The sequence below is a fragment of the Camelina sativa genome, chromosome 10 (assembly GCF_030686135.1).
Source record: "Camelina sativa cultivar CO46 ecotype springtype chromosome 10, ASM3068613v1".
NCBI lineage: Eukaryota > Viridiplantae > Streptophyta > Magnoliopsida > Brassicales > Brassicaceae > Camelina > Camelina sativa.
Genome location: NC_141889.1, coordinates 20,664,543 through 20,807,039, shown reverse-complemented (window position 1 = coordinate 20,807,039; position 142,497 = coordinate 20,664,543). Strand labels below are relative to the sequence as shown.

At 34.9% G+C, this 142,497-nt stretch overlaps 14 protein-coding genes across 19 annotated transcripts; 9 read left to right on the top strand and 5 right to left on the bottom strand.

Moving 5' to 3' along the window:
• Positions 1–7,630: 7,630 nt before the first annotated feature.
• On the bottom strand, positions 7,631–10,248 carry LOC104719311 (GDT1-like protein 3). Its single transcript, XM_010437204.3, has 10 exons — positions 9,961–10,248; positions 9,731–9,842; positions 9,564–9,635; positions 9,338–9,478; positions 9,155–9,253; positions 8,985–9,057; positions 8,466–8,554; positions 8,252–8,335; positions 8,089–8,148; positions 7,631–8,015 (listed from the first exon to the last, which is right to left on the bottom strand). The coding sequence occupies exons 2-10, from the start codon at positions 9,815–9,817 to the stop codon at positions 7,827–7,829; spliced, it is 894 nt and encodes a 297-aa protein (XP_010435506.2). The 5' UTR covers positions 9,818–9,842; positions 9,961–10,248; the 3' UTR covers positions 7,631–7,826.
• A 15,442-nt stretch (positions 10,249–25,690) lies between these two features.
• On the top strand, positions 25,691–28,677 carry LOC104719310 (aspartic proteinase 36-like). Its single transcript, XM_010437203.3, has 10 exons — positions 25,691–26,180; positions 26,371–26,500; positions 26,603–26,844; positions 26,955–27,179; positions 27,266–27,428; positions 27,502–27,572; positions 27,733–27,823; positions 28,035–28,110; positions 28,193–28,264; positions 28,356–28,677. Exons 1-10 carry the CDS (start codon positions 25,963–25,965, stop codon positions 28,502–28,504), a joined length of 1,437 nt encoding a protein of 478 aa, XP_010435505.1. The 5' UTR covers positions 25,691–25,962; the 3' UTR covers positions 28,505–28,677.
• A 315-nt stretch (positions 28,678–28,992) lies between these two features.
• On the bottom strand, positions 28,993–31,968 carry LOC104719309 (putative protein phosphatase 2C 74). Its single transcript, XM_010437201.2, has 5 exons — positions 30,917–31,968; positions 30,230–30,613; positions 30,025–30,142; positions 29,716–29,939; positions 28,993–29,556 (listed from the first exon to the last, which is right to left on the bottom strand). The coding sequence occupies exons 1-5, from the start codon at positions 31,190–31,192 to the stop codon at positions 29,200–29,202; spliced, it is 1,359 nt and encodes a 452-aa protein (XP_010435503.1). The 5' UTR covers positions 31,193–31,968; the 3' UTR covers positions 28,993–29,199.
• On the top strand, positions 31,656–32,278 carry LOC147936304 (uncharacterized). Its single transcript, XM_087468680.1, has 2 exons — positions 31,656–31,665; positions 31,824–32,278. Exons 1-2 carry the CDS (start codon positions 31,656–31,658, stop codon positions 32,276–32,278), a joined length of 465 nt encoding a protein of 154 aa, XP_087324806.1.
• A 26,959-nt stretch (positions 32,279–59,237) lies between these two features.
• On the bottom strand, positions 59,238–60,982 carry LOC104719308 (cytochrome P450 71B17-like). The gene is made up of 2 exons (XM_019231051.2): positions 60,046–60,982; positions 59,238–59,955 (listed from the first exon to the last, which is right to left on the bottom strand). The coding sequence occupies exons 1-2, from the start codon at positions 60,757–60,759 to the stop codon at positions 59,293–59,295; spliced, it is 1,377 nt and encodes a 458-aa protein (XP_019086596.1). The 5' UTR covers positions 60,760–60,982; the 3' UTR covers positions 59,238–59,292.
• Positions 60,983–65,950: 4,968 nt separating this feature from the next.
• LOC147936303 (uncharacterized) lies at positions 65,951–67,206 on the bottom strand. The gene is made up of 2 exons (XM_087468679.1): positions 66,970–67,206; positions 65,951–66,748 (listed from the first exon to the last, which is right to left on the bottom strand). The coding sequence occupies exons 1-2, from the start codon at positions 67,204–67,206 to the stop codon at positions 65,951–65,953; spliced, it is 1,035 nt and encodes a 344-aa protein (XP_087324805.1).
• Positions 67,207–92,401: 25,195 nt separating this feature from the next.
• Positions 92,402–93,922, top strand: LOC104719307 (zinc knuckle (CCHC-type) family protein). Its single transcript, XM_087469802.1, has 5 exons — positions 92,402–92,539; positions 92,624–92,786; positions 92,875–92,991; positions 93,089–93,334; positions 93,450–93,922. Exons 2-5 carry the CDS (start codon positions 92,682–92,684, stop codon positions 93,474–93,476), a joined length of 495 nt encoding a protein of 164 aa, XP_087325928.1. The 5' UTR covers positions 92,402–92,539; positions 92,624–92,681; the 3' UTR covers positions 93,477–93,922.
• On the bottom strand, positions 93,908–97,939 carry LOC104719305 (uncharacterized). The gene is made up of 8 exons (XM_010437199.3): positions 97,698–97,939; positions 97,175–97,198; positions 96,779–96,884; positions 96,616–96,684; positions 95,638–96,131; positions 94,904–95,168; positions 94,431–94,639; positions 93,908–94,325 (listed from the first exon to the last, which is right to left on the bottom strand). Exons 1-8 carry the CDS (start codon positions 97,700–97,702, stop codon positions 94,259–94,261), a joined length of 1,239 nt encoding a protein of 412 aa, XP_010435501.2. The 5' UTR covers positions 97,703–97,939; the 3' UTR covers positions 93,908–94,258.
• An 8,006-nt stretch (positions 97,940–105,945) lies between these two features.
• On the top strand, positions 105,946–111,777 carry LOC109124848 (cytochrome P450 81D1). 2 transcript variants are annotated; one of them, XM_087469801.1, is made up of 4 exons: positions 105,946–106,550; positions 106,969–110,113; positions 110,531–110,911; positions 111,044–111,777. In XM_087469801.1, the coding sequence occupies exons 2-4, from the start codon at positions 109,600–109,602 to the stop codon at positions 111,064–111,066; spliced, it is 918 nt and encodes a 305-aa protein (XP_087325927.1). In that variant the 5' UTR covers positions 105,946–106,550; positions 106,969–109,599; the 3' UTR covers positions 111,067–111,777. The 2 variants fall into 2 exon arrangements, with proteins under 2 accessions (XP_087325927.1, XP_010435498.2); XM_010437196.3 differs by having other exon boundaries at positions 110,531–110,922.
• LOC104719302 (peptidase uncH) lies at positions 111,751–117,502 on the top strand. Of its 2 annotated transcripts, none has more exons than XM_010437195.3 (18): positions 111,751–112,151; positions 112,253–112,431; positions 112,500–112,604; positions 112,704–112,775; positions 112,896–113,043; positions 113,208–113,290; positions 113,849–113,904; positions 114,290–114,426; positions 114,513–114,603; positions 114,710–114,775; positions 114,873–115,095; positions 115,243–115,344; positions 115,557–115,642; positions 115,715–115,837; positions 116,257–116,326; positions 116,418–116,509; positions 116,700–116,804; positions 116,901–117,502. In XM_010437195.3, exons 1-18 carry the CDS (start codon positions 111,817–111,819, stop codon positions 117,015–117,017), a joined length of 2,190 nt encoding a protein of 729 aa, XP_010435497.1. In that variant the 5' UTR covers positions 111,751–111,816; the 3' UTR covers positions 117,018–117,502. The 2 variants fall into 2 exon arrangements, with proteins under 2 accessions (XP_010435497.1, XP_010435496.1); XM_010437194.3 differs by having other exon boundaries at positions 111,817–112,151; positions 112,890–113,043.
• A 6,351-nt stretch (positions 117,503–123,853) lies between these two features.
• On the top strand, positions 123,854–126,298 carry LOC104720489 (protein DETOXIFICATION 14-like). The gene is made up of 7 exons (XM_087468433.1): positions 123,854–124,273; positions 124,366–124,918; positions 125,028–125,114; positions 125,206–125,262; positions 125,356–125,594; positions 125,685–125,890; positions 126,092–126,298. Exons 2-7 carry the CDS (start codon positions 124,551–124,553, stop codon positions 126,158–126,160), a joined length of 1,026 nt encoding a protein of 341 aa, XP_087324559.1. The 5' UTR covers positions 123,854–124,273; positions 124,366–124,550; the 3' UTR covers positions 126,161–126,298.
• Positions 126,299–128,329: 2,031 nt separating this feature from the next.
• On the top strand, positions 128,330–130,699 carry LOC104719301 (peptide chain release factor PrfB1, chloroplastic). Of its 4 annotated transcripts, none has more exons than XM_087469798.1 (7): positions 128,330–128,646; positions 128,746–128,817; positions 128,928–129,148; positions 129,248–129,451; positions 129,618–129,838; positions 129,903–130,089; positions 130,202–130,699. In XM_087469798.1, exons 5-7 carry the CDS (start codon positions 129,635–129,637, stop codon positions 130,504–130,506), a joined length of 696 nt encoding a protein of 231 aa, XP_087325924.1. In that variant the 5' UTR covers positions 128,330–128,646; positions 128,746–128,817; positions 128,928–129,148; positions 129,248–129,451; positions 129,618–129,634; the 3' UTR covers positions 130,507–130,699. The 4 variants fall into 4 exon arrangements, with proteins under 4 accessions (XP_087325924.1, XP_087325923.1, XP_087325922.1 ...); XM_087469797.1 differs by having other exon boundaries at positions 128,331–128,646; positions 128,749–128,817; positions 129,623–129,838; XM_087469796.1 differs by having other exon boundaries at positions 128,331–128,646; positions 129,623–129,838.
• A 671-nt stretch (positions 130,700–131,370) lies between these two features.
• Positions 131,371–133,833, top strand: LOC104720487 (tyrosine aminotransferase-like). The gene is made up of 4 exons (XM_087469800.1): positions 131,371–131,689; positions 131,851–132,190; positions 132,328–132,546; positions 132,635–133,833. The coding sequence occupies exons 1-4, from the start codon at positions 131,415–131,417 to the stop codon at positions 132,701–132,703; spliced, it is 903 nt and encodes a 300-aa protein (XP_087325926.1). The 5' UTR covers positions 131,371–131,414; the 3' UTR covers positions 132,704–133,833.
• Positions 133,834–141,464: 7,631 nt separating this feature from the next.
• On the top strand, positions 141,465–142,384 carry LOC104719300 (protein COFACTOR ASSEMBLY OF COMPLEX C SUBUNIT B CCB3, chloroplastic). The gene is made up of 2 exons (XM_010437187.3): positions 141,465–141,664; positions 141,761–142,384. Exons 1-2 carry the CDS (start codon positions 141,614–141,616, stop codon positions 142,244–142,246), a joined length of 537 nt encoding a protein of 178 aa, XP_010435489.1. The 5' UTR covers positions 141,465–141,613; the 3' UTR covers positions 142,247–142,384.
• Positions 142,385–142,497: the final 113 nt, after the last annotated feature.

Genomic DNA, 142,497 nt, shown 5'->3' with positions numbered 1-142,497 from the left:
AGTTTGTAAGCAAGCTTTAGGAGCTGAGATCCCACTTTCAAACCTCACCTACCTTCTTATGTCTTTCATTTGCTTGAGGGCAAGCAAAGACTAAGTTTGGGGGTGTTGATGTTCATATATTTTACCCTGTTTTTCCTTAACATATTCACATCTTTTGCATGATTTTCCATTACATTTGTCCATTAATGTATAGCTTTAGAACTGTTTATGTATTAGAGTAGGTTTGCATTGCATTTGCATAGTTTCTTGCATGAACAGGTGATTTTGGATCCTAAGGAGCATGGAAGGAATGCTGAAGAAGATTGAAGCTGTCAAGTGAAGGAAACAAGGGATTTAGAGCTGAAGAATCAAGGTCCGGAAGTCCACTCGACCGTGTGCGGAGAAAGACTCGACCGAATGGAAGAAGCAGAAGAAGATGGCCACTCGACCAGCACTCGACCGAGCACGTGGTCGAGTTGACCGAGCCGCCCTCCTATTTTGTCTTTTAGCATTTTTAGGGCTTCCCTTCCTTTTGCTATATAAGCCTTGTACCCTGCAGCCACCAAAAAGGAGAGATTTTTAGAGTACAATATTCTAGACCTAGTATTTACCCTTTTGGGAATTGTTTTACTTTTGCACTTTCTTTTCCTTAGATTCTCTAGCCACCTTGGAGAAAACTAAGAAATCTTTGATACTTGTTGGTTCTATAACTTTCTAAGTATTGAGTATTTGAGTTTGATTCCTTCTTCAATATTGTAGATCTCTTACTCATCTATCTAATAATGCAAGTTTCATTTATTTCTGGGTTTATCACTTTGTTCATCATGTTCTGTGATTGTGAGTAGTGGCTTAGGATCTTGAGGATGGATTAGGATAGGTAAAGGCTATGGTTGTTTAGGTCGATCAAGCTTGTTTATTGCATATCTCTTCTGGCTTAGATAAGCTCTATGATATCCTTATACTGAGAGGGTGAGGATAGATCTCAGGCTTCTTAACATCATACCAATGTTTAAGTTGCTGGATAAGGCTAAGGCTAGAGATTATCATTGACCATGCTATGAGATTAGATGTTTTGTTTGATTTTTGACAATAATGATCTGGGTTTTAATTGTTGCTCTTATATGTAATAGCCAGTGAGAGCTGGGTCTAAGAAATATCTGAGCTTGATTGTTATTGCCATGAGAATGGATTAGTTGTCTTGGAAGATCATTGTCTAGGGATTAGCTCATTGATTGAGGTTTGTTGGTCAATCTAGATAACCATAATTTAATCCCAGCCCATGAATCCATCCTCAGGACCTTCCTTTGTTTATTGATTTTCTAGTTCAAGTATTGTAGTTTGTTTATTGTTGCTCTGTATCAATATTTGCTATGTTTCATACATCCATTTACCAACTCGACCATCCACTCGATTGTGCATCGATCGAGTGCCTGCTCGAGCTCATCCAGAGTTCTTGTTTTTGTTTTGCATTCACCTGTTTCATTTCCTGTCTTGCATCAGTTTATCTTAGTAGCTTTTATATTCTGCATCTCATAATCATCATTAGGTTGTTAGTGACAAAAATACTTTATAATTGGCTTAACTTGGATAAGTATTCACATCCTGATTGCTTGCATCACACTCATTTTAGTTTGACATCCTTTATGCTACAACTACATAAGGGTAATTGAAACACCTTGTTCATCCATCATCTCTACCATCATTCATCATCATCACACATACAAAAAGAATATGTTTCACAACACATATGAGATATAACAACATTTGATATTGGTGGGAGAGGAGGAGAGAATGATTATTATAAAATGGTAATCCAAATTAGATAATGGAGATGAATCTTTTAAAAATAGAACAATGTAATATATATATATATATATATATATAGTACTTTCTAAATTAAAATATTGATTCAAACTCTTACTACACATATGAGATATAACAACATTTGATATTGATGGGAGAGGTGGAGATAATGATTACTTATAAGATAATAATCCAAATTAGATAATGGAGATGAATCTTTTAAAATCAGAACAATGTAAAATATATATCATGTAAAAATTTACAATGATATTTCATTTGTTTTTTACAACCTATACAACAAAAATAAGAAATCAAAAAAAAAAAATGATTTGAGGTATTGTAAAAGAGAATGAGAGAATGTGAAAATGAGATAGTAAAAAAATGCCAATACGAGAGAATGAGAGATTGAGAGAATGCTTATTTATATGATAAGAAATGATGGAAGTTACATTTAGAATTATAGAGTTACAATAGTAATTTATTGTGTTTGAATAAAATTGAGTGGTAGAATATGATTAATACATAATTTATTTTATGTTCAGTTATAATTTTATTTTAATGTGTAAGTTAAATGTATTGTGTTTATTGGGTCTTAAATATTGGTTAAAGCAATTAGAAAGCAAATAAAAAAATAAAAAATTAGAAAACATTAAATGAAAATCAACCAATAAGGAGAGACCAGAACCTTAATTTTATATATATGATATATTGCTTTAAACTTTGAAATGATAAATATATTATAAACAATAATTTTACATGAGAAATATATTAATTTAGCCAACCAAAATATGAATATAAGTTTAGCCAACCAAAATAATTAAAAATATTAAAATTTAACCAAAAATATTTTCTCTTGAAAGATAAATAAGTTAGTAAGATGAATGAATTAATGTACAATTATTGGATAGGAGTTACATTTGAGTTAAATGGAGTTACATGCCTTTAATTATAAATAAATATCTTAATTTTTTATAACCTAAAATAAAAAGAATACCAAGTGGCCGAATCAAAATTCACATGATTTGGTTGTTTGTTGATATAAACTCAACACTTACACATAATATTTCAAAATAAAAAAAATACTTTTGAAGTAACAAACTAAATTAGTTTTCTTATAAAATTATATGAATTTTTCAATCTCAATAATTTTTAAAACCCTAAGGATAACTTATATTTTTTTGGTTTTTTTTTTGGTTTTTCACTCATCAATTTAATTTATAGTGCTAGATTTCATACTAATGGTTTTATCTTTAGAGAATTTAGTTAAATGGTATTTTTAAAATTAGATTTTATTTTTTATATTTAAGTTCCAGTTGAATATGATTTCTTTTTTGGATCATTTTTTATTTTGATTAAATACACAAAAAACAATTGTTTAATTATGTTCTTTTTTTTTTCAAAAACCTCAAATCATAATATATATATATATATATATTAAATTGATCTTTGCAGATTTATCAATTGGATCACAAAACAAAATAGTCTTTATAAATAGAGTTGATTAAAAGATTAATATATATATATATAAGATATACATATCATACAAACTCTAAAACTAAGCTTTTACAATGATATTTGATTAGATTTTTTATAACCCACACAACAAGAATAACAAAAAAAATACAAAATTAAACAAAACAAAAAAAAAAGATTTGAGAGTAGTGGAAGAAGAGGAGAGAATGAAAGAGTGATAGACTAATAGAATAAGATAATGAGTATTTATAGGAAGAGAAATGATGAAAAATTACATTTAGAAAAATGAGAGTTACAATTCTAATTTATTGTTTTGTTTTAATACAATTGATTAATACAACTTAGTGGAGAAATAAAGTAATGCATAATTTATAGGGGGAATTTATATGATTTCAGTTTATATAATGGGATTTAAATGTGAAAATTAATTGTTTTTAAATTTGTGTTTTAATATAAATATTTTTTTTTGTTAAATTACATTGCCAAGTGGACCAATAAGGAGAGAGTGAAACCTTACTTTTATATATATATGATTCTTGTATTCCTGATTTTATTTTCCGTTGCTCTTCACAATGACAACACAGTTCATAATGAATTAATATATTAAGTGTTTAAAAAAAAAATTCGAGAATATTACCACTAAAAAAACGAAAAGCAAACATAGGGAAAAATAGTTTAATTGACATCATTGGATTAGAGCATCTCCAATGGTTCTCTATTTTCACCTGTAAACTCTATTATAGAGTAGTTTTGCTCTAATGGATCTCTATTTTCACCTCTATAATAGAGATTGCTATTTTTTCCCCTATTTTTAGAGGAACTCTATTTTTTCCTCTAAAAATAGAGGTGAACTATTTTATTTGCAAAGTATTCCTCTTAATCTTTAACTTTTTTTATTTATGACCAAAATAAATAAAATAAATATTTTTAAGAACTAATAATAAAAATTTAATAAAGTAAGTTATAATATTTATTTTTCATACAATCCATAATAATTATAATATTTATTTTTTTATTCAATTCATAATAATTATTTTAATACAAAAAACTAATAACTTAATAATCCGGTAAATTACTTTGGGATCCACCAATATCGCTAAAATATTGTCCAAATGAACCAAATGATGTAGATGGAGGAGGAGCTTGTTGGTTTTGTTGTTGATTATTCCGCTTTTGTATAATCTGTGCTTGTTCAGCCTCAAAATATCTACGAACATTTGGATGCACTAATTGATCATTTGTGGGAAAAATACAGTAATGCAGATGGTTAAAAATCTATTATATTTTATAATTTTTGTATGATATAATGCTATTTATAATAATAAATATTTAATTTAAATAAAAATAATAATTTTATGAAAGTGTTACAAATTTAAAGTAAATTGGGTTACTTTGCAATTTTTATAAATAAAAGGTGTTAATTGTAAAATAAAAAAAAAAGAATCTATTTAGAATATTCTTTTTTAAAGGAAAAAATAGAGAAAATCATTGGAGCAAAACTCTCTTCTATCCTAGAGATCCTCTATTATAGAGAAAAAAATAGGAGAAACCATTGGAGATGGTCTTAAGCAACGAGTGTTTATCTTTAATTTCAGAGCTTTCTAGTAAAGGACTTGCACCAATATTTTTTTTCTCTTTATGTGAATCGCAATAAAAACGATTGGGGATGTCATGCATGGTTCTAGCTAGGTTATAGTGAGTTCATGGTTACTTTTCATCATAGTGAGTTCTCAACCCTTTCATTATACTTCTCGACTCCATTATATGATGTTAGTCAAAATACTAGGGTTACTTTTCATCATGATGAAGTGGAATTTTTTTCAATTTTGGCTATCAATCTACTGTATGAACTAAACTAGCTTTGGGCATTCGGGTACTCGTGAAATGACCTGACCGGTTATTTTTTTTTATAAATAATAATAATAATAATAATAAATAATAGTAAACTACAACTAGTGGTCTCATACCCACTAGCCACCTAACCACAATCACAACCAACAGCGGAATAACCAATACCAATAACTAACCAATAATAAACCAATATCCTAACCATAACAATATCCAAATACCAAACAACAAGAAACACCAAACCGGCAATCCTAGGAATGTTTCTAATGACCCAACTCTAGCAACCTAGCAAATGCGAGAAAACATCCAATCGAGTCCCTAGAACATCCTCCTCTTCATTGCCTTGATTCCATAATCACACTTTACCTTTACCTGCACCACAAACACAAATTGAGATGCATGAGTATTTGATAAATACTGAGTGAGACAATCCTCCCATCTAATGGGCTATACACACAAGCAACAGTGATTCCAATGTTCCAAACAAACAACAAACAAAACATATAAACCAGGAAAACAGACATCATCTCGCTGGAAGGGAGGTGTCGACCGACACCAGCCAAGTGTCGACTGACACTGGCATTGGTGTCGACCGAAACTACCCCACAGTGTCAGTCGATGCCGTTTTGCTGGTGTCGACCGACACCAAGTGGTGTTGACCGACACCAAGTGGTGTCGATCGACACTACCTCTGCAACCGTGATCCGCACGAAGCCGAGAGTCGGATCTCGCTCCCAAAACTTTACCAAAACGTCCAATACTCAAAACCCAAGCCGGAAACATCCCTAGAAACCTGTAGCATCCAATCCCCATCAAGCAAACACACAAAACAACAACAAACAAGCAAGAACAAGGAAATCAAAGGCTTAGATTAGTCATGGTCATGCACTCACCTTAACAAGTGATTCACGAAAATAACAATAACCAAATGAGAGGCTCTCCAATATCCAAGAACAACCAAACTCGCTCCTACAACCAATCACACCAATAAACAAACATTGAAAACAAACTAGCAGAAAAATCAGAACATAACAACCTCACAAGTGAAACCACGAAATCAAAACGAACTGTTAACTATCTAATCCCTTCGGTGAAAAGCAAGGTCGACACGTCCTGAAGCGGCCCACAAAATTTTGGAACCGTCAGATCTCAGGTGAAACCGAAATTGATCCCGAAACATCCGCTGGTCTCAATCCGCGACTGAGACAAAACGCCCCACTAAACTGCCAATAACTCCTCGAATAGTAACCCAAATTCACTTCTGTAAAAGGGAGAGTGTACGAAAATCCCTTAGCTACAAGCCTACTAAAAATCAATACGTTTCGAAACGTTTTGAGTAATCGGATCTTCCTTCTCCCAAACCCTGACAGTTCTGTTTCTCTCGTTACTCTAAAGAAAAAGTTTCATCTCCTTCTCTTCCTCCTTTACACTAAACAATTAAGAGTTCTCTCCCTTTCTCTCTCTCTCAGAACAATGTCCACAATAGCAAAAACAGGAGACGAGGCTTGACTTTGAGAAAGAGATTAGGGATTTTTGGTTTAATTAGATTAAACTAGGATTTAATTAAACCAAAATTAATTAAAATCCACTCTTTTGGTTTCCTCAACATATCTCAAATTCTATTCCCGGAACACGGATGTTACAACTCGGGTCGGGCCGGATTCGGGTAGGAACCGATCGGGTTTGGGTCTTTCGGGTAGAGGAGTTTAGGACCCAATAGGGTAAATAGAAAATATCGGTTCGGGTTTGGTTCGGGTCTTATCGGGTTCGGGTCGATTTAGGTTTAAAATTTCAGAACCTATAAATACCCAGAAAAAATCGGATATCATTCGGGTTCAAATATTTTGTACCCGATTATCCAAAATTTTACCCGGTTACCCGAAATACCCGACTTTTACCCGATTATCCAAAAATTCTAATGTTTAATCTTAAGAAAAAAACTTTAAAAATTTAAATTTTAAAAGTTTTGGTTCAAACTAAACATTTCAATATAATTTTGGTTATTTTGAGTATTTTGATCTAGAAAATTAATTTTTTAAAAATTTAAGCTATAGTTTTGAATAACTATGTTATAAAGAAACAAATTATAACTAATATTTTATGTATATTATTTTATTTCGGGTATGTCGAGTACCCATTCGGTTCTCGGTTCGGTTCCGAGTTCTGTTCCGGGTTTTTGGGTTTAGGAGATTAAGACCCAATAGAGTATTTTACTGGTTTCGGGTTCGGATTCGGATCCATATTTTCAAGTCAGTTCTGGTTCGGATTTTTGGTTCCGGTTTTTTTGCACATTTGGCAGTTGGTTCTAGGAAAAAAAAGAACCTCGTTTATTTAGTCGGGGATTATATACGCCTTGATATATATTATATAGGGTTGATGGTTTAAAACTTCTCAGGATTTATGTCTTACTTACGCAAGGACAATATGTTGAAACTTGAAACTATTATAGTTTCATACCGAAGCTTGGGAGAGGCTTCATGAAGGCGATCAACCAACAATTCTTACATGAACTCCAACCCGCACATGATTTCTATATGAAAAATAGAATAGTTCAAAATTTTATTAATTAGGTTTGTTACACTTCAAGATATGTAAACGCATTGATGTTGGATTCTGTTACTTTTGCCATTGAAATCAAACAAAATCAAACTTAATTTTAAAAAAACAGAGATACTTTACTTGGACAATGTCTCTAACACCCATTTTCGAAAAAAATATAATTACTATAGTGGAGGATAAAAATAGGACGACACTGAAAATCCGAGGAAGAGGAGGCCTCCAACAGTTGCAACTGTGCGTTGCGAGATCCTTGAAGCCAGCATGCTTCCTCCAACAACCGCTAGTGAAGTACACATCGTGTGTCCAATTGTTGCCCCAATGGCCACTCCTATGGCGTTCTTGTGAGTCGCCAACTTCAAAAAAAACAGACATAAATTCATTTGACTGGTCAATTTTACTAAGCTAGATATGAGACATGACTCTTACAGCTATTGTAGCAATCTGGCTACGGTCGCCCCATTCAGCTAGAAAAGTTAAGATGAAAGACTGCAAAAAAAAAATACATGAGACGGGTTATATAGTCAACTTTTTAAACAGTTTACGGCTAATGTACAAACCAATAGCATCAATATATCCAATAAAAGATTACCTCTAGAAATATTGGGGTACAAAATCTTGAGAATAAGCGACGGAAAGGAGTCTTTCCTTGGCCTGACTCAAGCTTCTCTTCAACCTTTACCAAAGATAATGGGAAGTCAGACAAATTTAAATGTTGATAGAAAATAAGAAGGTCAGGCACATTTTCTTTTTAATTGTAAAGATGCAAACAATTGGCAAACACAAGTAGCATGAGATCCACATACTTCCTCCATTTCCTTCTTCTGATTTGACTTTGAATCAGTAGACCTCCAAGCAATGTAGAGTAATCGCAAACCAAAAAATGCATAGAGAACTGCATATTCAAAGATGAAAGATCCTTCGAGTGAGACTCAGATTGAAACGAAAGAGTCACCAAAACTTACAATCATGTGCAACAATGCCAATGATAATAATAATAATACAGATACTACTACAACATTAAAGTGTTGTTAGTTTGGATAGTACTTCTCTACTAAATGAATCAACTATCCATCAATTTCACCATATCAAATAAACTTAGATACCAAGATATACAGTTCAAGAAAACTTGAGTTTGCAAAATCAGAATCACAAGACGCACTAAAAGATGAGTGGATAGATATTAAGCTTCAGAAAGTACATTTTAAGACGACAAAATTCATAATCATATAGTCGCATAGCGCTCTCAAAAATTTTAAGCTAATAGAAACTTTAAAAAAATATAAAGGGTGACAGTGTTCAAACCATATGATTGAAGGACATACCTGTAGCAGCGCTGTTAGTGTGCTTCCTTGATATCAAGTTTGGCACTATTCTACCAAGTCCCGTGGAAAGTATCTAAATCGAAATCATAGATATCAGACCGTAACCCTTTCTAGTATTAAGTTTTCTCAAAGAAATATATGAGAAACTATTCAAGTAATCTTGCACTTACAGTCATAACAAACAAAGCAGAAAGTGCACCCGATAAAACAGTAGCTTTGGGATGTCGCATAGCCATCAACGCCGCTATAATAAACGTTTCATCCCCAATCTGACACAAAGACATATCAAGTTTCTCCAACTAAAAAGAATCAATCACCCTAGGCTTGAACCATATAAACAAAACCACACGAACCTCGGTCACAAGTATCATGGAGAAACTGGAAAACAAAGCATCAAATACACCAGGGCCAGTTGCTTCAAGGTCAAGATTCAAACCAAGAGCAGCAATATTGTCTACACCAGCATCAACTCCACCAATCCTTTCAGTACCAATCTTAAAAAAAAAAAAAAAGAATCTATAAACAGATTCTGATTCCAAAATTAAAATAAAAAGCAGATCGAGATTTAAAAAAATTTACCATTCCACGACGACCAAGCTCTTTACCAGAAGATCCTTCTGATTCTTGTCTCTCATTCTCAACCACCGAATCCTAAGTAAAAGGTTGTTATACAAAATTGATTCAATTTGAAAAGAGGAATCAATGGAGGAAAAAAAAATTAAAAAAATAAAGGAAATCGTATATACCTGAGCGGAGATGGAAGAAACGAAGATGAAGAAGAAGATGATGGTGGAGATGAGAACCAAACGGGTAGGGTTTGAAAGCAAACCCATGAGTGATGCGAGAGTTTTGCTAGATCTGTTATTTTCGCGAAAATGGATGAATCTCTCTCTCTCTCTCTCTTTGTTCAAAAATTTTCTCGGGAAAGAGCGAATCTGAGGAAATTGGGATCTGGAAATTTGAAAAAAGTACTTACGGTTTAGAAGAGGAGGAGGAGCATTGGAAGAATCGATCGGTGATGAGCTTGGAGCGTGTGAAGCTGCTCCGAGACAGAGAGATCTGTGCGGATTTGAAGCTCTCTAGTAGTGGGATTTTTAATTAAAAATTAACTCAGTTTTTTTAATGATAACTCAGTTCATATTTATTAGTTTAAGAAAAAAATGTTTATAGAAATTGACAAGTATTTTAAGAAATTGAATTATATACTGAAAGTTTTTATTTTTATTTTCTGTCAAATATACTCAAAAAGAATAAAATTGAAGGTACAATATAATATGCCTTCCGTATTTTATAGTATTTGATTACTTCTTCAAAGTAATTGTCAAAACTAATAAAAACTATTTTAATTTTGTATTGAAAATTGAAAACATTACATAATTTTGTATTGTGGTTCAATGGGTAGAGAGTTTGTTATGAGTATGCTGTTCCATTCTTGGTGGGCTCAAATTTTTTTTGTCTTATTCTTTTAATAAAAACGACGCCGTTTTGGTTTAACAAAGATTCTGATGGAAGTTAATCTCATCATCGTTGTTTACCTGAAAATTTAATGCCGCGCTTTAAATGGTCTAGCCAACGAAAATTATCTATTTTAAAAAAAAATCAACAAAAAATTTGGTGATTTAAATGACATTTTCAGAAGTTGATACTTTTTTTTGCCACAATTTAAGAATTTTTTTGACATTTTTTCCATTTTTCTTCATGTCATCTCTTTATTTTGGTTTATCATATCCAATAAAAACAAGATAAGTAGAAATTTAGATAAATTGGAGAAAGATCAAGTGATGATCATAACTTTTGATAAATGATACAAAACATGAGATTTGATAATTTTAGCAGTGATTTAAGACGTTTTATTGTTTGGTCGTGGTTAATTTGGTTATCTTTGTGAACTTTTACATTTTGGTTGTTGCTTAAAGAATCAATTTTTATATAGCTCTTCAGAATCCAAATTACAATTTACAAAACTCAGTATTTTTGTAATGGAAATGTCTAATTTTATAGTGTTTACATAATTACTAACATTGGTGTTTTTGACATATCTACTTCATTCGTAAACTCATTAGATAGTGTTCTTTGTGTCCTATATTTCTTTAAATATTAATGTGCTATTCATTCCCAAAGCGTAGAAATAATTTTTAGTAACCAAAAATATGAATTTTTCACCAATTATATATTTTGTGCCTTTTAATTGCTACCATGATGAATTGTAGAGAAGATACGAACATAAATCATGCCAAAATGTTTTTAACAAACATGGTAAAAATCAGTTTTATTGCCCATTTTTTTCCTTATTAATTAACAAGTTAAATGTACATCAATTTTACAAATGAAGTAGAGATGTCAAAACACCAATATTCAGAAGCAAGGTATATGTACATCAAGTTTACGATTGAAGTAGAGATGTCAAAACACCAATATTGAGAAGAAGTTACATGTACATCAAGTTTTTTTTTTTTACTTTTTTCTTTCTTTAATGTTTGTTGTTATTGGTCTACATTGAAAAAACCTGGAAAGTAAACCACTAAATCAAGTTAAAACTTAAAAGAAAAAAATCTCATTCCTTTGTGACTCAATAAAACTGTCGTTTGTTTTTTTTTCAATTTTACATCTCAAAAACCTAGCAGTCGCTCTTCGTTTAGGGTTGTCTCTCCACTTTCATCTGAAACCGTAGCTGTCACATCTTCCATTTTCTCCATGGAAGTAATCTTCTTCTTCTTATCAAACTGTAGGGTTGTCTCTCCACTAGTTTTTAGGCTGCAAGATGGTAAGAAGTTAGTTTCATTCTTTCATTTTTTCTTTGTTGGATTTGTGATACCTTCTTTTTCAAAGTGTTACACTGATTAATAGCATTAGGTATTTGCCCCAATTTTCAGGTGGCTTAAGTTGGTAGCTTTACAATTGTTGTTCTGCTTCAGCACTATCACATAATATTGTCTTTAAATACTGCTTTAGGTCATTAGGCCAAAAAAAGGCTGAAGTTTTCATCACTTAGCTCCAATTCTTCTTATAAAGGAAGGAGTAGATCCACTCATGAAGGCAGTGATGATGACACTAACTTTCAGAAGACTACGGTTTCCTATATGAAGAAGATGAGGGTCTACCCTAATAAGGGTAACCAAAACCATCTAAACGAAATCCCACACACCATGTGGGCTACTCCATAGAGAAACCAAGTTTCTAGTTTTAAGACCTCTATTAATGATGCTACTCGAACGAGCCATAGGAGGAGAGATGAATCGGATGTGAGACAAAGTAAAAGCTCGGTTGTTCCTTCTTTTAAGGTTAGAAAACAAGCTCTTTCAGATAAGAGAGTAGTTGAAGATAGTTCAGATAGTCAGGAGGATAAAGCAAGGAAGAGAAAGAGGATACGACTAGATCTCTATGATAACTCAAATAAAAGAATAGATGATGATGTCCTTCTTGATGGTTAGTTTTTGTGTGTGCGTATTCACTAGAAAAGAGAGTATGAAATTGTTATACCTGCTCAACCCCATTGCTGCTTTTCTAACATGTTATTTCTTTTCCATTGTTCATGTAACGCCCGTGAACGAGAATCCCGTTTTTAGGTGTGCATCGATCTATGTAGGCTGTGCACTGGACGATGAAAGGTTTTTTTGCGGGACAACTAAGTAAAACGCTCGTTTTGTTGTGTTTTTGGGATTGGAAACCCTAGGGTCGGGTATAAAAGGAGGAAGCTCGACGTATATGAGAATTTTGGCCGTTCTGGTTGTTCTAAAAGGTTGGAGAGATGGAGAGTTCTTCGAGAGTCCATTTTGTGAGTTTTGGTGCTTGTTCTTGAGGGATCCTTATGTGGGAGTGGAGATCTGAGACAAAAAGCAAGAGAGAAGCGGTTAGTGGCATGATTCTCGTTGTTTCAGAGTCAAATTTGCTTGTTTTAGAGGTGAGTGTGGGACCATGGCTTATCTATGCGATTAGATGTGTGTTTTTGTGTGTTTTGGATGTCAATTGCTTATGTGTTTGTTTGTGAGTGTTTGCCTTGAGTTTGGTGGTCTTTGGAGGATGTATTCAGCATCATGAAGCCAAGAGGAGATGGTGGAGATCATGTTCGGTGTTGCTTCGCGCGACTGCATCGATTTATGTAAGGTGTGCGTCGGTCGATGCAGTTAGGGATTTTGGAGGAGATGCAAGTTTGTGTTGATCGATGCAAGCAGTCCATCAGTCGACACATCTAGGGATTTGGAGATTGCATCGGTCGATGCAATGATTGCGTCGGTAGATGCAAGGAGTGTGTCTGTCGATGCAAGTGTTGCCTCAGTCGACGCAAGGTCGCAGAATCACGGATATGTTCAGAATTGTCTGGTTTGCTTGTTCTATGAATAGATTGTGTTTGTTTTTTCTCTTGTGTGTATAGCCCAGTAGATGAGAGAATCTGCTCACTAAGTATTTATGATACTCACGCATCTCAATTGTTGTTTGTGGTGTGTAGGTATGTGATGTGGAAATATGACGATGAGGAGGAGGATGATCCAGGGTGTGACACCCTTGTTTCAGGGACATGCGGAGAAGTTTAAAAAGAAATTATTTGGCCACCTATGTCACCAAAATGCACTTATCTTTTTGGTCAGAGATCCTCAGAGAACTCCAGAGTTAAGCGTGTTAAAGCTTGAGTAATCTTAGTATGGGTGACCTTTCGAGAAGTGACTGTCGGAACTGTGCGAGTGAGGACAAAACACAGGGAAAGATCATGTCGTGATTTGTAGGAACATGAACAAATCTTTAAAAATCTCCCGAACGCAGAAAACCGACCGTCGGATATGTATGGGCTCACGAGCCTAGTGAGAGTACGTGAGGTCCATTAAGGATGGTGGGCCCATGGACTGGAAATGGACATGGGGCCAACTAAGAGGTGGCGGTCGGGGCGTTACTAGTGGTATCAGAGCCAAACCTAGAGGAGTGTGGAGTCGAGTGGGCTCACACCGTTGGGGGTAACGGTCTTGGTGCACAATGAGGACATTGCGATCTGTTAATGGGGGTGAATTGTGACACCCCGGTTTCAGATGGATGCGGAGAGGTTTAGAAATAATTGATTTGGCCACCTATATCATCAAAGTGCACTTATCTTTTCGGTCAAGGGTCTTAGGGAACTCCAGAGTTAGGCGTGCTTAAGCTGGAGTAGTCTCAGGATGGATGACCTTTTGTGAAATGACTGCAGAACTGTGCGAGTGAGGACAAAACACAGGGAAAAATCATGTGGTGATTTGTATGGACGGTAACAAATCTTTAAACATCTCCCGAACGTAGCAAACCGACCATCGGATATGGATGGGCTCACTCACCTAGTGAGAGGACGTGAGGCCATTAAGGAAGGTGGGCCCATGGGCCCACTCAGAGGTGCCGGTCGGGGCGCTACTAGTGGTATCAATGCCAAACCTTGCCGAGTGTATCGATCAATGTAAGTGTGGTCTCACTCGAAGAAAGGCCGGTTTGGTTGAGCAACGAGTAAGTTAAATGTTGCATTTTGGATTACGGAAAACCATGAAATCGTGTATAAAAGGAGGAACTCGAGGGTTTGGCCGATTTTGGCCGTTTTTGGAGAAAAAGAAAGAGAGAAAGAAGATCTTGAGAGTTTTGAGAGATATGTGGTTGTTCTTGGAGAGATTTGTAACTACGATCGTTGTAGGAGTTTGCTAGGAGTGTAGATCTGCTTGTTTGGGTGTCAGACTCTTTTTGGCAAAGGTGAGTGCAAGACCATGGCTTATCTAAGCTTGAGATTCTCTGAATTTTCTTGTCTATTTGTTATGTGGTTGATTCCTTGGCTTGTTAGAGTGTTTGTGTGTCACTTGAGCCTTTGGGAAGCTTTTTTTGTGGCTTTGGATCGTGTTTTGGTGGTTTAGGAACGGAGATCCGACGAGGAGATTCGGGGAAGTACATGCTCGGCATGATCGATGCATTTTGTGTGTCAGTCGATGCAATGCGAGGAAGGCGCAAGTTAACTTAGGAGCATCTGTCGATGCCTTGTGGAGGCGTCGATCGATGCAATTAGAGATTTCGTGCAATATTGAGCATGCATCGGTCGATGATGGGATGGTGTCGGTCGATGTAGGTGAACCTTGCTTCAGTCGATGCAAGCTTGTGTCGGTCGATGCAACCCCAGTTGGTGTCGGTCGATGCATGGGATGGTGTCGGTCGATGTTGTTGTCATGGTTTGTTGTTGGTTGTTGATTATTGTTTGGTGGTTAGATATATTACAATTGTTTGTGTGTATAGCCCAGTAGATGGTAGGATCACCACACTAAGTGTTTATAAAATACTTACGCATCATATATGTGTTTTGGTGTAGATAAAGGCAAAGAGTGATAGTAGAATCAAGGCAATGAAGAGGAGGATGTTCTAGTGGCTCACTGATGTGTTGTCTGGCTCCCGTAGGTTGCTAGAGTTGAGTCATAGAATGTTGCTAGGATGTGGATTGTTTGTTTATGATTATGGTGGAGTGATTTATTGAATTATTATTTTATTATTTATTAGTTATTGGATATTGGTATCTGTTAGTTATTTTTTCGCTGTTTGGTTTGTTTATGGTTAGGCGGCTAGTGAATATGAGACCGCTAGTATATTTATTATTATTTATAAAAAAACGGGTTGGTCGTTTCATAAGGTATCGTATATTGTGTTGTGGTTGTGTTTATATGTGGTTGGAACCTTGTACAGAAGTCTGCTAGGTTGTTGGATAGAAATTCTAGGAATAGTATCATGTTGACGTTTATTGGAGTTGGTCATTAGATATGTTTCTGATGTGCATGTTATTGGATGTTGATTTAATCATTGGTATTGTGGGTCGGGTTGTTTCAGTTTGGTATCAGAGCATTTCCGGTTCTAAGGCGGGTTAATGGATGGCTTAGCGCGGTCGGGGCGTATATAATTGGTTGAATTATTTTTCTGTTGTTTGATGCACGGTGTTGTGTGATGGAATTGATTATGAGTAATGGGTCAATTTGCATGTGGTATGGAGTCCTAATATCATCCTCTTCGAGCCTTCAATGAGATTTCACGGTAACTTGTGTGTTTGGGTATGCGGTTCGAATTGTGTGTTTAGCTTTTTTTCTTGGTACTGCAGATGGTTAAAGGTGGTGCTTTCGCTGGTCTTGGACGCAGACATCGTCGTGGACGCAGAAGTGTTCGTGGATGCGGACATGGTCGTGGATAAGAACGTGGATGTGGTAGGGGTAGAGGCCCAATTGCTAGTGACACCTTGGACCAGGGTGTGAAAGTTGAGGGCGTCGTCGAGTCACAAGCACTCCAGGAGGGGTCCGTGAGTGTGGCCGGTGGTGGTGCCATTGGGGCCGTAGCGCCGGTAGAGCCGGTGTGGGTGGTTTCGATGTCGGGTTGGCCGGTGGTGATGGACTTCTGGGTGCAGGGGTCGCAATAGGCGGAGCCTTTGGTGGAGGTGTTAACTTAGCGGGTCTTTTGGCACAGTTGTTGGAGTAGTTGCCGGTAGTTGTACCAGTGCAGGCTCCACTGGTGTCGCCTATGGTGGCGGAGGTGTAACAGCCAGTGGCTGCTGGTGCAGGAGCTCATTTCCAGTATGTCACCATGCTTAGCGAGATAGGTAAGATCGGTACAATGACTTTCTTGGGTGGTACCAACTCTATGGTGGCTGAATCGTGGAGGACGAGGCTGGAATGCTACTTCTAGTCTCTCAGATGTCCTCAGAAGTATTGGGTGGACATAGGGGTTCATCACCTAGCAGATGATGCTCACTTGTGGTTGAGTTCGGTGGCTGCCAGGAGTGCGCGAGTGAGATTACTTGGGTTGATTTCATGGAGTTCAACCTTAAGTAATTCCCTCGGGAGGCGCAAGACCGTATGGAGGTGCAGTTTCTACAGTTGCCGCAGGGGTCTTGGAGGGTTTGTGAACTAGATGTGGAGTTCAGCCGGCTTTTGGTGTATGAGGGTCGAGAGATAGAGTCTGAGGCAGCTCAACTGAGGAGGTTCATGAGGGCACTTCTTAAGAACTTGAGGATTCATTGCAGAAGGAGGAACTACGCCGTGACGGTAGAGGTGGTAGAGACCGTGTTTGAGATCGAAGACGACCTGAGGGAGCAGGTCGTGGTGGTTAGTCCTACTGTTCATACAGAGGTGGCGCTGGAGCCGAGAATCCAGAGCAAGGGCAGCAAGTCGGTGCAAAAACATAAAAAGAAGCGGGAGTACACGTCGATGACAAACCAAGGTGGTCAAGAATGGTACAGGTAGGGGAACATCGATTATAGGTTGGCGAGCTGTCCCAAAGGGAGTGGGATGAAAGGTATCGAGTGTAATTATACTGCAGGGAGGTGGGGCATATCAGGCCTCAGTGTCCGAAGTTGCAATAGACGACGGTGGCAGTGGTGCAACCGATGGAAGGGTCGTGCACTCATCTTGGAATTTAGCTTTTTGATTTTTTATGGTTGTTAAGTTTTTTCTTTTGGAGTTGTAAACGATTATTGTATTTGAAGATTTAATAAGTTGATTAGTTCTTATGGAATCTTGATGAGTAATGGGTTAAATGATTTTGCGGTTCTGGAAATGAAAAGTTTTATGAATAGTTATAACTTGTCTATTTTGAGAAGAGCATGTGTAAACACCCTAGTGGCAGGATGTTCTAGAGTTGGCCTGAAGAGTGGTCATGGTGGTGGTGATATTCCGGTGAGGGAATATGATGCTCTTCTTTGAACCTCAATAGCTATCTCTTTAGAGTAGCTATATTTTCTTGCGAGCTTGATGGAGCCTCGTTTTATGACCTTTCCAATGAAAGTGATAGAAGTTGTGTGAAAATGTTTCAACAGTTGTTCCTAGCGGCATATCAATTGTGCCTACTGAAATCTTCGCCATGTTTTCCATTTTGGTCATTGGTGCTCATGATTTCCTCTTCCATCTTCATTTTCACTCTTCCATCTTTTTGATTTCACTCTTCGTTGTTGTTGACATGTGTTTTGTGCCTTCTGACTCCATGACGCAACATATTCACATGTTACTGTCCAATATGTAGACCAGAAATTTCTAAAATGGAGAACCTTTTGAAATTTTTGTGTCAAGACTCCAGAGTAACAATTTTTTTCTCGAATCCTAGACCATACAAAGGAAACCAAGAATAAAGGAACTAAACAACCATGATTAAATATTATGAAAAATGAAAATCGACATAAATGAGACGCTACAAAAAAATTTATGTGCAAGCATTGAGAAAGTTCAAGAATAACTCACACGACATCAATTCTTGCGTATCTATCAGAGCGTGGTGAACGGACAGAAAAATTAACCAGTAGAACAAGTAGAACGCACATATATCAATTGTAATTGAAATTATCAAAAAAAGTGAAGGAAAGAATATATTTTAAACCAACCACATTTAAAGACATCTATTAGAATCTCTCCTTGTCTAAATGAGTACTAATAATAACTTTAACCACCAAAAGAAAAATAAACTACTATATTAATTAGGGAGTAGTATATTGTTAAAAAACTAAAATAACGTTTTTGCAAGCAAAACATATAAAAATATTTTTTTTCCGTATATGCCAATATGGATTATTTGTTTTGGAGAATACCTAAAGACGTCCTGCCTCAGCTTTTCCCTGAATTCTTTGATAAAACTGTTGACATAAATGCTCTCGAGGTGTTATGCTTGACAGAGAGTCAGAGAAGAAAGATTGGCAGTTAACCCAGCTTAAGGATACCTAAGAAATTTGGGAACCAGTTCCTCAAGACCACCCGCCAGGGGTGCTTACAGTACCATTTCCAATTATTTTTTCGGGATATTGTTGTTTTGTAGATGGTTCTTGGAAAGCAGGCGTCATTTTGCAGGCGCAGGAAGGTTTTGTACGCTTTTCAGGATTCATTGCCGAATATGGGAGCCACAATTTCTAATCCTTACATTCTAAAGTAGAAGCTTTCTTTTGGGTTATGTGGTGCCTGATCAGCCATGACTATAGGGATGTGGCTTTCTTTACAGGCTGCTCAGACTTGGTGAAGATGGTGTTTTCTCCTTCGGACTGGCTGGCCTTCTCGACGTACCTCGACGACAAGATCGACATGAAGGGATTTTCATCTTTCTCTTTATCTCTTATCTCTAAAAATACAAATGTATGTGCAGATTCTTTGGTACACCAAGCGTGTATCTCTCTGCACAGTGTCTTGTATGTAAACAATTTTCCACCCAATTAAATCGTCTGAGCTAATCTTTTGTTGACAAAAAAAAAGACATATAAAAAGGGGAAGTTGGACTGTATAACCAACAAAAATACTAAAATTTAAAACTAACTATACTAACCATTTATCTATCATAAACTTCGTATTATATGTATTAATGCCATTTTTTACCCTTTTTGTCTTTTTCCTATATCTTCTAACCACCACAACCACCACCACCACTTTACCTCGAGTCACCATCAACATCACTTCTGGCCACACTACCCTACCTCCGACCAACACCTCCAGCCACCGGCCACCATCAACCACTATCTCCAACCACCGGCGACTACCATCTCCGGCCACCAAAGACCACCATCGGTGACCACCATCTCCGGCCACTGACTACCACTTCCGACCAACCTTGGAAACAACCCACCACTATCACCAAATCATATCACCAAAATAGTCATTCTACATACCCATTATCCTATTAATCTAACTAGATGAATATCTGCGCTATCACCAAATCATATCACCAAAATAGTCATTCTACATACCCATTATCCTATTAATCTAACTAGACAAATCATATCACTAAATCATATCACCAAAATAGTCATTCTAATTATATCATATGTATAAGTGAATTTTTCTATAGTATTTTTAGTTTATTGTCAAAAAGGTTTTCTAAAATTACAAATTCAATTTTAACACTCTAAAATTTATAATTTCCGAAAGTCAAATCTTATTTTTATAAATTTTTACGATTTCTAATTTTAATAATTTAAACAACAAAAAATGTATCTATAAATTAATAATAAAAATTAATTCACTATTAATTGTCATCAGCCCACTAATGGATGCCTCGGTTTTTTTTTCTCTCATGGATCAAGAAGAAATCCTTGATTTTAGTATTATTTTTGTTTTTTATTGGATAATATAGTAGTGGGTTCCGTTTTTTTCTCATTAAGGTTGCTGAAATTGAAATTGACGATTACCAATTCATCCTATATAGTCAATAAATTTTATGATAGTTAACTAAAAATTAAAACTGAACGAAAAATGTCATTTAGGGGTTGTATGAAAGAATCATACGTGAGCACTTTGGTGTAACCCCAACCATGGCTATGGGATGGGATTCACGGCTGGGGTATGGGGACCTCGAATCTGTTCACGTTTTAATCTCTTTGTCTCTCTGAATGATACTGTCTCCTTTTGAACTTAGATTTGTCCGATGAATATGTGTTTTGAATGACATTCTTTTGAGACTAAGTTTTCTTTATGTATCTTTTCTGGATCTGTCATCTTTTTTTTTTTTTTAATTCTAGAGCTTGTTTTTGAGATGAGATTTTCTAGCAGCCTTTTCTATGAAAAATGACATGGCTTAGATTTTTTTTAATCGAATTTTTTCTCTCTTTTTTGTATTGTCACTTTAAGTGATTATTATCAAAAATTGTATCTATTACTTTTTATACAATAAGTAATGATTTTATTTTTCTACATTTTAATATGCATATTACTATATTTTAGATGAATTATTATATTGTACACTTTCTATTTGTAGTTATACATTTGTTCATTAATCATTTGATGATCAATTACAGTATTGTTAATGGATATTTACTTGTGTTTAGTCATATACAAAACATGTAAAAACCTATTTTATCAAAGAATTTGTGGTTTGGTAAGTAAGTCATAAATAACTATCAAAGGTCAATGGTGAATTGAGAAGTTTTTACATGTTCAAAATAATCGTATATATACACGATATCCACAAAAAAATTGAACTAAAAAGACACATTTTTATGGATATAAAATTTTGTTCACCATGTCAATAATATAATTATATTGTCTTCTTAAAACAAAAAAACCATAAATGTCCTAACCTCCAAACATATTAATGAACATCATAACATATCTACAAAAATTTAACTACCTAGACATATATGGTCAAGATGTCTAGGTTAGAATGAAAAACATTGGAAGATGCATATGAAGCTAGAGTGGAAGTAAACAAATTAACTATTTGAAAAGATTTTTAAGGGCATCAATGAAGTATGAAATTGCTTTACAATTTGCTAAAAATATGTCCACATGTTTATAGTTAATGGACTTGATTCAGTGGTTTATTGATTAACAATTTGCTAAAAAAAACTCACACATCAAAGTTTATTAAGATCTCTCCAAATGGATAACTATTTATGGATGCAATTTTTTGTTAATCAATTATGCATCTAACTTAAGCTTAAATTATGTGGCTAAATCGTCAATTTCGTATTGAAAATTTTGTTAAAAATTTTTAAATATTAAAATTACGTACTTTATTTAGTTTGGACTTAGAAATTTTTGATTTGTCAATGAATAGCAAGTCAATTTTAATTTTTGTTGAAAAAAAATATTGAAAGATACAAACAAAAATTATCTACAAGTTACACTTAAAATATAGTAATTAAAATGAAAAACAAATGTTGAAGAAAAATGAATACCAAAAGAGAAATAAAAATGAGAAATGTGAGGGAAAAAAAGAATAAGTGGGGATTTTCTGAAATTAATGTTAACAACAAAGAATAATAGATAAAAAGCAAGAAAAGGGGGTTGGGCAAGAAAAAAAATAAGAGTTAAAGTTGTAATGAGAGTTAGGAATAACGATTTCTTATACGTCTTCTTTGGCCTTGGAATTGCCTTCAAACTAGGTTCCAGGCAATGTCGAACTCCATCATCACAATTCACAAAGACTATTCTTATACTAATCCCGGCTTTGCTTCTATTATAATATTTCAAATCTTTCCCTCTAGAGCGGTAATCATGAATATGATCACTAATAATTGTTTCTTTGTGCCTTAATGGAAAGAAGTTTATTAGTAAGAATCGTTAATTATCTAATGCCAGCTTAGAACTTCTCGTTTAAGGATTTTGGAGAGTCTATTCAATAGATGGTATCACAGTGTTACAATATCTTAAGTTGCTCCTATATGCATACTTGTTTTTCTTTTTGTTCACCAATATTGCCACAAATAACTATATTGAAGAGAATCGCTGAACTTTGATCAGCAACTTTGTGTTCATGACTTATGTGCATACTTGTCCTTCTTATGCATACCTTTTTCACTATAAAATTGTTTTCACAGTTTCTCACTAGAAAACTTTGATCAGAAACTTTGTGTTCATGGCTTATATGCATACTTGTTATTCCCCGTAATCCATGATAAATATTCATACGTTATGCATACTTGTTCACCCCCTATATATGTATATCCTAATTATGATGTTTAAACTTGTCAGGTGTTAAGGCAGAAGAAGAGAAAAACACCAAAAGCTCGTGATCATTTTCGAAAAGGTCAAAAGTCTCCCCATGATTTGTTGTCTGTGTGTGTGTGATTATTAAATTAATGTAGTGAATATATTCTCTCCAGTGTCTTTCATATTAAGTTCTGTCTAGTGCCTTTGTACCAGGAATCTATAAACAAAGTAGCCACTTATCTTTTTAATATGTTAACTACTGTATGTTTCCCTTTTCAGCCATTTCTGAAATATTTGTTGGAACTTTAACTTAGATTTCCCGTAGGACTTGCTTCATATTACTGGTTCCGTCTCGGGTTAATAGCATTTAAGAGTATAACGTTAACGGTTAACCATAAAAACATATCACATTTTATAAACGGAGTGATTAACAGAATGTGATGGTCAAGGATCTGGTTGTGCAAGTAAAGGAGGTGGCTATGCCAAATGAAGCAATGCTTTTTCCTCTGACTATAACATTTACAATCTCATTATTTAAACAAAAATTATCATGTCATCCAAGAACATGTTTTATATTATTCTTCTAATTACAATTGGAATTGCATTAGCTTTAGACCATCTCCAACTCATCTTCATTTCCTTCTTTATAATGGAGTTTGAAATCAATTTTGCTCCAACTCATCTTCAATTCTATCTCCAAAATAGAAATCTCCATTTTTTCTCTATATTAGGAGATCTCCATTTTGATTTTACACTACAATTTGGAGATCTCTATTTTTTTACTCCAAAATGGAGTATGATTGAAGTAAAACCCAACTTCAAAATAGAAAAAAAATGGAGAAACGGGTTGGAGATGCTCTTTTATTTCCAACGATTTTTCTGATGTTTGGTGATAATCTACTATATTTGTTGTTTCCTCAATAACCAGGTGGATGACAAGAAATACTTTCACTATATGATGCATCTTTTGTTAAAATGTTCAGAGCTTTTTTGATCCCTTAATTTTTTTTTCCATATTTCGTATACAGTCTTTATGTATCTCTTCACATAAGAAGAATTACTTATGGTGGTGGTCTTTGTTTCTCTGTCCCGGTGTTGTTTCTCTCTTCGCTCAATGCAAGAATGTTCCGGTGGTCCAGCGGTTAACCACGTCGGCTGGTGGTGCCTTGTTTTCCGGCGAAGCTGCGATGTCACCGTTGTGGCGGGTCCGATGTAACTCAGACGGGTTCTTTGTTCTGAGACCAATGGCGATGGCTTAGATCTTTTCCAGTGAAGCTGCGGCTGTCTAATCGTTGTGGCGGATCTGATGTAGGTTCAAAGTTATCAGCGCATAGGCTGTAACGAAGCTGGTTCTCCATCGATCAAGGTTCTACTTTTGCAGTTCGAGTTTTCTTTACTGCCAGTGGTTTACAATTTGGAAGTGTGTTTCTCTGAGTAGGGGGCTCTTGTTGGTGTGACTTCTTCCAATTTGGCTTGTCCGTGCAAGTGAAAGATGATCTTTGCGCTCGGAAAAACTGTAGGCCTGCATCGTCATAGTATTTGAGGGCTGTCTCTCGGGTGCAGATAACTCGCGGCAAAACCGATTGAATTGAGATTCTTCCTCCTCCAACGATTGCACCATCCTTTTTGTCTTCTTTAGTTTTGCGGTGTTCTTTTGTAATGTTGTATGCTTTAGATTTTATTGTTCTGCTTCTCATTGTTGTCCTTGTATTCTGTAAAAAAATCAAAAATTGGTAATGAATCTTCACATGTTTACCAAAAAAATAAAAAAAGAATTACTTGCATTAATTACATTTTCTCTACGATCAGATTTGTTATGTTCGTCTTCCTTGCATTTTTTATTTCTTTTTTGCTCTTCATTATACTCTAAAATTTGAAGCCAACAGAACTAATGTTGTTCACATATATTATGTCTATGGTTAGGGATTTAACTCAAGCATGTCGTGGTTATGAAAAGGCACACCTACAAGGAGCATTATTTTGGCAAATTCTATATGTAGTTTTTGGTCGGAAAAACTAACTAAATAGTTATGTTTTTTGCTTATATTGTTGCATCTGCTGCAATTCAAATAATGTATATGGAGTGTATATGTGTCTATTGCATATAGTGAAGCTTAAGTGATTTACATAAATTATGCCGCATAATCTTTTTGTGTGCGCTACCAATTGTAGATACAATATCAAATTAACGTTCACTTTGTTGGAAAATAATTGACAAGTAACAAACATGCTAAGCTATAAATAATCGCATGGAACATGTTTTACTATTGTCATGAGGTATAGATAAGAGCATTTCAGGGCAAAACTTATAATATCATTGTATAAAGTTAAGATTTCGTACTATTAAGATTAATCATAATGATGCATGCTACCCATACTTTATGCTCTCCATACTTTCTATTCAGTCACAGTATTATTCAAAGAAAACATTAAAAAATAATTTAATGTCGTTTCTTATCATGAAAAAATCTATCACAGTTCTGAATATAGACATCAAAGTTTACAATTCAAAAACTCAGCAACCTAATATCATTTAAATAGTGAACAAAAGTAAACAAAAAAAAGAACTTGAAACTATATTTGATACCGTAAAAAAAAAAATTATGAATCAACATAGCCAAAGATAAAATTGTAACATTTAAACATTGTCTTAATTCTTTAAATATTAATCCGCTCGTAGTGAGGTGTATCCTCTGGTTATAACTAAAACCAATGGTTACATGATTCATAAGTTGGACAAGAAAACATATAAAAAGAATGATAAGTTGACATTAAAAAATGATGTTACCTTTTTAGTACTAGTAGTGTATCTAAAGTGAAATTCTAAATCATAATCTACGAAAAATTATTGCTTGAGGATTTACCATTTTAATTTATTTTTTTACCTCAACAGTTTAAAGAATTGGGAGATTAAAGACATATTAAATTTATAGAAAATAATATGTTGCTCTCTGAAGTGTGATATTAAAGTCTCAAATAATAAGTTGGCCTAGCCGCCAAAAAACATTATTGAATCTATACATTTTCAAATGTTTCAAATGTTATAATGGACAAAATATTAAAATAATATGATAAATTCTTACATACATTATTGAATTTATTTTAAATAAATTATAACACAAAATTTCTCAAAAATAAAATCTTAAATTCGAAAAGTAAAACAAATGACTAAAAATATTACGTAGTCGCGCGAGAATTCTTAAATGTTACTCAACAATAAAGTTTTTGACTCTAAAAAAAAAGTTAAAATGCTTTAAGTTAATTCTGTTAAAATTCTGTTAAAATTCTGTTAATCATTAAATATATATTTTTCAAATAAACTTAAAAATCTCTTGAAAAGTAGAAATTGAGATTAAAAAAAAAAAAGTTCGTTCACCGTTGAAAACGCGTGGCTTTCTCTTACGTTTCCCTCTCTTCTCGTTCCCATGTCTCCCTCCCTTCCTCTGTTGCTTCCTTTGGTCTATCTTTCATATTCATTTCCCTTCATCACAACACAAACTCGTTAAAAAAAAAATCACCAATAGATTATTTTTTAATTCACATCATCACCAGAATACAATTCAATTTAGATCGGAGATTAAATTCTACAGTTACGGCGGTTGGTGGTGGCGATGGATCTGAGTATAAGAGTTTCAAGAATTGTTGCGGCCGTTTTCATTTTGTTGATCCAACTTGTCTCCGGTAGTTTCTTGTTCAATGTGACTCATAAATTCGCCGGAAAAGAGAAACAACTCTCTGAGCTCAAATCTCACGACAGCTTCCGTCACGCTCGTATGCTTGCCAACGTTGACCTTCCTCTCGGTGGTGATAGCCGCGCCGACTCCATCGGGTTTCTCCTTCTTCTTATAATCACTCTCACCCTCTTCAAATTTTCTAGATTGGATCGTGTTTTCACATTTATAAGATCAAAATGCTTAAACCGCCGAATTAAACCGGAAACGAATTAACCGGAAGCCCACATTTGTCAAATTTTGGTTTCCAAAATGTTACTAATGAGAATTGCATTTTGTTTTCTTCAGTTTATACTTCACCAAAATCAAGCTTGGTTCGCCACCAAAAGATTACTATGTTCAAGTTGACACAGGAAGTGATATACTTTGGGTTAATTGCGCACCGTGTCCTAAATGTCCTGTGAAAACTGATCTTGGTGTAAGCTTCTCTTCTTTATAAACCCCTGTTGTTTATCGAAACTTCCTTCTTACGAGCTATGTTTTGGATTCTCAGATGTGTATGTTTTCGTTTGCTGTGTAGATACCTTTATCATTGTATGACACGAAAGCTTCCTCGAGTTCGAAGAAAGTTGGCTGTGAGGATGATTTCTGTTCCTACATTATGCAAATGGAGACTTGTGGGGCGAAGAAGCCATGTAGTTATCATGTTGTGTATGGAGATGGAAGTACAAGTGATGGAGATTTTATAAGGGATAACATTACATTGGATCAAGTTACTGGAAATCTTCGAACTGCACCCCTTTCGCAGGAAGTTGTATTCGGGTGAGTTGAGTATATATAGGCATTAATCACTGCATCAGATGTTTCATTGAGTCATGACTCATGAGCTTGCTTCCCCTGCTCATCAAAATAAGGATTCCTCTGTGAGACAGGTGCGGAAAAAATCAATCTGGGCAGCTTGGACAAACTGATTCAGCAGTTGATGGTATTATGGGTTTTGGACAATCAAACACATCTGTTATTTCACAACTAGCTGCAGGAGGGAGTGTGAAGAGAGTCTTTTCACATTGCTTGGATAATATGAATGGAGGTGGGATTTTTGCTATTGGGGAAGTGGAATCTCCAGTAGTGAAAACAACTCCTTTGGTTCCTAATCAGTAAGTCATTAGGCATTTGTACCAGCGGTATATACATTTTAACTATTGGTGGTTCTTTTAGTAACTTTTATATAACAACTTTTTAGGCTACATTACAACGTCGTTTTAAAGGGATTGGATGTGGATGGTGAACCTGTTGACCTTCCACCAAGCCTAACTAGTTCTGGTGGGAATGGAGGAACCATAATTGACAGTGGTACCACTTTAGCTTACTTACCACAGAATCTGTACACCTCACTAATTGATAAGGTGGAATTCTCTTTTCACTACTTGTTTCTAGTTTAGTCTCACAACCCTCTGACACGGTATTTTCTGTATATAGATTACTGCTAAACAACCGGTGAAACTGCACATGGTACAGGAAACTTTTGCGTGTTTCAGTTTCACTTCAAAGTAAGATAATGAACTTGCTCTCTGGTCATAGTTTTTTTTTTATTTTTTCGAGACCAATGGAGGTCTTTAGTATAAGATGCTCTGAGATATTACATGGATCTCGATTATTTTACATGCTGCAAGTTTTTGTGAGCTAAGATATTCTTCCTTGTACTTGCAGCACAGATAAAGCATTTCCGGTAGTCAATTTTCATTTTGAAGACTCACTCAAAATGACTGTTTATCCGCATGACTATCTTTTCTCGCTTCGTGTAAGTTAATAATATGCAGCTTCCCACTTTCATGTGTTTATTATAAAAACAAGATAGTTAAACTTGGTTTTGTTGTGGGGAACCATATAAGTTCAAGTTAGATTCAATTGCACATGTTCTTTACTTTTTCCAAGTATATGTTTTGTATGAATAGTTCTACATAGTTGATATGAATTGTCTCATCCCCAAAATTTATGATATTCCCAAACAGGAAGACATGTATTGCTTTGGTTGGCAATCTGGTGGGATGACGACTGAGGACGGATCCGATGTGATCCTTTTGGGAGGTAAATTTTCAGATCATACACCATAACATGTGTTACACTTCAAGTGTCTAAACTTCAGATTTGGTTTCTTTTTCATCTGTAGATTTGGTGCTTTCAAACAAGTTAGTAGTATACGATCTGGAGAACGAGGTGATTGGATGGGCTGACCACAACTGTAAGTCTTTAAAACTCAAGAACTAGTTAGATGACGCATATGGATGATCAAAGAAGAAGTCAAACACACCAAAATATTTTGTTTTCGTTAGGTTCGTCAAGCATCAAAGTAAAAGATGGATCAGGAGCGGCTTACGCACTCGGAGCAGACAATCTCACAGCGGGTTCTTCGGTGATTAACGGAACCCTTGTAACGTTATTGTCGATACTATTTTGGGCGTTCCATTCTTTTACTTCATAGCTTTGCTAAAAAAAAAAGAAGTTCATTGGTTTGATTATTTGATTCATTTGATCCTTTTGTGGGTGTGATTTGGCTTCTCGGATCATGTAATTTACATAGACACTCACCTCATTCTTTGTTGTATACTATACACACACTCTCAATGATAAATATATGTACTGTTTTGTTCAAAACTCTTTTGGCGGTAATATCTTTGTTTACTAATCTTTTCATTTAACTGTTTCTTTGTAAAAATACTTATCAAGTTCGACCGACTACAAGAATAATAGTAGTAGTTAATGTTGATAATAAACTACACCTAAGTAAAATACATTGAAGAATGAAACAATACAAATTCCAAAAAAAAAGCAATTAATGTAACACTAACTATAAAAAATACTAATCAGTTTCACTGAAACCATAGTTGTTTCACACAAGTGACTCAAAAAAGCCTGATTTGTTTTCAACAGTCAAAAAATTCTCAAATAACTGCTGCCAAAAAACTCAAATGCAGCATCAGAAACTTTATTAACAAAGGAAAGAAGAGATTGCAGCAAAAAGTATTACAACGATTTGGAAGAGAAGATATGTACAATCAGCCACACACAAGCGGGCGTGTAACACTAATTTACCCAATTGAAATAACCAAAACAGTAAGTGTTGACAGAAACATAAGAGGATAGGAGATATTGAGCTCCGGCCTCTTTTCTATCTTCCTACTCTTTGGTCGGGACATATACTGGGAGATTCACAAGTGTGTCGATTCTGTTGACTCCATTGAGCTCAGGCGATCCGGTTCCTGAGTCTGGAGTTGATGTTGATGCTGTGTCTCGTTCCGGTCCAGTAACGCCATTGCTGATGTGTTTTTCCTTTGAGAAGGAAGCAGTTGACAAACTGTTTGGTTCGGAGTCAAGGAAGAGGCAAACCACGGCACAGTCATCGACTTTCGAAGTTGGAAACTTCCATCTCCAATTCCTCACTGCAGCCTCCACCAAGGCTCTACCTGCTGAGGAACGTGTTGGAGCTTTGGCTACAATCTCTACAACCTCTTCATTCGTCAATGCATCCCAAATCTAGCAAATGTTTAAAGAAAATAAATACATACTCAAGACCAAGTTTGGTACATGAACATCCATTAACGTTTGGTTTCAATCCAATGTCTAGGTTTGTTAAGAGAATGAGCTCACTAAACTGAACTCATAGTTTTTCAGAAATACTTGGATTTATCTTACCCCATCAGTTGCCAAGACAACAAACTCATCCTTCTCGGTGAGGCGTCGGTATGAAACGTCAGGTACAGAAATGAGACCAAAGTCTTTCAGGCAAAAATCTCCAAAAGCACGTGCCATGGCGAGACCAGGTGAGTTGTGGTTAGGAAGCCACAGACGGGCAACCCCCGGTTCATCTCGAAGAGCAAATATACGTCCTTTGCATCTCTTTATCCTTTCTGCTTCCGCTGGAAACAAGAAAACTCAATTTATTAATTAATTGATAAACCAAAAAAAAGGCTTTCAGAGGCAACTGTATGAATTGTAGCTAACCTGGAACATCTGGTTTGAGATCTTCAGTTAGTTGAAAAGGAACAAGTTTATTTTCTTTGTTCCTTGTACCCAGTACTGCTCTTGAATCCCCAATATTTCCGATAACAAGATGTTGACCCTGACGAAAAAACAAAACAAACGATCAAAAATGATTTTTATCATGCAACAAACTGAGAAACAACATCAGAACTTTTAGTCCAACAACCTGCTTGACCATGGTTACAGCAGTAGTTCCACTGCAAAAACAATCAACATCCACTTGCATCTTCAATTCCTTATCCATGAATCTGTAGGCTTTAACAATTGAGCCTATTAGTGTTTGAACCATATCCTGATCCTTTACGTAATCCTTATTGTAGACTCGGGATTCTCCATTGGCAGATATATGTACAAGGTTTTCCGAGATCTTTCTATCACCACTGTTGAGGCTGATCTCTTTAAGAACCTCCTCACAAGACACATAAGACTCCAAGTGTGAGCCTAACTTGAGTGGAAGCAAATCTCTCACTCTCTTTGCAGCAATGTGACCATATGGACCATGCCCATCAAAAACACCACAAAAAATTGTGTCCGCCATAGACCCAAAATTCTGAACATATAAAACATGTAACGACCAGGATTACTAAACATCTATAAACCATTAAAACAAACAAACCATATGTTCCAAAAACAGTAGAAATGTAATTAGCTTCCCTGATAAGTAGATTAATTGTTTCATTAAGTAATGAATTTTTTAACACTGTAGCTCTAGATTGCAAACATACTGACTAAAAATAGTTTCAAGACCTCATCAGAGCAACAAGAGCCATAGGGAACAAGCATTCCAATTCTGGCAGTTTCTAAGGAAACAAAAAGAGCAAACAACACATGTGGGTGATGTTAGCAAACTCACCTCCCAGACAATCATGGCGTCCTGATTAGGCCCTTTCTTGCCCTGTTGAGAGAAGAGAGAGGCGGTGTCGGTAGAGCCATTCAAGAACAACCTTCCAGGGATCCTATGGAGAAGTGGCTCCTCGGTGTTGTCAAAAGAAGAACTACAAGACCTTGATCTCCTCTTGGGAGGCCTTCTCCTTCTCCCAGGTCCAGGAACATGAGGTGAACCATGGAGAGATCTCCTCCTAGTCCTACTACTTCCTCCTCCTCCCCCAGATGATAAGCAGGACCCCATATCAAGGGCCCTGAATAAACTTATCAGGCACTCCAAACCACCAACACAATCAAAACCGTTGTTTTCAGGTGATGGACCTTTTGGAACCCTTTTCAATTCAGTTATCGCCAGGATTGTCAAATTGAACAAAAAACCCTTTTCGATTTGACCTCTGAATTCTTCACAAGGGTGCTTCAAAGGAATCAACTTTATAGCTCTCAGAACAAAACAAAACTGTAGAATCAGACAAAAACAAGAGCCTCCAAGAATCTTTAGTTCAAAGCAGAGAGTCCTTATAAGATTATTCAGAAATAGATAGATGATTGGTTTATCCAGAATCTCATCCACAAAACAAAAAGAAAAAAAGAGAATCTTTTCGGAAATAAGAGGAAGAAGAGAGTCGCTTGAAGGTGGAGATAGAATCGGATCCAAATGGAAGGAATCAGAATCGGATTTCAAGGAACAACCACAACTTCTTCCGATAATGGCGCTCTGTTTTTTTTTTCTCTTTGTTCTTCTTCTATGTATATCTCTCTCTAATCTATACTTTATTTTTTTAGTATTTTGAAGTTTCTAATTTTATTTTGACAGCTGGAATTTTTTTTTTTGTGTGTGAATTGTTTTTATTTATTTATCAAAGTGTGTGAAATAGGGTGTTCCTGGTCCAAAAGGAATAATCTCGCAGGAGGAGCGTGGGTTCTGCGAAATCAAGATGGCATAGTTTTGATGCAAAGCAGAAGAGCTTTCAAGAATATCCATGAACTCAAAGAAGCTCAGTTTTTATCTCTTATGTGGGCAGTGGAAAGTATGAGAAGCCACAAGGTAAATAAGGTTGTGTTTGCGTTTCAGGATAACTCCTTGTACAAGGTTATCAACCGGCCGGATGCTTGGCCTTCCTTTCGATACCAAGCGACGGAGTTACGTCTAGCTTTGGATAGGATCAAAGACTGGAATATTTTTTTGGAGAACTCAATCTCAAACAGAGGGGCTCTCCTCATAGCTAAAAGTGTAACAAGTGAGGGTAGGCTTCAATCTTATGTTGCCACTAACCATCCCTCTTGGCTTCAACAGGTGTTTCTGGAGGAACAACTCTTGCCCGCTGTTTGATTTTGAGTTTTGGTGACTATCTGAATTTTTTGTATAGGCCCTTGCTTTGGTGATTGTAACAAGTGAATTTTTTGTATAGAACTAGAAGGGGGTCAAATGCTTCTACAGCATTTTAGTCGGAGATCTATGTAACAATCGGTTGGTTTGCTTACCTTATATCAATATAACATCAGATGATCAAAAAAAAAAAGTGTGTGAATTGCTAACTTTTATTATTCTGAGTCAGAATTACTGACCAAAAAGAGTTTTATTCAAATAAATTACAATTATTGTTTAGCAAAAGACAACTAATGCTCTTTCCGTTTTCAACTAATTAGTTGATTATTGTTTCTGTCTTTTTTTTAATTGATCTCAATTAGTATTGAGAATAATTAATTGATTATTTCTGTCTTTTTTTAAATAATGTATATTTTATTTAATTTATTATTTAATTAATAAGAGAAAACTATTGATAAAACTGTTTTTAATCATAAATAGTATTGAGAACATAAATGGACAACTAATTTGAAATAAATAAATAAAATTTTTGAAACGGTAAATTATGAACTATACTATTTAATGAATTTAGATAATTCCAGTTAAGAATATATCATCCTACTATATTAATTGGGAAATACAAATATGAAACTAACATTAAAATGTGTAAAAGTTTACATTCAATTGCCATTAGAAAAATTTAATTAATTAATTAATTTTTATTAATTATTAATAAACAAAAAAATCGTAGACAGAAAAAATGAAATTAAATCTACAAATTTAAATAAAATCTACAAAAGTAAATAAAATCTATTCGAATCTAAACTAATTCGTACTTAAAAAAATATTCTTAAAAATTTAACAGCTAAGATTTTAAAAATCTAATTTAATAAAATCTACAACTACAAATTTTATCAAAATTTTTTACTAGACCGGGTTAATTCTTTTATCAAAAATCTAATCAAATAAAACCTATATCAGTTCAGTTTAACAACTTAGATTTTATAAAACTAATAAATAATATAATAACAAAATAATTTTTTACAATTTTTTATCAAAAACAAAAAATTTAGCTTGCGGTTATCCGCAGGTTAGTACCTAGTTTATATATTAGAATAGATGTAGTCATAGCTAGCTCTTTAATGATGTTGCTAATTTACATAAATTATCTAAAACTACAATTTCGCGTGAGGTAGATATTAAATCCGGGCTTTTACTGTGGGCTTCCAACTCAAAATCAATTAGCGATGAGTGGAGAGGTCCTAACCCTTTATATATTACTTAAATCCCTTACATCTTTCCGATGTGGGATATTTTATACTCACACCCCCCTTACGCTCAGGCATGACCATCTGAAGTGTGCGCATATGTGGGAACAACATCAACGGGGTGGCCCAACAAACAACCTGCTCTGATACCATATTAAATTCGAGCTTTTACTGTGAGCTTCCAACTCAAAACCAATTGGCAATGAGTGGAGAGACCCTAACCCTTTATATATTACTTAAATCTTTTACATGTGATATTTTACAGAATGAAGCTTCGAAGTTCATACAAAATTCATCTTCCAATCCATCTTAGTCACTCAATAACAACTAAAATGTGATATAGGAATTATCGATGTTTCTTTGATTTTAATAATTCTATGCTTTCACGTTAAAATGTAATTTAGAAGTTTCGAGAAATAAATTATTTTATATAATGATAAAAATTTAAAAATATAAATGTGTCTATGTTATGAGTCCGTTTAAAAGCCAAGTACATAAAATATGTATTTGTAGTTATATATTTTAAGTTAATTTTTGGTTTTCTCTCCACAAAGTGTGTTTAATATAGTTGTATTACTCTTCCTTCAGAGTGTATGCTAACTAAGGTTCAACTCAAAGCAGTAACATTTTATTTATTGTTATTTTTTTAGCTTTTCTGTTAAGTTTTTTTTTTTTTTAAACAGCCATTTTTCTTCGTTTGTGGCCTTAAAAACACTTAGAACCACGGCTCTGTTTACATCTTATCATTTATGGATGCATATTATAATTTTCCACTTTCTACCTTTTTAGCTGTGATAGTTGTTTGGATTTCATCTCACTAATAATTGCTAGTTGTAGTTGCATAATTTTCGTTGAAAACAAAATAGAACAGGAGAAGCAAGGATATGTTGCATAAAAAAAGGAGAAGAAAGACAACTCTATTGTTCAGAGTTTATTAAATAGTTAGAGTAAAGTTAAAAACAAAAAATTGAATTTGGTCTAGACATGGTACAAATGCACTTCTTGCACTGGGTCAGTGCTGGCCTGATCATACCTTGTAAGCTTGAATGAGGGAAGTTCAATCATGGATGGGTTCTTCGTTTGGAAACCAGAAATGTCATCAGTAAGACCAAGACTTTGAAAAGATTGTCTCAAAGTAACATTATCAGCCAATGTCTCATTTGTAGCCGGATGAGTGTCAGCTTAGACATGTGCGGGAGGTGCGAGGACACAGACTCTAAGGGTTCAAAAAAAAAATTTACATGTAACTTTTTTTTTTTGAAAAAAATAGTATATGTTTAAGGGTTTTTTAGAAAATAGCACTGGGTATAGGTAAGATTTGAGTCGGGTCCGGATCAAGTGGTCAAATTAATCTAACACAATTGAAACCCATTTCAACTATCTTTTTGGCCACGTCATCCACCTGTTGCTTGCTCAGTTCTTCGGCCACTACAGGTTGGAAATTGTATGGCTAATTCACACACGCCAGTTTCACTCTTTGCCCTTTTTCGTCCATGATCCAACAAGACTTTGTAGAGAGAGAGGAAAGGCCATGTTGTTTCTGATGAAGGAGAAGAATGAGAAGAAGATGGTGAAGCAAAACATACGTTTTAGATTTTTTGTTGTCTTCATGTTAAATGTATTTAGAAAATTTGGGGGGTTTGTTTTTTTGTGTTAGGTGTTGGTGAATCATTTCGAAGGGACTATATATAGTTAAATGCTTTAGAAGTAAAGTTGAAGTTATCTATGGGTATTTAAGTTATAAGCTCTTTCGTGAGTTGGGAGGAAAACAAGCCATGGTATCATGAGACAAAGTTGGTAACTTTAAGGGTTCAAACACACAACACAACTTATAAACCGGTAGGATTAATCGCTTATGTTAACGATCTAATCTAACAATGGCGTCGAAGCCATCATAACTTCTAATTAAATTTTATTTTAGTAATTGGATCCTAGCCACTCACGTCGATCCGAAAAGCAAGAGGATCATATTCGTAACGAAAGAATCTTTTCCATAAAAAAAAAAATGAATATGAATTAAATCCCCTTACCGAATAAATTTGACTTGGGAAACTTAACATGTCTTGTCTATTGGATTTTGAGAAACTAGGTGAAGAAAATCTTAGAATAGTGCATTAGTTAGACAAATAACGCATAAATGGAACAAAATGGTATATTGTTAGATGTTAGGACAAACACATCGCTTATGAAAACGACTTTGTGATATGTCTCATGTGACTTTTCCCTTTTGCATTCCTTTTTCCTCTTCAACTATTGTGATAAGATTTTTCGACCCAAAAAATTGGATTGGTTAAAACATTTATTCTACTAACGATATTCTTGAAATTTTAATTACGAAATTAAAGATCAAATTGGTTGGCTTTAAAAATAAATGAAGATGTAATAAAAAACCAAAAAAATAAAGAAGGTTTATTTTACATTTTCTTTTAGATCATGAATTATCTTACAATTCATCTTAACTTCACTACAAAAAATACCTCGGTTAACGTCGATTGTTATTGACCTTAAATGTTGATATTGTAATGTCTGCAAACCAACTTTGGTGTTGGGTGTCAACCGACACCACATAAGTTGGTTCGGGCTACGATTTGTTTTTATTTTGCAGTGGGCTTGCTGGTTTGGGGGAATTAAACCAAGAGCCTAGAGTAATGAGGGGAGGGAATCTTCTACTCCTTCTTACGTACTTGGGTCGCAACCATGAATGGTAGGGGAAAAAGGAGATAGGAGTTGTGGTAGTTGTTAGAGCCGAGTTTGGTTGTGGTCTGAGAAGCGAAGAGGGCTGAGTTCTAGTTGTGCCGTGAGAGTAGAAGAGAAGGGAGCAGTGTCGTCTGCATTTGGGGACAGATGTAAAGGAAGCTCAGCACTCTTGGTGGAGGATGATGGAGAAGGAGGCTCACGGGAGAGAGAGAGAGCCACCCGCTAGAGCGGAATGGAATATTCCCACCCATCACTCTTGTTAGTTAGTCACTAAGGAGTGGTTGGTTGTGCCTAAGTACTAAGATGAGATGGTGTTTTGGGAAACATGTTTAAGTGAAGCTTGTTTCGGGAAGTGGGGACAAGTGGCTTGTCTGGTAGGATGTTGAAAGAGTCTGATGCGGAATGATTAGAGTCTACGAATGTAATGTGTTTGTTAAATTGAAGTACGTTTGATGATTGTGTTATGTGGATTTTGATTATGGGTTAGTTCGACCTAACCTTTATTTGTGAAAGTTTTTTTAAGGAGCAATTTGCCAGTTATCTCATCAGAATTATGAGGTTATGCTGAGATTGTTTCCTATCTGTTATGTGCGAGGATTGAAAATTCGGTGCAGTCGTTTCAAATATTAAACTCACATAAACCAAATAGCATCATTTTAAAAACCGTTATAATATTGTATGACGTTAAGTATTTTAGCATCAGTTTAACAAACTATGTTTACTTTTACGTCAAAAATTTGAGTAAATTGTTTTATGTGACACAAAACTTAAAAATTCATCGTTTATATAATCTATGTATATTTTTTTAATTAAATTTCTTGTTATAATTGAAACAATTAGAAAATAAATGAAAAAGATATCATCAAAGGAGAAAACATAAAAAGTGAAATGTGTCTCTAATGAAATTTCAGTCGGTTTATCAACCGCTGGCAAATTTCCTGGTTAAAAAAATCTTACGTTGGTTTAGATTGTGATGTAGATTAATCTGTTGATGTTTTGTGTTTGTGTGTTTACGATGATGAAAAACATAGTAAGAAAGTAATACTGTTATCGATCTGAAATTTGAATGTATTACAAACTCGATTGTGTTGTGTTACATAGACTCGATCTATACTTATATGAGCCCACTATTGTGTTGTGATAACAGACCAGACAAAACTCTTTGATCAAAATACACAACTGTAAAACAGAACAACTTGCGTCCCTTAATCAAATAACTAATTTATACAAATGTGTTGTGTTATGTAAATGTGTTGTGTTATGTAAATATGTTATGTTATGCAAATATGTTGTGATACGAGATTTGATTATGCTTCAACACTCCCCCTTAATCATATCTCGGTTTCACTCCAAGATTTCTTCTAAGCTCTTCAAACCTTGTAACACTTAAAGCCTTGGTAAGTATATCCGCGAGTTGATCTTCTCCTTTGCAATACTCAAGTTGAATGAGTCCTTTGTGCTCAGCTTCTCTCACGAAATAGTACTTGATCTCTATGTGTTTTGTTCTCCGATGCTGCACCGGATTCCTTCCAATTGCTATTGCAGACTTGTTGTCACAGAAGATGGGAGTCCCTTCTTCAAGCTTTAAACCGAAGTCTTCCAATAGTCTTTGTAACCATATGGCTTGATTTGTTGTTGCACATACGGCGATGTACTCTGCTTCCGCCGTTGATTAAGCCACCGTTTGCTGCTTACAAGATTGCCAACAAAACATAGCTGATCCAAGACTAAAAACATAGCCTGTGGTGCTTTTCTTTTCTTCAGGACAACCGCCCCAATCACTGTCCGAGTAAGCTATTAACTTTGGTGTCTCTTTCCTTGTAAAGAACACGCTGAAGCTTGAGGTTCCCTTGACGTATCTTAACATCCTTTTGGCTTCTTGATAGTGCTTCATGCGTGGTGATGATATGTGTCTTGATAGATAGGAGCTTGCATACATCACATCAGGTCTTGATGCACACAAGTACAAAAGTCCTCCAACAATGCTTCGATACTTCGATGGATCTCCAAATTATTTGTCTTCATCTTCTCCTCCTTTTCTTTTTCCTTTTGGTGTAAGCGGAGTGCTTATTTCTTTCTTCTTAGTGTACAAAGCCGCATCATTCATACTTATTTCAAAACCATTTTGAATGATGTAAAAAACTATTCTCCCATACCATGCCCTTGGGGCTTGTTTAAGACCATATCAAGCTTTGTAGAGCTTTAACACCTTGTCGTCTTTGCCTTCTATCAAAAACCCAGGTGGTTGTGTGATATAAACTTCATCTTCAAGCTCTCCTTTTAGAAACGCAGACTTCACATCCATTTGATACAATCTCCACTCCATTTGAGTCGCATACGCAAGTAACGCTCTTATTGTATCATATCTTGAGACAGGGGCAAAAGTCTCAAGATAATCGATTCCATATTCTTGAGAAAAACCTCTTGCAACTAGCCTTGCCTTGTGCTTGATGTGATTTCCATTTGCATCCGTCTTGATCTTATAAATCCACTTCACGCTTATCACATTCTTCTTCTTTGGCTTGTCTACTAGTTTCCATGTTCTGTTTTTCTCGATCATTTCTATCTCCTCGCTCATGGCCCTTCTCCACTCTTCATCATCACAAGCTTCATCATAAGTTTGTGGTTCTTCATGAGCAAGAAGACAAACTTCTATGACGTGAGCTGCTTCTTTGAGAACCACCTTTTGTGTATTTCTCATGAGTTCCTTCACAGATCTGTATCTCTTTGGAGAATTTGAGCTGTCTCCTTCTTCATCGCTCACGTGATCATCGGTTGGAGAAAAAACTGGGCTGGAGGTTTCTCTTTCTTCATTGTTCGCATGATCAGTGATTTGAGATAGAACATGACTGGAGGTTTCTCCTTGTTGATCTCTTGACTCTTGTGTGTCATTGATGGGTAAGACAACAATCTTATTGACTTCCTATTGTCTATCCCAACTCCACTTCTTATTCTCTTCAAACTCCACATCTCTCGACACTTCAATTTTTTCATTCTCCAAGATGAGGATTCTATAGCCTTTAGATTGATTGCTATAGCCAACAAGAATCCCACGCTTTGCCTTAGCATCTAGTTTTCTCCTTTTCTGATCTGGAATATGCACATAACATATGCTTCCAAACATCTTCAAGTGTGACACGTTTGGCTTGTGTCCACACCACTTTTCCATTGGCGTCATGTCTTCTTCGATTGCTTTTGATGGTAGACGGTTTTGTAGAAAAGCCGAAGTATATACCGCTTCTGCCCATAACTTAAGCGGTAATCCTTGCTCCACAAGCATTGCTCTTGCCATCTCCATCAAGGATCTGTTCTTCCGTTCTGCTGCACCGTTTTGTTGTGGTGAGTAAGGCAAAGTCACTTGCCTATTGATTCCTTCTTCTTCACAAAATTGGTTGAATTCTTGTGAAGTGAATTCACCACCTTCATCGGATCTCAACGTCTTGATGGTACAATCTGATTGCTTCTCCACCAACGCTTTGAACTTCTTGAATAATAAGAAGGTCTCCGATTTTTGTTTTAGGAAGTATACCCAACACATATGAGTATAGTCATCATGAAACAATAGAAAATAACGGCTTCCATCAAGTGATTGGTGCTGTATCGGCCCACATACATCTGTATGCACAATCTCAAGCTTCTCTTTTGTCTTCGTTTGAGATTCTTTTGGAAAGCTTTTGTGTGACTGCTTCCCAAGGTTACATGCCTCACACACTTCCTTCTTAACTTTAAAACTTGGTAACCTCTTTACCAAGTCCTTGTCTTGCATTTGTTACGAACGCTTGCTGCTTACATGGCCAAGTCGCTTGTGCCATGTTTCCTCCATTTGTGCATTTGCCGTCATGGCTTCTTCTTCTACTGAACTCAACTTGATCTTGAAGCTTTTGTTTGTCATTTGAATATCCATGATCTCCTTACCATTTGCATCTTGGATGATGCATCTCTTGTCTTGAAAACGTACTTGATAGACACTTGAGATGATTTGAGGAACACTCAGTAGGTTCTTCTCCAAACCAGGCACTAAGAAAACATTTTTGATGATTTTTTTGCCATGGCTAGTCATGACGGTAATATCTCCTTTACCGGCTGTCATGACTGTATCTCCATTTCCAACTCTAATTGGCACTTTGATACTTCTGTTGATGTGAGAGAAGTACCGTTCTTCTTTCGTCATATGATTTGTGCAGCCACTGTCGATCAGCCAAACATCTGCGCCTAACGTTGTGGTTGATTCCTCACTTGCACTAAACAGCATATGATCTTCACTTAAGTCTTCTTCTTCGAGACTTACATGTGCTCTCTCTTTGTTCTTTGAGCGACATTCATTGGAGTAGTGGACGATTCTACCACACTTGTAACACTTGATGTTACTCTTCTGTTTCTTGCCATGATCGTCTTCTTCGGTTTGTTTCGACACTCTTCTGCTGAGTGGTTTTTGCTCTTGTGAAAACCACACCACTTCTTGCCTTGATTGACATGGCTGTTGGTGTTGTCTTGTTTGAAACCGGATTCTCTTCCTTTGGAACGAACATAGAATGCTCCCTCTCTTGTGCTTTCTTCTCGTGCAGTAACTCTCGCTTCTCGTGCTTTTAAGATACCAAGAAGTTCTGACATTGTTAGTGAATCCAAATCGCTTGTTTTCTCTAGGACACTAACAATGCTATCAAACTTGGCTGGGAGAGAGATGAGTAACTTCTGTATGAGTTGAGAATTTGATTCCTTTTCACCATGATAACTTAACTGATTTTCCAAAACAATTAACTTATCGGTGAATGTCTTGATGTCGTTGTTGTCATAAATCTTTAGGTTTTCATACTCCCTATGCAGTGATTGGAGTTTAACCAATCAGACTTGTGGAGAGCCTTGGTATTCATCCTTCAGTGCATCCCACGCCTCTTTTGATGATGATGCTGCTGCAATTCGTGAGAAGATTTGATCAGTTACGGCAGTTTGTAAAATTTGCAAAGCCATCGTGTCATTCGCCTCTACATCTTCTTTGAGTGTCTTTGCTCTTGCAGTTTCAGGGGTTTCTCCCTTTTGCACTGGTCCAGCTGGCACGCCTTCTTCAACCACCGACCATAAATTTCTGGTTCGAAATATGGTTGCCATCTTGATGCTCCAGAAGTCGTACTTCTTCCCATTGAATATAGGGATCACTTGATGTGAGGAGCCTTGCATCGTCTCTGCTTTTTGCTGATGACGATACAATCACTCTTGTTCTCTCTTTTAGTGTTTTCTCTCTGGTCCTCTCAATCGCAAAGCTCTGATACCATGTTGATGTTTTGTGTTTGTGTGTTTACAATGATGAAAAACAGAGTAAGAAAGTAATTCTTTTATTGATCTGAAATTTGAATGTATTACAGACTCGATTGTGTTGTGTTACATATACTCGATCTATACTTATATGAACCGAACCATTGTGTTGTGATAACAGGCCAGACACAACTCTTTGATCAAAAGACACAACTGTAAAACAGAACATCTTGTATCCCTTAATCAAATAACTAACTTATACAAATGCGTTGTGTTATGTAAATGTGTTGTGTTATATAAATATGTTATGTTATGCAAATATGTTGTGATACGAGATTTGATTATGCTTCAACATAATCGACGTATTCCAGTGTGTTTTTTGTAGTGTTTGATGATCAATTTATTTTGTGACGTTGCATCAACTGCTCAATTCTATCAACAATGTTTTAGAAGTTTTAATTACAATACGAAATATCAACTTGGTAGGTTTTTAAAAATAAGTGAAGATGTGATAAAATAAATAATATTTTTATTTTGCAATTTTTTTTAGATCATGATCGATCTTGCAGTTCATCTTAAATTTCAATACAAAAAATGTGTCGATTAACATCTGTTGTTATTGACCTTGAACGTTGATACTAAACCAAATAGCTTCATTGTAAAACCCGCCATGATAATGTATGACGTTAATTATTTTAGCATCTGTTTAACAAACGACCTTTACTTTTACGTCAAATATTTGAGTCAATTTAAGTACGTTTAGCGACTTTTTTATGTGACACAATACTTAGAAAGTCATCTTTTATATAACCTACGTATATCCCTTTTTAAGTAACTTTCTTATTATAGTGGAAACAATTGCAAATAAATGAAAAATATATCATCAAAGGAGAGAAAACATAAAAAGTTAGATACACCTCTAATAAATTTCAGTCGGTTTGTAAAATGACGGCAAAATTACTTTTAAAAAAACTTATGTCGGTTTAGATTGTGAAGTATAGTAATCAACATATTCTAATGTATTTTTTTGTTTGTATTATTTGCTGATCAATAGATTTTGTGACGTCGCGTCAACCGCTCTATTTTGTCAACGATATTTTAGAAATCTATACTAAATAAAAAGAGGAGCTATAAGTTCCTTAAGGCGTCTACATAAGATTTTAAATAACATATCGGGATTCGACATGTCACTCATTAACATTTTTTAAATTTCTAGAATTTTCTATATTAAGAATTATTTAAACAACCAATCATGATTTGACATGTCATTCATTAAAATTTTCTAAATTTCTAGAATTTTATGGAAATAAAAGAACTATGTACAACGTCCCACATCGGCTAGAAACTTTTTAGTCAATGGTTCAGAACCAGTATAAATAAGATTAATATGTTTCCAACAAGAATGAGCAGGAAAGCTTGATTTATCATGCGTCCAAGTTTAAAAGTTTTATTCAGTTTGATCTAGTTTTTTATTTGATCAAATTAAAACTTCAAAAACTGTCAAAAATATATTATAATATTTAAATTTTAAAAATTTAAATATTATAAATGTTGAAAGTTAAAAAATGTTATAAAAAAACAAAAAAAAACTTCCGTTTCCTCTCTGTTCTCTCCCCAAAAGTGACCTTTCAAAACTTCCGTTTTCCCTTCACCGTTTCCGACTGACGTCGGCTTCTCTGGCGTCTGTCGGATCTTGTTTTCTTTGTTTTGCTTCACTTTGTATAATTCTAGATAATATTCTATGGCAAATCGTTATCTCAAAATTCATGTTCTTTGTCTTCTTACTGTGTGGTTACTAAATCTAAGACCCTCAATCACCATCTTGTCTACTCTCTCGACTTGGGTGTCGTTCCATAACATCCAGATTCCATCGCCCTGTTTGCAGACGGTGGTTTCGAAAATAGATGATGTTGCGGATCGTGATTGTTGCGTCGAAATTCATTCTCACAGTCTTGGCCTTTTTCTCTCTTTCTGTGGGAGCGTATTTCCGACCCGATTTTGGTCTCAACCCAAGGTTTATGGTGTCGGCTTCTTTCCGTCTTCAAACGGTGTCCGTCGTTTCTTCATTGAAATGTTTCATTTTAATTACAATAGAGTTTGTGTTCCTCGAATGTTTCTTTCCGATTCAGGAATTGGGACTGAATTCTGGATCTCGGATCCTGGAATACTCTTTTGCTACTATGTTGTTTATCTGTTGAATTTACAGAGACAACAATTTTTTTATAATCAGATTGAGTTCTCTAAAGACATAGAGAAGCATTGGCAATACGTTCTGATTTATATTGACTGTTTTTGGTGGTCATCGAGATATACAATGGTATCTATGCACAAGATTGAGTTTCAAGTCGTTAGTGTGACTGAAGGAAAGACAGTCACGTTTGAAAACAACTCAAGACATGAACGTGTCCATTACCCTCTTGGTCTGATAGTGATGGAGAAGAAGATGAAGAATTGGTCTCGTTGTTCCTTTCAACTGTCAATGCGTTTCAATATTGGCCAAACCCAACGTTCCAATTGGATTTTATTTGGCTAGGCAGAGTTCCAAGTAGTCTTTGGAGACACTGGAAACGTAATCTGTTATGGAAACAACCATGGATGAGAAGACAATGGATCTTTACAAACGATCATAGTGAAACTTTGCCGAAATTATCAAGTATATCGATCTCAAGAAGGCGACAAGATTTAGAATCATTTTCAACAACATTAGATCTATTTCTTCTAATAAAAATAATGTCGATGACATTTTGGAGTTTCAGCAGCAAGCTGATAGCCTTTAAAAAGTGTGTGAAGGGGGGACTTAACAAATTTTATTTGTTGCCTGTGAGACTAATTAACAGCAGGGTTACTACCACTCCTTCATTGAAATTGTATCAATTTCATGTATTTGCGTATACCGGTTGTATTAGAATGGTTATGTATCAATATAATTGATTTGTGGAAAAACAAATATTATAAATACCACCATTAAAAGTTTAAAATATTTTAACTATTTAAACTCTAAAAAAATGTTACAAATATTTAAACTACACCTAAAGTTTAAATTATTTTAAATATTTAATTTCTATTAAATTTTTTAAAGTTTAAGAATTATTAAATAATATATATAATTTTTTTTTAATATCTTGAAAATATCTTACTTATCTCCGTTTGTGCTTTATATCTCTTATGAGTTGTAAAACATGTTTTTTTTGGGTATAACTTTACAGATGATTTGATATTCTTGCAGTAAAAAAATTATTTTTAAGTCTAAGAAAAAAGGATCAACGAAAAGCACAAATAATGTTTTAACTATATATGTGTTTATATTACTTTTTCTACAAGTAAAGAGTTTAGTTTGAGAAGTTTCAATATGTGTGGATCTAAAACCAAATAATATGGATGAAATTATCAATATTTGGGTGCATGTGTTGACTATGCTGGTCTTCATGAATTGCACATGAGAAAAAATGATTTTGGTCTTGGAGTTTGATGGGTTAACAAGTTGTGTAGTAGTCTAAAAATAAGGTTTTTCAGTGAAAAAATGTGAAAGAAGTTGATAAGGAAGAAGAAGAAAAAGAGTATAACGAGAACCGGATGGTAAAAGTAACGATGACAATTACCAATGAAAACAACAAGAAAGAATATGAAAAAATAAGAAAACATTTAATAAAAAACATGAAAACATAGGTGGTAGTGATCAATTAAATATGAAAAATGAGATCTATTGATGATCAAAAAATTGTTTCGTTTTTCTGATGGTCAAAAAACTCGATGTCACCAGTTTGATCCACCTCACCTAGACATCGAGTTAAATTCATGATTTTTTTGATCAGATTTTATTTTATAACATAACTGATTTTTTCTATTTTTAAAAATTTTGTATCGGAAATTTATTTTTTTCCTTAATACTAATTTAATTTTATAAGACAATATTTAATCAAAGGTCATCAATCGTATATAATTTTCATCAAAATATATCAAATAAACCCACACGTAGGTTTAGTTGAAAACCTAGTTTAGAAAACGAAACGTGTAGCGTTGGTTCAAACACATTATCACTCTATCTTCCTTCCCAAAAATCAGAGTTCGATAAAAAAAAAAAAAAACGAATTTAGAAAACGAAACGGCAAACAGAGTTGTCTCCAAAAGCAAAATATAGATTCGACCGAATTGATCTGATTCAGCCGATATTCTTTCAGAAATTTTCGATTTTCCAGCTCATAAACCTAGTTAAAGCTCTGTCATCAATCTGTCTTTTTGGATTCTCCTATTTCGACTTGAATGGATACATAAAGTAATAGTTCGATCTTTTATTTCAATATCCGCCTTTTAGTTCATAAATTGTTTAGATTTATCATTTACTTGTTCTTTTTATGTATGAATATAGTGTGGTTGTGGATCTTCCAGATATTGAATCTTGTATGGTTCTTGTTCTACAGGTTTTAAAATAAGGTCAATTGGCTGAATAATCAAATTTACAAATTTAATTAAGAAAATAGCATAGTAATTGAAAAAATTAGAAGAATAGGAGGAAGGGTAGATAAAATTACCATTTTGGTATTCTGTTGGGAGGTGATGGCCAGTGGCCGGAGGCCGGCGGCCGGTGGTGGCCGGAGTTCACCGGAGGTGGTCGGAGGTGGCCGGAGGTGGCCAGAGGTCAGAGGTCGCCGGAGGTCGGAGGTCACCGGAGGTCGGAGGTGGCCGGAGGTTGGAGTTCGCCGGAAATCGGAGATGGCCAGAGTTCTCCGGTGGTCGGCCGGAGTTCGCTGGTGGTCGTCTGGAGTTTGCCGGTGGTCGGCCGGAGTTTGCCGGTGGTCGGATGGCCGGATGTCGCCGGAGGTCAGAGTTCGCCGGAAATCGTAGATGGCTGGAGTTTGCCGGTGGTCGGCCGGAGTTCGCCGGTGTTCGGCTGGAGGTGGTTTCCGGCAGTGACGGCGGTGGTCGGCGATGGTGGTGGTTGGGGGAAAACTAATCCCTAGAGGATAACATTGTGAACCCTAGGGGATGGTGATAAAGAGGTGGAGGTGGTGATTAAGTGATGGAGGTGGTGGAAAAGAGAGAAATGTGGTGGTGGTAGGAAGTTTAAAATAGTATATATTATAATTTATACCCCTGTTCTAAAAATCGGTGAAGGCGGCCGATTCCTCGCTGGAAAGGCGTTCGGCGGTGCCCGACCGCCGGGATTTTGTTCTAATCGGAAGACAAATTGGAAGTTGAAAAAAAAAACAAAATTTGCTCTTTAAACTTAATAAATCAAATGCATTTGAGTAGATCTATTGATTTTAAGTAAAATTTTAAAGAAAAAGAAAGAGAAAAGTGAACAAAATGAAGAAAAAAAACCGGCCACCAGAAAGAAAGGAAGAAGATGATAGTAAAATGACTTTTATACCCTTTATTAAGACTGAAGATAAAAAACAAGTCAAAAATGTGTAACTTGGGCTTGAACTCATGACCTTTAGAGTCATATCAACTGTCAGAACCACTGGACCAACTCTAGTTTCCGTAATTTATGTCTACATAATTAATATATATACATAAAATGGAGAAAAACCCTAAAACTAGTCCCCGATTAATCTCCGTTTAATCCCGGATTTTCTCTCTAGGTCCGATTAGCGCCTAGCGATTTCTATGCACAGCATATCACCTTTTAATGGTTAGAATAGTTAGATTTTGAATTATAATTTTTTTGTTGGTTATACAATGCATTTCCCCTTTAATATATTTTCCAAATAGGTATTAACAATCGAATAAATTGTATGATTTCTACTGAAGATTTTGTTGTTCTAATTTGTTGTTGTTTTCTTAAAAATCAGGAAAACAAATGAAGAAGACTACATTAAAGATAACAATTAAAATTTGTAACGTCCCGACCGCCACCTCTTATTCGGCCCACCGTCCTTAATGGGCATCATGTCATTTCACTAGGCCCGTGAGCCCATCCATACCTGACGGTTGGAACTGTGCGAGTGAGGATAAAATACATGGAAAAATTATGGTGCCCATCCATATCTGACGGTCGGAACTGTGCCAATGAGGATAAACCTATGGAAATATCATGGATGGGCTCACGGGCCTAGTGAGAGGACATGAGGCCCATTAAATAAAGTAGGCCCATGGACTAGAATTAGACATAGGACCCACTGAGAAGTCGCGGTTGGGGCGATTTTTGTCAATGCCTCTACTATGATCTTTAAAAACACTAATGTTTAATTTTTAATTGTCATGGTTAAATTTCTTTCAATAAGACGAGCATTGGACACCACAATTGGATTGAAGATATATGAAACAGGAGTATTACATTTCTTTTGCCTTGCAAGTAATTTCCGTATCAAATATAAGAAACTTAATCAATGTTTAGTTTAACAAAGGCTATATTTTTCATTTAAATAAAGTCTAATATCAAATTTGTTTTTTTTTTTCTCAGGGTAATTCTGGTTTTTAAGTAGGATTATTATACTTTCAAAATCGAAGTGAAGATAGAAGAAATATTTTAAATATCTTGGTATGTTATTCAAGTTTGAATTTTTTTTTTAGCTATATGCTTTCTCTTTTCTGTTATATTTGATAGTTTAGGGTTGTGAACTATTTATTTACAATAAGTAGTTTCTATTACCAATTTCTAAAAGTTTAGCGAGTGTTAATTTTTTATTTATACAAGTGAAAAGTTTTAAATAGTATGGAAAAGAGTTTGAGACTAAACCCATAGCTGATACAGCATGTTTAGTTCAAATATAGAAAAGAACCCATACTAAATTATCACCCGCGCCTACCACCGCGTGGAATTTTTTTATTTTGTTATTTATTTTTATTTGTTAAGATTATAATTATGTTGTGTCATTTATTCACATAATATAGTACTATATGGTGAGTCATATTAAACTACTAATAGGTAAGTCTGGGCATTAATATTCGTTACCCGTACGTTACTTGGCTCGTGCCCATTCTAGAAAAGGATATCCGCAGCTTGGTCGAGTGAGGGTATTATAATTATATTATTCGTCAATAAGAATTGAGTATCGGGTATTAGTTTAATTTTTAATACCCGTCCAATTACATGTCCCGTTATTCGTCCCTTTATCTGTCCCATTACCCATTTTGTTACCCGACCCGTAAATATCCGTTAATATTTTATAGTATTATCATTTATTAATAATATATATATATATACCCATATATATATATATTCTAGAATAAAAGTTGAAGCCTAAGCTTTGTGGAAAATAATTGTTATTTGTACATTTTGTTATTTATATATGAAATTAGTACAAATGATGGAATATGTTGATATTAGAATAAGCATGTGATTAAAGTTGGTTAAAGGTGGTTAATTAGTTTATGTTTGCAGGTCAATAAATTTTTAAAACATTATAAAACATAAAATTTCTAATGAGTTAATAAACTAAGGCCTTGAATGGAGAAAGCACATCAAGCAGAGCAGATCAAGTGGTTCAAGCAGATCAAGCAGAATAAAAGTAGATCAAATATTTGGTTGTTCAAGTGCAGATCAAAGGTGATGTGGATTATTTTCATCAGGTTCAGAAGACCAGTTCAGGTTACGAACTGGGCTGTCGCTGTTAAAGGGCCGAGTTTGGGCCGTGAAGGACTTTCGGATGTGGACCAGAACTAAGTCGGTTGGTTTGTGTTTCTTTACAAGGAAGAAAGGCAAGTTTCTAAAAAGGAGAAGGAGTTGCAAACCCTAAACCTAACTGGAATAAGGCGGCTTCAAGGTTATATACAAAGAGAGGCAAGGGCTCACAATGGAAGGAAGAGAGAGAAGAATCACCAACATAGAAGCAAGGGAGAGACAAGTTAGAGAGAGAGAGTTTTCGGGTTTAGAGAGCCTCTTGGTAATCTATTGTCTGTAAAGGCTTCGGGTTAGATAGGTTTCTTATTCTTCTTGTTCTTGTTCTCTGCGTTGTTCTTACACTAGAAGCATATGTGAATAAGCTTCAGGGTCGTGTTTCTATCGGGTACCTATAAGAGAGAAACAGAGAGTGTTAGATTGAGAGACAAGAGAGAATTGTACTGAAACTTATACTTGGATTTCTTTAGTGGATATTTGCAAGGGTCGGTCCTTGCACGAGACGTACTCTCCGGTTTGGAGGGGAACTCGTTAAATTCTGGTGTTAGACTAATCGGGTGAAAACACTTATAAGTGGTATCAAAGCTTAACAGGTGAACAACATCAAAAAAAAGCTGTAGACCAGATCTGCATGTATTTCTCCTGCATTTACCACAAAAAGACAAAAAAATATGAATTGCACACAATTCATCTGCATTCATTTTTAAAAGTAAAAAAGTTCTTGAATGGTAACTTAGTGATAGGAAGACTACATTAAAAGGTGATCTGCTATTTTTCAGTCCTCCCATTCAAAGCATAATACAGTACAACCTCTATAAATTAATACTCGGTAAATTAATAACCTCTATAAATTAATCAATTTCTCCGGTCCCAAGTTGGGACTAGTGTAATTTTGGACATTATTCGATAAAATAATAAATTATTAATTTTTTAAAAATCTCATGTAAAAATATGGTCCCATCAATATCATAAATTAATAATCAAATAAATTAGTATATATATATATATATATATATATCTAAGAAAATCTAGTGAAATATGAATCTATTGTTTTTTGTTCTTGAATTTGCATTCTTGTTGGAGAGCATCTCTAATCTTTCTGACCACATCAAAAACTTCTGGTGTTGTCTTCTTAAATCGCATCCAAAAATTGTAGAGAGTTCTTGACGCGATAATTGTTTCCTTACGTGTAACTGGTTCTAAAGGTACCGTCATTTCTTCTTCAACTTCATCATCATCCTGAAAAATAGTAGCATCAATTTCTTCTAAACTTTGAATTTATGATAAAAAATTCTCTTCATAAATGAATATTTTATTAATTTATCGATAAATTAATTAATTAATAATTTATCGATAAATTAAAACCTCTATAAATTAATAAAATTTTATGGTTCCGACCTTATTAATTTATAGAGGTTCTACTTTGCCGAAATTGTATGCAGAAGAAAGGGGCATACTCATGCAAAACTAAAATAATAAATCGATAGGTAAGCTAGCGGAACGAAGAAGGTGGCAGAGATCAGACAAATATTAACGTAATATCCGACAAATATTATCTAAAATCTGGATTCCTTCATATATATATTGGTTTTGTTTTCCCAGGAGATTGAATGGTGAGTGTGTCTACGGTTTGAGTTAGCCGGAGCTGTAGTCCCTTGAAGTTCAGTTAAAGCAGAGCTTCCTGAACGTGGAACACCAAATAGATAAGGTAATTATTTATATAAAAAAACATTTTATGTGACACTGAACCCATGCATTATATTGATTAGGTTTGTAATGTTTTTGGCTATTACAGCCGGAAGATGAGTTGCTAGTCAAGCAGGGAAGAGATTAACATCATTAATTCTGAACTCAGTTTTGCTTTTGTTTTCTTTCTTTTATGGATTACATCTATATACATTATAAATCTTGACTCTTTCATCTCCTTTTCACTAATTTAAGGAAGCAGACGGTGAAGATACATGGATAGAATGGACCGAAGATTATTTGAGTCAGAAACTTAACAGTAAATTGGTTTTATTGTCTAGAAGAAAAGACTTGAGGAAGCAGGCCAGAGAGCTACGGAGCAGGTACTCCAAATCATAGGTAATCTCATATTACGGTGTACAACTTGCCATTTACTATTATTTGCAGTTTTATTTATACTAACGAAATTGATGTATGCGTGTATACAAACAAGGTCATCAAGTGAAGAAAGAAAGCGCTGCTACCCTCCAAACCTGAAATTCGGAAGAGAATATCAAAAAGGCATGGAAATGCAAAACATGCATACAACTCCTACTAATTATTGCCTCAAAGGTATATTCAAATCTTCTTTGAATTGGTCAAGTCAAGCAGGGTTTAACCAAGGTGATTAAGATTATAGATTTGACCCTCGCTTTCCTAACACCTTTAATTAACTTCTTTATTTTTTCAGACCATGGTTAATGCAAAGAGAAAAAGTATCCACTCACTCGAAATCTTGAAATGATTTTTCTGGTTACAAGTTTCAAGCCATACTTGATAAACATCGCAAACATGGGCCACATTACAAAGTTTAGAGTACTAGATGGCTACAAATCAACGTGTTGTAAGTAATATTTTCTAAGCGTGTTCTTTTGCTAGAAAATTATGTCCAGCAAATGTGATGTGGTTTTATAAGGGATATGAGTGTTTAAATAAAGTTTTGTTTGTCGTTTTAAAGCCATGACTATTTACCTACTCACTTGAAGTATCTTTCTTTTTGAAATCAAACACAATATATAAGAAAAGTTAAAAAATACTAAAGTTATGGGATCATGAGTACATAATATTAGTCTCCATCCTCGGCCACATATCACAAAAAATTAGGGAGTAGGGAACCAAAAATAACTCATCACATGATTCAACTTATATTTTTGGTAATACTCTTAAAAATTTTCTTACCATTCGGTGACTTGTGAAACTAAAAACTGAAACTGAAAACGTTTAAGCATACATCGGCCGACCTTAGAGGTCTTTTCTTTTCGTAAGAGCATTAACGTGACACACAAAACAATTTTTTCAGAAACCCAACAAGAAGGGATGATGACAACAACAAAGATAACATCACAAATATAGCCATACACGTGAATAAAATGCTAATTCAAAGGGTGAGCTTGATGATCGTTTGAGTGGTTGGCACATGAATAATTTCTTGGTGACAAGTTAGTTAGGCGTCGTATATGTTTTCCTCAAAGTACAACAAGGGAATGTAACAAATCTCGGTCAGATGACATATATAAGAATCAGAAGCTAATATATAGTCATGTTTTAAACATATTTTCAAGTTTTTTCCTTTTTTTATTTGACATATTCAACTAAATCAGAAAATATATAGTGATGGGACTGATGGTTAAGTTACATATCTCTTTGATGAATTCTGTTCTCCATGAGGGCAATGATCATGTAATGGGAATGCACATCAATCGACTTCTGTAATCAAGGACTAAATTTGGGTAAGCGATATTTTTTCATGTCTTTTATGATTGTAGTTTACATGGATGATTTACATTTTTTTCACTCTAACAACTGATTTTTCATTCCTTCTATAATCTACCTTTGAACTCATTAAATGTTGTACAAGCAAAAGAAATTCATTTACAAGTCGGCCATGGTAGAGATCCAAAAGTTATACCGTACCGTGAAAAAAATTCTCATAGTTCGCAGAGGTTGCGATAGTTCGGCGTATTTTGATGTCCAGGTAGGTGATACTTTGACATATAATTGGGTTGATATATACCGTATCATAATTTTTTTGATATACATATAGAGGGTTGAAGGATGTAGAATATGATTCTGAACAAAATACAGTTAGTGAAAAGGGTGCTGTCATGAACAACTTCAAGGTGTCTTCTGATGTACCTTTAGTTCAGTGTTTTATGATGACCAAAAGATCTAGAGAGCATAAGGCATTGCTAATGTTTTTTAAGACTTTTATGGCCAAAACTTTCCTTTTTTTTGTCATGAGCAAAATAAATTATCAGATGCTATAATTTTAACATCATACTTAAATTATCAGATGCAATATTGTGACTACAAAGTAACCATAAACTATCTACCTCAGCAAAATGGAAAAAAAAAACAATCTTCTAAGCATTCGAAGTTTAGGAATCGTCTACGTTTTTTTTTGGCTGAAATATAGATATAACACGTCGGTATAGATTTTTTACTGGGCATAGCCCGGATTATCCGCTAGTTTTTCTTTAAAAACCCTTGTTAATTAACCATATCAATCCACCATACTTCTTCCAAACAAATTTCTTGTGCAGTAACTTTCTCCTCCTCACCATCCTCAAAAGTCTCTTCAACCGTTGTAAACTTCCGATTATTTACCAGACATTGAAATATGTATTTGCAAAATCTTTGGAATGAGCATTTTTGTCGCTTACTATGTCTCTTATAATCAGAATTGCTTCCAAAACAAACTCAGCCAATTGTGTGAACTGCAATCTTGTACCATTCATTAACCCTCCTCTTTGATCTATATTCTTTATCAACATTACTGGACAACTTACCTTCAATCTTATTCTATGATTTGGGACTTTAGATACATTTAGACTATGTAAGAAAGTAGGTGTCAACACTAGACTGATTTCAAACCGTTTGTCAACTGGATCTATAGAATCTGAATTTAGGTATGCCCTTTCTTCACCTACAAACAAATAAAAACGTGTATTTAAACTTTCAAGTGTATTACATATTTTCAAATTCCTTTTTAAAAAAAACTTATGTCGGTTTAGATTATGATATAGATTAATCAATGTATTCTAATGTGATTTTTATAGTGTTTAATGATCAATTTATTTTGTGACGTCAACTGCTCTATTCTATTAATAATATTCTAGAAATTTTAATTACAAAACAAAATATCAAATTGATAGGTTTGAAAAAATTGAAGATGTAACAAAATATTAAAAATATATAATAATGAATGTTTATTTTGCAATATTTTTTAGATCATGATAGATCTTGCAGTTCACAACAAAAAACGTCTCGGTTAACGTATATTGTTATTGACCTTGAACGTTGATACTAAACCGACATAAACCAAATAACATCATTTTAAAAACGGTCGTAAAAATGTATGACGTTAATTGTTTTAGATTAGTTCAGCAAACGACGTTCACTTTGTACATCAAATATTTGAATTAGTTTAATTAAGTTAAGCGACCGGCCGTTTTTATGTGACACAAGACTTAAAAACTCATCTTTTATATAAGCTACTTAAATACCTTTTTTTTATTAACTTTCCTGTTATAAGGAAAAAGATTGCAAATCAATTAATCAATAAAAAAATAAATCATCAAAAAGTGAAATACGTCTCTTATGAAATTTCAGTCGGCTAATTTCATGTTTTAAAACAAATTTACGTCTGTTTAGATAATGACGTAGATTAATTAACGTATTCCAAAATATTTTTTGTAGTGTTTATTGATCATTTATTATTTGTGACGTTGCTTCAACCGCTCCAATTGATCAACGATATTTTAGAAATTATAGTTGCCAAACAAAAGATTAAATTGGTAAATTTTAAAAATATACGAAGATGTCTAAAATATATATATATATATAGAAAATAATGATAGTTTATATATATTGTAGTCCTTGTAAATCTCTGAACACCTGATCCATTCCTGAGACTTAGCCATTCACCCAATACCTCTTAATTCTGACCATTTCAACATGAATTGTCTGGTCCATCTTCATACTCATCTGAATCTTCAACACAACTTGCTGACCTAACAACCCTCTTACACAGATTCACCTCTAACGGCGTCCCTTAGTAAATATGTGACTCATGTAGTTGTACCATCAACCAATTATTGAACACCACCACAAAGACCTTCACCAACCGAAAACTGATTTTTCAATAGTTGAAGACGTCTACATCCTTGCGTTCTCCTAGTTTCTAGATTCCTTAAACTGAAACAGCTTTGAGTATTCAGAAGCTTCAAAACAGAACATCACATGTACCTTGTGACCGCAGCGGAAACTGAACTCCTGTTTTGATAAGTTTGAGCCTTTTGGATGATGCTTTGATTCCCTCTTCACAGCCATGTGCAAATCACCTTCACACATCCATCAATGAACCTGAATCAAACACTGTAAATAACTCCACCTTAAACCAACCCCATAATTGATTTAACCTTTGAGTATTCTACAACAGTCTTTGGATCCTCCTTGTATGTTTACAACGCCATGCCTGAGTCTATGAAATCCTGAGCCTGAGCTGTGATACCACTTGTTGAGAATCGCACACCCCGATTCACCTCTGTAGTGAATCGCCTACTGCGACTCTGCCCCTACTCCTCGTCTACTTCACAGATCAATATGCATAACATAAACATAACATAGAGTTTAACAAGTTCCCCTCATGCAGAAGGTACATCTCGTGTGGGAATCTTCTCCCACAAACATCCACTATCAATCAACCAAGGTTTACACTAGTGTTTCATATACAAGCTTAGAGAGCAACTACAAGGAAACCGGAAGAAGAAAACATAGAGTATCTAGCTATTCTTCTTTCCCTCTCTATGTCTCTGGTTCAGCTCTACCCTCCATGTATAACCCTGAAATACCTCCAGAACCCCAAAGAATCAGCTCCACCTTCGTCTCTCATCAGAGTGTCCTGAAGACACCTTAAACCTAGACAAGGTTATGTCCGGCTATCAGCCCTTCGACCCCAGCCAAGCTTCTACTCCTTTATCATGGTTCTGCGCACAGCTTCAAGATCCATGTACGACGCCCTGCGCATGCTCTCTGCATTGCGTCCAGCGACTTTGCATCTGCCTTGCACAGCGCCCTGCACTGTGCCCTACAACTGCCACCAAGGTACCACCAGCTTCTTCTGCGTCTTTGTGAGTACTTCTTGTCTTGTTTCTTCAACCCTAGAGCTTATGTCGGTTTACCCTTGCAGACTACACAACCCGGATCCTGTATGGGCTTCACACCAATATGGGCCCAGTTCATGGTTCAGACCAAATAAGCCCATATGAAGCAAACATTCACAACAATCTCCACCTTTTGCTTCATTTGGTCCAACTCACAAAATCCCTTTTGTGTTGATTCTTTCCTGAGAAGAAAATTAAATCTTATCTTCTCCTGTAGAACCTGCAACTCCCAATGATCTTTATCTTTGTCCACCTACGGAATTTTTCAACTTCATCTTCAGAAACTTCAAGAGATTCGCGACTCTCTCTCAAGCTTCCTTCTCCTGATGACAGTAATCCCACTTGTAGACGAACTCTGACCAATGGACCGACATCCTTGAAGAAACTCTTAACAACCTTGATTCATTGATAATCAATACATAACACAACCAACCATTAATGTTCCTTTGTGTCCTCCAATGCCATCCTCTGACATTGCTCTGAAATTCTCAGTACTTATCGAATCCTTAGGCTGTCTCATGACTGTCTCTCTGTTCGAACTTTCTGAAATTTCAGTGTGCGAAGCAATACAACTTCACCTTGTTCTTGACAGCTTCTCTGAATAGCTTACGATGCTCTTCAGATGTCCCAACAAGTTCGTGTAACTCCTTACACGAATCATCTTCTTCAACCTTGTTTCTCCTGGTCTTAGAAACACTTATGAAGACCTTTACTTGATTCCCTTGTTCCTCACAACAGCTCCACCTAGAACCAAAACTTCTGATTCACCCACAAGTAACATCTGACTAGCTTGTGGAACTTTTATCTTGAAAACCTTTAGAATAGTAAAGCCTGAGATATCATCCTCTCATAACACGATTATAACAATCACATAACCTCTCCCATGGTTTCTGATAAACGCCACAAACCTGTTATCATGATTGTATATCATCTGTATTCGTCTGCTACCTGATTTACTTGGTCGACCTTTGATTCCTCTCATGTGCACTGAGCTTGAACCAAATTTCCTTGACTCCCATGCAGAACACATGAATCATACATGCTTCAAACCTAAAGCAATCCCTGATTCATCCTGTAAAATAATCTCAACCCAAAGCATTACTCCTGAGATTGAGTTTACATCCCATCTGTTTAACCAACTGACTTATGAACCCAGCTTGTACGATCTGATAGTACAACCTCCTGTTCAACCTCATGTTCAAACAGATGTCCGACCAACAGCTTTTGAACCTCTGCTAGTCTCCTTGTAACAGCCTTTAGTGCTTCACTCTAGAATCCCTAAAAGCAATACCTACTGTTAACATAACCCTGCAATGGTTCTTCACGTTTGCAGACCTTACCAAGAAGAACCTTGGTACCAGCATCATACCTTTTGTCACTTTTTATCAACACCACATGTCTTCACCAATGATGAATCCTCACTTAACCTTCATGTAAGTGACTCTCCTGAGAAACTTAATGATGCTGCTAAACCCACTAGTCTCTACTAGTCTTGTCTATCATATCTTGCATCTTTAACCACCAGAGATCTACTTGAATCTTCCCCTTATACTCACATGCTTCCTTATTAAATGTCAACAAAACACTTAAACTTCTTGCAAGTACCTTCAAAAGATTTATCCACCAGATCATCTTTGTAGATGCAAACAAACGAACCAGAAATTTTTTGGTTTTGATTATCTTCTCAATGCAAAACCTAACCCCAATCACCATGCGCCAACCTTGTAGATTCTAGCCCTTTCTTGCAAACTCTTGCACAGTCCTGCAACGTCCACAAAAGTCTTCTAGAGATTTTAAGTCACCTTGTAGAGCAAACTCCACCTTGACAAAGAAAAATCTCACTGACTGCAACTTCGACTCTTGGTACTCTTCTACATTCTCATTCACTGTAAACCTACCTAGATTGTAGTCCTTGTAAATCTCTGAACACCTGATCCATTCCTGAGACTTAGCCATTCACCTGATACTTCTCAATTCTGACCACTTCAACATGAACTGTCTGGTCCATCTTCATACTCATCTGAATCTTCAACACAACTTGCTGACCTAACAACCCTCTTACACAGATTCACATCTAAAAGCGTCCCTTAGTAAATCTGTGACTCATGTAGTTGTACCTTCAACCAATTTTTGAACACCACCACAAAGACCTTCACCAACCGAAAACTGATTTTTCAATAGTTGAAGACGTCTACATCCTTGTGTTCTCCCAGTTTCTAGATTCCTTAAACTGAAACAGCTTTGAGTATTCAGAAGCTTCAAAACAGAATATCACATGTACCTTGTGACCGCAGCGGAAACTGAACTTCTGTTTTGATAAGTTTGAGCCTTTTGGATGATGCTTTGATTCCCTCTTCACAGCCATGGGTAAATTACCTTCACACATCCATCCATGAACCTGAATCAAACACTGTAGATAACTCCACCTTAAACCAACCCCATAATTGATTTAACATTTGAGTATTCTACTTTGGATCCTCCTTGTATGTTTACAACGCCATGCCTGAGTCTGTGAAATCCTGAGCCTGAGCTCTGATACCACTTGTTGAGAATCGCAGACCCCAATTCACCTTTGTAGTGAATCGCCTACTGCGACTCTGCCCCTACTCCTCGTCTACTTCACAGATCAATATGCATAACATAAACATAACATAGAGTTTAACGAGTTCCCCTCATGCAGAGGGTACATCTCGTGTGGGAATCTTCTCCCACAAACATCCACTATCAATCAACCAAGGTTTACACTAGTGTTTCATATACAAGCTTAGAGAGCAACTACAAGGAAACCGGAAGAAGAAAACATAGAGTATCTAGCTTTTCTTCTTCCCCTCTCTTTGTCTCTGGTTCAGCTCTCCCCTCCATGTATAACCCTGAAATACCTTCAAAACCCCAAAGAAGCAGCTCCACCTTCGTCTCTCATCAGAGTGTCCTGAAGACACTTTAAACCTAGACAAGGTTATCTCCGGCTATCAGCCCTTCGACCCCAGCCAAAATTCTGCTCCTTTATCATGGTTCTGCACACAGCTTCAAGCTCCATGTACGACGCCCTGCGCATGCTCTCTGCACTACGTCCAGCGTCTCTGCATCTGCCCTGCACTGTGCCCTACAACTGCCACCAAGGTACCACCAGCTTCTTCTGCGTCTTTGTGATTACTTCTTGTCTTGTTTCTTCAACCCTAGGTTCCCTTATATAGTGAAACCCTAGAGCTTATGTCGGTTTACCCTTGCAGACTACACAACCCGGATCCTGTATGGACTTCACACCATAATGGGCCCAGTTCATGGTTCAGACCAAATAAGCCCATATGAAGCACACATTCACAACAACTTTGCATACGTTTCGGTTTATATTACAGGAAATACAGAGGAAGTTTATTCAAAACTTAGTAAAAAGTCTATAACTGGAGTCTGGAGAATGGTGCAATCACTTGACTCGAACTGGAACGAGCTTGAGAGGTACTTTCTTGACGATTGTAAGGGTACCAGCTTCTTCTTTTCGATGTCTTTATGTGTTATACCATCAGGTGCTCTCCAATCGAAGAAGTAAAGTAAGTTCAAGAGTCCCAATTCCACAGTAGCTACCCCCATTGCTATACCGGGACATATCCTTCGACCAGACCCAAACGATATGAACTCGAAATGTCTTCCTTTATAATCCATAGGGCTATCCATAAACCTCTCAGGGTTAAACTCTTCCGGGTTTGTCCAGTATTTTGGATCTCTTCCTATCGCCCAAGCGTTCACCAAGATCTGTCTATTTGGAGGAATATCATATCCTTGGACCTTGATGTGAGCCATTGTTTCCCTTGGGAGCAGAAGAGGAGCTGCTGGGTGTAATCTGAATGTTTCCTTGATCACCATGTTCAAGAAAGGAACTTTGTCGAGATCTTCTTCGGTGATTCTCTCCTTATTGTTTCCCAGACGGTCTCGGATCTCGCCTTGAACTTTCTTCATGACTTGCGGGGTTTTAACGAGTTCCGTCATTGCCCATATCATGGTAATAGCTCCTGTGTCTACCCCTCCTAGAAACAAATTCTAGCAAACAGGCAATACTAATTTTAAATATGCAGATTCAGTTTCAATGCAAATGAATTAAAACAAGTCTTGTTGTTTTATTTTACGTACCGTTAGTAATGCCTTGATGTGATCTAACGTGAGCGTCAAGGAATCATCCTCGCCTTGTTTATGCATCACATCCAACATAACATCGACAATATCTCTGTGATCTTTTGAAAATTTTCCAGGATCAGGATGTAAATGATCATCGATCACACCTTGAAACAGAGTATCGAGCTTGACGAAAACATCTTTGAGCCTCTTGTGTTGCCCTGAAATACAGTCAACGAGCCATCCAAGTCCGGCAATAGGAAAGAAATCAGAGCAAGTGAAACTTCCCTGAGCTCTCTCGGCTTCAAACACAAGCTCTTCGACCTTGTCTTTATCGATGAACTCACACTCGTGGAACCTTTTTCCATAAGCTACTCTAAACAGGATACTCGCGGTTAACCAGAAAAGGGTTTTGCTCAAATCGACCGGAGATCGATCCACCGCTGATTCCGACAGTTTCTTGACTAGAAAGTTACATTCTTCCTCTCTGATATACCCGGAAGACTGAACCTTTCTCAAACTGAAAAGCTCACGCACCAAGAACTTGCGCCGCTCCTTCCACTCGTCACCGTATGGTGTAAAAGCCACATCTTTAAAACCCCGAGAGGTTAGCCTCGATCCAACAAGCTTAGGTCTGCTGCAACAGTCTAGGTCATGAGTTCGTAACACCTCTTCAGCTGCTTCTCTCGATGAGATCACAATTACAGGGACAAACCCTAAGTGAAGAAGCATAACATGTCCTGTTCTTTCGGATAGACGTTGAAATAATATGTGAGGCAATTCTCCAATTTGGTGTAAGTTTCCGATAACTGGTAACGTTGGAGGGCTAGGAGGAAGGTTTCATTTAGAGCGTTTGATCTTGTTGCTGATAAAGATCAACGAAGCGAAGGTGATGATAAAAAGACAGAGCAAAGAGATTACCATCTTTTTTTTTTTGTTTCTTTTGTTATACAGCAAAATGAAATTGATATGCTCTATGTATATTAATAGTAGTCACACCGCTTACATTTTAATTAGATTTTTGTTGTTTTCTATCATATCTTAATATAGTACAAAGTAGGAATCCTATGAAGCTAAAGTAAATGTAACATATAATACATAATTATAATCTGTACCCCAATCTATATTATGATAAATAAAAAAGTTGAACATGATTAATAATAAAAACTATACAAATAATTATTCATATTGAGAGATTAAAGTCATGCATTTTAGTATGAAATTTTAATAGTCACATGTTACAAAATTGTGTTGTTAAAATTTTTTTTTATATATTTAAATTATCTTATTATATAAATCTTGGTTCTAAAAGTTAATAACTCACCAGATCGTGACATGTGTCAAGTTTAAAAATTACGAACTCATCAGATCGTGACAAGTGTCAATTTTACATAAATTTCTAATTTTAACAGAAAAAATATTTTTAAAAAATCATGAAATAAAAAAATTACTAATCATAAAATCTTATTATAAAATGTTGGGTTATCAAAATTAGGTTTTAACAAGATCATGACATGTGTCAAGTATACTGATTAGATGTTGACATGTGTCAAAAATTATTATTTTTCAAAACAGCTAATTAAGATAATAACATTAAATCTACATAAAATTTACATGTTTATGTCTAAAAAAGAAATTTTCTAAATAAAAAAAAAGAAAATTAACAAACTAATATATCTTTTGTTGTACGCTAACTATATTATACGCGTTTTTTTAATTAGATTTTGACATGTATAAACAAAAAAAAAATTCATTAAACATGTATATTATTATTAATCAATAAATAGGGAATACCAAATCTAAAAAGAATAACATAAAAATGTCAAAAGAATTTTTATTTTTGAAATGTAATGGGACAGCTAATTAAGAAAATAACATTATATCTACCTACATTTACATGTTTAGAAAGCTTTGATCTTTGATTTTTCCTGATATAATTTTGCTTATCTATTATGGGTCTTTTATTCGTGCAGGTTCTTCAATGGAAGCTATCATATGCAATGAAATGGAATCAAAGTATATAGAGCCCGCTAAATTAATCGAGGATGGAGATAGTGATGGATGTTCCAAAAGTGATTCTACTGTTAGTAGCATTATAAGTTTCGAAGATTAATTGATGGTTGATGTTTCTGGTCAAAATCTAGAGTTTTCTCATCTGGATAATGTCAATGATTCCGGTACTGAAACAAAAGCTACTTGATCGAGTAATTGAGAAACGATTTTGAAATTTGGGAAGTTAGAACTCTGTAAACCGTTTTAAAATTGGTTCTAAACCGGATTTATGGGATTTTTATCGGATTTGGTTCGTAAACCGTTTAAACCCAGGTATATAGAGAAATATATGAGAACTTTTGACTGGGTAGAAATAAGTCGAGAACTTACGATTCGAGAATATTTGAGATGAGGTCATAGTTCTAAGTAATTTTGGTTCAATGCGATACTTCTGAGGAGTAAACAGGTCATCGATCCTTTAACGTGATTATGACATATATCATGTTTTTGATTGTTTATAAAGTTTTTATTTTGAATTGTTTATAATTTTTAAATTTTTAATTTTATTAAGTTATATTAACTTTCTTTCAATTTCTCAATAAAAAACTTTTATTGGATTGGTCATAAAATCATTGTACTCAAGTAGATATTTTTCACCAGTTGTTCATCCAAAATATCTTTGGAGTAAAAAAAAATTACGGTTAATTTTTTTTTAGTAATTATAAGAACTATAATTATGCCAAAATGAAAGTAAAACAATATAAAATTTGTTTAATTTGTTTAAAAGACATTTTAGGTGGTGATAAAGAGTATATTTTAACAATAAAATAATTTTGGGTGTAAGAGCATATTTTTAATGGTAAAACATACAGTAAAATTGTATATAGTTATTAATTATATGTTGTTTTGATGAATTCTTTGCATGTAAAATATTTTGTAATAAGTTGTGAAATGTTCTTGAAATTTGACAACAATAATATTTGCAGTGATGAGTATTTGGCAAAAGTTTTGATGGGGTATAAATTAGCTTTAGATTATTGTAATAATTGTTATAAATATATTTAAAACATAAAAATATAAATAAGTGTATGAAGGTAAATACAAATATGATTTTTTTTTTCAAACTAAAATTATTAAAATACTTACTTCAAGAAATATTTTTTGGTTTCTATTTTTAAAAAATTGTTTAAGGTTTAAGATTTATTTTATTCAGCAATTTTAAAACCCGCACATCGTGCGGGCCCTTATCTAGTATTATATAAGATGTGTTATAATACTAACAATATATTTTCATCAAATAACTATGAATAATGTATGAAAGTATATATGTAGATTATGGATAAGGTTTATGTGCACTTATTAAAAGACAATCAGTTGACACTTGTTAAACAAGTGCACACAAACCTATGTGCGGACTGCTGAGTTTTGGTGAAGTTCTTTTATAACAATTTTAATAATCTTATTCAATGAGTCATATTTTATTATAATATTGTTATTTAGTTTAAAACTCGGTATTACAGAAAAATAAAAAATTCGACTGAAACTCAACATTTGGCACATAGGTTTGTGTGCATTTGTTGAAAGACAATAAGTCAACACTTGTTGAACAAGTGCACACAAACCTATGTGCCGAATACCAAATTTCGGTCAAGTTCTTTTATAACTATTTTAATAATCTTATTCTATGAGTTATAATTTATTAAAAGTATTGTTGTGTTATCTTTTTATCATATACATTTTCTTACCACTAATGTATTTTTAACCTTATTTATTTTTATTTCTCTTAAATAATCGTTCAATTGATTGAAATTTCAGTCACCAACAATTTGCAAGTATTGAGTTGTGTTTTTACTAAACATATATTATTTAAGATTGAAAAAGGTATTAGAATCATCGATTTAACAAAGTCTAATGGAATTTTTTATTAAAAAAAACATTTGTTATTACTTTTTAGAAATATTTTTTAAACCTTCTCATCTCTTCACTATAACCCTTCCCATCTCTTCACTATAATTTGCAAGTATGTAGTTATTTTCGCGTATGATTGTTTAGCATCATAAAATATGCTTAAGAATGTTTTTAGTATCATAAAAATGCTTAAGAAGGTATTGTTTTAAATCATAAGTTTTCTATTTTACATATATATTTTAAAAATCTCTATAAATAATGACGATAAAATTCATTTAAATATTTTGGTATAATGTACATAATATTCAAACATTTGCATTCATTGTCACAATAATATCATATATAAACGCAATCAAATATAAAAATTCAAAATTTGTTTTTTTGAAAATCATGGAAGCTCATAATCTTTGGAACTAAACTCCACTTACTTTTTTTTTTGTGCAAACTTTTAATTCATTAACTATCTTATTGAGCAAGGCCTGAAAGGACCAGATCCATTTTTTTTTAATAAATAATAAATAATAAATAAATAAACTACAACTAGTGGTCCCATATCCACTAGCCACCTAGCCACCAGCACAACCAACAGCGGAAATAATAGATACCAATAACCAAATAATAATCCAATAAATAAATCATAACCATTCCAATAACCAACATTACACCAAATCATAAACTAATGATCCAAACAACATAAACCAGAGAACCAGTAATCCTAAACAACATTCTAGGACTCACCTCTAGCAACCTAGCAGAAGCCAGACAACCAAGCGAACAACTAAAACATCCTCCTCTTCATTGCCTTGATTCCACGATCACACTTTGCCTTTACCTGCATCATAAACACAAATTGCAATGCAAGAGTATTTTATAAACACTCATTAAGGCAATTCTCCCCTCTACTGGGCTATACACACAAGCAATAGAGATACTCTAACCATCAAACAACAATCAACAAACAAACCAGGCTCTGCATCAACCGACGCAGGGTATGCATCGATCGACACCCTCAGGGACCAGCATCGACCGACAAAGGGTATGCATCGATCGACACATGCTCGACATCACGCGGAAACCCTAATCGCATCGACCGATGCCTCCACATGGCATCGACCGATGCCTCCACATGGCATCGACCGATGCTCCTAGGTCAAACCGCGCCGTCCTCGCACTAGCATCGACCGACGCACATAGTGCATCGATCGATGCCCATGCCCTGCAACTACAAGAATCGATCCCAAGCCACAAGAAAGCTTCCCAATGCCTCAAACGACATACTAACAAGCCTAACAACACAAAAACAAGCAGATCAGAGTAATCTCCATCTTAGATAAGCCATGGTCATGCACTTACCTTAGCCAAGAAGAATCTGAAACTCAAACAAGCAAAACAACGCTCCTAGGAAGCTCCTACAACGATCCCCGCTACAAATCTCCACAGGAACAACCTCAAATCTCCAGAAATCACCAAGAGCACTTAGGGAACTTTTCTCTCTTTTGTTTTCTCTCAAAAACGGCCAAATTCGTCTAATGAGACAACAAGAACGACTTAAGGGTTTTTTTCCCTTTTCCCCAAAACGCAGCGTTTAACTTAAGTCAAAACGCAGGAAATTGAGTCAGCATCGATCGATGCACATCCCAAACCAGGATTCCGGTTTGCGGATGTTACAAGGCCCATTACAACGGATTGCAATGCCTCCTTTGCCAAGGAGTCGGCTTCAACATTGTTTGTGCGAGATGTAAGTTTGAAAGATACAGAAGTAAAAGATCTAGAAAAACTCAGGATATCGAAAAGAATCCCGTGGAGCTCCTTTGGTCGGATCTCCGAATTGATTGCTTTGACCAGAATCATCGAGTCTGAAGCAAGAGAAAGATGGGTTATACCCAAGTTTGTGGCCGCCAGGAGGGCTTTTCGAATCGTCATAGCTTCTACGATAAGTGGTGAGTGCACGTTTGGTATCGAATCGGAACCTCGAGCAACAATTTCTCCGCAATTATTTGTGAAGATCCAACTGATTCCAGCGTTATTGGTAGTGTGCCAAGCTGCAATCCGTATTGCATTTGATACCATTTTCCCATAGGGGTGTCTGATCTGGTGCTCCTTGGGGCTTCGGTGTTGGTTGTGTTATCTTCTGGTTTTGGATCCACTCTTTTGCCTTGATAATTGATTGAGTAATGAGATTTATAGGTTGACAGTTCTTGTTTTCGAAGATCTTTTGATTCTTGTTGTACCACATAGCCCAAAAGATCGAAGGGGTGAAGTTAATCTCTCCAATACCTACAGGGGGTAAGCACTTGAGTAGTTTGGTGGCATCAAAACCCGCTTGGAAGTTGGAGAACAGATCAATAGCCAGGGAACCCTCGCAGGGTATAGCTTCCTTGATCTGTCTGGCGAAGCGACAGGTGAAGAATAGGTGTAGAATCGTCTCGTCCTCTCTGCAGTGGAAGCATTTAGCATCCGTAGAGATGTTCTGGTGTTTCAGGTTCTCTCCTACTGGTAAGACATCTTGGAGTGCTTTCCATAGGAGGATTTTAATCTTGGGATTGCATTTGGTTCTCCAAAGCTTGGCATTCCAGTCATAGTTAACGGAGCTATGGATTGCATCATTGGAGGTTGTCTCGTTGTTTAGTGCTTCATAGTAACCGGATTTGAGAGTGTAGACGCCGTTCCTCGTCGGTAACCAAGCCCATTTATCCTCTCCGCCAAGTTTGCTCGTTTTCAAAGTGACAAATTTTTGCTCATATCCCGGGATAGTTGTTGCAATCTTTTTCAGGTCCCAATCTTGAGATTCTCGTTGAAGCAGAGCAGCAACTTTTTGGTACTGGGAGAGTTCATAGCTGGGCCTATTGGGGCTTATGGCTTGTCTAGGGATAGCCACGGGTCTTTTCAGAGGAGAGTTGTTTGTCCATTACCAATGAGTCTTCCAATATGGGGTTTTAGGAGGTCTCTGCCTACACATATACTTCTCCAGCCATGAGATGCGTTATTCAGGACGACACAATCCAGGAAAGTGGAGTTTTGACAGTATTTTCCAAGGAGTACTCGAGCAAGTAGACAAGAGGGTTTTGTCAGGATTCTCCATCCAATCTTTGCTAGGAGCGCGTCATTAAAACTCTGTATATCTATGAAGCCTAAACCACCCTTACTCAGTGCTTTTGTCATTTTCTTCCAAGAGATCCATGATATTTTCTTTTTATCTCCAGGGCCATCCCACCAGAATCTGGTAAGAGCTGCTTGGATCCTTTTGCACAGAGAGACAGGGAGTTTGAAGCATGTCATAGAATAAGATGACATAGAGGTCAGAACCGACTTGAGGAGAGTTAGTTTACCCTCAGTGGAGAGAACCTTGGTTGACCAGCGCAACACTCTTTGTTTGATTCTGTCTATAATTGACGTAAATATATTCTTCTTTTTGCGCCCAAAGAGTTCCCGCAAACCCATGTATTTTCCTTGTCCTCCTTCATGATGTATATTGAGTTCTCTTTTAACTCGGTCTTTGACATCAGGTTTTGTCTTTTTTGAGAAGGTAATAGCAGATTTCTCGAAGTTTATCTTCTGTCCTGACGCTTGTTCATATTTTTGTAGGATGGATAGGAGAGTTTTGCAACTTTGATTGTCTGATCGGCAAAAGAACATGGTATCATCCACAAAAAGGAGATGGTTAACTCGGGGCAGTTTTGTGCCACTCTGATACCCTCTAACGACCCATCAGCCTAAGCTTTGGAGCATAAGGCAGATAGTACTTCACTGCATAAGATGAAGATATATGGTGAGAGAGGGTCACCTTGCCGGATTCCACGGTCAGGTTTGACTAATCCTTTCGCATTTTCATTGATGAGGTAAGAATATGATACAGTAACAATGCATTGCATGATCCATTGGATCCATCGTTGATGAAACCCCAACTTTATCATTACTTGCTCAATGAAGTCCCATTCAAATCTGTCATAAGCTTTGCCCATGCCAGTCTTAATGGCCATGTAACAGCGTGTTTGTGCTTCTAATGTTCGCAGGTAATGAAGCGCTTCATGGGTTATGAGCACATTGTCACTGATAGCTCTTTGAGGCACGAAAGCTGATTAGTTCTCAGATATCACCATTGGAGGAGCGGTTGGAGTCTTTTTGACAGTAGTTTCGCAATGCTTTTGTAGTATACAGAGCATAGGGCAATTGGTCTGTAGTCCGCTGTCTTCTTTGGGCTCGTGATCTTGGGAATCAGTCTAACATGTGTGTGGTTGATCTTTTCAGGTAGGATCCCAGTGGAGAATAAGTTCTTTATCTCATACACTATCATATCGCCCACTGTATGCCAGTTTGACTGGAAAAAGCTAGCAGAAACACCATCTGGTCCTGGAGCCTTGTCTGCGTGAATTGCAAAGCATGCCTCTTTTATTTCCTTGGGGGATGGTTCGAGAATCAGTCTATTATTCATATCAGTAGTAATGGTGGGGGAGATGACCTCACTAACACACTGTAATCTGGTTCCAGCTTCTGATTGGAATAGGTTGGAGTAATAATCTGAGATGCATTTTAGTATCCCTTCTTCTTCATAGACAGGGTTTCCTTCCTTTTCTTCCAGTTTAGATATATTGTTAATTGCCTTCCTCCCTTTTGTTGCAGCATGGAAGTAGCCGGTGTTTTTGTCTCCAAGGGCAAGCCAAAGCTGCCTACTACGCTGTCTCCAAAATCCTCTTCTGCCTGGTAAGCAATCATGAGTTCCTTATTTAGCTGTGGTATTAATTCTGGAGCCCCAAAATCACTGCACTTTGCTTCCTCCAAATTTGCTCTGAGGTCATCAATCTTATTTTGGCTATTAGCTTGCTGATCTTTATTCCATTGGATGATCACACGTCGACATTTGCTAATTCTTTCATCCACAGTGTCCTCGGAGTTGAGGTTCCAAGCAATGTTTACCAACTTTTTAACTTCTTCATTTTCTCGCAGTCTGCGGTCAAATCTGAACAGACCTTTTCTTCTTTTCTTTTCAGGATCAAAGGATACTACAATCGGTCTGTGGTCAGATCCCTCAAAGCGAAGGTACTCACTTCTACCAGAGGGGTAAGCTTATGCCCATGCACTGTTTGCCATCGCTCTATCGAGTCTACATTTAACAAGATGATCATGTCGTCTTCCCCTCCAAGATAAAAAGTTTCCCGAATAGTTTAGATCATATAGATCACAGACTGACATGAGTGTTCTCAAGTCAACAAAAGAACCCTCGGGTCTAGTTGGTCCTCCTCTTTTCTCTGAGTTATTGATGATATCATTGAAGTCTCCAGCCATAATCCAGGGATCACTTCTGTTTTCTCCAAAGGTTTGAATTTGATTTCATACCTGGATTCGGTTCATTCTGTTTGGCTTGCCATATATGAAAGTCACATAGAAAGATCTCCCTTTCGTTTTAACTCGTGTATCAATATAGCTTTTGCAGGACGATAAAACCACCACCTCAGTAGAGTCTTTCCAGAATATAGCGAGACCTCCTAAACCTGGTGTATTTGGTGGGATGAGTAGCTTTGACGGGTAGTCCATCCATTGCAGCTTTTGGAGGAAAAGATTGGAGTTGTTCTTAGTCTCCATGAGGAACAAGAAGTCTGGAGATATCCTTTTACAGATATCTTTTATCTTGTGGACTGTTATGGGGTTCCCCAGCCCACAACAGTTCCAGGATACAATTCTTAAGGAAGAAGATTTTGTGGATTCTAAAAATCCACCAGTTTTTCCTTAGCTGCAGGAATGAGTTTAACCTTCGGATCACTCGGTCCTGGCGCAATGTTCCTTGAGGTACTTTGCAAATCTCTGGTCCCCGATGGTCCTGCCTGTTGCCTTAGGGGCAGAGGTTCCTCCCTGTTGTATTGGTTCGTTCCATTCCTGGTCTTCTTCTGGGAGAGCCAGTTGCTAGGCATATATTTCTTTTTTGTGACTTCACTCGAGATATTCTGAGAGGACTTTTGTTTATGGTTTTCTTTTGCGCAGGTCTGCCTTTTTTCTTTTTCCCCGATGCACTTGGTGGGAAGTTTTGAGTTAAGGTCTCCAGCTGAGGATCCTGTGTAATATTTTGATCTTCCTCCGTGTGATTCTCCATTCTTTGAGCCTGAGGTATTACGTTTTCAGTCGCAGCAGCTATGATTTTGGCCGCCGTTTCAGCCATTAGGTCATTAGCTTCGCCTTGAATTACTCTCCTTTTCCTAGATGCACTCTCTGTGGGATCCACACAGGAGACGTATTGGACCGTCACTTCTCGAAGTTCGCCCATAGTCTCCTCAAGCGTGGGGCAGTTACTAGTCCCATTGGTTGGTCCGGGAGGGGAGAAAGGACTTCCAAGTTTCTCTCCAAAGGGGGGTGCCTTGGTCTAGAAGTTTCAGAAATATCTGTTGAGGTAAGGTTAATGCCATTTGCCTTTTCTCTCCATTGAAGTATTATCTTTTTGGTTCCAACCTCGGTAGTAGGAGTCACCCCTCTGATTTCTGTAGGAGTCATTTCTAGGTTGCAAAGTGGGGTCTTTCCAGAGTTCTTCTTGGGTTTGGAGTGGCATCTCTAGTGCTTCTGGAAACCGAGGATCTCTTGTAATCAAGTTCTCTACCGTGGTACGACCTTCTAGAAGGAGAGGTAACACCAAAAGAAAGCCGGTTTCTTTTAATAATAAAAAATATATAAATAATTAACCATATTGAGAGATTAAAGTCATGCATTTTAGTATGAAATTTTAATAGTCACATGTTACAAAATTGTGTTGTTAAATTTTTTTTTTATTTAAATTATATTATATAAGATGTGTTATAATACTAACAAAATATTTTCATCAAATAACTATGAATAATGTATGAAAGTATATATGTTGATTATGGGTAAGGTACATGCATATATATATATATATATTCACAATTTTTGTAACTATCTAGATAATGCATATGTTGTAAAAAAAGGGAAATTGAACTAAAAATTAATAATTGAGTGAAAACAAAAGTCTCTCCCAATCCACAAAATAAAAAGAAAAAAATAAGTAAAAGGAAATAAAAAATAAATATGTAGAGAGAAAGACTCAAACCTACAACATATGTATTAATTAAACACATACACAACCAACTGACCAAAGCAAATTTCTAGTACATATACTTCTACAATTGCTTTTATCAGTGGTGGCCTAAAATAGATGGTTTGGCTGTCTTATGAGCAGACCGGTGGTCCTGCGTACACTTTAAAAATAAAAAACAGAAAGATTTGTGTTCATCATTGATAGTTTGCATGGTTGTATAGTGTATTTATTAATTTTTGCTTTGGAATAGAATAAAAAAAATAAAACTACGCTATGTGGTCATGTGGTCCATATGATATCTAATCAACTACTTAATAAACAAACTCTTTTTTTTTTGTCGTCAGAAAAAAAAAAAACTCTTTAAATTTTCTCTGTTGATAAAATTTCATTTAGACCATAATCTGGCTACAAAGATACAATAATCTAAATGAATGTATTATTCTTTGATGAGCTGATAAGGATATCTGGTTTGACTGAGGCTCCTTTATTACTATTGGAGAGCAGAGTTATAGATTACATATTAAGTACGTACGTACATATATCACAAATTTTGGAAACCAAAAGACCAAAAAAAATTTTAAACGTGTGAAAGCTCCAAATATGACACAAACTAATAAAATAAAATAAAAAGATATCTAAAATTTGGTATCAGACGAAAATAAAGAACTCAACTTAAACTCGACAGTCTACACATAGATTTATATGCACTTATTAAAAGACAATCAGTTAACACCTGTTAAACAAGTGCACACAAACCTATGTGCCGACTGCCGAGTTTTGGTCAAGTTCTTTTATAACAATTTTAACAATCTTATTCAATGAGTCATATTTTATTATAATATTGTTATTTAGTTTAAAACTTGATATCACACAAAAATAAAAAAGTCGACTGAAACTCGGCATTCGGCACAAAGGTTTGTGTGCAATTGTTGAAAGACAATAAGTCGACACTTGTTGAACAAGTGCATACAAACCTATGTGCCGACTGCCAAGTTTCGGTCAAGTTCTTTTATAACTATTTTAATAATCTTATTCTATGAGTTATAATTTATTAAAAATATTGTTATGTTATTTTTTTACCATATACATTTTTTTACCACTAATGTATTTCTAACCTTATTTATTTTTATTTCTCTTAAATAATCGTTCAATTGATTGAAATTTCAGTCACCAACAATTTGCAAGTATTGAATTGTGTTTTTACTAGACATATATTAATTAAGATTGAAAAAGGTATTAGAATCATGGATTTAACAAAGTCTAATGGAATTTTTTATTAAAAAAACATTTGATATTACTTTCTAGAATTGTTTTTTAAACCTTCCCATCTCTTCACTATAACCCTTCCCATCTCTTCACTAGAATTTGCAAGTATGTAGTTATTTTCGCGTCTGATTATTTAAGATCATAAAATATGCTTAAGAATGTTTTTAGCATCATAAATATTCTTAAGAAGATCTTGTTTTAAATCATAAGTTTTCTATTTTAAATATATATTTTAAAATCTCTATAAATAATGACGATAAAATTCATTTAAATATTTTGGTATAATTTACACTAGGAGAGTTACCCGCACGCCTATGCGGGCAGGAATTTAATAGAAAATTCCTAAAATACTAAAATAGTTTTATTTTTTATTTTTTAATGTTTAAATTTTCTCAATTCCATTTTTAAAAATGGAAACAAATAAAATATCTCAATAAGATGTTTACTATAATATTTTACATATATATTATCTTTATTAAGATTTAAAGGCCCATTTTTCATATTTTCAAGTATTTAATGAGCCCAAAACATTCGTTATGATTAATTTTAATTAGAATAATATAGGAAAGGAGATCATTCTGATCTTTGAAATCAACGAACTAATGTACTTTGTTTATTGTTTGATCTATAAATATATGAACTAATGGTATTTGGTTGATTCTTTGATCTAAAAATATATGAGCTAATGTTCTAATTGACTTCCTTCATTTAGATCATTAAGATAATATAGAAAGCTAGTAATTGGTCATACAAACATTCAACATATTAACAAGGTTTAGACCATTAGGATAATATAGAAAACAACCCATATAAGGGTTTCTAGTACTTGTTCATACAAACATTCAGCATATTATCAAGTTTGCATATACAAAAAATTTGAAAACTAATATGCTTTCATCTTACGTCCCTGTAGTTTCTCCTACATGCTCCATTACATGATTTATGTAATAACGTCCAGCAAATTCCAGGCTGAAGATATAGAAAACACATTCATAAGTTAAGCCCTAGCATGATACACTACTTGATATTAATGAACATTCAAAACTTACATGGCCTTGTGATGCTCAAGTCCTTCAAACTCCGGTTTTATAAATATCTTGGAGGAGGCCAATGTGTTTACAATACACGGTTTACCTAACGATGTTTTAAGTGGTATAAAAGTTTGGTAAATGATTATACCACATAGTTTTTAGCATTTGTTCAATCAAGCGAGTGTTATTAATAGTACATACCTTCATACTCTCCAACCTTCCAGAAACGCAGAACACAAAACACTGGTTCGGTTTGATATGTGAGATGGCATCCAGATGTCTCCCATAAAGACATAAAACGGGTAGCACAGACGCTTACTGCACGGCACTTGATCGTTTCATTCTTTCAAATGTAGATAGTCGAAACATTTTATGAAATAGTCAAACTCTAAATTTTACTAACATGATAGGTGAAAGAAATGTATTTTACCTGACATTTAATAGCGTGAAAACAACTTCATTATAATGATCTCTGTTGTCCTTCACAGCTACTACACATCCACAAACATCTATTGTGACAAAAAGTCAAATTTTCCCCAATGAGATGAATGAACATTTCCAAAATCTATCATATACATACAACTATTTTGGTAAAAAGTTCTTTTTGTACTCTTCTATGGGAGGGACCAATACACAAAGTTCCAAATATCCTAAAAAGTCTATAGATTCCTTAACACAAAGATTTCATAACTATATTAACAGAGTTTAAACATCTATTTTGAGAAAAAATCAGAATTTGTCTTTACATTGAAATAAATGAATGTTTCCAAAACTATTTAACACTCACATATAACTATTTTAGTATTAAAGTTGAATTTGTATCTTTCTATGGAAGGGACCATTACAGAAAGTTCCAAATTTCCTAAAAAGACTCTAGATTTCTCAACACAAAGACATCAAAAACCTAAATTCACGGAGTTCAACTTAATAAATTTAAAATTAATTTATGGAAAACGTACCCAAGGAGATGGGATGGTGGATTCTTCCTCGGAAAATATCATCCAAATCTGCGAATCGGAAATAATTTTTGGAATTTACCGATTCCTTTAGGGTCATGGTTGTTTCATCCATAGACTTGATTTGATAAGGATGATGGGTATTCCTCTCCTTGAGGGTTGGATTGATGATTTTGAAATTCCTAATAGCATACCATTCATCCTCGTAGATGTACTTCCGGAGCTTGAGTAGTGTAGTCGGTATAAAGGCAACTTCAATTGTGTCACCCTTCCAAAATTGTTTAACATTGTGTTAGAAAACTATGATTTAAGTACTTTTGTAAATCAAACATAAGTAGAATTCTTGTTTTATTAACTACTCTAACCTTTTCGTCCACAAGAAGAAGAACCCGTTTTGTGAAGAATTCGTTGACATACCACGAATTTAAGACCTTGGCCAAGATACACCATCTCGTCCTGCCGGGATGAAGATTAGATATAGAGTCTTACTTCATGATCTCCAGAAATTAGGGTTTTCCTGTTTATCCTCTGTTAACGAAAACGAAAAGGGGATTGGAGATTTGTAAGAATACAAACAGTCACGATTAAATGTTGCGTCTTATACGTGTTAGCGTGTCTTACCTTTTATCTAGATTGTTAAGTGTTTTAATAATTATTATTGTATATATAATAAAAGATTTAATAATGGTATTACTAACAATTTTTTTTTTGAAAACAACATTATTGAGACTAATAAAATGTAATGATGTGCAAAAATTAGAATAAGAGAATATTAGAAGTTGGTTTTCTCTAAATTGAAAGTATAAATCATAATGACATAACAATCCTATTATTTGAGATATATTAGAGTTAAGCATTTTATAGGTAATATATAAACTTAAGATATATATAACAATTACATAATTTTAATTAACATTGTTGAAACTAATAAAATGTGATATTTTCATCTAGTACTTCTTTTATAATATAGAATAAGAGGATAATAAGGATATGATTTTTTTCAATGTGAAAGTCTACACCCTTCTGAAATAACATTCTTATCATTGGAGAGAAGTTAAATTAAAATATAGTAAAAACTGGGGCAAACAACGTTTTATAAATATAATTTATACCTATTTATTTTAAGAGATAAAACAAATTCCAAGTCTAACAATCCAAAACAATAATGCAATTTCAAAACATAATTAGACAGTCTCAAATATCTCTTTGTAAACAACATTAAGTGTTTTATTCTGACACTTCCCATCTTTATATGTAATTAACACCTTTAGCCATTTTCTGGTTGTGACTCTAGAGAAGGCAACATAAAGCTGTCTATGTGTGAAAACCGGTTTCGGTAGAAACAATCCGACATGTTCTAGTGTTTGACCTTGACTCTTATTTATAGTAATTGCAAGCGCCACGATAACAGGAAACTGTCGTCGCCTCATACGAAAGGGAAACTTTGCATCAGGTGGACTAACATACATCCTAGGAATAAGTACCCTATCACCAACTTTTTTTCCTGTCATGATTCTTGCTTCGATTACATGATTGGTCATCTGAGTAATAATTAGTCTCGTACCGTTACACAAACCTCCCTTTGAGTCTTTATTCCTTAACAACATGACAGGTGCTCCTATTTTCAACGTCAAAATATGGCTTGGCAATCCAGAAACCTGTATATTGTTTAAGCATTACTTTATTTATAACTATTGGTCTGATTAATATAACATATATATAGTTACAAACAAATTATATAAACCTATTAAATCTTATTATTTATTAGCAACATTGTATTTACATATAGTAATCATTATTAAAAAATTATTTCAATGTTTCATCGAAACAAAATATTGAGAAAATAATGAAAATGATAAAATCTCTTATAAAAATTCAATAACGGATTATAGTAACATCATGATCATAACTATTAAATAAAGTAGGTATTATTAAAAATTAAAATATTAATCATAGAATGATATTCGAAAGTTAATCCTTTGTGGTGTTAGATCTTTGAATCCATAACTTATTCTTCTCACACCATTTAGATCCAGAGGCAGCCTTATCATATGTGTTAATTGTCTCGTTGATAGACATCATATTGTATTCCATCCACATATCAATTTTTGATTTCTCATTCATTGATTTCAGTATACCATCTTCACCGTCAACAAAGGTACTTTGAACGTTAAGATGCGCCAATGAGTGTTCTTCAGAAGATCTTGATTCTTTCATGGTTTTTCTAGATTTTTTTTGTTCTGGTTCCAGAATGCTATCCTCACAAAAGAAAATCAATTGTTCTGGTTGAAGTTGCGTACGAAGCGCATATTCTTCAGGTTTTGAACTTTTCTTGGTAAATCGACGAACTCCGATTGAACGTTTCATTATAATTCTTCAAATATGCATTTAAAACATGTGAATATGAAATTACAATGATTCAAAATATTGTAAAAAGCTTTAATATTGCGTTACCTCTTACGTCAAGCAGCAAGAACTCTATAGATGGCTTTTTTTTATTCCGAGTTGACATAGTACAATAATAAGAATTATATATATATAACATGTAGAAGATAAGTTTTTAAATCCGAGAATATCGTATTTCCTCAAACTTCGTATTGAATTTTGTCAATATTTAATTTTAACATTAAGTTATTAATTTAAATATACTTATTTAGATAAAGAGAATGTTCATTTTCGTAAATTTTTGTAATGAATATTCAGGCTTCGTAATGAATATTCAGGCTATTAACTTTTCCATTTATTTTAACGTATTAACGTTCTTTTGAACCTTTTTTTTTGGTTAAAACAAAAATAAGTTTAACTTTAGGATCATTCTTGTCTTTAATTATAATAATAGTTACTTAATTATACTAAATATCACCTTTTCCAAATCTTTTGTATACCATGATTATTTTATTTATGTCAAATTATATATATAAATCTTTGTTTAAAGTGACTGAAATGGTTTGAAATTTTTAAAATTTCTCTAAAAACATAATCCCATTGAAAGTAAAAATAAATAAAAAGCAATAACAGAACGGAAAATGATCTGAAGTGATGGAAATTGTTCAGTCTTTAAATTCAGTTTTGATCTTTTTTCTTGTCTTCATGCTATGACCCCCGGCCGACACAACATCGTTTTCTGTATGATCTCTCTTAGACAAAGCCAAACTCGATTCAGCTGGGTGATTTGCAACTTACAATCATTCTTATCCGAAGTAATATTTGAAAGCTCATTCCTTCCATAAAGTTTCTACAATTAAATTTTATACATTAAGATTTAAAAACATTTAAATTATATAATATTAATAATGGTATTATGAGTTTTTTTTTCTTTAGTATCTTGGCGAATTGAACAACCATGTCATCCTTTTCCCAAAACGTTTCAACAACATAAGCAAATTTGTCGCTCTTTAAATTATCGATTGTAATCAAAATTTTAAACAATATAGTCTTCCCTACTAAGACCGAAAGAGATTCGGGAATAGCTGCAATATCCTCCTGACCATATGTAGACACATGTTTCAATATTTTTTTATATATCTTTAAAACTAAACAGAGGTCAAATGTTATATACTTACTTTTGAGTTTTCCAAAGCCAGTTCTTTGGCTTTTTTCCAATAAATAGTTGAGCAAGACCGTCAAAGAAGAGCAGTTTAATCTTTTGTGAACTTCCATAACCGACATGAAGTATGAGTTTATACCTTTCAAACAGTTTAACATAAATTAAAATGTATAAATAGTTCCAAATAACAAATCTTAAGAAAAATTTTAACAATTCAAGAGATACTTACTTGTAATCAACATCTGTAACATCAGCATCACAAACCCCACAACTATAAAGTAGTTCTTTTCCAGATTGAGATTCTAGTGGGTACGGCTGCACCTTCTTATTGCAAACTTTACAGGCAATATAATACCATTTAGGCAATACTTCAACAGAATATATTGTGGAGATTGTCACACATGTTCGCGTCTATAATGAATTAGCCAAACGTTTGTTAACTCAAACAATTTTTTTAAACAATTCAAATTAGATGATATCAATTAAATTTTTACAAACATTACCTCAAGTGCATAAACGATTTGGTCCATAGTATATTTCTCGTTAATAATAAAAAAAACTCCTCATATAATGTCACCTTTGATTTTTGGGGACTTGGTTCATCTTCAAGTTGTACTAAATCTATAGCATCAGTGGGCAACCTGTAAAGTTATGATAATAATAAGAACATATAAACGTTTATAGCATGTATCGCTGAGTAATATAGAAGGGATATATATATATAAAAATATATATTTACTTTTTTCGAAACGCTTCCACTTCAGGCATAACTGGATTTATCATAATATTGGTAGAGTTGAACGCATTGGAAATACTAGTTCCCTGAAATTTTGATTTAATTGGCAATGTTAGATTTAATAATCATAAGTTCAAAGATTATAAGAAAGTCAGAAATCACCTTTCCATTCCTTCAAGCATGCAAATCGTACTACACAAACGACAACAATATCTTGATGTTCTTTTATCTGTGTATCAAAGGCCTTTGCAAGATCATCCCACACAGTGCAATTCAACCGGGTTCCACTATATTACGAATGTATGAATTAAGAATACATAATTAGACATTATATTCCAAAATAATTTTAACTATAAAGGGTATCTATTAAGGAATCATACGTTAAATCTTGCAGATCGAAACTCAATTTGACATTATCCTTCCCTTTTGTTTTGACGCTGTTAAGATTTCCTACACCAACGACCTGACCGATAACATCTACCAAAAATACATATGAATTAATAATTTTTTTCTTTAAATAAAATTTTTAAATATGAAATTAACAACTCACCAAACAATACATTCTTGTCTAATTCTCCAGCCAATATAGAAACAAAATTCTGAAAATATTTTTCTGGGACACGAACTGGGAATTCATCACATGGTTTCACTATAGTGGTTCTATAAAATACGATTTTAAATCCCAAAGAACTTGTCTTATAACTACTATCATAATCTACTAAGCTGAATGTATCAACTATCTTAGACTCGCCGACAGCGAGTTGGTTCTGAAACCTGCTGACCAAACCGTCTTCAATAGATGCATGTATCCTTGTACCCTATATATAACGTTTAGAAGTTAGTAAGCTATTATCGAGATTTTTCTTAAAATATGATAGAGATTCTAACTAAACATTACGCTTAAAGAAATCTTATTAAATCTTACATCACTGTCAACGAAGACCATCTGTAGAGACTTGAATGACTTCCAAAATCTTATGATAGGACTCTAATTTTGTAATGGTCTAGCGCAGGGTTGAGATCGCATAGCTGAACAAAGGGACGAACATTCATCTTTTTAGAAGTCATATTGAGTTCTGGATATGACTTTTTAACACATTAGCGTAATATATATAGAGATGTTATACAATCGACTTGATTTTTTAAGAAGAAATATTTACCTTTTTTCAAAAAGGCGATAATGATGAAGAATGTAAACATATCATAAATGAATATTCTAAATATGTTTACTGAATTGTTAAGTAAATTTTACAAAATAATTCTTCAATAATTTTAATGAATATCATCAAGAAGTTATAAATTACTATATGTTGACATTAGGAAAAAATATTTTCCTGTAAATTATAACAATGGACTCTATATTAAACCATTTCGAAAATCCCTACATGTCATAATCTGCAATCAACGTTATTTTGCAAATAATATAGAATTTGAATTCACGATATTTAAATTAAATATAAATCAGACTCTTTAAAAATCAAACATTAACCAAATATGTTTATCATTAAAAACATTAAATACTCAATAAGGAATTCGATGCTTCTCAAAAGAATCCTCAACAGCAAGATGAATATAGGAGTCAAGTGCATCACTGTAATTTGGAGGAGAAATAATCTAAATCAGTATTGCCCATATCAATTAATCATTAGACAAAAAAAGTAAATTTTGTTATTTACCTTAAGTCCATAACGAAACGATTGTCGGTATCATCCAAATCTTTTATTCTGGTCTCTCCATGATCAATGAAATTGTACCTAAATGTAAGTTTCGATAAACATATAATATATTATATATCCAAATATTTTTATATTTAATTAAAAATGTTACGTAATACGAATTTGATTTTCATGTGCATGTAATATGCAACGTCCTCACTCTTTGGATCCTCTATTATGTCCGAGCATCCATCACCGTTGGTTAGGAGAACATTATCATCTAGCATCAACGATTATAGATATTAAGTAAACACATTAATAATGTCATTATAATAATTTTTCAGGATTGAATTTAAACAAACAAAATTTCATAAACATATTTAATCACCTCCAAATCTGACTGCTTTCCACATCTTGAACAGACAAACCCTCTTCCCATTCACCAGCTTGAAATTTTTGAACATATGATTTGCATAACATCCTGTCGCGAAACAGTCAAGTACATATCCCCTTATAAAAGGATAAATGAAATGAAAAGGTTATCAAACGTATTTTTATCAAGTACATATAAATCATTCAAATGATATGTCTATCTATTTATTATATTACTTATAATTAATAGTTATACTTTGCATATATCATGTTTAAAAAACTTACTCAATTGACTCGATAGTAAATTTTATGTAACGATTCATCAAACTCCAACGATCAGCACTATCTTCTTTTTCGAAACTTTTGATTTCGCCCATATTTCTGATGCATCCAATCAGATTAACTGTCATAAAACTGATTAATATATGTATTATAAATAACAATTAAAAGTTTACTAAATACATTATAAAGTATATCTTACCCTAAGGCCATCTTCCATGAAACACATTATCATAAACACGTTTAAAATCTACATTATTAAACGGTTTGCAAATTATAGGATCTCTTGCAAAACTGATTATAGTGTCATCTGTGAAAAAGATCCGACAACCGAGATTAGTTTTCTGAATTTGTTCGTTGTCGTCCTTAACTCTGAACTTTTCTATAACATAGGTTTGATTCTCAGACATATTAAAAGACGGGACACCATAGAGTGATGCCGGGATGATAGCATATCCGAATGTTCCCTATTTCAGAATATAATTTACCAAGGTAATTAGAGACATCATTCATATGAAGAAACAAAGAATTATATATACAAAACATACCTCTTCATCAACTAAGATTAGCTTTGTCGACACGTCATTCAAACAATTTTTCACTCTCCATGCACGTAAAACCTTGACACAAATCATCCATTGCGTTGTCCAAGGATTCAGTTTGTCGAGCGACACAACTCTCGTCATTTCTTTTTAAAGAATTAAAAATATGGATTAGAGAAAAGTTTTGCAAGAGCGTTAAATATAGAAGTTGAAAAGTTAATGTTTTAGTTCTTAGATTTACAATTCGAGATTATGAATTTATAGTGTGCTAATGGTTACATTGGGAGTATTGACTCCAAGAGACGTTACCACTCACACCTATTGATTAAATAACTGAAAGATTCATGAATATGGATATATCATCAAATTATACAAACGAAAATATGATTTGAATGCAAAGGGGAACTAATATAATAAAAGACTTTGATTTCTGTAATGTATTAAATGAAATAGTATTATATCAAATTAAAATCCAAACTCAGGATCAACGTTTTAAAGTATCATATATTTATATAAAATCATTTAAAACCATACAGTTTTAATCTAAAAATCAAATTTCCATATCAGCAAAGGCATCTAACATCTGCGTGACTTGAGAACATGGAGGATTGATCGTGACACTCATACAATTGTGCACCGTGGTTGCCATCCATGTATCTAGATTTAGAAAATTTTAATAATTAAATAACGTTTAAAAATATATTCATTATAATAGTAATAGCAAGAATTAATTTGAACCTTTATTACTCTCAAGCTTGGCAAAGAGTATCACGCATATGATATCACTGACCCGATATATCCAATAATCATAGAATGCGTTCGCGTAGTCATTTGGCAAACGACAGGATAAACGATAACCCCTACAATTGTATTTCTTTGAGTATTTTTAAAATTAATGTGAATTAAAAACATAAATCTTATAACATTAGAACAACGTACTCAATATTTTCTAGAACAACAAACAACTCATTCCATTCTTTGTATGGTGGGCCTTGTTCAAAGCTATTTCCAACACTAAACACTCTTCCGATAAGGTCTGCAAATATTTCTCAATAGTTAAAGTAATCAACCACTTCAAACTTATCTTACAATAAAACAATATATTGCTTTCATTACCTACACAATAAGCGGAATCTAAATATCCACTTTTAATATCATTGAATGATAAGAAAGAGTAAAATTGATCTGAAGACAAAGGAGGAATTTTCTTAAACCATGTCACGTCTCTTCAATGTATTCTAAAGCGATGATCAGTTGGCCTAAAAGCGCCATCAACATTGCTTAATGAGAAACTTGATAACATTATCCATTCACCTTCTTCCAAATCGTTTATAAAGATGTCATGATAAGGAGAACCCATCAATACATGAATTTTTGTACCCTACGTTAACGTTGTATATAAGTAAGTAAAGATTAAAATAAATTTGAATGAACATTATATAATTTAAATTATACCTTCTCATCAACTACAATCAAGTCTGTTGATATGAAAAGAGGATGACGACACTCAAACTTCCTCAGTATTTTTACGTTGATTTTCCACTCATGAACGTAGGGGTTTAGGTCGTCCACATCGAAATAATATTCTCTCTTCCCGATCCTATTTTTATAGCATTGGATAGAAGGTTAGCCATTTTTTTCTTTGAAAGACCTAGACTTAAACGAAACTTACGATTCTGACTTTTAAAGATATTTATATATACATAATACAGAATATATGTTTTTGAGAAAATTTACATTTTAAGATATTTTCAAACTTCAAATATATATCATTAGCAAAACTTATATGGTAATTGTACAATTATCATCAAGTACAAATATATTATATATATATTTCCAGAACTTTAAATAATTTCCATAAACATTTAGGGATAATCGAATAATTAAGTAGTGTTCTTTCTTTTTCTGAATTTGATTTATATTTTATTTTAAAATTTTATATTATATTCATAACTAATTTTGTAACTACCATATTTAGTTAGTTTGTATATATTTGTACTATAACATAAATAAATATTTAAATCATACTATAATAAAATACATGATGATTAGTTATTTAATATAGTTTCAGAAATTATTAATTTTAATTTCAAAAAATCTTAATATTAATCAATCTATTAATAATAATATCTATGAGAATTTCTTTAAGAATAATAATCATGTAAGATAATCACCAAATTTATAATATATTCAGATATAAATATATTCAAATATAAATATATTCAAATATAAATATATAAAATTAAAATCCAGGATCAATATCATAACGATTTAAAATGTAGCAAATTACACATTAAAATCTTATAATTCAGTTCTCCATTTCGGCAAAGGAATCAAACATCTACGTGACTTGAGGACACTTAGGATTGATCATGACCATTGTACAATTATCCACAGTTGTTGCCATCCATGTATCTAATTAATTAACATATTTAATAATCTAAGCAATAACGTTTTTTGAAACGTGAACGAATAATACGAACCTTTTTGAGTCTCAAGTTTGGAAAAACGTAACACACATATGATATCACAAACACAGTGAATCCAATCATTGAAAAAGGCGTTCGCGTAGTCTTTTGATAAACGACATGACAATCAATCACCCCTAAAATTTTGCATCTTTTAGAATTAAAACATTAATAGGTATGATAATATTTAAATTTAAAATTTTTTAAATAGAATGACTTACTCAATATTTTCCAAAACAACAAACAACTCATTCCAATCTTGATATGGTGGACCTTCTTCAAAACGATTTCCAACAGTGTACACTCTTCCAATAATGTCTGATCATAGATTTTTCATTAGAAGATAAATTATTAGAAATAATTAAATTTTATTAGATAGTTTTTTTTATCTCACCTACGCAATAATCAGGGTTTAAAAATCCACTTTTGATATCATTAAATGATACAAAAGAATAAAACTGCTTGGAAGACAAAGGATGAATTTTTCTAAGCCATGTTTCGTCTCCCCAATGTATCATAAAACGATGATCAGTTACTCTTAAAATCCCAACAACAATGGTTAGTGAGAATCTTGATAACGTTATCCATTCACCTTCTTCAAGATCGTTTTTAAATATATCACGAAAAGGGGGACGCATCATCACAAGATTTTTTTTGCCCTACATATCCAAAAATTTGTAAGCATCATAAGTTTAGACAAAATTTATAAAAAACGCAATGTATACTGCAAATATACCTTATCATCAACAACAATCAAGTCTGTTGATCTGAAAAAAGGATAACGGCACTCAAACTTCCTCAGTATTTTGACGTCAATTTTCCACTCATGAATGAAGGGGTTTAGGTCGTCAACATCATAAAAATAGTCTCTCTTCTGGTATCTTTTTTTGATAGCATTGGATAGACGGTTTGCCATGTTCTCAAAAGGCGAAAACTACGATCATGACTTCTAAATTATATTAACGTAAATATATATAATATAATATAGTTAATTTTTGGAATTTTTTCATTTTACGATTTCATCAAAACTCCAAATTTCTTTATCATTGGATAAACTTAAATGGTATCTATACATTTACACTTATCACGGAATATATTATTAGATTTCCTATTACTTTCTAGAAAAACACGATTTAAATAAGTTTAAAATATTTTTATAGGTATTTCATTCAATGTATATAGAAACTATATCACCATGAATACTTCTATAAAATATCTAATTCCGGATTTTTTTGTTCCGATTATTGATTAAAAGCTTTTATATATTTCTAATTAAATTTTGTATACATGTCAATATCTCTAATTTATAGTATCGTTTTAACGAACTCTTAGTTTTTAGAATAATAAATAAATACCCTGGTAATTTCTGACAAATAATATAATTTTTTTTTAAAAAAATCTTTAAACGCATAAGTTTAAACTCTAACATTGTTAACCATTAAAAGGAACATGAAGTTTTTCCCAATCAATATTAGGAACAATAAAATCTTTGACATCTTTCTCAATAACAACCCTAACGTCTTCTAACCTGTTACGCTCTGCAATTAAGTCGATTCGCCCCTCCAAGATATCATTCATTAGCGAGATTTGAGCATCGACTGTCTCAAGTTGACAGATTAGGCCTATAGATTCTTCCTTTTTCTTGATATAATCTTTCAACATATCAAGTATCGCGGTGATACGTCTCGTCGTTTCCTTTAGTACCACATCTCTCGATTTTTGGAACGCTTGTTTAACCTTCTCGATTGCTCCATCTTCCCATTCGAAATCTGACATGAGCCCTTTTCTTTTCCTAGAAATTCCACCTTCCATCACGATTTCTGCAAAAATATTTGTTGAAAAGGTTTAAACTTCCAAACCAAGAATTCAAGATACGAAAAGTTTATTAACTATCGATTGAGATCTTACCAAAAGGATATGTATGATAATAGACGTTCTGGCCTTTGTTGAGAGGGGATAACAAAAGGTCAGAAAATAATGAGGAGACGTAGAATGCTTAAATATTTGTTTAAAGACCAGCGAAGGCTTTCATATTGGCGTAACTTAAGGCATTGCCCATCTAAATTAACCAATAATAACCTTCGATTCTCTTTAAGCTCAATTAGATGTATTAGTAAAATACATATGTATTAGTAAAACCAAACTTTTTAATAAAGATGTATAAGTAAAATAGTGATACTAAATTTAACGTGTGGTCCAAAAAAAAAAAAAAAAAAAAAAAATCCAAACATAATTTAAGACGAAAATTTCATGTTCAAAATTCTACAAATAGTTATTTTAAAGTCTAAATCAACAATAGCAAAGTGAACATAATAAGAAATATTGAGAAGTAGAACTATAGCCAGCTGCTTGAACCACAATCTCAATCTTCATCTTCATTGTCTTCATCACTGGAATTGACTTCTAGCCAGCGCCTGTAAAATTCGAATAACTCAGATTTATAATTCCCGTATAATTATGTTCATACTAAATTTATTCAATTTATTTGACTAATAACATTACAACATATCGCCAGTATTAAATCCATCAATTTCATCTTCAAGAATGACCTTCGAACATCGTAACTGAGACATCAAACATTGGATTCCTAGCAAAGTAGAAATTAAGTAAGAAAATGATAGTTTCAAGTGGTTTATAAGACTATTTAACAGTACCTTCGTAAACAGAGATCCTCCAAAATTGAAGAGTACACATTATTGGTTGATCAGTGAAGGTAGGGGAAGACATTATTTTTTTCCGTTTCTCGAGAAATGCATAACAAACCGAACCAACAGCAACACATTCAATCTCTAGGCCACTTTGAAAAAATTGATTGTTTATAAGTTAAACAACCAGTAAATATATCAAAATTTGAGGATATCGAAAGTTTCGAAAATTATCTTACTTGTGTTCAAGGATAGTGAATGTCACAACTTCATTTTCTGAAATGTACCCATTTTGATGTTCAAGAAAATCAATTGTATGAGACTCGTTTACGTGTTTTAGCATTCCCATGACATCTAACAAAAAATAAAATTCCAACAAAAAAACAACAATATAAAAAACAAAAGAAGTCATCATCTTTAAAATAGAATATCATCACATAAGGACGGATTTTTTAAGTTTAGTTGAATATAAAAACTTACCTACACAGCGGTTCTTCTCGTCAGGTGCGAATTATTCATTCTCAATGCATCATAACAAAGGATAAAATTGTCAGTACTTCGCGGACATGTTGGGATCATTTTTGTTTTATCATGGATCAGGATCTTAAACGGATGGTTTGAGTTCCTGAATGATTGTTAACGATCAATCACTAAATATCCAGTAATCTCGTACCATTCCCCTTCCTTGATTTTTCCATAGTATTTTGATACATAAAGATCCGCAACTATCTTGGCATTAATCCTATTTCCCTATAATAGAAACACAATTTAGCATTCAATTGTTTTATTTTTGTTGTATATCTCATTTGGTATTTGAAAATAATTACGGAAAATTGGGAAGAAGAAGAAAAACTACCCACTCGTCTACCAAAATCAAACTTTGATAAAAAGGATGTCCTTGAATAAAATGAGTTGGCCACTCTCTTAAAATTTTCACAGCAACTTCCGGGTTACGTAAGGTCGGATTCAGATCTTTTACGTACAACACCATCCTGTTTGGGAATTTTTTCCTTTTTTCGAGTTTTTAGAAGCAAGAAGAAGTTTGAGAGAGAAGTTCAAATATTACAGTAACTGATCTGTAGTTCAAATATTCATAAACTAAAGAAGATAAGGATTATAAGAATCAGATTTCTAGATTTGTGTGGATTGTATAAAAACCCGTGGTCTACACAGGGAAAGCTGCATGTGTCTCTGTTCGATAAGAATGATCAATGTTTTATTTTTAAAATTTCAAATTTCAAATTTCAAATTGCATGTCTATCTTTGCATTTATCAACTTGCATGCTAACATTTTTTTATCAACATGCATTGGTCTTTCATATATTTGTTACGATTTTTGCTGAACTTTATTGGAAACTTCAAAGTCTTTGTCTTTACATTTTTTCCTAAGTATTTAATATGTAGATATTTTTATCAAGATAATGATAAAAGAATAATATTATGAATAATTTAACCTTAGATATATGTAAAGAAATTCAAACAGTTATCTATTTAAATTAAAAAATTAGAATCCATATATCATTTGAATATAAAATATTAAAACCCCATAAAATCCATAGTAAGCAAAAACAAAATAAGAAGTCGTCAGTCTTCTATTTGCGAGTCCTCTTCCTTGGTCTCCTATAATTTAGTTCATAGGTATACATGAAAAAAAATTATAAACGAATTTTTACAATGTTTTCATTTTATATATATAACATGAACAGAGATGATAATCTTACAATTTCATCATTTTCGACTCATCTGGAATTTGCGGATTGAGTATTATTTCCGTACAAACTGTAGAAGATATACTTCTTTTTCCTGTAAAATTAGAACATAAATAATACTTTAATATTTGTTCAAAAATATTGAGCAATAAATATCATCAAATTAAATGTATACCTTAGAAAACTTCAATAACACCCCATCGAATAACACAAATTAAGTGATCACCCCGGTAAGATTTATAAGTATCGTAGAATTTTGCAGCCGATCTTTCGAATTACTCACACCTTATTAGGGTTCCACTAAAATGTCAAGAATCAAAACCTTATGCTTCAATATAATTCAAGATCATAATTTCGTATAATATATATATATAATAAGAGTTTTAATTCACCTGAAATCATGTAGATCAAAAGATATTTTGTGGTTAATAGAGTTATCTTCTGCTCTGCAATTTATTGCAAGATTTTCAGAACTTTGCATCTCAACGTTATCTTCATCCTCATCTAAATCTTGAATATATCTATCCCCATTATGATCATCGTTATCACTATCATCTGAATGGTATTCGACCTCATAATCGGTTTCTTCATCAATATCATCATATTCTTCATCCATTACATCATAAGAAACATCATCTTCTTCGTCACTTCCTTCTTGTATATAATCAGAATCGTCTTGATCTCCAACATTACTGTCGTCATCAGATTCTTCAAAGACTGTACAATCTGTTTCTGAGTGATCATGGTAAGATGCGTTTTTCTTTTTTTCAAAATCAAATCGAGTACAATACTTAAACAACATACGAATATTGTCACTTTGTGATGCATCATCAGCTTTCTCATGATTTTCAGACTTATTGATCTCGTCTTTTTTTTTTGTAATTTCCTGAAATTACAGCTGAATTCCCCAACATTGACAACCTCACCGATGACGTCTGTATAAAAAAAAAGTTAGTTCAAATACAAATATTTACTAATAATAATTGAAATTAATTTTATAATATCTAAAAAAACTACTCACCAACTAAGTAATCTTCACATTGTGTACCATCATTAATGAGTTTTAAATCGACGAAATCATAGAAATCTTCCCCAACAATTGAATTCTCTTTGATTGTGGTATTATACAAAATAACAATTTTGTAACGATGTGTGGTAGCTAAACATGAACCATTCTGCTCAACAACCTTAACTTCTTCGAAATCGAGCCAATCACCAACGTTGAACTTGGAGACACAACGATCATAAACATCTCCACGAAAGGAACATTGGACCTTTACACCCTAATAACATATAGTATTAATATTGTCACATAATATGATTTTATATGTCAAAATAATATGCTCAACGCTTGCAAATCAAAACTTTCAGATATAACTACATATACGCTTTATTTTTGGAATACATAATGAGCTAATTATTAGAATAAAGTAAATACCTTAATATCAGATAAGACCATCTCCAAACATGGACCTTTTTCTTCCCACAAACACAAAACTTTCACACGTATTTTCCATTCATATTTCGATGAATTCAAACGCGAAACATCATCGAAAAGGCTATACCTAACCATAGTGTTCTGTTTCTTGTTTTCTTCGTTATTTTAGGTTGAATGTCAAAAGAGTCGAATAGACGTATATATACATGTAATTTTATATATAAAAGATATTTACTTTTTTTTTGATAAGTGATATATAAGAATATATGTTTACCATTTTTAAAAAAATATTTTGTATAGATCTCCAGACATAAATATCTTTATTACACTTCCATTTATTTTAGAGATAATGTAAATTTCTTAATGTTTATCATTACGACTTTTAATGCGTATATATATTTTCCATTTTTACATTAATTGTGATATTAAACTTTATTCTGTTCTGTTTTGAATATGGAATACTTCTTAAGTTTATCCACCCTGCTTAACATAACATAAAAATAATAAATTTTAATATTCCATCAAAAAATAATTATTATTAGATTTTAATAAATTCAGACTGAAGAAGTTATATATAAACTATTTTCATATATTTAATACGGGTACTTGATTCTTTTACTTCTATCATTCATATATACAATTTCGGTATTTAAATATACAATCTTACGATATATTGAAATTTATATAATGATGCAAGAACTTCAGCTTTTTGTATTGCTACTAATGTAACTTCGGTACACACATTTTCATTGTTAACATGTCTCATCTCATTTACTTTAAGAACGTCATTATAAACCCTTTATTTTAAAATTAAACTTTATAGGAATATTATTATTTCATAAATTATTCATCCATATTAAACAATATCCAGAAAACAGCAATTATAAGATCTCAGAACATTCATCATATTATTCTCTAAAATATGTTCTGCTACTCGCTTCATGCCAGAATATTTGCTACGACACCTATTATTTTTCCTTCCATATGCAGTCTGTTTTTAAATAACAAAATATGTTAGATTAGATATAATAAAATCTAATTAGAATATATTTCGGTAATTACCGTGTATCTTAAATAAAAAGGAAACGACTTAGATTCTTTGCGATAAATTCCTTCTCTGCAGATAATATCAAATAATAGGGTTAGAGTTAAAGATTACGAATAAACGCTAGTGTCATGTTTTTGTAAAAGGTTTAATATAAGGGTGACCTTTAGACACAAATTGTTACCATGATAATACCAAATTAAGCAATTTTAACAAACGTTATAACATTATTACTACTGTTTTAACATAACCAACTACCGAGCAATAGTTGTAAGACGTCGTATTGCTAACAATGCATATTTCACCTGCTGAATAATTAATCAATCTAAATTATGCTATATCCGAGAAAAGAAGATTAAGTAATTTTGAACATTAACATTTAGTTAAATTAAGTTTATACCATAGATTTTGAGATACTATTAGCACCAATAATAGACTTTCTACAAAATAATAATAATAATAATAAAAAAGTAAATACAAAATATTAGTATGATTTTTAAATCAAAAGTATAATATTAATAATCTTTCTTATAAAATTTTAAACAATACCTGAGTTTCAGCATATGAACATTGGTGGATTCATCTAAACAAAAACATTCGATAGACTTTGCCACCTCTACCTATTGATTTATATTTAATTATTAGAGCCAAAAACACATGAATAAATGTTAATAAAGATGATAGAATATTTTTCTATTACAATTACCAAACATCTTTCATTAATAGTAGCATCTTCCGAAGTGTTCCTGTAACTATAAACATGAGTCTTTTAATTTAGCAGCATCAAGGTATAAAGGAAATTAGTTTAGGTATACAAAAAAAAATATATACCTAATTTTCTTGTGTGGGTACACAGAACTAAGATCACGACCATCTACTAACTCACCTGAAACATAGGGATTAGTATAATTTGATTTACAAATATTTTAATAATTCAAGAAAATATACAATATTATTCAATTAGTAAAGAAACAATACACAAAGTTCTGGTGATGCTTGAACTTGCGTTCCAAACACATATTACAGAAAAAGGATATGAATAATTAGAACACGAACACGAATACAAAAATCCATATAAAAGATCATCAAGACTATAAGACAAATATAAATTCGAGAACATGAGAGTAATTTAGGGTTTCTTCTTTTTTAAAGATTTCGAATTATGGAGAATGGTTAGGGATGTACCTATTTATATTAATGAATAACCTATATTTTTAGGGTTTCAAAGAAGTCGGTATAATTTGGTTAGGATTTCTATTAAGCCCATTATTATTTCAGGTTTTAAGGTTTTATAACTTATAGAAATCACGTTTTTGACGATTATATAGATTAGATAATTAAGAAAATTATTCTTTTTAATTTTTTTAATTAATCTAAAGGATATAAAGGTCCAATTCTGAATCTCATTAATGGCAAATTAGTAATCTTAAGTTTGAGGATGAATGTGGTGCGTTTCAGCAACCTAAATAGGCAAAAAAAGCTTGTCCAAAATTTTTTTAAGAGTATTTTTCATTAAAGGTAATTGACGTCAATTTTTGTGAGAATGGCTATGAGCCATTTCGACTTTTCCTTTAATATATTAGCTAATATTCAAACATTTGCATTCATTGTCACAATAATATCATATATAAACGCAATCAAATAAAAAAATTTAAAAAAAAATTTTGAAAAAATCATGGAAGCTCATAACCTTTGGACTAAACTCCACTTACCGCCTATTTGGGTTATTTTGTCACTATTGAAATTTAATTTATCTCAGGGGTATAATTGTAAAACCAACAAAAAACAAGAGATTAGAGTGTTTCCGCGAGAGAGAAACCCTAGCCTCGCCGCCGCCCTCGTCTGCCGCCGTTGCCTCGCCGTCCGCTCGCCGCATCTCCGCCGTATGTAAGTTAACCCAACCCTACCAGTCATCTCATCACCGCATTTCGAACTTCTTAACCAAATCATTCGAAACCTTGGCCGATCAAGCCGTGCGATCAGAGTTCTAGGTTTAGAAACTTTGATTTAGGGTTTTGATCCATTCACCATGCCGAGACATAACGATGAAGAAGCAGATGTATGTTTAAGATGTGGAGAACTTGGACATGACATGATCTTGTGCAAGTATGACTACTCTCAGGAAGATTTGAAGGTAAAGTTTTGTTATTTTCTCATTCTTGTTTAAAAATTTTCATTCAAAAAGAAGCAACTGATCATGAACATAGTTGGACTTTAACCAGGATATCAAATGCTATGTCTGTAAAAGCTTAGGCCATCTCTGTTGTATCGAACCTTGTCATTCACCGTCATGGACTTTATCTTGCTACAGATGTGGTCAACTGGGTCATACTGGACTGGTAAGTTGTTGAGATTTTGATTGAGTTGGAGTCTCTAAAACAGAGTTGATATCAGGACATGGATTCAGAATTTGCAATATAAATTTTTGATCTCTAGGCATGTGGTAGACACTACGATGATTCTGTCAGTCCATCATGCTTTAAGTGTGCGGGAGAAGGGCATTCTAAGTGTCACTGCCCTGATTCTTCTAGCATAGGCAGTAGGGAAGAAGGACATTTCTCACGTGAATGCCCGAATCCTTCATCGAGCATAAGCGAGTCAAAGAGCAGAGTGTCTCGCCGTTTATGCTACAAATGTAAAGGAAGAGGACATTATGCTCGTGAATGCCCCATTTCTTCACTTGTATAGACTCTGTCTCTCTCTCTGCATTTGGGTTCTTTGAGCTCTTCACCTCTTTTCCTTTCTCTCATGTTATTCACTTATCTAAAGTACCATTTTTTTCTTTGTTTTGTTTCAGGATAAATGGAATATATATGGCATCTAATAAGAAACTTCCACTTATCATTGCAGTGCATCGACCAAATTACTAAGCCAGTCATTTTATTGACTCTTTAAGTCTTTTTCCAGTTCCGACCACCAAAAAAAAGTCTTTTACCAGTTTAGATAGTATCAATTTGTATATCTCTCTCTCAATAAATTTAGGGATCCTACATTCTGAAATTGTTTAGGGATCCTGCATTCTGAAATTGTTTAGGGATCCTGCATTCTGTAATTGCAGTTTAAGCAAGGTGTGTGGAGTAGCATCTGGAACAGCTCTTGGGTGGTTATTTCTCTAAACTTTGTAGGCTGCTGTAGTTTTTCTTGTCTGTGTCGTCTTTCTTCAGTCTCTTTTCTTTTGTAATGACCTTTGGATGTTAATATAAATCCATCTGTTGACCAAAAAAAAGTATTTTTGAGCGTTCTAAAAACTTTTCATTTTTGCTGATGTTTTTATGTTGCTGTCATCTTATCCAAAACCAAAAAAACAGTACAATTACAATAAAGTGCTGAGGAAAAGTAAAAAACCGAATAAACCATAAATAAAACAGCTTTTGCTTTTGCCTAAATCCGTTTGCAAAAGAATCCAAAAACAATATAGGAAAACAGACAGTCATCAAAACCAAAGAAAAAAATTGAAAATGAAACAATAAACTTCAAAGTGGACTTATTGCCAAAATACAAAGCAGAGTGCAGTAAATATCATAAGCAGAAGTGAAAGATAGAAGAACTCGGAATTCCATTATTATTGTCTTCATTGCTTGTTTATTAGGAACATAGATCGATCACTCACTCTTCTTCCTCCGCCTCTTCAAGCCAATTCACAAATGGCTCTAAGCTTTTCACAAAGGTTTGCCTGCGACATTCACCACAAGAAAACATCACGATGAATATGTTAGTTACAACTTACTATAAAGCTTCCCCAGTGACGTTATATTATGTCATGGAACTAAGTACATACCTGCCCTTTGAGTTGGTACCTTTACGGAACCAGTGGAGAATGGTGTCTTCAGCGAGGACATCGAGTTCATAGAGCGACCTCACTACTTCTGGGAAAACTTTCATAAGCTTTGCATCCTCGTAGCATTGCATTTGAACTTTGTACATCAGTTCCAGCTCTAGCTTTCCGCTGCTGCAGAAGGTGTTCAGAAGCGGAGCCCATGTTTTCACCTACACAGGTCAAAAATCAAGAGATAAAGGGACCGTAAGAGGGATCACATATTATTTTACGGCTAATAAGACATCAAAAGCGATTTGCCCTAATGGTTTCATTTATTCACGACTTCCACTTCTTTTTTATTCATGACTACCAACCAACTAAAAATTAGCACAAAACTCATATGCGGTTTGTGGAATAACACACTATACGAAGCTCTTATATAACATGATAAGTATGAATTGAATGACTGGGTTCTCTTATTCGTAGAATCTTACCTGGCGCAGAACAGAGTTAGCATTTTGCTGCTGATTTTTTCCAGACCACTGAACAGCATCCATTAAACCATCCCAAACAACACGCACAACCTCAATGTCAGGCAGCTTAGCATCTTTGATCTGTTGCTTCACAGATTCAATGACTTCGTCTATATTACTCTCCTCCTCTGTGACCTTGCTTGTTAGAACGGTTTTGATTTCCCTCAATTTCACCTCAAACATTTTCTTTGAATGGTACTCCACTAGATCGGTCAATCCCTCATTCCTAAAAATCCAAGAGGTAAACATGTTATTTCAATTCATTGTACTAAATACAGAAAAAAAAAATCCCAGACACAGAAAAGGCAGACGAAAGTGGTGTATAGCATTAGCAGCAGCATTTGTACAATATGATTGATAAATGAATAGATTAATTGCGATAGCTGAAAAACAAAATCACATTTCTATAGACCTATAGTAGTCAGATTAATGAATAGATCATTTAAAATAGTGGAGTTACTGACGAACAAAATCATTCATACTTTCTTAGTTAGGTAGCTAAATAGAATGATGTACAATTTTACATGCATATCTAAATAACTCTGGACAATGACACCGATTTTAAATATTCATTCAGTTTTTCCGCCATGTAATAAACTTCAACAAATCAAATTTGGGAAATGCATGCAATCAGAGCTAAAGAAGCATCAACATGTTACCAACGAGGGAGTGTAATATAACTGAATGAAACTCACGTGAAATGCTCTGCAAAACTTTCAGCAGATCGCCTTACAGGTGGTAGGAAATCCATAAGGTTGTCTTCCATCTTGCCACGCCTCAGAATAGAGATCAAGTCTTCAAGACTGTTCTCAACCAAATACTCCTTGAAGAAGTCTGTTACAAAAGTGAGCACTATCCCTTTGGCAACGAGATTATCCTTGAGTAATGGCTGGAAGACAGTTTCTGGAGGTAATCCTGAGAGCTTCTGGGAAAAGGCAAGTGCTGTGAAGATAGCAAGCTTCTTCCTTTCATTTTCCTCAAAAAGCTCCAGTGACTGCAGGAATCTCCGAGTAACATTTTCAAGGTTTTTTATGAGGAAAGGCTTCCTCCGCAGAATTTTCTGTATATAGACTACAGATGGTAAAATGGCTTCCCGCTTGGGTTCACAGTCGATTACAGAGTACGTATGGCGTTCTCCTTCATCAGATTTCACTGTTCCAGGTTGCGTGCGTCCTCCTATGAATATAACCTTAAACACAAGCTATCTCAATCAAAACTCATTTAAAAAAAAAAAAAAAAAACAGACCAAAACCAGCAGCAGACATAAGAAATTTTAAAACAAACATCCCATGAATAGAAGAAAACAGAACCACCATAACAAGAAAAGAAAAAAACCAGGAAGATCTTTACAGGCGCCATTAACAAATTTTACACATAGGCACAAATAGATTTTACACATATGCTTCCATACAAGTGGACATAAGAATCACAAAACAAGACAGTGTTTGATTCTATTATCATGAGTCCCTCTTGTCAAAGAGACAAGAAGTTGTTATGCACGCGTACATGATGTGATCAAATACACAAGTTACTCTTAGGCTTAGCAAGACACTGGAAACAGGGGAATAGGAGTACACCATCAATGTCAAGATTAAAGATCATAGTAAGAAAAAGGTTTTACGGAAAAAAAGATCACCAAGGAAATGTCCACAAAGATTTGTTTGTAAACTTACCTCAAAGAAGATGTCACCATATCTTGTGAAATTAAGATCTGATGATTCAATACTTTTGGCAACAAGTTCCTAAACCAATCAAACAAGAGCTATAAGTTTATAGAGCAAACACATGCAACAACAAGTAAGACATCAAAATCTGGACAGGAAACACCAAACATACCAGATCACCAGCATTATCCAGGTAAATCTGGACCACTGCATCAGAGAAGGCTGCAGGGTCCAGAGGAGCAGCAATATTCCGTTTGCGGGTCTTAATCCGCGTACCTCTGCTCGTACAAACAAAGAATATATAAATAAGAACAACTTTTAGACACACATGTTATCCAAACAAAGAAAATGCTAAAAACTCAGCAGTAAAAGATAAAAACTACAAATAAAACCGCACAATAGTTAAACTAATAACTTAAACACTTAAAACTCTAACTTAAGGAAAAGATTCACTAGTTGAAAAAAAAAAAAAACCAACTTCAGCAACCGGATCGCTCAAACAAGAACAACACACACGAGTCAAAAACTTATCCTATGAAAAAACTCGAAAAGAAGAGAAATGACTAACCCGAGAGTGGGTTTCTCCTTCGAGCTGCAGGACAAACAAAAGGAAACAGATTAGCAAGTTGTTCAGGGTGAAATAAACAAGTGAAAATGCAAGAAAAGAGAACACTCCTTATTAGAAAAAACATGATAAAGATAACGAAACTATGTTATTCCAATCATAAGAAACCCTATAAATCGAAAAAAAAAACACACACACAAACATTTCGCAAACATGAACCATTCCCACAAATTAACATTGAACGGAAAACATTGATTCATAAACGAACACAGTCAAATTCAATTACATATTCTAAAGAAGAACCCAAATCGGCGGCGAATCCGATATTTCACAAATCGCAAAGCATCTTTAAATCGAATTCAATCAACCCGCAATGGAGTCTCATCCACCAAAGATAGAATCATCAAAACCAAAAAAGAAAACAATAACCGAATAACGAATTCAAGATTCTCGCCATTAGAGAAGAGATAAATCCATTACACAGAGCGAGGAAAGAAAGAGATGTTGCGGGAGTGAGGAATCTTACCTCATAAACCAAGATCAAAGAAGAGATGAGCCTTTGACTCTTGTGGATCTGAGAGCTTTTTGTTCGAAGCTCAAAAAAAAAAAGGTATCTGAGAGTGAAGAGAGAGAGAGAGATAAAATCAGAAAAGCAGCTGAAGTAGGCAATGCTGTGTATATAAAAAGAGCCTTCTGTCTCGACGCTCTCTCTCTCTATAAGTAGAGATAACACCGTGAATATCTAAAAGACGAATTTACCCCTTTCTCACATCACCCAAAAATATCTTACTCAGTGAGACTACTAACTAAAAAAACCCAACCGAGTCGGACCAGCACAAATTAAATTCGGTTCTATACACTGAATAACCGAATGCCCAAAACCTATACCAAATGGTTCGTAACCGGTTTGGCTTCTTAAAAGCCGGTACACGGAAAAATTGCGAAGAAATAATAATCTCCCAACAGGTTCAGTTTAAGCGTTTAACACAAAATACATGCTGACCCCAAGTTATACGTCATTCGTTGTACTTGTATAGTTGTCACTTGTTGCCCAGGCGTTCGGCGGGTTCGGATTATTCGAGTAGGTATGTTCAGTTTTGAGAAAATTCGGTTTTTGAAAAATCCTGCTAAATTGAGCCGAAATTAAATTCGGTTCGGGTCGATCAGTACTCAGTTTATTCAGGTCAGTTATTATATTTTAAATCAATTCCAAATTTAAACCGATTTTATTCTAGTTCGGTTATTTTAAACCGAATAAACAAAAAAATTACGTTAGTGGACTACATTAACAAAAAAAAACACCAAATTCATAATGGACCTAATATAGATAAAAAAGGATTAAGATAATGGACCTAAATGAATCTGAAAACAAATTACAAGCCCAAATCCATTAGGGTTTTCAGAGATATGATGATGTGCAGCTGCAGCGAGCTATGACAGCGAAGATCGAAAGTTCCTGGGCGTCATTTTTCACCTGCCATCATCAAAACTACATGAAAATCGATTACATAAACCAATAAAAATAAAATCATTAAACAACAAAGAACAACATTTTAGGTATTACAACAACGAGGAAGACAAACACAACAATAGTACCCTAAACAAAGTAACAAACCCAAAAGCATAATGAATAATCTCTGAATTCGAAGTTCAAACTTTAACCCTAGAGTTCTCTAAATTGATGTTATCAAGACATAGGAAGAGCTTACAGAGCAAATAGTCAAACGAATAATCAAATAAGGAGAAAGAATAAGAGCTTACCCTTAAGAATCTTATGGTTAAAGGTTAAATCTGAAAATGATATATCTTAATCACGACTGAGATTTGAGAGAATGAAAGAGGATGTAGTAGATGATGAATTGATAAACGAGAAGATATATGATGATGATTATTGATTAGATCGGAGAAGAAGGAGAACAAGATGAACTGGTGAAGTTTCTCTCTCAGAATCGCAGGACGCAGAGAGGAAGAAGAAGAGATAGAGTTAAAGAATTAGGGTTAGGCTTATATATGGTTGTAGAATCTAATACACTAATCGGTCCGATTACCGAACCGAACCGAAAACCGATTCCCCAAATCAATTGCGCCGAACGGTTACACTTAATCTCTTCGGTTTGCTTCGATAACCGAAAAAATTGTTTGTGTTTGATCGGTTTGATCGGTTAATGTCGAACGCCAAGGGCGACCATCAACGTATTTTGCAGTACTATATTTTCTTTAAATTATTTTCTGGAAATGTGTGTTTTTTGAATCAAATGTTGTTAACTCGACAACACATGGCTAGGTATGTCAATTAGGGTCTAAAGCCTGCAAGCTTTTCCGGTCTCTTCCTGAAAACAATTGGGCTCGGGCATAAACATATACGTCCAGAAAAAATCGGGCCTTTTGGGCTTAACTATGGTTTTTCGGGCTTAGCCCGACTAGGTTCGGGCCAGCTTGAAAAGCCTTTTATCAAATATATTTATACCTTTTTGTTAACATTTTTATTTTATTGCAATATTTGATTAATATTTTTTTGTAAATAAAATTTAAAACTCTAATCCTAGTTTTCATATTTATTTAATAACCTTACATTATATTTTAAAAATTTTTATCTATGATATTTTATATAATTATATATTGTTTTGCTTGGTTATAGTAGAAAATTTTATTTAGTTTTAAACATTTTCTTTTAAATTAAGTTGGTTGTAGTGAATATAGATGAGTTATTAAAAAAATTGATTGATTTGTTTTACTGTACATCTTTAAACACTGATTTTTAAGACTTATAAGTTTGAATTATTGATCCGTAAGATAATCTCGAAAAAGCCTGCAACCTTGTTAGGGTCGGGCTCGGGCTTTGAAATATAGGTTCGGAAATATTTTGGGCCGGGTCGGACCAGGCTCAAACATATACGGACTTTACGGGTTTTGGGCCAGGCCAGCTCGATTGACACCCCTAGATAGCTATTTGGGCTAAAGAGGATGGGCCGAAAGATCGGTAATAGGCCCAACAGAGATGTATTTTAAACTTTTAAGAAATGAATGACCAAATGGATGATAATACTCTCACCGAGACCAAAACGACAACCATGTAAATCCTAAGAGACTACGAGTTCAGAGTTCCGCATACTTGTTGAACCGTAAGCTGTAACAGGCTACAATCATCATCATAGAAAGCGGATTGAAGTGAATGTTTCAGGTTGGCAAGCAAGGATTCTCCAATATGAGTGTGATCATCTCGATGGTAATCTTTACGTTGATAATAATATTGTCGAGTGTATTGTAGAAGTAGATAAAATTACAAAAAAAAACAAAACAAAAACTTGTGTATTAACTATGCCTTTTGTAATATTTAAAAGAGATATGTTGGAATATAGAATTTTTTTGAAACTTTTTATGCAAACTAGTACGTTCATTATTCAAAATAGGAGAAGTAGTACATTTGTGAAATAGAAAGACTTATGTGTGTTGTCGTGTGCGGACTGTGGAGTGTATGAGAGAAATTTTTTATTTCTCATTTTCCCTGGATTCTAATTATTTAAACAATTCTTAATATAAAATTAAAAAAAAAACATATACAAAAAAATATATGTTTTTCTCTTTATAGTTTGACATGCATTTAATTTTAGTGATTTCAAATATTTTTTATTCATTTTTGTTATTTTTCCCTTTTATCATAACTATTCAAATAATTGTTAATGTAATTTAAAAAAAATATATATTTTCTTCAAAGACCAAAACAACTGATGGATGATTTTTAATCCGTACAAGTGTAAAGACCAAAACAACCCTACAGTAAGTATACGGATTAAAAACCATCCAATAATAAACATGTACAGAAAAATCATATACATCAATTTGATATAAAATATATTTAAAATAATAAAACAAAATTCATATCAAATTATAATGAAAAAACATAAATTTTCTTTTATGTGAAAAGTTTTTATTTTAATTACATTAAAAGTTATTTGAATACTTATGATAAGGAGAGACAAAAAAAATAAGTAAATATTAAAATACTTCAAATAATTTTTTGTTCTTCACTCTCACACCACTTCCACTTTTCACACATTTCTCTCTTTTACCTATGACAATCTCACACTCCTCACACTCAGATACTAAAGGCAATTTCTTAGCAAATTTTTAAACAATATTTTAACTATAAAGAGTACAAATTTTCCAGCTAAAAACTTTTGTAAGATTAAGTGAAATTTGTCCTTCTAATGATAAAATTCTAACCAAGTTTCTTAGCATCTATTAAAAAAAATCAGAGAACTTGTTTTACAAGCAAAACATGAAAGACATGAGCACTGAAGTTGGAAAAAAAAACATGAGTACATTTTGAACCATGAACCCAGTACAAGCACAATATGACATGAGGACTGAAGTTGAAGTTGCTCTGGCTTGTTGGTGCTGAGTACAAGCTTGTTGTTGCTCTCGGATGTTGAATTAATTTGGTGCTTCTCTGAGTTTCTATAATTCATTCATGTGCAGCTTTCAGATTCTATTGGAAATCCACCAATACCTGCAAAATTCATCAAACAAGTCGAGGACACATCCTATGAGTAAGAAAGAATACAATTTTCATCTCTATTTATACTTGTCTCATCATTGGGAGTTATACTCTGACCTCTTTTCTTCATGACAATAAGTCGTGCCAAAAGGAAACCAGCTGCCAAAACAGTAATATCGTCTGTCAATGATGTACCAATCCAAAATTGGTCTCCTGTCATGTGTTTCTAATAGAGAGTTGGCAAGAATAAGTAAAACTGCAATCACTAAAGTAGTAATATGAGAGAAGTCGTTGAATAATACTTAACTGAATTCTAGGTGTGCAAGAATCAACTAAGCTTCCATTCCAAATCATACAACCATATCCTAAGCCATGAGCAAAAGCTATACAAGAACATGTCTGCAATTTTTAAGAGAAACCATAACTTGCACACATTATCAAGAGAAACCATAACCTGCACACACTATCAAGTAGCGGTTTCTTAAGAGGTGCAGTCAGTTAATATTTTTCAAAATAACAGATTTGAAAGTTATGTTAGGCAAACTCTCACCATATCAACATTAATCCAAGTTCAACAGCATATATACCTTCTTTATTCAGATTGTTATACTCCATTTCCAGAGAAACCATAACCTGCACACAGTATCAAGTATAGAGCACTTAGGAAAAGGCAATCTTTGTCCCATTCACAACAAAAGTTTTGCTGAACTTACCAGCTTAATACCTTGTAGTGATACTTTTTTTACAGTTCCACAGTACATTGTTGAAATTTAAAAATAGATGTTTGTTCCTAACAGGAAGAAGTAGTAGAATTGAGTTGAGACATGAACACAAAACAAAATCACCAACAATCGATTACAAACTATTCTACTTTTACTACAATCCTGAAACCAGTTAAAGTTTCAAGAACCAAGATCTTGTAGCCAGAAAACAAAGTTAAAATTATTATTCAATTAAAGAACGCATAAAGTAAACAACACAGAGAGTTTGTTAATTGGGTTCGGATTTCCTACATCCCCGAGACCAAGTCCAGAACAAATCCACTAAAACAAGATTACAATTACAATCATGATTGTATATGATATCGAACACTAGTGGGGCGACGCCACACACCTTGTGTGCATCTCTCTAGAATACCCTAAGGCGCGTGCCTCTTCATGAAACGCTCTCTTATTATTTATAACAATTGCTAAACCCTAGAGTTGACCACTTTCCTATTATAAACCGGTAAACTAACATATTTAGATAACTCCTAAATATAATTAATCCTAATTCCATAACTCGGTAGGATTAGTATAGCTTGCACCTCAAGCTATCTTCAAGCTTATGCCAACATTTTCCCTCTTAAGCTTGAAATCTTTTTCTTCCAAATCTCTCATGCCAATGAGATCTCCCATTTCTTTAAACTCGTTTCTTCCGAGCGCTTTAGTCAAGATATCTACCTTACCCTCACTTTCGGGAACATGCTCGACTTGCACTTACCCATTCTCCACACATTCTCTTATATCTCTGCAAAAAAAACTCATTTTATTTCATGTTTGATTGATCCCCCTTTTGATGTCGTCGAACACTATCTTCATCTTCATTCTCCCATGCTTATATCAAACAAGGTTCAACTTCTGAACCATTTTTAATACCCACAAACATGAGGTTCATTCCTTAGAGACATAATCAATAGAGACTTTACCTTAGTCTTTCTAGTCTTTGTGACTGCAGTGGACACATCTTATATTGATCCCATTCAGCTTCTCATATAGAGTAATTTTTCATAGAATTTTTGTTTCAAATAAGCTTGATATCTCCTTGCAAATTTCCTTTGAAAACATAACTGAACTTATAATAATCACTGAGAAGAACCTCTTCTCCTTTTCATCCAAAAGAAAGATCAAATACTTCAACCTTAATGATGCAGATCATGTCATGAAGTTCTTTTTTTTCAACAGCTCTACTTTTTCCTCTGTAATCTCTTCAACCACACAATCCTCTTGATGAACTTTGTAAATCACACACCTGTTTACAAGACAGACAAGATTATCTTCTCTTCTGAAATTATATATGCTCTCCAATCTAGCCAATATATTTCTCCACTACTTCTTGTCTTGAGACAACTAAAATTCTGCCATTTTCATCATATTTGATGCAGAGCACAATGGAGTAGCAAACCAACCCAGAAAATTATGAAATTTTGTGGGTATATTCACAACAGTCGTATGAAGACATAGGAAAAAACAGATCACGATTTGCATTCACGGTTTGAAATTTACTGCCACTTTCCCAGAACTGATCTGGAATGACGCAGCAAGCAGTCCAACTTTGAGAGCAATTTCCCACTAAACCACAAGGAATCAGATGACGATGTTTATATCATTTGAACGATCTTGGTCTCAAGTTTTCAGAACACCTTTCAGACTTAAAAACAGACATCTATAACCAAAGGAAATCAAGTACAAAGTATCAACCCGTTTCACTTGACTTTATACTCTTTTATGGATTTCTCTCAACATCGTTTCAATCCAGCACGAAGTATCTCTTTGAGTTAACACTCTCCTTCATGAGGTGACATGAACATCAATAAACCAGATATTACAATTAAGACAAGTTGCTCCACCTCAAGCAACCTTGATGATCGTAGATACAATATTCAAGGCATATATCAAACCTTTCTTTCTCAAATCTAATGCCTATTTCTTTCCTTTGTTAACTTGACCAGCCTCCAATTCTCTCATGTCTCGTCATTAATTCCTTCCCATCATCTTTGACAATTTCAACGAAACTTGTAATAACTTGACCAACGTCTCCACCAATTTTTTATCGATCACAAAACGCTCAAACAAATGGAATCTCAACAACATGTCCCACAAAATCAATTGTTTGCTTCCTCCTTTTTTTTCAATATCGATAACAGGATCAAACAGAGGATAAAGACCTTTGAATGCTCCAAGACTTTAGACTTACTCTTCAGGCTATGTATTTTGACCCACAACTTAGTCAAACCAAAAACCCAGCTTCTCTTCTTTGCAGCCACATCACACACTGATTTGGTTTAAGCTTACAACACTCGCAACTTTTTAAATCAGAAAAATAATATCGCATCACTTTCTTGCCTCTAATTCCAAGACCAACTGAAAGCGCCCATTGAGATCATCCCCACAAAATTTCAATTTCACATTATCGATTGAAATTTCACACTATAGCAACAAACTCCAGCCAAGAAAACAGTCCCTAGCAACCTGAAATTAAATTCACGATAAGAGCAGGAGTTCTCCTCTATATCTCCTCTATATCATTGGCTTAAATAGAGGAGATTTAGCTTCCCAGAAAACAAATTATGAAACAGTGTGATTCTCCTCTCAAATCGACCTCAAGTCGATTGTTGGATTTTCGTCTTTGTTTCGCCATCGGGAGAGACAGATAGAGAGAGAAGGAAAGAAGACCAAAAAAACTCTTGTGATTTTTTTGGGTTTTCGGTATGCGGAGTTATTGGTTTGAGATTTGAATAGAGTTTTAAAGATTTTAAATGTGATGTAGAATCTGTTGTTATTAGATTATGTTTTTGTTAAACTCTGTTAAAGTTTAGTGTTATTATTTTGTAATTTGTAAAAAATCATTTAAAATCTTAACAAACTTGCGTTATTAGATTCAAACATTTATAAAGTCATTAAAAGTTTTGTGTTATTCAATTAAAACAAAAGAATATAGGATTGTTAATGAGTTCAATTATTATGTTATTAGTTCATGATTTTAGACACTTTGTTTACAAAATAAAGTCATGGAAAGTATCATGAAAGTACAAGGATTGTTTGGAATACTTTACAAGATTTTAGAAACTCCCTAGCAATCTTTAACAATCTTTCACTTATTCACTTTTAATGATTTTGTTGAACACTTGAAAAATCTTCATAACTTTCCATGACTTTATTTTGTAAAGAAAGTGTCTAAAATCATGAACCAATAACATAACAATTGAATTCATTAACAATCCTACATTCTTTTGTTTTAATTGAATAACACAAAACTTTTAATAACTTTATAAAAGTCTGAATTCAATATCTCAAATTTCTAAAGATTTTAAATGACTTTTTTATAAATCACAAACTAATAACACTAAATTTTAACAGACTTTAACAAAATCTTGATCTAATAACAACATATTTTACATAACATTTAATTTTTTTTAACTCTATTCAAATCTCAAACCAATAACCCCTCCTAATAATTTTTTTGAACTCTTCAAAAATTTTTATAAATTAGAATCCAACAACACCCCCTAATATTTATAAATCCTCCTGATTTCCCAACGTGCTGATATTCGAATTATATAACCACCCTCGCAGCGTTCATAGAAGAATAAAAAGAAGCAAACAATTAATGGAAGAAAACTACATGGGAGTTGTCCTCTACACTATTTTCTCTCTCATCTTCTTGATAATCTATCTCAAGTTCTTGAAACAAAAGAAACAGAATCTTCCCCCCTCTCCACCGGGATGGTTGCCCGTAATAGGCCACCTACGCCTCCTGAAGCCGCCCATCCACCGCACCCTCCGCTCCTTCTCCGAGTCCCTCGACCGCAACGGCGGTGGCGGCGTGATGTCCCTCCGACTTGGCTCCCGTCTAGTCTACGTGGTGTCATCATATGCGGTTGCGGCCGAGGAGTGCTTTGGCAAGAACGACGTCGTCCTGGCAAACCGGCCTCATGTTATCATCGGGAAACACGTTGGTACAACAACACAAACATGATCGGCGCACCTTATGGTGATCACTGGCGCAACCTCCGTCGCCTCTGCACCATTGAGATCTTCTCCACCCACCGCCTTAACTGCCTTCTTTATGTCCGTACCGATGAAGTACGCCGCCTCATAAGCCGCCTCTTCCGTTCAGCAGGTAATATATGTGTATATGCTAATGCTATAGATGCGATTTTATCGTATTGTTTGTTGATAGAGTCAACTTTTTCATTTACTGTGGTGTTATCTTAGTGGTATATTGACCAATAGTTTTGTAGCTATTGTCGTACACTTAGCCGCTTCTGAATAATGAATCCAAGGTTCCACTCTCTTTTAGTATAAGGTTAAAATCTGGTTTTCAAGTGGAGCCCGCCAAAAAAGAAAAGAAATGAAAAGGACGTATCCAATAAGGCTTGTGTGGATGAGATAGCTTATTCAAAAAATGGTGTCCAATGAGTTAACTTAATCATAGAGAGTTGGTTTTGCAAACTAAATATTATATTGTTAAGATTCGATATAGTATTATATCATATGAGTGTGATTCGATGTTTCTTCTATTCTTTTAATAACTGTAGGAACTGGAAATACTGTGGTGGAGATGAAAGCAATGCTTATGGCAGGCCGTCTCTACCCCATGGCAGAGTAGGCAAATGCCATGGGTCCATCCCAAATATTAAAAAAATTCTTTAAGCAAAAGGGTTCAATTTTTTCAAAAAAAAAATTATTAAAGGTTTTTAGGTTTTTTAAAAATTTGACAGAGGTCCCATATTTGTTTAAGACGGGGCTAGCTTATGGACTTGACATTCAACAACATAATGAGAATGATGACAGGGAAACGATACTACGGGGAAGAAACAAACGATGAGGAAGAAGCCAAACGTGTTCGTAAGTTGGTCGCAGCAACGGCGCCAAAATTTGATATGCTCAAATTAACCCTAGAGCTACTCTCTCAAACAAGAGATCAATGTAGTACTTAAGAATCCACAGAGACTCAAGATCAAACACAATAAATTATAGAGTTTTTGATATTACGCTAAACAGATTAAATTGTATTAAAAACAAAAGAAGACAATGCAAAATATTAAATCAAGGTGTTGTGAAATCAGGAAATCAAAAGATTAAGCCTAGAGAATTTCTCAGGTAATTATGAAGTATTAAATCAATAGATTAATTAGGGTTAATGCAATAAAAATCAGATCTAGAACTCTAAACTTTTTGGTAAAATAATTCAGTTCTCACTGCAATTATTATCTAAATTTAAAACCAGAAAATTCAAATCTCTTTGTAAAATTCTAAGTTAAAAATCAGATTTAAAAACAGGTTTAGATAAGTTCACAAAATCACTAATCCAAATCTCTTTGTAAAAGGTAATTTTGTTCATCAATGGTTTTAATCAGGAAAACAATTATATTTTCATATCAATTAATTTTCCTAAGATAATAATTCTAGGTTATCAATCAAGAACTATTGTGAAGAACAACCAAAGATGAAGATCATAAAAGATTAAGAACCCTAAAAATCACAGATCTAATAAATCATAAAAACCCTATGAAAAACCCTAAACCTAACAAGCAAACTACTCAGACATGTTTAATGAAGAACAAGACATCATACTGAATAATAAGCAATAGATATTAAAAAATAAGAAGGGAGTTCCAGAATTCTTCTCTACAAAGCAGTTCAAAATCTCTTTCTCTCCCAAAAAGCTCTCAATATCTCTCTCTCTAAAACTGCTAGAAAATAACTTGCTAGAATAAAACTTCAAGGTTTTAAAACTTAAGGGTTTACAAAACCCAAAAACACTATATATGTCCTAAAACACGTCAGGGACCAATGATGCAAATATGGAAAACTTCGGGCAACTTTGTAAAACTTCCAATTTTGTGATTCTTCATCGGCTGAAGAGGGTGTCGACCAATGCTCCTACGTGGTGTCGATCGATGCCCTTGTTTTGATCCGAGTCCAAATTGATTCTTCGAGATTTATGCTCCAAAATGATCCAATTGCTCCACTTTGCTCCTTCTATACTAAAGTCCTAGAAAACCTACAAAGACTCAAAAAGATCCTAGAAAATAACTCAAAAGACTCTTTATATCATGTTTGAAAAGCACAAAAACCATGATATATCATAGCTCTAGCCAAAAAAGCCACTCAACAATACAACCAAAACCACCGTGCATTACCAGCACCACCCGACCCATTTGCAACCTTATCTGACTGGTTTCCGCGGCTGTACATCAACCCTGGAGACCACTTGTGCTCAGAGTACATTGGTTACTTCGAGCACCGGAACAAGATGGAAGAAATAGGAATCAGGTTTGTTGAGCGGGTAGATACGCAGCACTCGTTGGGAAGTATGTTGTTAGGAGGACAAGAGCCAATATATCTGATGTCGTCTTCGGTTTTAACTTTTAACTGTGAACTTAACCTCGTCAAGAGATTTTAAACAAGCTCATGAGATTCATCAGTGGTGGGGAGAAGATCAGAAGTTTGAAACCAAAGTATACCAATACAATTGATTCGTATTAATTTTAAAACTGGTTTTGTTATGATCTTAGATCGATGAAATTCATGTTTGGTTATCAAATTGAAGTTGCACGATTATGGCATGTTATTAACAAACTATAATGAAGGGAATAGTCATAATGACTTGGTTAAGTCAAACATTTGGGCTGGTTTTATTGACTTGGTTAAGATCAGTTTTAGCTAATATGAGTGTTTGTTAAACGAATGTGAGTTGAAAGGTATTCAGAAAAAAAGAAAAACGTGTATATAATGAATGGAGAGGATCACAGGAGAGAGTGAAAAAATACGATTTGGTTTTTTGGGTAAAGAAGAAGAGAGTGAAACAGATGTGTGTGACGTAAATAAGACAATCAATCTAGTGAAAGAGATAGAGAGACACACCAATGAGAGGTTTCCACTATACGACCGATTTTTTTAAGAAATCTACTTAATAGGCAAACTATTCAATGCCTATTCTAATAGTTTTGTGTTATTCAATTAAAACAAAACAATGTAGAATTGTTAAATTATTAATTTCATATAATTTAAACCAGCTCAATAAATCCTCCTGATTTCCCAACGTGCTGATATTCGAATTAGAATAACCACCTTTTTAATTTTTCAACACTTCATTAGCATGTATATAAAACAACTTTACTAGAGAGAAAAATAAGAAAAAGTTAAGAAGGAGCAAACAATTAATGGAAGAAAACTACATGGGAGTTGTCCTCTACACTATTTTCTCTCTCATCTTCTTGATAATCTATCTCAAGTTCTTGAAACAAAAGAAACAGAATCTTCCCCCCTCTCCACCGGGATGGTTGCCCGTAATAGGCCACCTACGCCTCCTGAAGCCGCCCATCCACCGCACCCTCCGCTCCTTCTCCGAGTCCCTCGACCGCAACGGCGGTGGCGGCGTGATGTCCCTCCGACTTGGCTCCCGTCTAGTCTACGTGGTGTCATCATATGCGGTTGCGGCCGAGGAGTGCTTTGGCAAGAACGACGTCGTCCTGGCAAACCGGCCTCATGTTATCATCGGGAAACACGTTGGGTACAACAACACAAACATGATCGGCGCACCTTACGGTGATCACTGGCGCAACCTCCGTCGCCTCTGCACCATTGAGATCTTCTCCACCCACCGCCTTAACTGCTTTCTTTATGTCCGTACCGATGAAGTACGCCGCCTCATAAGCCGCCTCTTCCGTTCAGCAGGTAATATATTTGTTAATTCTATCGTAAGGAAATTTGTTGATATTGTCAACTTTTTCATTTATTGTGGTGCTGTCTTATCGTTATATTGACCAATAGTTTTGTAGCTTTAGTCACACTTAGCCACTTAAGAATCCAGGTTCCACTATCTTTTAGTATAAGGTTAAAATCTGCTTTTCAAGTGGAGCCGCCAAAAAAAAAAGAAAAAATAGAAAGAGAAGTTGTATCCAATAAGGCTTGTGTGGAAGATATGAGATACCTTGTTCAAAAAATGGTATCCAATGAATTAGCTTAATTATTAAGAATTGGTTTTGCAAACTATAAATTTCAATATTCTTTGTTCAAATCTTACACTCAATTATTAATTTCCTTACAAATGAGTGAGATTCGATGTTTCTTCTATTCTTTTAATAACTGTAGGAACTGGAAATACTGTGGTGGAGATGAAACCAATGCTTATGGACTTGACATTCAACAACATAATGAGAATGATGACAGGGAAACGATACTACGGCGAAGAAACAAACGATGAGGAAGAAGCCAAACGTGTTCGTAAGTTGGTCGCAGATGTTGGGGCTAACACAAGTTCAGGCAACGCCGTTGATTACGTTCCGATCCTGAGACTGTTTTCAAGCTATGAAAAAAGGGTTAAGAAGTTAGGGGAGGACACAGACAAGTTTTTACAAGGTCTTATTGACGATAAACGTGGACAACAACAAGAAACTGGTACTACAATGATTGATCATCTGCTTGTTCTCCAAAAATCTGACACTGAGTATTACACCGATCAAATCATCAAAGGCATCATACTGGTTTATCTCTTTTTCCTTAACTTAATTATACTGGTTTACCTTTTGATTACTATTAGGCGAAGGATGATATTGTTTGGTTATTACATTACTAAATTAACACTACTTTATGATGTTAACGCAGATAATGGTAATAGCAGGGACTAACACATCAGCAGTTACTCTAGAATGGGCACTATCCAATTTGCTTAACCATCCTGACGTAATATCTAAAGCAAGAGCAGAAATCGATAACCGAGTTGGTTTAGACCGCCTTATCCAAGAATCAGATCTTAGCGAGCTACCATATCTCAAGAACATCGTTCTCGAGACCCTCCGGCTACACCCGGCAACACCATTGCTAGTCCCACACATGGCATCAGAGGATTGCAAAGTGGGGTCCTACGATATGCCACGTGGCACCACGTTGTTGGTAAACGCATGGGCCATACACAGGGATCCAAACACATGGGATGATCCGGATAGCTTTAAACCTGAGCGGTTTGAGAAAGAAGGGGAAGCACAAAAGCTTATGGCGTTTGGATTAGGTAGAAGAGCTTGTCCTGGCTCAGGTCTTGCTCAACGTATCGTGGGGCTCGCTCTCGGGTCGTTGATACAATGCTTTGAATGGGAAAGAGTTGGAAATGAGGAAGTGGATATGAAGGAAGGAGTTGGTAACACTGTACCCAAAGCTATTCCGTTACAAGCCGTTTGCAAAGCTCGTCCATTTCTACATAAGATCCTCTCCTAAGTTTCTTGAAAGTATGAATAAAACATGTGTGATGTGTGACATGTTATTAAATCAAATGATTCATCTCTACATGTAGTAAGATGTGTCGTATGTTATGTTATATAGCAAATGTCACTTAATGATAAAAACTAAAAGAATCAAAGGAGAAAGAACCAATGAGTAAATAAATGGCAGTGTTGTTGACTTCACTCAATCGCATTGTCTCACTCTCACTCATACGCTTCCCTTGTGCTTCGGCTCACAAATTCTTCGTTTCTTCATCCTCATCGGCTTCGATCAGACGATTCCATCGCTTTTCACTCAAACCATCTCGTTCCTTCGCATCCATGTCTTCTTCTTCTTCTCCCGACGTTGTCGAGGCTATAACCACCGCTCCATATGGCTCCTGGAAGTCTCCGATTACTGCCGATACCGTTTCCGGAGCTTCGAAGCGTCTTGGCGGCACCGCCGTTGATTCTCGTGGCCGTCTCGTCTTACTCGAGTCTCGTCCCAATGAATCCGGGTATTCGATTCCACTTGATTTCAGACTTCGATTGCGAAAACCCTAATTTGTTTATTCAAGCTTGATTGGATTTTTTTTGTCGGTTTATCGTATGATTGAAGGAGAGGAGTATTGGTGATCCAAGGAGATGAAACAACTGATATTACTCCAAAGGACTTCGCTGTGAGGACTGTAACTCAAGAATACGGTGGTGGTGCGTTTAGGATTTCATCAGATGACAAACTTGTTTTCTCTAATTACAAGGATCAGCGACTTTACAAGCAAGACATTACTGACAAAGGTGATAGATGATAACACTCTTCTCTGATTCTATCAATGCGAATTCTGATGTTGTTTACTTGATTGTAGATTCATCTCCGAAGCCAATTACTCCAGATTATGGGGAACCAGCTGTTACTTACGCAGATGGAGTCTTTGATTCACGCTTTAACCGTTATATTACTGTTAGGGAAGGTTGGTTTGTCTCTAGTGTTTAGTTTTGGGTGTTGTGTGATGTCTAATTGTGTTTTATTAACAAGATTTACATGTTGAGTGTTTGGCTGGTGTTTGTAGATGGTCGTCAGGACAGATCAAACCCAATAACGACAATTGTGGAGGTCAATCTAAATGGAGAGACACTTGAAGGTATATTATCAAACTTTAGTGAAAGAAGTATTCTTACTCGCATTGAAAGTAGTGACATGTTTCCAAGTTTCCAACGATCATTGACGCTTACATGTGTTCTTTCTGATATTTGAGATCCAGAACCAAAAGTAGTCGTGAGTGGCAATGATTTCTATGCGTTCCCACGTTTGGATCCCAAGTGCGAGCGATTGGCATGGATTGAATGGAGTCACCCTAATATGCCTTGGGATAAAGCAGAGCTGTGGGTTGGGTACATTTCCGAGGGCGGGTGAGCATGTCCTTTTTTTTCTTTTCCAAATGCTCTGAATATTGCAATTCATTCAAAATTCTTAATACTGAGAGTCTTATCGGGGATCTCGAAGAGCTGGTTTCCATGCTTTATAGTTTTCTTCTCTTGCATTGTCTACTAATTAGAGTTACACCTTTCTGCAGAATTATTGATAACCGCGTATGTGTTGCTGGTTGTGATCCCAAATACGTTGAATCGCCCACTGAGCCTAAGTGGTCATCAAGAGGTAATTTGTCTTATATGAAAAGTATGCAGAAATTTACTGCACTCAGTTTCAATTATTGTCAAATCCTCTCTGAAAAGAGTGATCTGCAGTTTTTAGGCACCTTGGATTTCTGACTGTCTTTTTTGTTTCATACTTTTAGCAGTTGAGATTTTCTAATAAGTTTTAGCCGTTTTAGATGAAACTAGGGTCGTCTAAATAAATGATCTTTTTTTCTCTGCTCTCTTGCTGTTTTCACTCTTGGCAATCATCTTTCTTCTTCAGACTAAGTGACTATGACTGTGAATTTAACTGAGATATGGTTGATCTACAAATTTCTGGCATGTGCTTTGGGCTTCTTATCTTTATTTACTTAGCTAGTTAGCACTTCTTGGAAGTATTAGCTGAAACTAGTGTCCTTTAATGGATTCCATCATAATTGTTCTCCAAATTATTTTATGATTCATTGGAGCTCTAAAATTGGTGAATAAGTTATATTTCCTCATATTGTAATTAAGCCTGTCAAGCTTTGATATTTCTCATAGTTTCCATTGACCTGAGAATATCTGACTTATTGTGCAGGGGAACTCTTTTTTGTAACTGACAGAAAGAACGGATTTTGGAATATTCATAAATGGGTAAACATTCCTCACATTTGCCAGTTATAGTTTATATGTAGGAAATTTCATAGTGTGCTTGCGCTGTGTAATGCTGAGAATTAGTTTTAGATTTGAAACAGGGGTGGTTTTTTAATCCCTAATAAAAGTGTAGGGGAAACATTGACTTTTTACCGAGGTCACGAGTACGGATCCTTAAATTCGAATCTTTGTTCTCGGAGGAGATTGTACTCTCATCCTTCAGAAATTATTAAAAACAAACCTTTGGGGAAGAGGAAAGAAAGGCGTCTGTTACATTAGATGCATACAGAAACAACCTCATCCTGCATGCAATTAAAGTAGACATGTTTATTGTTTACTACTTTGTTCCTTATTTTTGTTTTTCCTTTTCCTCGTTGTGTCACAGATTGAAAGTACTAATGAGGTTGTTTCTGTATATCCTCTTGAGGGTGAGTTTGCGAAACCACTATGGGTTTTCGGTACAAACTCTTATGAAATAATCGAGTGTTCTGAAGAGAAGAACATAATTGCATGCAGCTATAGGTAATACCAAGCAGACCAAAATTTAATACTTTCAACAATTCTCTGTCATACTTGTTTTGATAACAATTTATTGTTCCTGAATGCAGGCAGAAAGGGAAGTCATATCTAGGCATTGTGGATGATTCACAGGGTTCATGTTCTCTGCTCGATATTCCTTTAACTGATTTTGACAGCATTGTAATATAACTTATTCTGTAGTTTTTAAAAATTTGTTCATTTGATTACCAATTTAATCTGAAAGTTCTAATCTGAAAGTAACGAGAAATTGTGCTTCCATTTTCAGACATTGGGAAATCAGTGCCTTTATGTTGAGGGAGCGTCAGCAGTTCTTCCGCCATCAGTTGCCAGGGTAAAAATCTTTCCCATTGAAGGTTTTAATTGAAAAATAAGTTGCGTCTATGAAAAAGTAGTTGCAGTAGTAGATTTATTATTTCTCTTATCATCAGGTAACACTGGATCATCATAAGATGAACGCACTCAGTTCTGAGATTGTTTGGTCTTCATCACCCGATGTTTTGAAGTACGATGCTTTCTTCAGTGTGCCAGAGTTGATTGAATTTCCAACAGAGGTTCCTGGTCAGAACACTTATGCTTACTTTTATCCTCCAACCAATCCACTCTACAACGCTAGCATGGAAGAGAAACCTCCGTTGTTGGTGAAGAGTCATGGTATGCTAATCTTTACCACATCCCGATTTTCAAAACTTAAATCAAAATATTAACTCAGTTTCTATATGTTCATCTTAAGATCATGTATGATTGCAATCAGCTATGCATGCCACATTTATCATTTTTGTTGACAATCTGAATCTGCAGGAGGACCTACTGCTGAATCACGAGGGTCCTTAAATCTGAATATCCAGTACTGGACAAGTAGAGGGTGGGCATTTGTCGATGTCAATTATGGTGGAAGCACAGGTTTGTTGTTATGGTTCCAAGTTGTTTTTCTACTTTTCCAACAAGTACCCAGAATTCACTACACTTGTACGGTTGCATTTTTTCACCATTTTAGTTAGCCTTGCTAAAGTATTTCATCATGAGATATTGAGATTCTTGTTTTTGATGTCCCATTCACGCCATGTGGGCACACACGTGGGTTTATTGTAACGAAGTGTAACATTATTTTGAAGGTTATGGTCGTGAGTATCGAGAGCGGTTGTTAAGGCAGTGGGGAATTGTCGACGTTGATGACTGTTGTGGCTGTGCTAAATATTTGGTATGTTCTTTCTTTGCCTCTGTATGTGAACAACTTCGGAAGTATTTCCTAAACATTTTTAGTTTTGGGCAGGTATCTTCTGGCAAGGCAGATGTTAATAGGCTCTGTATATCTGGAGGTTCTGCAGGAGGTTACACAACTCTTGCAGCATTGGCGTTCAGGGATGTTTTTAAAGCTGGAGCGTCCTTATACGGAGTGAGTACATAACCATTGCATCTGTAAATTTTCTTGGCTAATTGACTATACTTTTTCGCTTTCCCCTAGTTCTTGTTAGTTTATTGGAAGTTCTTGAAAACTCATGAACATATGGAAGGATCAGCAAAAAAATTTGGATATATTGAACTTAGACAAATTTAGAGACACCAAATAGCCTTTGATCATATATAAGTTCAGTGCAATTTGTATTGCTGTAACTACCTGACCACAATGGTGGGATAACAGTTTTGATTTGAGGCTTATATATACCCTGAATCAAACTTCACCTTTGTAGATTCTAGCCTCTTCTTTTATGAACTATGTATATATATGTCGTGATACTATTACACATTTTACCTAGATGCAGGTTGTATGAATACCTTATAAACAGCTGATGCCTTGGCTTTTTGTTAACGCAGGTGGCTGATTTAAAAATGTTGAAAGAAGAAGGTCATAAGTTTGAATCCCGTTATATCGACAATCTTGTTGGTGAGTCAAATGCATTAAGAAATAATTTATCTTTGTTTTTTGTTTTGATTTTTAAAATCGGCTGCCAAAATTCTTGAGTATGTAATTGCAGGAGATGAAAAGGATTTCTATGAGAGATCACCAATCAATTTCGTCGATAAGTTCTCTTGTCCCATCATCCTTTTCCAAGGGCTGGAAGACAAGGTTCTTATATTCTCCGCTCTTGGTTTATTCTTTTCTTTCTAGTAACAAAAGGCTTGATTAGATTAACCTTTTGGATTCTTAATTGTTATTACATTCGAGATTTGGTTCTCCATTTGCTAACTACAACGTCATTCCCTTGAATACGAATATATTTAACAATTTGTATGAAAAATGCTGAACAAATTTGCAGGTAGTAACTCCAGATCAGTCACGTAAAATCTATAAAGCATTAAAGGAAAAAGGTCTGCCTGTTGCTCTTGTCGAGTACGAGGGAGAACAACATGGTTTTCGCAAGGTAAGGCTTTTGATCACTTGCACTAAAAAAGTAATTAACAAGTCTTAAGGATCGTAATAGTAATTAACACTGGATTACTTATATATTGCTTAACAGGCGGAAAACATCAGATATACACTTGAGCAACAGATGGTGTTCTTTGCCCGAGTCGTTGGAGGGTTCAAAGTTGCAGATGACATCACTCCTTTGAAAATCGACAACTTCGACTCGTAGAAATTTCTTTTCGTTTATTTAGAGAATATCCATGCTCCTTGGACTAATGTTTTCAGATAATTTGTTTGACATAAGTTCAAAACCTGTTTCCCAGTTTTTTAATCACTTGTTATCTCTTTATTATCTTTTAAGCTTTAAGATATACTACTCATTTAATATTAACTTAAAGGAAAAAAATATGAGAATAATTAATATAGCTGATTTATTATATAATGCCACGCCTATACGTATTAATTAATCCCCAAGTCAGAGAAAAAGGAACTAAACTTTGAGAAACGACAATGGCGATGTCCGACATTCAAAAGGATTTGTTGGAGGAGACACTCTCTATAGGGTTCTGGTGGGTTAAAATCTAGAAAGTTCTCTACTGTCCAACAAAAATTCTCAGTACTCTTCTTTAGTCTCCTCTAGTCTCATGCTCTTAATGATATAACAGTAATCTAACTTTATCCTTACCAAAACCGATACTAAACCAAAATAAAAAACCCAATTACAATTGAATTGTTTATTAAAATAGAAATAAATTGGAAATAAATTTGGCCAATAAGAAACGAGATATTCCCAATATTGGACCAATCACAAGCGAGATATTGGACCAATTACAGTCCATTCCCCTCATCCATCGTCTTCATCGGGCATCTCGACCCCATTGAAAGCGGAGCTTGCTTTAAACCCAAGAACGACGTCTTTGTTCTTCTCTAACATCGATTCAACATTAGTTTCAGACAGATGAGTTCTCCTTGGGTACTCGTTCTCCTTCTTTATTAGTTTGCTTACATCCACTTCTCTTAGATTGGATAGTCGTATTTGTAGGTCGATTAATTAATTTAAATGGACTGAGAGGGTTGATTAAACCCTGATTCGTAGTGGATTTTAGATATTGTGGTCACAAATTGTATAACTGGTGTAACTGTAAGAATTGGTATAATTGGTACAACTAGGATTCTTAAATGTACAACTGTTATTTCATTTAGTGTTCTAATTTTCCAGAGAAAAACAATGAGCAACCTTTCTATCAACATATATTTTCATGATGGACATTACACAAAGACCGGAGAAAAATATCAATGGATTCCAAGAGAAGGTGGCCTGTATGGTATACCGTTTAGGACATCATCAGCAGAGGATATAACCTATTCGATGTTAGTGGATAAGATTGGCCGAAAGATTGGGATAGATGAATCTATGAAAGAGCTGAAATTAAGTTACATTCCATTGGTCGTGGTTACTAAATTGTTGATCCTTTGTGGTCAAGGATGTTCTTAAACCCAATGATAAGCTTCCTTAATCTCCAATATGCATCAATGAAGTGAGCTGTAATCACCATATAGCTTGCTCTTGTTGTAAAAGCAGTCCAGATGTCAGTGGTCAAAGAAACCCTCTACTTAGTCTTCCGAAACACATTCTTCATTAATGCTTTTCTGGTGACATACATTTGCACAATATCCCTGGTAGCTGTTCGTCTTGAATGAGGTTGGTACAAGTTGACTTTCTCACAGAAGTAACGCCAAGACAAACTCTCAACAAATGCTAATGGTAATTTAGCCAACACTAGCATTTCATTAGTAGCCTCCCTAAACACTGCCTCAGAAACCTTAGCTAACTTCAAATGACCATCAGAGGTTATGGCTTGTTGTTTACCTCGTTTAGCCATCCAAATCTTGTATTGCTTGCATGATAAACAAAGATGTTTCTTCAGATTTGATGATCCTGAAGTGACCAAGCAACTCATAGACGCACCACAGTAATGACATTTGCATTGGAGCCGCGGAGGAGATTAGTTCTCTCTGCCTCTGTGATATGGAAAAGAAGTTGACGGCAAGAAGAAATGAAGAAGACACTAGAGTTAGGAGACAATAACTAGGGTTTTGCTAATAATTTGTGTTTTTTTAAGGCTTTATCGGGTATATATTAGGAGTTTAGGACCATTAGGCTAGATTAGTATATGGGCTATTGGGCTTTATTTCTACGGTTCTTACCCAATATCCATGGGTAATCCGACTGAGATCCATTCGGTTATTTTAGTAAGATCCAGAACTGACCTAAAGCTCTTTTTCCGGTTCGGTTCGGTTCGGTTCTATGGATCCGGTTTTTTATACCTAAGGCTAATTCAGCATAACAAAAAATGTGAGTTCCTCTTCCTCTTAAAGCTTCTAACAGCCAATTTTGATCGTCCAATCATCAGCCGCCACATGTCCCCTTCTTGTTTGTTACTCCCACAACTTGCCACTCGCACGTGCTACTCACACGCCCCTGGTTCTGCATCACCCTCCCTCTTCTTCCCTTTCCTTTTGCTCTTCCTCTTATTCTCTCCCCCTTCGCGTCCTGCAATTTGCACTAAACTTGGGAAATAAGAGAACATACATTGGTAACAAAAAAAATTTCCTCCAAGATTCATTTTTTTCAAGTATCCATTCTCTCCAATGATGTAAGAAGTAGCTGTTTCGTTGTCTCCGAAAACCACAGCGAGTTTCTTCGCCTCGTCGATGAAGAAACTGCAATCTTCATCAAACATAATTTCATCAAGACCAACAGACGGCCTAATAATTTAAACTAAGAAGGAGATCCACGACACAACATTAGGCTCTATCTTAGTAGTAATCCAAATATCTACCGTAGATGTATCAACAATTAGATAAAACACAGCGATTATCTCTTCTTTGACGCAAGACAAAATTCCACAATCATCATCAATATTCTGAGACGATAGAGAAAGAAGCTGTCTAAATCTCTCTGTCGTAAAATCAAAACAGATTAAAAAATCTATCTCTTCATCTAAATCAGAATCTTTCACAATTAATGTAAAACTACAGCAAAAGCTGTGATCAGTGGCTGTTCTTTCCTCTAATTTGCTATATTATGCACTAGGAAGTCGACCCGTGCGCTACCGCACGGAAAATAAATCTTTAAAATGACTGACATTATTAAACAATGTTTGACATAAAATTTAAAACTAAAAAGTTTAAAATACTATATAATGTGGTAATATAGTAGATGAGTTATAAAGATGACATGTTGGAATTAATAAAATATTATTATATTTATGTTAATACGGGTTAAATCCTCATTTAATTATTTAAACACTACTAATATTAAAATATTTGACATAAAATCAAGTTAATTTAACTAAGATTGTATACCCTATATATTAAATGAGAAGCATTCTCAAGAAAATGCTGATCTGTCATCGCTAGAGAGCTCGAATTTATTGCTCTCATTTTTATGGATATTTACACATAATTGCTATTGAATGATTAAGGAATATTCTTTTTCAATTAATTAAAAAATCAAACATTTAATTTTAAAATATATTTTAATTATTTTTACAACAGATTTAATTATTATAACATTATTAGATCTAAAACATTTTCAAAACCCAAATTTATTCACCTATCAAAAAAACTGATTACTATTCACATATTTAAATTTTTCAAAATAAAATTGTAACGCCCTCGAACCAATTTCTGGAATTTTGGTTAGGGTGTCGATTGACGCCACATGTGGTGTCGGTCGACACCATTTGCTGACGGTTCGATTGGTTCGATTTTAATCATCCGGTTTGCTTGGTTGGTTTAAGAGAAGCCCTAAACTATAGTTTAAAAGGGGAACTCGACTTATTTCGTCCTTTTAGCCATTTTTGGACAGAGAAGCAGAGAGAAGAAGAAAAAAACGTTTTTGAGAGAGATTTGTGAAATCCTTTGTTGTTCTTGAGAGATCTATTGCTGTGGAGTGAAGATCTTGTGTTAGGAACGAAGGATAAGGCTTCTAAGTGTTGGATTCGTCGTTGTTGAGTGAGAATCTTCCTGCAAAAGAGGTGAGTGCTTGACCATGGCTGATCTAAGCCTGAGATCTCTGTTGTTTTGGCTGTTTCTTTGTGTTTGTGGTGTTTTGCTTGTGTGGGTTTGTTGTTTTCATGTTCCCATAGGTTCCTGAGAAGTTTGGAAGAGTTTGGGAGGGTTTGGAAGCGGTTTGGAATGGAGGTTCGTCGTTCGGCTTCGTGCAGATCGATTCTATTTATGGAGATTGCAGTTGCAAACAAATAAAACGTTCTATGAATAGTTAGAACTTGTCTGTTTTTGAAAAGGGCGTGTGTAAACACCCGAATGGTTAAGGTGTGTTAGAGTTTGCCTGATTAGTGGTCATGATGGTGTTGATATTCCAGTGAGGGAATATGGGGGTTGGTAGGACATTGTGATGCTTTACGCAAACCGCGGAAGGTGGTTCCGGTCAGGAGATGCTTATAGACATTAGGACTTGTTTGCTCATGAGGAGATGATTAGTTCTCCTGGGGGAGATGATTAGTTCTCCGGAGGAGATGATTAGTTCTCCTGAGGGGATGATTAGTTTCCCTAGTGCACCGCAGGCTTGACGAGTTGCGACCCTGAGAACGACAGAGGAAATGATTAGTTCTCCTAGGGGATGATTAGTTCCCCGGAGGGGATGAGTAGTTTCCTTGGTACCGAGATCTCGAGGGTGACGATCCGAGAGTGAGACGGTATGGCTCGAGGACGACGGTCTGAGAGTGCAGGCGGTGTAGTTCGAAGGTTGCGACCTGAGAACGTATGAGTGAGAGAGCAAACAATGTCTAGGATGTGGGTATGAGCATAGTGGCTGGATGTAGACCTCGGAGGTCGGGATTGATCTCGTCTTTGTTTTGCGTTGTGATGACTAGTGGAGTCAGGGCTGTGTTGACCGTTGAGTCACGTGGATGTGCGGGCTGTTGCGACAGTTGCACAGAAAGCTTTGGGCTGACAGTGTTCAGTCTGGTCGGATATTGTGCAGGCCGTGGTGATGGTTGCACGGGGGTTCTTGGTGGAGGAACGATGTTGCGAAATTCGAGGACGAATCCTTATTGGTGGGGGAGAAATGTAACGCCCGCGAACCAATTTCTGGAATTTTGGTTAGGGTGTCGATCGACGCCACATGTGGTGTCGGTCGACACCGTTTGCTGACGGTTTGATTGGTTCGATTTTAGTCGTCCGGTTTGCTTGGTTGGTTTAAGAGAAGCCCTAAACTCGAGTTTAAAAGGGGAACTCGACTTATTTCGTCCTTTTAGCCGTTTTTGGACAGAGAAGCAGAGAGAAGAAGGAGAAAACGTTTTTGAGAGAGATTTGTGAAATCCTTTGTTGTTCTTGAGAGATCTATTGTTGTGGAGTGAAGATCTTGTGTTAGGAACGAAGGAGAAGGCTTCTAAGTGTTGGATTCGTCGTTGTTGAGTGAGAATCTTCCTGCAAAAGAGGTGAGTGCTTGACCATGGCTGATCTAAGCCTGAGATCTCTGTTGTTTTGGTTGTTTCTTTGTGTTTGTGTTGTTTTGCTTGTGTGGGTTGGTTGTTTTCATGTTCCCATAGGTTCCTGAGAAGTTTGGAAGAGTTTGGGAGGGTTTGGAAGCGGTTTGGAACGGAGGTTCGTCGTTCGGCTTCGTGCAGATCGATTCTGCGAATGTGGTGTCGGTCGACACCATGTTGGTTGAGTGTTGGTCGACACCGACCTAGTGTCGGTCAACACCAGTGACGCGTTAGCGTCGGTCGACACCGACTTAGTGTCAGTCGACACCAGACTTAACCGAGTCTTGGTTTCCTGGTTTGTTGTGTTGTTTGTGTTTTGGTTGTTGGCTTTAATAATAGAATCTCAGTTGCTTGCGTGTATAGCCCAGTAGATGGGAGGATGGCCTCACTGAGTGTTTATTAAATACTCATGCATCTCAATTTGTGTTTGCGGTGCAGGTAAAGGCAAGTGTGAACGTGGAATCAAGGCGATGAGGAGGAGGATGATCTAGGGTCTCATTTGTGTGTTGTTGGTTATTTATGGTTATGTGTTGGAACCTTGGTTAGAGTTATGATAGGTTGTTGGATAGAATGGTTAGGAATGTTATTGTATTAAGGATATGTTCGTTTGGTATTGTTCGTACGTTTCCGCTGTGTAAGATGGTTATGGATGGTTTAAACGATGTTTTGTGGTTTGGGTTGATTTAATTAAGTAGTATGGGATGCTTAATTATATATATAGTATTTAAAAAAAAACGGGTCGGATTGTTTCAAAAATTATCACAATAATCATTATAATAGGCAGTTGACTTATTTAATTCTATGGATATAATATTTCACGGGTGAAACATATTCTTACACAAAAAAAAAATTAAACAAAATAAAAAAATTTGTATAGATTGAAAAAAAAGCGGATTATATATTTAATTGATACATAGTAGTTTGATTTAAACATAATCTCACAACATAAATTTATCCCGCACATAGTGCGGGTTGTTACCTACTACTTTAGTAATTTCCAACCTTTTCTTAATTTGCTACAATAAGAGCCATGTGTCATAATAAAGCAATCAGTGGCCAGGTAAATGCAAAAGGAAGATTTTAAAGGAATAGGAATCTCTATATATGAGGACGAAGGAGTCTGATGCTTGAAGGAAGCGGGTGAAGAGGCATTTTTGTTGTGAGAAGAAGGAGAAGCGAAGTGAATAAAAAGTTGCAATTGAAACACATCCTTTGGTTTAATGAACCACAACCCTTAGATTAATAAAAAACTAAACTCAATCGTTAGATTTAAAGATGATGTCGTACGACGCTAAATTGTAAATTCCAAAAAAAAAGAAGTTTTGAAAAAGAAAAGTAAAGTAATCACTTCACATATAAACGGAACATTTCTTAATTGATTAAATGCCTTGTAAAGAAAGAAACAACCATATACTTTTTATTCAAACAAAAATCAACATTTTTAATTAATTTATAGAAGGCACGTAAAGATTTTCGTATTTGTATACTTTAGTAATTTCCAACCTTTTCTTAGTTTGCTACAATAAGAGCCATGTGCCATAATAAACACAGGGAAAACATTTATGGCGGCTGACTGAGAGAGGACGACGCATGTATCGGTTTTATCGGAAGGTGTAGAAAAGAAGATTAGTATAAAGAATATATATAGGGATTGGTTCGGTGTTTCTGAATCAAATCTCAAGATCTCAGCCAAGACGCAGAAGGAGAGGAAGAAGGAAGAGGAATGGATTCGGCGGAGAAGGGCTTGCTCGTGGTGAGGAGCCATGGAGAAGAAGTAAACAAGAAAGATGGGTTTTGGCGGGAGATGCAGAGGCTTGGTTACATTGCTGGTCCGATGATTGCGATCAACTCGTCTATGTACGTTCTTCTTGTGATATCGACAATGATGGTTGGTCATCTCGGTAAGCTTTATCTCTCAAGCACCGCCATTGCCATTTCTTTCTGCAGTGTTACAGGTTTTAGCCTCGTCGTATGTCTCTCTCTCTCTTTCTTGATTTGTTTCGTTTGATTAATTTAGTTATATGATTCTGATTTGTGGTTTTTATGGTGGTAACTATACAGTGTGGATTGGCTAGTGCATTGGAGACTTTATGTGGTCAAGCTCATGGAGCTAAACAATTTGAGAAGCTTGGAGTTCATACTTACACAGGGATTGTCTCATTGTTTCTTGTGTGTATTCCTTTGTCTCTTCTTTGGAGTTACATGGGTGATATACTCTCTGCCATAGTGCCATTGGACAAGACCCTATGGTTGCTCAAGAAGCCGGAAAGTTTGCAACTTGGCTCATACCTGCGCTCTTTGGTTATGCTACTTTGCAGCCGCTTGTTCAATTTTTCCAAGCGCAGAGTCTGATTTTGCCGTTGATTATGAGTTCAATTTCTGCTGTCTGTGTTCACGTTGTCCTTTGCTGGAGTTTGGTCTTTAAGTTTGGGCTTGGGAGCCTCGGTGCAGCTATTGCTATAGGTGTTTCTTACTGGTTAAACGTGACCGTTCTTGGATTGTACATGACGTTTTCTTCCAGCTGTAGCAAGAGCCGTGCTCCCATCTCCATGAGTTTGTTTGAAGGAATGGGAGAGTTTTTCCGGTTTGGAATCCCATCTGCCTCTATGATTTGGTAATATAAAACTTCTCTTCTTGCCTCTTTTTGTTGGTTTGGTTACAGAGTTACTGACAGTTGAGTCTTGACTTGAGAATCTTTGTCTCTTCTTTTGGTATTGAACTAGCCTCGAGTGGTGGTCATTCGAGTTTTTAGTCATGCTTTCAGGAATTTTACCAAATCCGAAGCTAGAAACCTCTGTTCTCTCGGTGTGGTATGTTTTTATTATATCCTAATGACTTTGTTTTGGAATGGATCGTTATCATACATACAACTCAGTTGTTGTTTTGTCCCTTCTTTATCAGTCTATCAACAATCTCCTCCTTGTACCAAATACCAGAGAGTCTAGGCGCAGCAGCAAGGTTCTTTCTTTTCTCAATTTCCCAATTTTGCAAAATAGGACATATCTATCTTTGAACCTAAAACCCTTCTCTCTGCCGTTGTTGGCGTTGCAGTACAAGAGTAGCAAACGAGTTAGGGGCTGGAAACCCGAAACAAGCTCGAATGGCGGTTTATACAGTGATGGTTATTACAGGTGTAGAATCAATAATGGTGAGTGCAATAGTTTTTGCAGCAAGAAACGTATTTGGTTACCTATTCAGCTCTAAAATCGAAGTTGTGGATTATGTAAGATCAATGGCTCCGCTGGTTGCTTTGTCGGTCATATTTACTGCCCTTCACGGAGTTCTTTCGGGTTAGAGTCTCCTTCTATAATGTTAAAAATTCATTAAGAAACTAGTTTTAAGGATCAACAATGTGTTAATGAAGGGGTTTGGGATTGCAGGTGTGGCTAGAGGATCAGGGAGGCAAGATATAGGGGCTTATGTGAACCTAGCTGCATACTATCTATGTGGCATACCAACTGCTATCCTATTAGCTTTTAGGTTTAAAATGGGAGGAAGAGGACTCTGGATTGGGATCACAGTTGGGTCCTTTGTGCAAGCGGTTTTGCTCGGTTTTATCGTCATCCTCACCAACTGGAAACAACAGGTTATTAAAGTGAAATTAAAAGTAATATCCTTTTATACACATGTTGATCTCATGGTTAATTCATTAGTAGGTTTGGAAAGTAAAAGCGAGAGTGATGTCCTTTACAGATGTTGATCATATGGTTAAAATAGTAGGTTTTGTAAGTAAAAGTGAAAGTGATGTGTTTTGATATTTGTATGAATTAATGATATTTGTGGGCAGGCGAGAAAGGCTAGAGAAAGAGTTATGGGTGATAAGTTTGAAGAGAAAGATAATGAAGTGATCAGCTAAACTAATCAAAACTTCAATCACCATCTTCTCCATAAAATGTCGTGTGTGTTTATTTGTGCTGTTGTTTTCAAGTATAGTAATGAGGAACTGAATGTTCACATTAGTTTTGTCCTCTAGCGGTCGAGCCCCTTACAAAAAGATTTATACTCCCTAATCATATACGATTTGCTCCAAGTGTGAATTGATGGAGCTAAATGAATTCGTAAAAAAGAGCAAATAAATGTATAGGAGTGAGGAAACAAGAAGAGTGGAACTAAAAGAGCAAACAAACAAATCTTTTGATGCTAGCAAAAATTCAAAATGGCTTTCAAAGATAAACAAGAAGAATTTGTTTAGTTAGTGCCTTTGAAGAAGAAGAAACAACCATACATTCATATACAATCAACATTGAAAGTATTTACTAATTAAGTTTAGATGTCAATACATTTTCTAGTTCAAGTAATTTCGATAGATCGTTTCAAGACAAGCATGATTTTGTTCTCAAATGCCACTTTCATTATTTGTTATCATGGACCATATAGCTCCAGAGAAAATTTATGGTGGTTGAATGAGAGAGGAGGTCAGTACAAGCCTAGAAGGTGTAAACATAAATGATGGTATAAATAGGGAAGATTCATAGAAGATCAGGTTAAAAACTCCTAAAAAAGACTCAAAATCTCTCCAGTGAAGAAACAGAAAGAAGAAGAAGAGGAATGGATTCCGCAGAGAAGGGTCTGCTTGCAAAGAGCGACGAAGAAGAAGTCAACAAGAAAGATGGTTTTTTCCGGGAGATGAGGAGGCTTGCTTACATTGCTGGTCCGATGGTTGCAGTAAACTTGTCTTGGGTCTTGAGATTGCGAGGAATGCTAGTGGTATATCAGTGAGTCAAAGGAAATACTGCCTTGATATTCTTGCTGATACAAGTTTATTGGCATGTAAACCCAAGTCAGTTCCTATGGATTACGAGAAGATTCTCACGAAGGATACGGGTATTATGCTTGCTGATGCTACACCATACAGAGAGTTAATTGGGAGATTATTGTAACTCTGTATTACAAGACCGGACATTACCTTTGCGGTCAATCGCTTGAGTCAGTTCCTCTCATACCCTACAGACGTCCATCTTCAGGCTGCTCATCATGTTCTCAAATACTTGAAGAATGATCTAGGTTAAGGTCTTTTCTACTCTGCTACAACTGACTTGTGCTTGAATGCGTTCTCAGATGCAGATTGAGGAACTTGCAAAGATTCACGACAGTCTGTCACCGACAGAGGAGTTTTTCTGTGGAATTCTCTGATCTCGTGTAAATCCAAAAAGCAGGATGTTGTCAGCTCCAGCAGTACTGAAGCTGAATACATGAGTATGGCACAAGCTATGAAGGAGTTGCTCTAGCTTCACCAAATGCTCAAAGATTTGCGTCAAACTCCACAGTTGCTGGCCAAACTTTTCTGTGACAACAAATCGGCGATGCATATTGCAAATAACTCGGTCTTCCATGAACGGACGAAACACGTAGAGATTGACTGTCGTACTATCCGAGATCAGATCAAGAATGACTTTCTGAAGGTTCTACATGTTGCTACCGAGAACCAGTTGGTTGACATTCTAACAAAACACCTGCAACCGGCACCATTTCACTCAATCTTACAATGTCTATCTATGTCAAGTCTCTTCTTGCCTGCTGCGAATTAAGCTTGAGGGGGGGGTTTATTAGCATATAATGTTATATGTATTAGTATAATGTTATATAGTTAGTTAGGTTAAGCTTCTTTTTACTTAATCCTATCTCAACTATAAATACACCTGTATAATCACATTTACAGTTTAATGAGAAATCTACTTTGTCATTTACAAAACTATTAACATATCCCCTTAGGGTTTAGCTTTCTTTATGTAAAACAAAATAGAGATTGAATGAGGTTTTGTGTTTAATGGATCAGAGAAGCCATAATTTTGGTTGAAAGTGGCTTTGTGTTTTGGAGGCCAAATAATTGGTATTGTAAGTGGTGGAGATGGTGTTGATGGGAAGGTGAGAAGCTTGGTCAGAAGAAGAATCGACGATTTTGATCGGCGGCATAACAAAAAAAAAAAAATTATTGTTGTGTCGTGAAGAGAAAAAAGGAGAAGAGAGAGAACTAAACTGAAAGGCCAAATCAATAAATATCCCGTGTGTTGGATGTTATAACTTTTATAACATTGGTCATCTGGTCACTTATTCAACTAATTTTTTTTGGGCAAACTGAAATTGGTGACGTGGCTGCTAGCTTCGTATGGATAACTTGGCAAAGGTCAGAAGAAAATTAGGAGAAAAGGCTTTGAGCAGACAGAACCATGTCCATGGAGCTCTGCGTTCTCGGACCTCTCCCCGGTCGGAGTTTCGCAATCGCCAGAAAACCTAATCTCTTGCTTCTCCGACCAACGACTCCCCCTCTTCTCCGTATCTCACTCCCGCTCTCTCTTTCTCAATTGTCCTCTTCTTCTTCGTCTCGTCGTCTCACTTCGCCCAGTACGTTCATCTCTCTCTCTCTCTCTCTCTCTCTCTCTCTTTCTCGCTACAATTTCAAGTTTAGAACTCATATTTTTTATGTGTAAATTTTGTTTCCAGTAGTATTCGCTGCGCAGGAGAGTAACTTGAGTGTATCGAATGAGAGTGAAACCAGTGAGTGGGTGATGCAAGGTACTTGAATCTAAGATTTGTACTCGAAATTGTTCTGCAACTGGCTCTTACTTGTGTGTTGTGTAAAGGGGGTTTTGATTTCTTTGTGTTTTATGCTTATCGGGTGATAGATTTCTATACATTGAGGAAAGATGTTGAAATAGCATCAGCTCGTGTTGAAGAGATTAGAGACTCAGCTGGTTTGCAGCAACTTGAACAAGAGATTGCTAATTTGGAATCTAAAGCTACTGATACCTCTTTTTGGGATGACCGTTCCAAAGCTCAAGAAACGCTTTCCGCTTTGAATGATCTTAAAGATCGTATGCGGCTGCTTTCTGACTTCAAATCCATGGTTATGTTCGGTCTCTTATTGATGGTTTACATATCTAAGTTCATGTTTATGATCTTTATAATTGCGGATTTTGAGATAATGTGTTGCTGCTTGAGACAGGTTGAAGATGCGGAAACGATTGTTAAATTAACAGAAGAGATGGACTCTACTGATGTTAGTTTACTTGAAGAGGCAATGGGAATCATTAAGGAGTTGAATAAATCTCTAGATCGATTTGAGCTAACACAGCTTCTATCAGGACCTTATGACAAAGAAGGTGCTGTAGTCTACATTACCGCTGGAGCTGGAGGCACAGATGCTCAGGTAATTCTTACTGTTTACGCAATTCCGCGCTTCTTTATATATACTTCTCTGGACGTCTTAATGCATATCAATGAATGATCATGGAGTGTTTTTTATTTTCTTAGAGGCTTATGTGCTTTGTGATCTTTGTTAATTGAGCTCCTGTAAAAAATTTGATAACTTTCAGTGCAGGATTGGGCCGATATGCTGCTTAGGATGTATATGAGATGGGGAGAGAAGCAGCGGTACAAGACTAAAGTTGTTGAAATATCTAATGGAGAGGAAGCAGGGATTAAGTCAGCCACCCTTGAAATTGAAGGGCGTTATGCTTATGGTTACATTTCAGGGGAGAAAGGAACTCATAGGATTGTTCGACAGTCACCATTCAATTCGAAAGGCCTACGGCAAGTAAGATAAGCTACTAACTAATGCTGAGTGTTATATGTGACTTATATGGTATGATTGCTCGCAGACGAGCTTTTCCGGTGTGGAAGTGATGCCGCTTCTGCCTGAGGAAGCAGTGGGAATTGAAATACCAGAGGAGGACCTTGACATTAGTTTCACGAGGGCGGGTGGAAAAGGAGGACAGAATGTCAACAAGGTTGAAACTGCTGTTCGGATTACTCACATCCCTACTGGTGTTGCTGTCCGTTGCACAGGTTTGTCTTTCATCCCCACAAATGTTACGACCTGAATAGCCCGTAAGATCCATTGCTGTCTGCATGTTGTTTTGGGTTCCTTTAAATTTCCTTTCTATGTTGTATGTTGCAGAGGAGAGAAGTCAACTGGCAAACAAGACGAGAGCTCTGAGCAGACTAAAGGCGAAACTGTTGGTGATTGCGGAGGAGCAACGCGCGACTGAAATCAAGGAAATAAGAGGAGATGCAGTGAAAGCTGAATGGGGACAGCAAATCAGGAACTACGTGTTTCATCCGTACAAACTGGTTAAGGATGTCCGAACAGGTCATGAAACTTCTGATATCACATCTGTAATGGATGGTGACTTGGACCCTTTTATCAAAGCTTACCTCAAGCACAAGTACACCTTAGCCATGGCTTCTGCTGTAACCGATTAGAATGATGAGGATATGCTTCTTCCTTTTTATCTCTCTCCTTAGATAGAATCATCTCCTCCTAGACTGTTCAATTTTTACAATAAAATCTTGGTATCCAACAGATAAGCTAAACAAAAAGAAACCTAAAAAATTAACCATAACCAATAGCAAACCATATAAAAAATAATAAAGGTAATTTAATTCCGGATTAATTCTTCAACGTCTTATGTGGCCACATTAATTCTCCAACTTTACGGTGATTACGCAAATAGAAACTTAAATCAACGTTAAATAAATAAAAATGTATAAGATAAAGTTGATTTTTTAATACACCAATTTTTCGTAGACAACCCAAATTTGAGAAAAATTGGGTTTTTAAAAATTTAAGGAATGTATTACTTTCTAACGAATTTTGGCGACGACAGTTTTGATTATTATTATTATTATTATTATTATTATTATTATTATTATTATTATTATTATTATTATTATTATTATTAATATAGTGTTTAGGCAACTAAAAATGTCCATAATAAAGCAGGTTTTGGGTATTTTTTATTTAAACGGAAATACATTTACTAATATAACATTGTATATGTAAGATTTACATAATAAACCCTTACCATTTTAAGAAATACCACAACTTAAAGATATAATTCGTAATACAATAATTATATATACATCATTTCCTTATAAATGGCTGCACATTTTAACAAATCTCTAAACATATCATTTTTAAACCGATTATTACCTTAAATTAAGATGATGTCGCCAAAATTAGTTTGTAACGGAGACGTATCCTTAAATTCTTAAATGACGAAATTTGCCGTTTTAGCTCATGTCATAAGTAAAAGAAATGATTTACCATTCACAATCACACAACTTAATAGTTAGTTTCAGTTCTGTCTCGCTTCTGCTGAAGAACGAAAATGGGAGATAACAAGGAAGTTAAGCGATGGAACTTTGGAGCTAACGAGGTAGTCGAACGATCAAGCTCATTTACCATTCGTGATTATCTTAACAACTTAATCAGTAATCTCGATGGTCGCGACAAGAGGCCTGTCATCCCCCTCGGACACGGCGATCCTTCTCCGTTCCCGAGCTTTCGTACCGACCAAGCAGCTGTTGAAGCCATCTGCGATGCTGTCCGCTCCACCAAGTTTAACAACTATTCTTCTTCTTCCGGTATTCCTGTCGCTAGGAAGTAAGTTTGCTGTTCTCTTCTTCTTTCTTGTCCTTTGGTTTTTATCCATATGTCCGTTTCTTTTTTTTAATATCTCTAAGGGTCACTGTTCTTGCTTCATGAGTACTCAAAGACAATAAATGGTTAAATCAGTGAGATCCTTACATGCATGATTTTAATAGGGCTGTTGCAGAGTACCTCTCCCGTGATCTCTCTTACCAGATATCTCCAAAAGATGTCCATATCACAGCTGGTTGTTTGCAAGCCGTTGAGATTTTGATATCCGCGCTCGCAACTCCAGGTGCCAACATCCTGCTACCTAGGCCTTCTTACCCGATGTATGATTCCCGAGCGGCGTTCTGCCAACTTGAGGTTCGTTATTTTGATCTCCTACCAGAAAATGGTTGGGATGTTGATCTTGATGGAGTTGAAGCTCTTGCGGATGACAAAACCGTTGCTATTGTTGTTATCAACCCTTGCAATCCATGTGGAAACGTTTTTTCTTGCCAACATCTTCAAAAGGTACACACTTGCTTCATAATATTAGTGGTTCTGTAGAAACACTTTAAATCATCAACGTGTGATTGTGATCTCTCTCGGTTTAGTTGTTTTGACTTTGTTATGGAAATGTCTTTTTGTTGTTTATATGGTGGAGGAAGATTGCGGAGAAGGCTTCCAAGCTTGGAATACTTGTGATCGCAGACGAAGTCTATGACCATCTTGCCTTTGGTGACACACCATTTGTGTCCATGGCAGAGTTTGCAGAGATAGTGCCTGTAGTTGTGTTAGGAGCCATATCTAAAAGATGGTTCGTACCTGGCTGGAGACTTGGCTGGATGGTGACTCTTGACCCTCATAGCATCATGAAAGATTCTGGGGTTTGTTGCTTTAACGATTGAGTTACGTTTTGTTGACTTAGTTAATATCATCTCAAGAATGTATTTGTGATCTTTGTTTATCATTTAGTTTGTTCAGAGTCTTACCAATGTCCTCAACATGTCGACGGATCCTGCAACGTTCATTCAGGTATGTTGATGGCTTCAACAAACACCATGAGATCATCCACAAAACATAGATGAGTGAGATTAAGCAGTTTACATTTGGGATGGAAGTCAAACTTCTTTGCCTTAGTTGCCATGTCAAGCTTGCGAGATAAGACATTCATACAAATGACAAACAGATAGGGGCTCAAAGAGCAGCCTTGCCTTAAACCTCTCTTACTTCCAAAATAACCAGCCAATTCTCATTAACTTGGATTGAAAAAGAGGCAGATGTTACACACGTTTGAATCCATCGAACAAACTGTTCTGGGAAGTCGAGTGCCCTCAAGGTATTGAGGAGAAACTCCCATTGAACTGAATCAAACGCTTTGGATATATCAATTTTCATGGCACAACGTGGCGAGATTGAATCCTTGTGATAGTCTTTAACTAGCTCCGTAGCTAGCAATACATTCTCCATTAGCAATCTGTCTTTGATAAAAGCTGATTGATTTGGAGAAATGAATTTGGGAAGAAGAACCTTTAGGCGTGTAGCAAGGAGTTTAGAGATGACTTTGTACAGAACATTGCAGCAAGAGATTGGTCTGTAGTCCTTCATTGTCCGTGCTTCTAATTTTTTCGGTATCAGAGCTAAGATAGTAGAATTGACCCCCTTAGGAAGAAAACCGGTTCTGAAAAAGGATTGGATATCCACTGCAAAATCATCGCCCACAATGGACCAAGAATCTTTGAAGAACTCCACACTAAACCCATCCGGACCTGGAGACTTGTTTGTGCCCATAGAGAAAAAGGACCTTTTTGACTTCCTCCTTGGAGACCTCTCTGGTAAGGAGGGACTTGTCATTATCATAACATCGGAACTCCAAAACTTCCGCTAGATCCTCAGTAGACCAATTAACATACTCTTCAGGCGAAAAGGTGAGAAAATCTTGAAAATATCTCACCGCTTCGTCTTTAATATGTTGATGATATGTGACTACTCTCCCATCCTCACATTGGATCTCCTTGATGTTATTTCTCTGCTCTCTGAGTTTTGCAATCGCATAGAAAGCCTTGTTGTTTTGATCACCAATCTTCATCCAATGAAGCTTAGCTTTTTGTTGCAAGTAACGCTCTTCTAAACCAGACAATTTTTGCCATTTAGCATAAGCCTCAGCCTCCTCGCGTATCATTTGTGAAGATGGGTTAGCCATAGTGCGTCCCTGCGATTCACAAAGAACAGCATATGCCTCCTTGGTCAGAAGAGTGATGTTGCCTATCATTTGCTTCCCCATGTTTCGAAGATGAGGTTTGAGCTCCTTTAAAGACTTCGAAAAGCGATAAAGTGCAGATGTGGAATGGAACAGAGGTGGAGAATCGCTCCATCATGCTGCTAGTTGCGTGTGAAACTCTGGATGTTGCGTGACTGCATTAACAAACTTAAAAGGTTTCTTCACCGGCGGTTGAGCCGTAGAAATGTAAAACCGACATCACAAATGATCTGAGCACCCTCCAGGCTCAAACACTGAATAGGATTGAGCATATTGTTGTAGCCACACCTGATTAAATAACACACGATCCAATTTCTTACAAATAACCCCATCTTTTTGTTTACTACACCATGTGAAACGTTGACCCTGGTAGCTCATATCCAAAAGTTCGCAGTAGTTGACAAGATCCTGAAAAATCTCTCATACCTGCTGGAACAAAAGGGGATGAGTCATAAAGAGAATGGTCCTCATTTTCCAAGATTTCATTGAAATCCCCACAAACAAGCCAAGCTCTATTGTGAAGAAGCGGAGACGAGTGATGGTGCCTCAGATCACTCCAAAGTTCTTTGCGTTCTGCAACCAGGTTCAAAGCATAAACGAAAGTGACAAAGAAATCCTGCTGCCCATCAATACAAACTGCAGCTGTAATCATCTGAGATGTCTTGAACACTAGAGTAACACGGACATTGTTTTTCCAGACTAACCAAATTCTTCCAAGTCGATGCTCTTCATAGTTCGACATAAAAGACCAGTTTACAAAAACTGATTCAACTACTTGATCAGCTCTACGTTCCTTTACTTTTGTTTCAATCAAGCAACCAAATGCAAAATTACTACGAGTCATCCACTCTCGTACCACCCTCTGCTTCTCCCGCCTATTAAACCCTCTGATATTCCAGAAAAACCCGGACATCAGAGATTTTGAGATTTGTACGGGTTTGCTGATTACTAGGAGGGGGCCTAGTACTCTGCGAACCATTTGGCGGGATAAATTTGTGCCCCTCCTTGGAAGCACGAGGGAGAGAGGGATGGAGAGCTACCCCCACTCATAATGTGTCAGACACAGTGCCCTGCTGATCAGATTGAGCCTGAGGATCTTCCATACTTTCGTTGACAGGATGAGCAGAGATATTAGTACTCTGTTCCTCTTTGATGACAAGATCATCTGCGCTCTCCCCTTTGTCACTAAGACATGAGAAAGAGTTTGAGAGCTGTGAGATGTTGTCCTGAACCGTATCAATCCGCTTTTGCGGGCTGCGAACCCCCTTAGTCGGTGTGCACCAGTCCTGTTCCCTATCCTCAACATTCAAAACAGTAGATGGGGCCTCTTTAACAATAGCTTCCACTTCCTGCGGTGCTGTCCGAGTTGCCATCGCAGATCCATTTTGACTCACAATCGCCGTATTGTCAGTGACCAAAACTCCACCTTTCGCTTTAGCCAAACAGTCCGAGTTTGTATGACCCCATTTGGAGCAAGCTATGCATCGTGGAGGTAACCACAGATAGACAAACTCCACAACTGTATTACCTCCTTTCCCTGATTTAAAAGACATATGTTTGGGCAGGTTCTTTGTTAAGTCCACCTCTACAAAAACCTTGGCCTCCTCAAAAGACCTACAATCCTCTGTATTAGGATGCAACTTCTGTGGAACACCTAGTGGGCTAGTTATAGCACTTAATACCTTCCAGGAGAAATACTTTGGTGGAATATTTTTAACAATGACCCAAAGAGGAAATTTTGTTAATTCTTCTTGTTGAGTATCAACAATTGGGCTCCACTTGGTAAGCACCACTGGAACCCCACATAAATTCCACATACCTCGTCGTAAGACTCGCTCACGAGTACGTGTATCCCTAATTCGGAACCGGACTGTGTAGTTATCCACCACATACACCTCAATCTTAATAATATGATCCCCAAGCGGCCAAATCTTGTTTACAAGAGCATGAATACCTCCAATAAAAAGAGCTTTTGCTAAGAATTTTCCAATAAGAAAATCCTCCCATAGTGGTTGAGCATCCTCAAAAACATTGTCTGGTATCCTCACTGTGGGCATACAATCAACCTTTTCTACCTCCAAATCCACCTTTTCCATTCCTGGTGGGTCTTTTACCATTGAAACCCATGAGCGCTTCTGTTTCATAGGATCTCCTCCCATCTTAGGACCACCAACGTTTATCTCCTTCTCTGTACGGACTTTGTTACCCATCTCCTCCGCTGCCAAACCCACACTACTAATCTCACCATCCATCTGCACCTTGATACCATTCACCGTCCCGTCTACACCCTCTTGGATCAACGGCAACTCACCCTCCTCCAGCTCCACTATCCCCTTTGAGCCAACAATCACGAGAGAACCCTCAGCCACCGGTGGAACAGCCTCCAGCGGCATCAGAATTTGCGTAAAAAGCAAAGAAACCCTAAATCGCCTTTTTTTTGCCCTTAGAGAAAAACGCTGCGTTTTTCTAAAACTTTTCTTTTCGAACTTTTTTATTTTTATTTTTCATTTGGTAATTTTGTTTAAGTAAATCCCCAACAACATCAAAAATAACCATGTCGCAATATTCTTTTTGATTCTCTAGTGACTTTTTACCCACTGTTGTTGTGCCTAAATGATTATGGAAGATCTTGTTGAGCTTTTCGGCTAATTTTTTTATTTTTATTTTTCATTTGGTAATTTTGTTTAAGTAAATCTCCAACAACATTAAAAATAACCATGTCACAATATTCTTTTTGTGAAACGGTAGAATGTTAAAAATCAAAAGTTGTCCTATCCATGCATTAGCGAAATGGTCGTCACCATACATAAGATTATTTAAATTTAAATCATCAGATTTGGGTTATTCTAATTATTTTTTTACATGGAGTGTCCATCCATACAAAAGAGAAGTACTCCTATGTATTTACATTTTTTTTGTAAAACATTACATCAAATGCCATTAATCATAATTCATAAGACCATTTAAAGAAAAAAAATCACTTTCTTTCTCTAATTAAGTAGTGGACGAAAACATTGTTAAGCAATCAAAACTTTAAAATTAAGATTTGATATCTAACTATACCATACTATTTGATTTTAATTATTTTATTTAGGTTATCTTGTTTAGATTTAAAAATTATGATTTTACTATCATAACTATCATATGTCTATGATTTCATTTTCAAATTATTTTGAATTATTATATAATATATATGAATAATGTAAATATATTTTCTGTATATGTTGTTATTCTTTTTTTTTTAAACAGAGATATATTATTTAATTTATGAAAATAGGTGTTTAACGGTCTACATCGACGGATTGATAAATTAAAGTTATAAGCATTGGTAAATTTAGTAAATCTAATATGCTCACCATTACAATATTATCTATATATATAAAATTAACTTTGCTCACTTCTCCTTCCTCCACATCAGCATCCATCTAATCAACTTTTTCTGCATTAAAAAAATATTATTTTTAATATTTATTCATTGCATATTTATTACTTATAATTAATAATATTAAAAATGCATAAAAACGAATTAACTAAAATTAAATAAATTTAAAATATTATAAACAATAATATAATTTTTTAGTAAATAATAAAAATAATAACTATCTAAAAATGAATTATGTAAAATAAATGAGAAATTTAAAATAGTAAAAATAATAGAGATAATTGCATTTTGTATACCTTTATTTGGCCTTGAATGCATAGTAGACTCCATATTCGATATTTGAGAAACATAACCACTAAGGGTACTGAAATTACAGTTGACTCCCTTACGACCAAACAAAAAACAAAAGCCGAAATGACAGATGTAACCCGGAGGAAATCTGCAATAGATTTATTTAAGGTAGATTACAAATTGAGTATATGTGAAGACATAACGGTAGGTCTACTCCTTAATTATAGTTTAAATTTTAATTAAAAATTTTATAAAAAATAATTTGATAAACCTATTGACCAAATAATAACCACATAGACTTCCTGCATTGTAATAAAATAAATTTACCTATAAACGATTCAAATTAAGAGAGGAAAGGCTGATTAGGTTAAAATTATATGATTTAGGGTTTTGGTTAAGTAGACTTCTCTGTGGAATATTCGTAGTTGACTTTGTTATGCCATCATCTATTAATATTATATTAATATTAATAATTTAACCAAACCGTTAGCTGAACCTAACCGAATTTGTACTGATTCCTTGTTTTCAACCTAACCGGATAATTTAAAGATATATATACTTCTTTCTGTCGACGAAACCTAGTTTTTACGTGATCTCTCTCTCTCTGAAATTTCTCTCTCCAAAATTTCTCTCAAAGATTTCCGAAATTGTGTTCTCGGAAATTCAGATTCTCATCATTTCTCTTCTTCAAATCTCAAGAACATCTCAGATAAGTATTTCTTTGTTTATCGTCAACGATTTGCTTTAGTAACGCTATAGCTATTTTTGTTCGTAAATATATATGTTCTCATCGTTTTTTGTTCATTTTGCACACATGTATAGGGTTACACAGCTACACTCAGCCATCTTCTAGTTCTTTGCAAGTATGGAGTGAAGGTCCACCAGAAGTAAACTTTCTTGGCCTGACAGTTGGAATTCCTGACAAATGTTTTTGCGGAAGGGAAACCGTTATGAAATGTTCCACCACAGCCGACAATCCTGGAAGAATTTTCATTGGATGCAATAACCATGAGGTTGTTAGATTGTTTGGTGGTTTATTTGTTGTTATTATATGAGTATATATAATATTCTTATGGTTTATTTATTTCTATGGTATAGGATGGAGATGAACATATTATGAAATGGTGGGATGAGGTTATTATGCAAGAACTTCAGGCAATGAGAGGTGGACTTGCTGACCAAAGGGATTCTATTACAGCCATCCTGGAAAATGAGGAAATGCTATGGGTTCAGCAGGAGCTAGACAAGGTGAAAGACCAGATGAAAGAATTACGTTTGTCAGTTCGTCGTGTAAGGGGGTGGTCGAGAATGTCTTAATCGCCGGTATAATACTCATTGTGGTATTAATCTCTTTGGTTTCGTAGAACTTTCAATTAAGTTCTAAAATCTGTGAACCTTTCTTCATCGTGTCTGTTTGTTTGAATGCGTATTTATGTCTGTAAATAACAAGATAAATGGACTTGAAATTTTTCTTGGATTAAAATGGAGAGGAGATGGAAGAAAATGAAGTTCTCTTAGCATTGAGTGTTATTTAAGCTTACAAATTCAGGTTGTTGAAGCTTTAAGAGTTTCAAATTTGGTTGTTCATGGTTGTTGGAAAATTGATGGCGATGGTACAACCGTAAATATAAGAAAAAGATGAGGATATGAATGTCATAAACATTTTTGCAAGAAATTCAAATAAATCAGAAATAATGGCAATTTTGTGAATACAATGAATGGACACAGATTTAATAGGAAGAAAGTGGCAAATGTTGGAGAGAGAAAAAAATGAGTCTAACATTGCAATTGACTCAAGTTTGTAGTCTATTTTTGCAAGCATCCCAAAATAATATTATAAATTTGTTTTAGTAATAATGTTATTATTAATATTATAACCAAAAATGATTATATTCCAATTTTAGAATGGTTAATGAGTTTTAGAATGTAAGTAAGATTTTAATGCATGGTGGATTACAAAAACAAGTTATGTAATTGTATTTATAAAAATCTAAACAAAAAAATAAAAGAGAAATTCCTTTACATACCACTGAAAAAGTTTTTTTTTCCAAAAATACCACATTTTAGTTTTTTTTCCAAAAATACCACAAAAGTTTTTTTTTCCAAAATTACCACAAACACAAAAAATTAATTTTTAAGGATGTAGAATATTTTTTTTTAGGTTTGGGTTGACACATTTAGTTTTAAGGTATAGTTTTTAGGGGTATGGTTTAGTATTTAGAATATAGGAATTAGTTTTTAGTATTAGAACTTTAGTTCAATTATGTGGTATTTTTTGAAAAAATTACATTTTAGTGGTATTTTTGGGGAAAAAACTAAATTGTTTTATTTTTGGAATAAAAACATATTTTAGTGGTATTTATGATAATTGCCCAAAATAAAATTGAAGTGAAACATTAGTTTCTAAGAAACATAGACCATAAAATTTATTATTAAATTTTACTTATAAGAAAGAAAAGATTAATTACTTAACTTAACTTAAATGTTTTGATCTAAAACAAAGACATTGTAAGGAGCACACTTTTTTTTTGAAAAACTATGAAAAAATATTGGAAAAAATATTATATCCAAAAAAAGAAAATCAATGGTTAGGAAATATAGAAAAAATGATATGTAAGCCATTACAAAAAGTGGCATGTGATTTGTGTAAGGTATATTATCAACTGGAGCTACAATTTTATAACATGATATAAAACATATATAACAAAATAACATATATATATATATATATATGATCAAATGTTTTTAAGTTTTAACCCAAAACATTGACAAAACAACATATTTAAAGTACAATATGATTTTTTTGAGAAGACAAAGCTGGAGTTGCATTACAAAATTAACATATGCAAATAACATATGAGAGTTTAGAAAAATATGTAACTTGGATTAGTTAATAGATATTTATTGTGTAAATGTTTCATCATTTAAGCATTCTTGACTTAGTTGGAAATTCTATTCTGGCAGATGATGCATTTGGACAAGCTCATTGTAACGACATAACACTAAAACTGTTCATGAAACTTTGTATATTTGTATTTAATGTAGGATATCGATATGTTTAATTAGTCTCTATAATTATGTCAACGATCGACATTGACTTAAAATAAGTATGATATTTATATAGATTTATCTTTTAATCTTCAAATTATATTCATATTCAATGATTCTTATTGATAAAATTTTTAACTAAAATCCCACGTAAAATAGTAAATAGATATAACAAAAAAATATTATCTTTAAAAATATATATGTTGTATATCACTGAGTAAAATAAGTTTAGTATTTATATAGATTTATATTCGAAAATTGAAATAATTATATTTGAGCTCAACAATTTCAATTGATAAAAAAAATATTTTAAATTAAAATTTTGTGCATACGCAAATACAAATTTTAGTTATTTATTAAAATTTACTAGAAGATAATTTGTGTTATGATATAAATATTACGCGTGGACCATGTGATAAGAGTCGCTTAAAATTTACATAAATATAATTATGATATAAAGAAGTTAGGCGGTAAAATTTGTCAAACTGAAAATAATCAATTATAGACTAGGCTAGACTTTAACCACGGTTTGATACTACAACGTTGCTATTAATTTTTCATAAAAATTTTGGTACCAACCAAATCTCTTTCAAATCATCAGCAAAATAGATATATCAAACGGGTTAAGCGGATCCTAACCAAAACTTATATTTTTATAATTCTTATTTTATTTTGAAAACACTCTAATAAATTAAAATTCTATAATTTTAATTATAAAATTTTAAAATATTAAAAACATAACATCATTAAATACAAAATAAAATGGAAAATTGTGTACCGTAGATTGTCTTTTTAAAAATAAACTATTGATTTTCGAAATTTGTAAAAATAAACCCAAGTACTTCTTCAGGTCGTACGGGGATATGCACATTCCACGTCAGCACTTATCAGATTAACAACAACATCCTCCGAAAGCCATTCTCAAATCTCAACCTTACGCTCGTGAATAGATTCACAAAACTCAGAGATTGTGATGACAACAGTTGCCTCCGGCTTCGTCTCTTTCTCGCCGGCGCTGCTCCATGTGAGTGACAGTGAATTCAGCAACACTTTCATCACTCAATCAATCAATCTCTCTCTCTCTCTCTCTCGAAATTGATGATTCTTTTTTTCTTCGCAGGCGAAATCTCGACGACCCTTTCCTAATTTCCGAAATCGCTCTCCGTCTCTTCCCACAGTTTCAGCATCACTGAGAAGCAGCAACGTAGAAGCAGACACAACAGCAAACCTCTACTACTCCAACATACGAGAAACCAATTCGGTTTCGGATTTGTTACATAACAACATTACCCTGGCAGAGTTAGATCCAGGAACCGCCAAGGTCGCAATTGGTATCTTAGGTCCAGCTTTATCTGCTTTTGGGTTTCTATTCATCGTGAGGATCGTCATGTCTTGGTACCCGAAACTCCCTGTCGACAAGTTCCCTTACGTTTTAGCTTACGCTCCGACCGAACCAATCCTTGCCCAGACTAGGAAAGTGATTCCGCCACTTGCGGGTGTTGATGTGACTCCTGTGGTTTGGTTCGGGCTTTTGAGTTTCCTTAGTGAGATTTTGGTTGGTCCACAGGGACTTCTTGTTCTTGTTTCTCAACAACAAGTTAGCTAAGAAATGATTCATTTTTTATCTTACTGATCATATCTCTCTCTCTCTGTTCTCAGTTCTCTTTTGAGACTTGTAGAGAAGTCTCCTTGTGGCACACAATGTTCCCAAATCACTCACATATATAATTTTGCTTGGCTCTTACCATTTTTCTTGGGTGATACTTGTTTTTCATGTCATAACTAACAATATCATTTAGTCGAGATTCTTGAGAGCAAATGGAAAGAACACAAGTCTAGCCAGTCCGAAGAGCCGTT

Bases quoted from the DNA above. Each gene is read 5' to 3' on its own strand.
- LOC104719311 (XM_010437204.3), bottom strand. From the start codon at position 9,817: ATGGGTTTGCTTTCAAACCCTACCCGTTTGGTTCTCATCTCCACCATC. The intron at 9,636-9,730 runs GTATATACGATT...CCTTTTACTTAG, and splicing joins TTTCTTCCATCTCCGCTCAG to GATTCGGTGGTTGAGAATGA. The intron at 8,555-8,984 runs GTATGTCCTTCA...TTGAATATGCAG, and splicing joins CACTAACAGCGCTGCTACAG to TTCTCTATGCATTTTTTGGT.
- LOC104719310 (XM_010437203.3), top strand. From the start codon at position 25,963: ATGGATCTGAGTATAAGAGTTTCAAGAATTGTTGCGGCCGTTTTCATT. The intron at 26,501-26,602 runs GTAAGCTTCTCT...TTTGCTGTGTAG, and splicing joins CTGTGAAAACTGATCTTGGT to ATACCTTTATCATTGTATGA. The intron at 27,824-28,034 runs GTAAGTTAATAA...ATTCCCAAACAG, and splicing joins ACTATCTTTTCTCGCTTCGT to GAAGACATGTATTGCTTTGG.
- LOC104719309 (XM_010437201.2), bottom strand. From the start codon at position 31,192: ATGGGGTCCTGCTTATCATCTGGGGGAGGAGGAGGAAGTAGTAGGACT. The intron at 29,940-30,024 runs GTTAGCTACAAT...TCTTGTTTCCAG, and splicing joins TCTCAAACCAGATGTTCCAG to CGGAAGCAGAAAGGATAAAG. The intron at 29,557-29,715 runs GTAAGATAAATC...AACATTTGCTAG, and splicing joins TTGTCTTGGCAACTGATGGG to ATTTGGGATGCATTGACGAA.
- LOC104719308 (XM_019231051.2), bottom strand. From the start codon at position 60,759: ATGCTTCTTCACTTAGGGTTTGTCCCTGTAATTGTGATCTCATCGAGA. The intron at 59,956-60,045 runs GTACGTAAAATA...CCTGTTTGCTAG, and splicing joins ACATCAAGGCATTACTAACG to AATTTGTTTCTAGGAGGGGT.
- LOC147936303 (XM_087468679.1), bottom strand. From the start codon at position 67,206: ATGACATGCTTCAAACTCCCTGTCTCTCTGTGCAAAAGGATCCAAGCA. The intron at 66,749-66,969 runs GTACTCCTTGGA...GAACTCTCCCAG, and splicing joins CCTCTTGTCTACTTGCTCGA to TACCAAAAAGTTGCTGCTCT.
- LOC104719307 (XM_087469802.1), top strand. From the start codon at position 92,682: ATGCCGAGACATAACGATGAAGAAGCAGATGTATGTTTAAGATGTGGA. The intron at 92,787-92,874 runs GTAAAGTTTTGT...GACTTTAACCAG, and splicing joins ACTCTCAGGAAGATTTGAAG to GATATCAAATGCTATGTCTG. The intron at 93,335-93,449 runs GTATAGACTCTG...GTTTTGTTTCAG, and splicing joins AATGCCCCATTTCTTCACTT to GATAAATGGAATATATATGG.
- LOC104719305 (XM_010437199.3), bottom strand. The intron at 95,169-95,637 runs GTGAGTTTCATT...TTGGATTTTTAG, and splicing joins AGTTTTGCAGAGCATTTCAC to GAATGAGGGATTGACCGATC. The intron at 94,640-94,903 runs GTAAGATTCTAC...TGACCTGTGTAG, and splicing joins CTAACTCTGTTCTGCGCCAG to GTGAAAACATGGGCTCCGCT.
- LOC109124848 (XM_010437196.3), top strand. From the start codon at position 109,600: ATGGAAGAAAACTACATGGGAGTTGTCCTCTACACTATTTTCTCTCTC. The intron at 110,114-110,530 runs GTAATATATTTG...TAATAACTGTAG, and splicing joins CCGCCTCTTCCGTTCAGCAG to GAACTGGAAATACTGTGGTG. The intron at 110,923-111,043 runs GTTTATCTCTTT...ATGTTAACGCAG, and splicing joins TCATCAAAGGCATCATACTG to ATAATGGTAATAGCAGGGAC.
- LOC104719302 (XM_010437194.3), top strand. From the start codon at position 111,817: ATGGCAGTGTTGTTGACTTCACTCAATCGCATTGTCTCACTCTCACTC. The intron at 112,152-112,252 runs GTATTCGATTCC...GTATGATTGAAG, and splicing joins TCTCGTCCCAATGAATCCGG to GAGAGGAGTATTGGTGATCC. The intron at 114,427-114,512 runs GTAATACCAAGC...TCCTGAATGCAG, and splicing joins ATAATTGCATGCAGCTATAG to GCAGAAAGGGAAGTCATATC.
- LOC104720489 (XM_087468433.1), top strand. From the start codon at position 124,551: ATGGTTGCTCAAGAAGCCGGAAAGTTTGCAACTTGGCTCATACCTGCG. The intron at 124,919-125,027 runs GTAATATAAAAC...GTATTGAACTAG, and splicing joins CCATCTGCCTCTATGATTTG to CCTCGAGTGGTGGTCATTCG. The intron at 125,891-126,091 runs GTTATTAAAGTG...ATTTGTGGGCAG, and splicing joins TCACCAACTGGAAACAACAG to GCGAGAAAGGCTAGAGAAAG.
- LOC104719301 (XM_087469796.1), top strand. From the start codon at position 128,472: ATGTCCATGGAGCTCTGCGTTCTCGGACCTCTCCCCGGTCGGAGTTTC. The intron at 129,149-129,247 runs GTTATGTTCGGT...TGCTTGAGACAG, and splicing joins TTTCTGACTTCAAATCCATG to GTTGAAGATGCGGAAACGAT. The intron at 130,090-130,201 runs GTTTGTCTTTCA...TGTATGTTGCAG, and splicing joins TGTTGCTGTCCGTTGCACAG to AGGAGAGAAGTCAACTGGCA.
- LOC104720487 (XM_087469800.1), top strand. From the start codon at position 131,415: ATGGGAGATAACAAGGAAGTTAAGCGATGGAACTTTGGAGCTAACGAG. The intron at 131,690-131,850 runs GTAAGTTTGCTG...TGATTTTAATAG, and splicing joins GGTATTCCTGTCGCTAGGAA to GGCTGTTGCAGAGTACCTCT. The intron at 132,547-132,634 runs GTTTGTTGCTTT...TTTATCATTTAG, and splicing joins GCATCATGAAAGATTCTGGG to TTTGTTCAGAGTCTTACCAA.
- LOC104719300 (XM_010437187.3), top strand. From the start codon at position 141,614: ATGACAACAGTTGCCTCCGGCTTCGTCTCTTTCTCGCCGGCGCTGCTC. The intron at 141,665-141,760 runs GTGAGTGACAGT...TTTTCTTCGCAG, and splicing joins TCTCGCCGGCGCTGCTCCAT to GCGAAATCTCGACGACCCTT.